Source organism: Gigantopelta aegis, chromosome 2 (genome assembly GCF_016097555.1).
Source record: "Gigantopelta aegis isolate Gae_Host chromosome 2, Gae_host_genome, whole genome shotgun sequence".
NCBI classification, from domain to species: Eukaryota; Metazoa; Mollusca; class Gastropoda; order Neomphalida; family Peltospiridae; genus Gigantopelta; species Gigantopelta aegis.
Genome location: NC_054700.1, coordinates 26980668 through 27108858, shown reverse-complemented (window position 1 = coordinate 27108858; position 128191 = coordinate 26980668). Strand labels below are relative to the sequence as shown.

The window sequence follows — 128191 nt, the reverse complement described above, 5'->3', positions numbered from 1 at the left end:
TGCATCTCCCCATAGAAACTCGTTACTCATACTCTATTTACACCATTCAACCAGTCTAAGTCAGTATTCATATAACATCTGATTGAGCCCAAGCGTCACTATTAAAAGGCTTTTTTAAAACTAATATAGATTCATCGTTGTGTTTTCATATTCGACTATTTCAGTTATCAGTCGGAATTCGAGATCTTGCCCAAACCTGATTCTTGTTTCCCAGTGCGAAATCTCATTAACACTTATACAGATTAATGCAGATCGGAACCAATGTATTTCATCCACTGTTTTTTTAATACCATTATTATAGATATACTGCGAGAAACATTCTCAAAGTTGTATGTCCGCATTTGGTATAAACTTCAACTTTAACTGATTCATCCTTTATTTTTGTTTTTTACTTTTTGAAGTGGAACGTGGGAATCACTCCTTTTGTAATGTCCCGAAAAGTCAGGTTATATCACATGTGTATTAAATAATATACTAAGGCAAAACGTATTACTGTGTTAGTGTGCTCGTATTCATTAAAAGATAAACTTTGAATGCAACATTGTATAATGCATGACTAGGGGAGTACACTATAGCTGTGTCCATGTGGCGGAACCACTGGCATGCATGAATGAAGATTATAGTGCTCACATTAGGCTCAATTTTCTCATTGTATATCAAAAGATGGAACCTTCTTCTCCATTGTAAACAAATAAGGCTGCTTTGTACCATATTATATATAAACAATGAAATGAAACATATATTAGAGGGATATTTACATGTTCTGACATTTGTTTTCTACATATAAAATGATTAACTATAATTATGTTATGTGCCAAAATTAGTTTTTAATAATGGTCATTACAATAATTAATGAGAGAGAGAGAGAGAGAGAGAGAGAGAGAGAGAGAGAGAGAGAGAGAGAGAGAGAGAGAGAGAGAGAGAGAGAGAGAGAGAGAGACGGACGGGCTGTGGGAGAGAGAGAGCTTAGATTAGATGTTTAACGACACCCTAGCATGAAAAATACACCGGCTATTGGGTATCAAACTATGGGAAATGCAAAGGGAGCGAGATAATGACAGAGACAGAGTTGGCAGAGAATGATAGAGAGAATGATATTTAATTATTTGATAAAACCGTTTAACGATTTCTATTTTTACCACTCTTGTTCCAATTATACCAATGTTGGTATGCCAAGATTGACATTTAGAAATATGTCAACTAGAGTTTTATTACCAACAAGGTGTCAAGATGGCAATTCCAGGAGAGTTAACACGTGTCAAGCACGCGTTTATAAACTACCTGTCAACGCACCTGTCTGGAACACGAAGCTCGTGACAGTACCAGGCACAAGATATGTGGGAAGGTCAGATATAACTAGACATAACTAGACATAACTATTGACAAAACTATCAATTATTATCCCGATTAGCTAAATATTGGAATATTGGATACATTGTATTTGTAACTTTCACGAATAAACTGGAGAAAAGTTAAAGGGACATACCCTAGTTTTTAAACACTAACGCATATTTTTGACTATTATAACCGTTTTTGATAACTTGAATCATACTTTACTTAGATTTTATTGTTTAGATTATCAATTTCCGTACATTCGAAGTGTTTTTGGTCATCCTGGTGTTTTTAATATCACAAAATGCATTTCTCATATTTTTAAAAACGCACGTGCGTCTGAGAAGTAACAATTATGAAGTCGAGTTTTAGTCTATTTTTAGAGAGTATTTCACCATTTCAAAGTCACAGACTAAATGTTTCACTCAATTGTAACGTTATCCAAATGTGTTACAGATTTGTAGATTAACTAAACTTAGTGTTAATTTTCACGGGTTGAATCTATGGTATGTCAGTTTAAGGTTGTTCCCTGAACTACCACGTGGAATGGTGGCACACTAATATTTTAAAGTTTGCATTAACAGTCTGGCCATCCCCGTCAAACATAAAACATACAATGATGGTGTGATGTTTCCAACAGTAACTCGTTGCCGTGTCGAATATATCAAGATGTAAGTTTTTGTTTCTGGGAAGACACTCCAATAATTCTGTATAATATAAATATAATATAATATGTATAATTCCTACATAATGCCTACCGGTACTGTTACTTTTTTCTGTCTTTCCGCTTCAGGTTTTTTCTTCACCTGCTTATTCCTTCAGTTTGCTCGTAGAACAGAAATTGTTTACCATCAAAGCAGGACACGGTTCGGACTGTACCGAACTTTGAACACAACATCATAATCAACTGACACTTTTTTAAACTACGGTTATTTGGTGTCTAAACATATGGTTCTGGACACTTGGGCAAGAGAAAAAAGACTGGGGAAACCTCGCGCACCGAGAAGTATGAAAGGATCATTTATTTGTTATTATGCACGTTCCAATAGACAGGACAATTCATATTACGGCGTTTGGTGTACGTGGAAAACATTAGTTGAGATGGAAGAAAAACGTCTCAGTTTATCGAGGGTGATCGAGCCTTCGACCAATCACATCTGAGGCGAGCGCTCTGCTATACTCGTGTTCAGGATTACAGGATGTATTTAACAACACCCAAACACGTTGCAAGACAAGACTTTTATTCACTTACTGAGGCTACATGACCATGACGACACCCCAGCACGAAACATACACTGGCTATTAGTTGCAAGACAAGACTTTTATTCACTTACTGAGGCCACATGACCATGACAACACCCCAGCACGAAACATACACTGGCTATTAGTTGCAAGACAAGACTTTTATTCACTTACTGAGGCCACATGACCATGACGACACCCCAGCACGAAACATACACTGGCTATTAGTTGCAAGACAAGCCATTTATTCACTTACTGAGGCCACATGACCAAGATAACTACTTTCAAAAGAAATTAATCCTGCATTGCTTGCGTACAATGAAAATTCAATTTATTCTGGTAGATTTCTGTTTAGAAACAAGGCTATCCCTTTAATACACTTCATGTTTTGCTTCGAAATCAATAAATTAAATGCTTCTCTTGAAGGATTTAGGCTACTAATAAAACATTCTGATCTGAAATATTTCCCGCTTAAACTATACTATGGACATACTAAAAGAAAATTATAGTCACCATCAACTTGACTGAAATTACACTTTGTACAGATAGTCTAATTTTTCGCTATAACTGGCTTAAATCTGCTTTTCTGTACTTTTAATTTATGTGGCAAACATCTACATTTAGAAACATTTCTCCAGAGACCTTTATATAATAAAATATAATAAATGTTTTTCTGTTTCTAAAAGAGATTTATAAGAAGAAAATGCCTTTAAAAATGAGAAGTATTAATTTTATCATGTCAGTGTTGAACATGAATGTATTTACATCTCTGTCAAAGCTGGGCATAACTAACTTGATACTTCCACATTATTGAGCAATACAAACATAAGACAACCCTGTTTGAAACAACAGTTTTCTTACACGTAATTCCCAATTAAGTTTACCATTTCAACATATCATGACAAGTTTTGGGATATCTGGATGAATCCATATGTAACAACTTTATAACTGCTAAAATATTTCACACACAAATGAGCTCTACCTATTTCCCAAAGCACAACATTTGATGATACTCTCTTTGTACGTTTCTCGATAATCCCCATATTTCAGAACCATATAGTACACTAGGGGCTATTTTAATATTACATATATTCTGGACAATACTGTATGATTGGGTATCACTTAAATAAAGTAAAACTAAGAAAACAGGCTTTTTTGCAGACCTACATGTATTACTATATCATCAATAAGTACACCATCATCAGCAAAGAGGAGCATTCGTGTATCATTAATATTTTCACTTACATGACTTCCTCTAAAATTACTATTACTTATCTAAATTACAATGTGTACCAAAGGGCAATACAAATACAAACATACAAGATGAGAACACGCATCATGATCATAATCATAGAGCGTGGTGCATGTATAGACATTTCATTTCGGTTTCCACGCTAATACTGATGTATAGCTTCTGTACTCTGACTTCAGTGGACTTGGTTTGAGTTTGGAGTTTTCCTTCTCCTAGGAGAGTTTCCTTACTGGGATGCTGAGCCTCTCCAGCCCAGTTTTGATTTTGGAGTTCGCTTCTCCTAGATAGTTGTCTGTCCGGTCCATATTAGTCTAGTCTTTGCTCTTTGACCAGTCCAGCTTGGGTGAACCTACCAGGAGCTGATGCTCCAGCTGGCATATCTCTCCGGGTCATTGAGAACACGCATCAACACAGCATATCTAAAGTTAGCAATGAACGTGATCAAAATATATAGTAAAAAAGTGCGGATGAAAAGCATCAATTCACAAGACTAGATAATTTTAAAATAAATAAAACAGGGTTTTCAAAAATGGAGCATAACAGCATACCTTTCATTAAAAAAAAACCCCGCTAAGATCAGTTGCATAATATTGTTTTATATATTTTCTCGGGTGAGTAAATTTCTTTAATTTGATTTTCACTAGTAGCATTGTACTGGGTATTATTGTTCTGGAAATGAAACGTGCGAGCTGTCATAAGCATAACAAGTTTTATATGGATCTTCGTTAATCAGAGGCGTGTCTTTCGAATCGAGCAACATTACATCTTATGTGTGTGATTTATTTTAAAGGTCACGCTTTGTAATATTTATATCTGTGATGCATACATTATGTTAATTGAGTGGTCGTATGTTGCAATTTTAGCACCACGTGTACTGATATAACGGATATAGACACATCAGGCACGGCAGAAGCAAATACACATTGGGGGGCTGACTGAAATGGAGGGCGTAAAGCAGTTTCTAGGGGTTTCGAGGGTATGCTCCACCGTACAATGTTTAAAACTAGATGTCCTGAAATGCAGTTGTCTCTGCCTTGAGATTTACTAACAATAATATTTAGTCCCTTCTTATCGCGTCGTGTCTGCAATTGCCTATGTGTAACCTGCAAGTCACGTGGCGATTTTCAGTATTAACAGCTTACCATGTCTGACTGCATATGATCACAAAAACGTCCACCGGCCTCGGTGGCGCAGTGGTTAAGCCATCGGACAACAGGTTGGTAGGTACAGGGTTCGCAGCCCGGTACCGGCTCCAACCCAGATCGAGTTCTCAAGGGCTCTCTCACTAACCACTAACTAACTAACAACTAACCCACTGCCCAGATAGCTGAGGAGGCGCAGTGGTTAAGTCATCGGACTGCAGGCTGGTAGGTACATGGTTCGCAGCCCGGTACCGGCACCAACCCAGAGCGTGTTCTCAAGGGTTCAATGGGTAGGTGTAAGGCCACTACACCCTCTTCTCTCTCACTAACCACTAACTAACTAACAACTAACCCACTGCCCAGATAGCTGAGGTGTGTGCCCAGGACAGCGTGCTTGAACCTTGATTGGATATAAGCACGAACAATAAGTTGAAATGAAATAGCTAAACTGGTGCATTCGCTTCATGGTAAACCATATAGCCACGTCGGGAACCAATCAAATACTTCACGATCGTTAAAGGGAGGGTAAACTCAAATAAGAGCCTTATGTGTTGGAAAGATGCATACCACCAACACATACAGACACTTTAACAATTGAAAAAACACGTTATTTTAGAGTTAATAAAAAACCATGATTATTCCTGCTAATTGAGGGGCAGCCATTTTGTTTCGTTTTTGTGACGTCCGGTGGTATAGCTTGGGGCGAAGTGACGTCAGCTCCGTCCCACTCCTCTTAAGCACAGTGTAAACAAACGCTCTAATTTACGACAAGGCGCTTCGCTTTCATCAACCTGACTTGTAAAACAACATAAATGACTTGATAGTATAATAAACTATTTAACTAAATATATTTCAATTTGCATCAATAGAACGAAATGGAGTAAAAGTATTTTTCTCTTTAAAAAAATCCAAAGAAAAAATGCTTATTATTAGGCCTATTGGTAGGGTACGTTCGAACAAAAACGACCACTCACGATACCCAAGTGATAATTTTCTTTTCTTTGGGACTACGTAATTGGTCAGTAATTTTTAGATGGGAAAGGCTACTTAATCATGGGTTTTACAGAATTACTTACAGTAATAAAGTGATAATGTCCATTACGATTTGAGGGGGGTCCGCGCGGCTATCAGACAGTACCTTGTGATCTTAATAAAAGAGGCACGTCGTTTTAGTATGTCTAGACATAGTGTCTGGGCACCGTCTAAATAGACACCTGCCAATCAGGAACCACAGGTACAGGCTACGGAGAGAAAAGACCAATTAACCAAGAACACACTCCGATTATTATTTCAGTACGTGGGTTAATTTATGTACAAAACATAATACAGTTATTTCAACACTTTGACAATGGTGGCTTATTTTGTATTGAAAAATAATATATACTTGTTGCCGGCTTACTGGGATGGATATTATTACAGAACATTGCGATGCATCCGCAAAAATCAGGTATGTTTTATTTCTTGAGTTCGAAGACTAATTCCTGACTTGACACGTTAGGTATTACGTAACCACCAGCTCGCCAGAGGGCGTATTCACTGGGATGGTATAAAATGGCTGCGCCCGTTATATATAATAGCCGTCACATTTAAGCGTTATATATATATATCTATATCAGTCAAACATGTACAAATCAACTTTTGACATGTCGTCTCCTTCAGAAATAATGCAAATGGAATGTATTAAATTAACCATTCTCAACAAGTTTCTTTTCTTTTTCCATTTAATTATTTATTTCCTACTTCATGCGGTGTATTGTCGTAGTAAGTGAATATACAAATGCCATGCGTAGCCTGCCAAGAGGCAGTTAGATGCTTTCCATAGTCATACTTTCTTAATTGATACACTGTAGAGATGTCGGGACATAATTGGTACTAGTATTTCTGAAGGTATGAAGATCGGTTGTTTGCTGCACCGTATCGCTGTTGTTAAACATATCCCTTTTATATAATAGTAAACATTTTCTGTGGCCGTTTAACGATCCGATTTAGGTGGCCGTTGGCCTCGTTAGACAGGTGATCGCTTATTACAGGTGCATTTACATTATAAAACGTTGGGCGGGGGGGGGGGGGGGGGGGGGAGTGGCCGCTTAATGCAGGTGACTGCTGATTACAGGTGGCCGCTAGGACATATATTATTTATATATTATAAGTCTAATCATAACCATTGATGAAACGTGCATACTATATAAAAGTGACTAGGGAATAAAACTCCAAGACACCGCAAATCATACTGTACTATAGCGGCCGCCCAAGTGCCGGCAGCACCGCGAAGTGACATTCGGGTGATACATGAGCGCGTGTTCATACAGCCAACAAGACGTGCTATTGTAATTAAATGATGACGTCGGGATACACGAGTTCATGGAGATGAGTCCTACCTAGTCTGGATTCCAATTTGATGATTTTGCACACATGAAGTAAACTATATGCTACAGGATCATCACAAACAAGCCATGATCCAAAACGCCTACCTACTAACTGTAAGTATAATAGTAAATTATTTCTAGAATAACAGCGCTGGAATAAAACCGTTGAGACTGAATTTGAAACAACACTGGGTGCATTTGCCTCACGGCTTTTGGGCGTTCGATTTATGGAATCAGATTTTGTTTCATCTGAACCGAACCATCTCCAAAGTTCAGCGGAATAGGCAAGTAAGGCATGTTTACAACCATGTTTTGATTAATTATTTCAAAAGACATGTTTGCCTAGCACTGTAATAAGGGATTTCACACCCGAGGTCAGTGTTAGCTTTATTAAAACATGGCGTTTGCATTAAAGGGACATTCCTGAGTTTGCTGCATTGTAAGATGTTTCAGACTAATACAATATTTCTACAATTAAATTTACATATTAAATATATTTTCTTGTTTAGGATATCAGTGTCTGTATATTCAATGTGTTTCTGGTCGTCAGAATATTTGTAAGAAGCCCAAAACGCATTTTGTCTTCAAATAATTTCGTAGATACGAAAAGAACATATTTTAGGAAATGAAATTTAACCTAATACAAATATTAGAACGATCAGAAACACGTTTAATATACAGCCACTATTATTTTATGCAGAAAAATATATTTGATATGTAATTACAATCGTTAAAAAGTATCTGTTAGTTGATAACATCTTAAAATGTGCAGCAAACTCAGGAATGTCCCTTTAATAAACGTACAGAGGGCGGGGCGTAGCCCAGAGGGAAAGCGCTCTCCTGATGCGCGGTCAGTCTAGGATCAATGCATGTTGGTATATCTCGTTCTAGCCAGTGCACTATGACAGGTTGATCAAAGTTTGTATTATGTGCTATCCTGTCTGTGGGATGGTGCATATAAATGATCCTTTGCTACCAATGGAAATATATCGCGGGTTTCCTATCTAAGACTATATGCCAGAATTAACAAATGTTTGACATCCAGTAGCTGATGATTAATAAATCAATGTGTTCTAGTGGTGTCGTTAAACAAAACAAACTTTAACTTTAAAGGGACATTCCTGAGTTTGCTGCAATTTTTAAGATGTTATCGACTAACAGAGACTTTTTAACGATTCTAATTACATATCAAATATATTTTTCTGCATAAAATATTAGTGGCTGTATATTAAACGTATTTCTGATCGTTCTAATATTTTTAGTAAGTTAAATTTCATTTTATTTCCTAAAATATAATTTTTTTCGTACGTACGAAATTATTTGAAGACAAAATATAATTTGGGCTTCTTACAAATATTAAGACGACCAGAAACACACTGAATATACAGACACTGATATTCTAAACAAGAAAATATATTTAATTTGTAAGTTTAATCGTAGAACTATTTTATTAGACAAAAACATCTTACAATGCAACAAACTCAGTAATGTCCCTTTAAAAAACATGCAAAATGTAGATGTAATGGAGAAACTAACTTGCCAATCAATGTAATTTTGTTAGCGGCACATTCTTACCTCGTGACAAGTTACTGGTGGTGCCATAAATACTCTTTACTATAGTACCCACACTCGCAAGTCATGTCTGATTTAATTTTCTTACACACCCGTTTATGAGAACATCATGCGTTATTTTTTGTTACACATGGTTGTTAACACATGTACGTGTGTTAACAATTTCAAGACATACGACTGGTTGGTCCTAGGTGATGACCAGGTCACCAATGTCATACGTCCCAGGGCATAAAATTTGGCACGAACGATTCTGTCGTTCGTCTGTCAGTTATGCAAAACCAATATCAACATAAACGACGGATCGTTCGTGCAAAAGCTGTAATCACTCGTCAGAAAAAGAAAAAAACCCCGTGTGTTAGCTAATATCATCAATGTTTTGGAAAGTGTCATGTGGTGGGAAATCCCTGACCTAGATGTACGTCATATGGCACGTGCTTGATGGTAATGTTCTAACCAGCTTTCCATCCGTCGTTCAACGTGTCCAGCTATTTTCTTCATGACTACAGTCACTTTTGTTATAAAACACTACCTACGTTGGCACGCCACCAACATATTTACAATTCGCTGACATTTGCAGTCGTCATAATATTCGGTGTTTGAAGCACGTCTCAGAACTTTTATGAGTAGTTTCTTAGAATATTATATAATATACCGATGCAATTTAATGACACTGACGAAAACAAAATATGTTTTGAAAATAAAAATAGACGTGTGTTATCATAGGTGCACGAGACGGGGGAGTGCTGGTGCAAAACCTCAAATTCGGATAAAAATGGTACAGATAATCGGGCAAAATGTGCTAACCTGAGACTTTTTACCATAATATATTTCCATCATTCTACCATCAAAATTAGTTGTAATCATTTGCAACCCTATAATCGTGATTCGTTTGCAACCCTATATAATTGTTTGGTAGTAATACTAATATGAATAAATGATGTTATCCAGATTCGGGCATTTTCGTTTAATTCGGACAAAAACCAGCCTGCCCCCTACACAAAAGGGAGCCCGTACGCCTATCGGTGTCGTGAAAAATCTCTCTCACTGCTACTCCAAGCCAATCGGAATAACTCGGCTGATTACGGATTTTCCTAGGAGTTCAACACTTGTAGCTTCTTCCAGACTGATTCGAGTCTATTAATAACAAACGCGATGACATTCTAGCGACTGTACCTAGTGTCGGGACAAAATGACCGTTATTAACCGTGCAGCTATCATGTTGGCTGTCACAAGAGCATATAGTATTATTAACATGCACCGCGGGGCGCGAGATCTCGTGACAATCGTTTTCTCGTTACTATGAATAGCATTTTACAGAATTATTCCTCATTTGGCCTCAGATTACAGTTATCTTCCCATTTGGTTGTCCAAAATCCGGAAGTTTCACCGCGCAAGTAGTCTGCTGTTTGACTGTGATTATTTCATGGCAGACAGCTATGAAGTGGCAACTGTTTGACTGAAGTGACAGGGGATAGCATGTAGTTTGTAAACATGTGTAACTTGCTGACATTGAAGACTTGTTTGTGGTAATTCCGGCTCATGCAAAAGTAGTGCTTTTTGTGTAAAATGGGTGTACTCCGGCCTGGTTTAGAGGGTGTGTCTGTTTAAACCAATATGCTGGGAGAAAGAGCTGGACAACAGGGGTTGTCCTTTTCAGGGTATGTGTCCCCCATGCAGGCAAAGGTACATACAAAACTTCACGGGCCTGCTGATATTAATAAAAATGTTATAGCCACTAAGGCTATATAGAAACATATAGCGAAATTAATTGTGGTCTGAGGCCTGATATCCAACGAATCGAAACTAGCTTAATTTTTATTTTCGCCTGGCAGCTTTCAAGCTAGTCCTAGCACACAAAAAGTATATGTTCGTAATAGAGAAAAGCTACAAAAATCACTCATCTTAGATTCTCGTTTGATTATCGTTGCCCATTAACCTTTTCATTTTTATCTAACTATTGAAGAAAATCGTTCGTGTAATCACTAAAACAACACGAACGACATATTGGTTGTCTGAAATTTTATGCCCTGCGTCCAACGAAAAACTACACGATGGAAATCGATTAGACTGACGTATAGTTAATCTGACATTCGTGTATCTGTGACGCGTATCTACAAGTGCAACGGCTGTAAATAACTTTTAGTCGAAAAAGATGTTAAATTTGCTTAAAACCTGGTTTTTGAGGATATGTACGAAATAGAATAATACATTCTTGTCCGTTAGATACCATTTATCTCACAACTTGTTTAAAAACGTATCAAATTCGCTTTCGCTCGTTAGATACATTATAAAACAACTCGTTGTGAGATAAATGGTATCTAACGGCCACTCATGTATTATTCTCTGTGTTACTACTAGACTAGATTGCACGTAAATACTTGCTGGTTATTTTATTTTTAATTAATTTATTATTATTATTATTTAATCCTACATTCGGTTATTTGTTTTGTGATATGAATGTATAAATTAATATTAGTTTAATTTTCCCCTATTTTTATAAAATTATATTCAATTGTTTGTTTTATGTTTTCTTCATAAATGCTAGTATATCTTTTTTTTACAATTGTTATCAAATAAACTGTTGTTTTGTTCTTATCATGCTTATATACAATTTATTATAGACTAAACAACCAATGATTGTATACTGAACTATCATTTCTGGTCACAACATCTAAATATTAATTATTATTAAATATTAATAACTATCATAATAAAACAAATGTCAAGGCATCTTACAAAATTCCCTTCACCTGAAAAAACCCAACAATAATAATAAGAAGTAAATTGATGAAAATATATACTTAAAATATTTTTATAACAAATACTTGGAATCTTTTCCGCCCTCACCACATCGATAGATTCATTCAACTGATTGGTTTTTTTCTCGTTCCAACCAGTGCACCACAACAGGTCAAAGGCAGTGGTATATGTTTTCCTGTCTGTGGGAAAGTGCATATAAAAGATCCTTTGCTGCATACGAAAAATATAGCGGGTTAACTCTGATGACTACGAGTTAGAATACCAAATGTTTGACATCCAATAGCCGATGATTAATTAATCAATGTGCTCTAGTGGTGTCGTTAAACAAAACAAACATCTTCTTTTTCGCCCTCAGGCCTACAAACAATCGTATGTTTCTGGAAATGTGCCGAAATAAAATACCCACTACCTTTACCACTACAGATTTATATCAAATGAACTCTTTAGGTAAATCCCCCTGCGCGTGCTGTAACCTCACCGTGGTGCATGGGTGTAACATTTTCTTTGAGAATGGCCAATACAGCACAAAATTGAAGTTTTGAGTAAAATTCAGTATCTGTAAAATTCTGTGATATTTGTGTTTTTGCACAGTTCTTTACACTGTTTTTGTTTAAATCTTGAATTTTTATATTAATGTTGATCATCACTTTATTTATTTGCATTACCATAGTTTGACACCCAATAGCCGATGTATTTTTCGTGCTGGGGTGTCGTTAAACATTCATTCATTCATTCATTCTTTAGGTAAATCGGATTCCCGGAAGCACATAATTGTTTAAGACCTTGTCTTCATCCATTTGATCGTGCTATTTTCTGAATTGGTCGTAAACAAATGTGGCTTGATATAAAGCACTACAATATGTTAGCTTTGTAAAGTTTTTTTTGTTAACGACACCACTAGAACACATTGATTTATTAATCATCGGCTATTGGATGTCGAACATTTGGCAATTTTTACATAATCTTAGAGAGAAAACTGGCTACATTTTTCTATTAATAGCAAAGGATATTTTATATGCACCATCTCACAGACAGGATAGCACATACCACGGCCCTTGATATACCAGACATGGTGCACAAGCTGGAACGGGAAATAGTCCAATGGGTCCACCGACGAGGATCGATCCTAGACCGATCGCGCATCAGTTGAACGCTTTACCACTGGGCTACGTCCCGCCCCGTTATCTTTGTAAGTCAGATAGCTTCATTTACGAATAATTATTACACATGAACGTGAAAAGAGCTATATCAGTCATTACCATTTTCTGGTCTTTAATTACCTAATGTCTTTGATTATCAAACCATTACTTTTGACCTCATTTCAGATGATTCTGGTAATGGTGTTACTAAACGTGCTCTTCGGTATCAACGGTGGACACAACCACGATTCGAACATGGATGTTCTGCAGAATAAACTAATGACAAACAGCAAGGCAAGCGAGCATCATGTAAGACGCCGCTCCGTTTCGAATTCCTTTAACCTCAAGATACAAAGAGAGGGACCGTCCATCACTGTGTCGAACAATGGTCGCACGTTTCACTATCACGGACGGACTATTGTCAATGGGATGCTGCAGGAGTTCTTTGGAATTCTACCTTCACCCGCTTCCACAAAGCCCTTAAACGACCCATTATCCTTGGTCAGCAACTCTGAGAACGGCGCTCACTCTAGCAGCTCCTATACGTCTGGACGTGAGAGATACAGTCTAGCTAATCCTCGACCCGACGCCCCAAACTCAGCACTTTCGCAGAATATCTTACGCAGCAAGGATTCCAGTTCTCACGATTCTTCCGACTCTAAGACGACCGGATATCGTCGGAATCCTAACGCTCGTCAAACACCGGCAACGGATCTTCCTGACGCCGTGCAACTACGGCAAACGGCTAAAATAAACTACTGGAATAACATTGGCCATGGACGTTCACCAGCCATTTCATTATCACCAAGGATACCTTCGTATGTCGAATACTTCACCGCGATAAGAAATCCTTCCAGAAGACAAGACACAGGTCAGCAGTTTTCGGGATATGCCTTCAATATTATAGATGAAGACAGACTTCTGTTTCCTCAGTTTGGACAACAACATTTGAAGGCCATCCCAGGCCTGTCTATGTATCCATATTTAGCGTCCGAGTACCAGGGGCACAACAGATCTCTAGAACCTATTTCAGAAGCAATTATATCTGGAATGCATGCACAATACTTTGGCATCAAACGCCATAGAAGGGTATAAGACATAATATGTCAAATAAAAATATTTTAAATGGCATACTGATATTTATGATTCGAATGGTCACTCATAACGGGGTAAATAGTTTTCACAGTTTGTCACAGAAAAAAATGTCTCTAATTATTGGATGATTTAGTCGTTATTAACCAGTATCAACAAACAAAACCAGAAATGACATCATGTTTAAAGAGTTGGAAATTACGCGTCTCTATTTGCATTGTTATTTTTTTTTAAGTTAACGTTTTTCGTGTTTAACGATACCACTAGAGCACATTGAATACTTATTCATTGGTTATTGGATGTCAAACATTTGGTAATTTTAACTCATAGTCTTCAGAGAAGACCCGCTACATGTTTTCCATTAGCAGCAAGGGATCTTGTATATGCACTTTACCACAGACAGAACCGCGGTCTCTGATATATCAGTTGTGGAGCGCTGGTTAGGACGGCAGGAAAAACACATTGAGAGAATAGGTCTACTGAGGTGGTTCGATCCTGCAGTGAAAGCACCTCAGGTAAGCGCTCTACCGACTGAGTTAGATCCAGCTCCTTTAATAAAATAGTATTTTGAGACTTTTTTTTTAATGCATTTCTTTTCCAAAAGAATAAATATAACTTATGATTTCAAACAGTATCTGTGAATTTAAAAACAATTTTTAAAACGTTACTGCAATACCCAGAATGGCGTGCACAGTGGTCCGACATGCATCATTTCTATGTACAGCACATCGTATATACACACGTATATATAAAAAATAAAGAAACGAAAACAGATTGGGTAATAAACAGAATAATACAAACTTTGTACCAATTATTAATTTAATGTTAAATATTAAAGTTAATGTTCCTCGTAAAATAATTTTCACTCGAAATATAAGTTTGATAACGTATGGATCATTTATTATACTCGATTGAGATAAATCAATATAAAAAAAACCCACACAGACAGCAGATAATAATATACTGACTTCTGATGTGGATGTGCTCATCCAATGACGTCCATCGTCCCTTACTCAAAAGTTACAGACCCAAGTTTTTAAACACTACGGCGTATTATTTTCTATTTGAGCCTTTTTTATCATTGAAATCAGACATTACACAGCTTTTATTGTTTAGATTATTCATTTTCGCACATCAGAAGTGTTTCTGATCATCCTGGTGTGCATTTTAATACTTTTAAAAACGCAGGTACCTATGAGAAGGAATAGCTATAGAGACGAACTCTAGTCTAGTTTTAAGGGGATTTCCCCACATCAATGTCACAGACTCTTGTTTCAATCTATTGTAACTTTATCCAAATGTGTTACAGGTTTGTAGATTAACCAAACTTGGTGTCCATTTCCATGGTTTCAAACTAGGGTCTTTTGGGGTATTTTATTGTATTTCGTTATATAGAAATAATATTAAAAATATGTTAAATTGTCTCTCCTAGTCGTGTTTTTATAGTGGTGCTCTTACCCACAGTAGCTAGTAAAGTAAAGTAAAGTTTGTTTTATTTAACGACGCCGCTAGAGCACATTGATTTTTTTTATCTTATCATCGGCTATTGGACGTCAAAGATATGGTCATTCTGACACTGTTTTTAGAGGAAACCCGCTGTCGCCACATAGGCTACTCTTTTTACGACAGGCAGCAAGGGATCTTTTATTTGCGCTTCCCACATGCAGGATAGCACAAACCATACCCACTGAGCCTTGCGGAGCACTCACCCAGGATTTGGAGTCGGTATCTGGATTAAAAATCCCATGCCTCGACTGGGATCCGAACCCAGTACCTACCAGCCTGTACAGTAGCTAGTGGACACTTCTCTATCATTTCAGTAGGTAGAAATTTTGGCTCTTACACATAATACAACATCAGTTAATAATAATAACAATATTAATGTACAGGCCAGACGGAAACAAAATTTGTATTATATTTATAAGAATAAAATTACTATATAATAATAAAGTATATTGTAAAAATAAAATTGTCAAAGTACTTGGAAATATATAAATATATTTACTGCCCCACTGATAGCCGGAACAAGAACTTTACATTTGGAAATATAACCTGCAATAAAAAAAGAAAGAAATGTTTTATTTAACGACGCACTCAACACATTTTATTTACGGTTATATGGCGTCAGACATATGGTTAAGGACCACACAGATTCTAAGAGGAAACCCGCTGTCACCACTACATGGGCTACACTTCCGATTAGCAGCAAGGGATCTTTTATTTGCGCTTCCCACAGGCAGGATAGCACAAACCATGGCCTTTGTTGAACCAGTTATGGATCACTGGTCACACCTACCCATAGAGCCTTGCGGAGCACTCACACAGGGTTTTGAGTCGGTATCTGGATTAAAAATCCCATGCCTCGACTGGGATCCGAACCCATTACCTACCAGCCTGTACACCGATGGCCTGCCACGACGCCACCGAGGCCTGTAGCCTGCAATAAATGTTAATACATGGTTAAGAATTTCAATGTCACCATTATTGTAAATATATATTGTAAATAGCTATTTAGAGTAGAAAAGTAGGAAAAGTTTAACTTATAAAATAGTGGTTGCATTTCAACATAATAAATAGGGCAGTCTAAAATAAAATGTTTTTCATCTTCCACAGTTTGAGAATTACAAAAACAAAAATGTCTCTGTTCAATTAGTTTTTTAGGTTTACAGAATCATTATGAAGAGATAGATGAACGTTTGAACAGTTTTAGTCGCTCTCTCACTATAACCGTCCAAAAGTACCGTCTAGCTCTCGAATGGCAGAGTACTCAGCTAAAGCCCTCCAGGCATACACTTCATTGTGTAACTTTATTACTTTCGGGCTTGTAATTTATCTACGAACGGTCTAAGTATGCTTTCCTGCGAACATAGCTAGCGGGGATGTCTTTCCAGGAGAGGACAAAAAAGAAAGACATGTTTTATTTAACGACGCACTCAACACATTTTATTTACGGAAAAGAAAAAGAAAGAAATGTTTTATTTAACGACGCACTCAACACATTTTATTTACGGTTATATGGCGTCAGACATATGGTTAAGGACCACACAGATATTGAGAGAAACCCGCTGTCGCCATTTCATGGGCTACTCTTTTTGATTAGCAGCAAATGGTCTTTTATATGCACCATCCCACAAACAGGATAGTACATATCACAGCCTTTGATATACCAGTCGTGGTGCACTGGCTGGAACGAGAAATAGCCCAATGGGCCCACCGACGGGGATCGATCCCACATCGTCCGCGCATCGAGCGAACGCTGTACCACTGGGCTACGCCCCGTCCCTTCCAGGAGAGGAGTCAGTGACAGTGGCATTGCTGTATACCTCCTAGTGGGGCAGATAACACCCACGTTTTGTCTGATTTGTGCCCATATATACACCTTGACCCATTACAAACATGACCCAAGTCAGAATCATCCCCTGGGGGCGGGGGGGGGGGGGGGTCTACAAATGTTTTCCACCACCATTTAGTGGTGCGGCTTACAACAAACATGTACACTTTTGGCTAAAAGCATGGAACTTGGAATATATACACGTTGACCCATTAAAATCCCATTTTCAGATATGGACCTATGTTCCTGGTGACCTGGGAGGATCTAAAAATGTCCACCATCCCCCGTTTTGTGGGGTGGCTTACAACACAATTGTGCACTTTTGGTTAAAAGCATGAATCTTGGTGCACACATACTTTGCCCCATTATAAGTATTTTCTGATATGGACCCAAATCAGCAGCGCTCCCCTGTTGGTCAGGGAGGATCTACAAATGCCCCCCCCCCCCCTTCCGTGTAGGGATGTCTTAATAATTTGCAAGTTATGATTCAAATGCATGATTCTCACCCATTGTTAACGGTTCATCAATTCTAAATGTAATTGTAAATATATTAGATAAATGCATGTGAAGAGTTGTGAGGTGGGGTGCAGGGTGAGCAATATTTGTGATGTGGAAGATTTGTACGTTCATGCCATGAAGAAATCATATGTAACATGCACACCAAATACATCGTATATATCAAGACACTTAACGCATAGATACCATGCCGCATTACAAATACTCAACAGCAGCCCCCGATGACCGTGGAGAATAACAAAAACTTCAATTTGTGCTGTATTGGCCATTCGCAAAGAGAATGTTACACCCCTGAACCACGGTGAGGTTACAGCACAGGCAGGGGATAGGGTGGTGTAGTCACGGCATAAATTAACCCGATTAAGAATTGCAATATATAGTGGCATACATCATTCAAGATGCTTTGCTAATTACCATTACTCATGGATACAGGTTTTATGGAACATTTCAGTTCAGTCCATTTCCAATGGACCTTTTTAGCATGCACACATCCTTTCAGAATCTTGCATCCACACGTATCCAACTCACAGCAAGCTTTTGAGGTCTCTGGAGTGGATGTATTGTGTTCACTGTGTTAATTGGTGGACCATATTCCAGCAAGGTATGCAGCTGATGATGCGTGCTGCAGTAAGGCATCCTGGATTTGTGGAATTGTTTCCATTGTCTTCCCCTTTTAGCAGTACATCACCTTCATTGCTTTGTCAACATGTTTTAGGTCGCTCGTCTGTAAAGCACTCCACTAGGTGGACGCATTGAGCTTCTTTATCTATCAGTATATAAGGGTTGAGCACGATGTAGATAAAAGTACCGGTTACATCATGGTAGCAGTTTCTTGCACCGCTGGCTGTCATTGAACCTTTTCTAAAAAACCCACAAAAAAACAAACAAATAGAGGTACTGTCACACCTTAGAGATAGAGACAGGAATCTATCTTTACCCAATACGTCATATATGCCACTGATGTATAAAATTGATAGTATTTGCCTTTACCAAAGGCAAATCAAGTACATTTTTGCTCAAGGTAATGACATAATGGAACTTGCAAATTAGAATGACAAGCATACTTGTGTCAACAGCGCACACCAGACTGTTGACAAGCCGTTCAGAATAGCATCCTGAACATGAATTAATAGCCTAATGTCGCTCGTTTTGAAAACAACTATGACACCATATGCAATGATTATTTTCTTGTCTTCAGGGCAATTTTGGTGGTGAGGAATGCCAAACGTGCCTGCTTGATGGTTGGATAATGTAAAACGCCTACTGTCCTGGCATTTTGTTCCTATTAGCAACCTGCTATTTGATCAGAATGCCAACAATATATGTGTTACTTACATCACTACACAGTCGGAATATTATAAAATAGCTGATGTGGTATGGGAGCAGCAACAAGGAAGTCAAAAGAAAAGCGAGGAAAGATGTTCGAAAAGGCAGACACAATGATATATATGATGTCCTGGGTAAAGAGAAATTACTGGCTTCGCCTCTCTTCCACATCTGCACAGGTTGTGACACTACTTTTGTTTCCTTTGGAAATGTTCAATGAGTCGAGGTTGGGGTTAAGACCAATAACCCGGGGCGTGCTGACAGAGCAAATAAGGTGTTTATTGCCAAAAGGGGAAGACAGTGGAAACCATTCCACCCACCCAGGATGCCATACTCCTAACACGTTATGTTTTAATCTGGAATCTGTATAATACGCAAGACCTTTTTAACAATTTCTAATCTTTGTCATATCTTCTCCTCTTTCGATCTGCACTGCCAATCGCCTTCTTTGCACTCTGTAAGGATCTTTCTGTACTCAGGTTTAGTCGATTTACCGTACACACATCGCCAAAATATTGCACACCCGTGTACCAACCCCCATAACATCTCCCTGTATGTATCTCGGATATTCAAAAGTACATTTAGACTTGATGTATCATTAATAACAGGTGAGAACCATTCATCTGAATGCAGGTACTTGCATGTTATTAAGAAATCCCTACACGGAAGGAGGAAGGGCGTTTGGAGATCGGTCCTCCCTGTCCAACATGGGCACTGCAGAATTGGGTTCATATTTAAATATGATTGTAATGGGTCTAGGTATGTATTTACCAAGTGTAATGCTTTTAACCAAAAGTACACACTCTGGTTTTAGCTGCTCAACTAAAAGGGGTGAAGGACATTTGTAGATCATCCCTGGCCACAAGGGAGTGCTGCTGACTGGAGTCTATATCTGAAAATGTTTGTAATGGGCCAAGATATACATGTGTAAAGGTTCATGCGTTTAACCAAAAGTGCACAATTCAGTCAAATATTGGTTGTTACCTGCCCAACTAAAAGGGGGTGAGGACATTTGTAGATCCTCCCTGGCCACCAAGGTGCTCTCCTGAGAAAGGACCATATCTCAAAATGTTTGAAATTGGTCACGGTATATATATATGCCAAGTTTCATGTTTTTATTCCAAAAAATGCAAAACTTTATTGTTAGCCGCCCCACTAAAAGGGAGTGTGAGACATGTATAGATCCTCCCTGGCCACCAGGGGGCATTGCTGACTTGGGTCCATATCTGAAAATGCTTGTAAAGTATCAAGGTATATATGTGCTAAGTTGTATGCTTTTAACCAAAAGTGCACACTTTTTGTGTTATCTGCCCCACTATCCACACTAAGTCTTAAAGGTAGTACTAAACTAAATAACATCCGGCTGGGTCAAAGTTGGAGGTGCACAGAACGTTCGATAGAGCAGTTAATACCACAAGTCCTGTGATTGGTGATACATGTGAGTGTGTCGGTTGTAAAAAAGACGTTTCATCTGAGCAAAAAAATTATTCAATTTTACTTCATCTAATACCACTGTGTCAAGTAGCCTTGTGCTTCAAACATGTATGGCGTACCTGTAAAAAAAAGTGCTAAAATTTTGTGTGGAACTAGGGTAGTCATAGACGCTACCCGTTATCTATAAAACAAGCACATTCACACCCATTGTGTTCTTATTTAATTTAAGGGTGAGGGGTGATAGTATTTATATCTGTGGTGTTTATGTCGATTGATACGCTGTATATAGGAGTTTTAGCCACACATGTTACTATTGTCGTTTATGAGATTAGATTTTGTAGTATACACCCTATAAATAGATCTAAGTTGGAGGGACACACGCGCGCGCGCATACACACACACACACACACACACACACACACACACACGCACACATACACCCATACGCACACTCCCATCAGCCACATGTACATGCACTCGCAGACACACACATACATCCACAGATGCACAGGCACACACTCGCTCATACATGTTACTATTGTCGTTTATGAGATTAGATTTTATAGTATACACCCTATAACTAGATCTAAGTTGAAGGGACACATGCGCGCGCACACACACACGCACGCTCACATACACCCACAGACACGTACACATACACCCATACGCACACTCCCATCAGCCACATGTACATGCACTCGCAGACACACACATACATCCACAGATGCACAGGCACACACTCGCTCATACATGTTACTATTGTCGTTTATGAGATTAGATTTTATAGTATACACCCTATAACTAGATCTAAGTTGGAGGGACACGCGCGCACGCGCGCACACACACACACACACACACACGCACGCACACATATACCCACATACACGTATATACACCCATACGCACACTCTCATCAGCCACATGTAAATGCACTCGCAGACACACACATACATCCACAGATGCACAGGCACACACTTGCTCATACATCCATGCACATACACCAACACGTGCATGTATATACACTCACAGGCACACACACATACACTGACAGACACACACATACACACACATCCACATACGCGCTCATACACTCGCATTCGCCCACAAACACACATATATATTCGGTGTCACAGGTTCGAGTTCTAGCAACGGCATGAGACAATTTGTGAGGCCAGAAAGGATTTAGTTATCCCCTGCGCCAGTGCGTTAATATCTATGTATGTAACAGTCAACCTCAACATACATACAATATATAGATATTCATACATATCAATACATACATACTTATTAAATCAAGTGTGTGTGTGTGGGGGGGGGGGGGGGGATTACATTGCTTTCGACCTAAATTTGACAAACCAAAATTGGGTCAATCAAACCATGGACGTGTTGATTAAGTATTATGCTAACTGTCTAAAACTACAAAGTCTAAGTCTCAGATTATTTCGGCCATGTCATCTAAAACCTTAGACGTCGATTGTGCTCAATTTACCGCTATCGAGTGGGGAAGAAAAAAATACAAACAAAATTAACCAATTCTAGTCAGTCGGAATTTTCTCTTTTATCTTTCGGACCTTCTCCCCAAAACAAGGAATAGTGTGGATAGTTCCTGTCAAACTACTACTCCTCTGCCACAAAGACAAATACGAGTAGGACCATAAGGCAACACCGCCCATTGCCAAACGGTCCACTGCATCTCACCTAACACCACTACCTAACTCACCACTCACCCCACCTATCCCATCTAACCCACGGACTAACAGTGCTAACGGTAGTTCAGTACCTCGTCTGGGAACTTCTTTTGCTAACGCATTAAAGTTCCCCAACGCCCTGAATCGCAACTTAGGGTTGGATACAAAATTTCGGCAAACAAAATTTAGTCAATTTCGGCACAAGGTTTCGGACAAATCTCAATGGCGCCTTACTGAAATTAAGAAATCAACTCTTCTCTTTGGCTCATCAAATCTCTCCAGAATCAATTTGGACAAGCATCATAAGTTGCAAGTAGAATTTTATCCAGGCGACAGTTTTAACCACTTTCGGACCATGGCCTTAAATTGTAAGTCTCAATCATTGTGCTTAGCATTGGTATTAATTCAAAAGATCTAAATCCAACCAGTGCAACAAATCAGTTGCGAAACACGATAAGCTCGATTCGGAAACGTTTTCCTAGGTCCATTTGTTTTTTTTATCGAGCTTACCATTTCGGACAGACTTTTGACTAGTGAAAACACCTGTGTCAACCAAATACATTTGTGCGACAAAAAGAATGACGGACATCAAAATTATATCCTCGCATCGCGATTGTGATTTTGAGGTTGGACAGAACATCATACACTAGACAGAAACAACTGCCAATAAACTTTATCGCAGTTGGATGAGGTACTTAAATTTAAACTAAGGCCGGGAAAGGGTAATGTCCACCCTGATTTAGGACTAGGAACTAACATTATTAACCTAACTGGTGACACTAACCTTCTAACATCCGCTGAAAAATCATTACTGGAGAGGGGTCTGAATTTTGTTCTCACCCCCAACCAAGAACAGGCTTAGAGGCTAAACTTGACAATGGTGTAATGGATACGGCTGCCGATCAAGCTATTCGAAGTTGAGCTCTGCCATATGAAAATTGGTCAACAGAGAGTTTGTGACTGGAGTAGGTTTAATACCATATTAATTGTCCTGTGTCACCCTCCATCAATGAAGTTGGTTACTACCAGATGATCACAGATTCTATACCTATTTACAAGTAATCGAGCACTGTGCAACCTAGTAAGCACAAGTATTATTGCATAAAACACATGAAACATGACATCATCTGTAAGACGCTACAATTTCCGAATTCTGTCGAACAAACCAATAGCATTTATTGGTTATTGCTAAGGGGATTCCCCGTTTTACACCGAAAATAGTGAAATATCATGCATTATGGGTTCGCAAAAGTACATGGCAGTGCCATATATGATCTCAAACAAAAGCATACGTGAGGTAACATTAACCATGCATGAGGTAATAATAAGCAATTATGGTAATGTGATGGGACCGATATGATGTTTTCAGGGGCAACCCTCCACCCCCCCCCCCCCCCCCCCACACACAAAACCACTAAACAAAAACACAACAACCAAACAAAAACAAAACAAAAAACACACACAAAAAAACCACAACAAACAAAAATAATTCTGGTTATACCTATAATATCATTAAAAGTGTAGCCATATATTCAGAAAATACATATATCAACAAAATGGTTGCTGCATAAATTCATCAAGCAGAAATTAAATATTATTTCTTTTACAACCCTTTATATCATAACAGATGTATCACTGCCTGCAAGGGCACCGGCTAAGAAATTGGTTTATTTGCTGTTGCCATCTTGGATTCAAGCATTAATAAAATTCTCTATAGTAGAAAGTGAATGCGAGAAATTAATTCCTTGCCCATTAAAACCATATATATATATATATATATATATATATATATATATATATATATTTGAATTTGAAGTATAAATTATTGTTCGTGGTAATAATAGAATGCAAGATATGTCTACTACTTACTTATTGGTGGCCGTTTTCAGTTTCGATTTAATTGATGATGCAATCACCCTATTAGCAAGATGTCATAAATGATTTCCTTTGCCCATAATATTTAGTTGTTAACATCAAAATCTTTTCCCAGTGGGTGTAAAAGGTGATAATTGCAATTTCCTTGTTCTGGCTGTTATGGTAGCGACCGTATTGGATTTAAATGATATTGCCAGTTGTGCGTTTTGGCAGTCATCTTGAATAGTTAAAAATGCGCAACATTTTATCCATTAACCGTTTAGAACTGTTGCTCTTAATCTAATTAACGTAATTGTCCTTAATAAATAATAAAGTATTAATACAATAATAATCTAGATAAATAAACAATTCGCACAGGCGCATTAATAGAAACCTATAAAACAATACAAACTCAAGGGTACACCATTTTGGCTTGTGTTTATTGATTAACTACGGTTATGTAGCATGATAATGCACGACACTTTCAGTTTAATACTTTTTCTTTCTTTCTTTCTTTCTCATCTTTTATTATTATTTTGTTTAAATGAGGTTATATTTTTACTCTTTTTGGGGATAACAACCGTCGGGTTTTGGATAACTGCCATCTAATTCCGGTAGCTGAATATCCGGATTAGCAAAACCATTTTGCAGAGTCAACAATATCTATTGCCCGCAACGTGAGATTTCCTGACCATTGGCGTCCGGATTATAAAGGTATCACCGCACAGTTAGTATATCACTATTATCAGCCATTTTGAAATTCTTTCCTGACTTCAATTGTCCGAAAAACTGGTTGTATTCTTTTTGAGATCGACCCACTGGAGTTGGTTTGAAAAATATTTTTGTTGGATTGCCCCTCAGTCCGATTCTCTGAAGTATTTTTATCTTTACGAATTTGAAATGTCTCTTGTAGAATATTAACAGGCAAGCCATTTCGGTGTTTGTGTCGTGAAACCGAAGACCAGTTATGAGGAAATGGTTTCTTGTATATAGTTCCACCATTTCGCCAATGAACCTGAGTTTCTTGCGTATAACTTGCGTTTCTACCGGAGTGGAAAATCACATGCGTCCCTGGTGGCTGGTCTCTCTGAAACGGCCTTGAACTCTCAGAATGAACCAAACTTGGGTCAAGTATAATTTTATTGTCTTTCAGGGCAATGTTACCGTTTCTTGGAGTCTGTACCGATAAAAAGTGTGTCCTACGGGGATAACCACGAAGGTGAACTCTTGGAATAAGGATGATTTTGCCGCTAAGACTTGGTGTTGGGAAGTTTATGTTCTGTATGCAGTCCACATAATTCATAATCAACAGTGTTAATGTTCCTATGAACACCTGCAAAAATACAAACATAAATGTTTAAATGTATGTAACAATCTCTCTCTCTCTCTCTCTCTCTCTCTCTCTCTCTCTCTCTCTCTCTCTCTCTCTCTCTCTCTCTCTCTCTCTCTCTCTCTCTCCATATATCCATCCATCTATTTATATATTGAACCCAACAGAAACTATACAGTTTATATGTTTCAAATTAATTCTTGTAATAGAAAAACAAATCCTATACTTACACATAATATCCATGTCATAAACCCATTTAATATTTACCATTAACTCGTTTAATAATGTTTTGCTGCAAATGGGTCATTTGTTTACAGTCAACAATACTTGTATACCTGAGCGTAACGTTTTGATGGAATTAAAAGTGCATGACGTCATGTTACCGGTGAGGCGACTTCAGAACTTTGATTTATTAAATATAAAATTAAAATGTTATTTTTAAAGTGTTACAGGATAAGTAGAATTCGCTACTCGTATTTCTTAATATGTAAAATATCAACTCCGTCTAGTTAATCGGTATTTATCTCGTCATAGCCTCAACAAATATCGATTAACATAGACTCGGTTGATATTTTTAAAACGCCCGTGACGAATCCTCTATATATCAAACCAGATTTCATTAATATAAAAAACACTTCACAAAAAATCTCATTACATTTTTAAAATAAAAACAAGTTACTCGTCCTGGGTGATGGGGCAATTATTGTATAAAATCAAAAACTTTAAAATTGTAACACATCAGACAAATCGTGATTCTCATTCGGAAATTGGAGGTAAAATTGCATATGAAGTCATAACACTCTGTTATACTGCACGCACGCACGCACACACGCACGCACGCACGCACACACACACGTTATATATATATATATATATATATATATATATATATATATATATATATATATATATATATATATATATATATATATTACCATAAGCATATTAAAGGAGTCTAACAGGTGATATTATTATGAAAAAAGTCATCATCCGAAATGTTACCAAGAAAATAGTTCATACATGCATAGAAATGGCTGAAAAAAATAATCTGTCGATCAGTCTACCAAAGAGTTAATAAGAGCTACAAAGTGAGTCTGAAATGTGCGTATAGCCACACTGGCGACAAAATGATTCTGGGGCGACAAAATGGGATGGAACGACAAATTTGTTTGGCAGATGTGACCATTTTGGGTCGTAACAGCGCTCTTTGCAATGCAGGCTGGGTGAGGAATTGTTGGCTATGCCCCACCCTCCTGCATACTTTGTGTGCACTGATTTGGCACTCCAAATTTATTAAAGTATGCCTATCACGAGTTTGTCTTGAATTTGATTGAACTTGGCCATTTAACACATATCCGATATGTTTTCAAGATTTTTTTCAATGTCTGCCATTGAGCGTCTGCTTCAGTATGAAGCAACCACTTGGATACTTCAGCTTAACCGTGCACGTGCCTTTTGTGCAAAGCCAGTCTTTTACAAAAAATGTGATAGCATCACCTATACAAAATGTATAGAAATGTTTCTAAGTATTTGAGAAAATATGGCATTTTGTATGAGACGGCCTCGTATTGTCAAGAACCTTATTCTCGACCATGTTGTTCCGTGTGTAATAAAGTATGCTTTTATTCAACATCAAGTGCATGTAATTATTAGTGTTCGCTCCGAACATTCGCTCTAATTTGCTATTCGAAATATTCAAATAGTATTTTCACGTATTCGAATATCTGGGGGTTTTGGTCGTAGGGGAAAACGACTTGCCCCGTATCCATAGACTGTTCCCTTGTGAACTTGTGACCTTGTGGCGTTGTGACCTCATGACCTGGACTTGTATCCTCAGTCTCCATAGCATGTTCCCTGTGGAATGCCGATTTATTCTACTTATCACCATGTGTTATCTTATAAAACAAATGTTGAACAAAATGGAAATCAAGGAAATCACCAAAACGTTTAATGCAAAAATTATTTAAAGGATGAACCGAACTACTGAAGATGAGGAGGATGCTGTCATTGCATTTATTTAAAGGATGAACCGAACTACTGAAGATGAGGAGGATGCTGTCATTGCATTTATTTAAAGGATGAACCGAACTACTGAAGATGAGGAGGATGCTGTCATTGCATTTATTTAAAGGATGAACCGAACTACTGAAGATGAGGAGGATGCTGTCATTGCATTTATAAAGGATGAACCGAACTACTGAAGATGAGGAGGATGCTGTCATTGCATTTATTTAAAGGATGAACCGAACTACTGAAGATGAGGAGGATGCTGTCATTGCATTTATTTTCCTCGCTGGTGCTCACCTCAGAAGACAACATACGTTCTCACCTCCTCAATAAATTCAGCTTCACTCATAATATTGAGAACAGCTTCACACGACTATCCAACAGGAAAATGGCTTGCACACTCTTGTGGTGTATGAAAAATAATGATCATTTTTATTCCCTGTATTCCCGGTCAGTAGGTCACACATGCCGTGCACAAGGCCACATGTTCCCCGGGTTCAACCTATAGGAACGGTCACTAAGCAAAACAAAGGTTCATTGTTTGTGTGGCGCGTCACAAGGTCACAAGCGAACAGGGAACAAGGGAACACGCCACAAGGGAACAGTCTATGGATACGGGGCCGAGATGTACCATGCGGTTTCTTTGAATTCTAAGTTCCGTCTTGCATGCTGGTTACACTTGCATACTGTCGAGAACATAAAGCATGTCTCGATTTCCATAATAGAGAATTAGTAATGACGTCACGCGGTTGGCAGAAACATACATGTACATTAATCAATATATTGATTTCAAATCCTATATTAAATAAGAATTAAAACAAAAACTCTGCAATCAATTCAATCAACAGTACGTGTAAGTGTTCTTATATATAACAAACTCGTCTACGGGCCAACTTTATATATTATTCAAAACAGAGTTTTACTTCGATACTTGTTTGACAAGATTATGGTACACAAATGGATACTGAATAGCTAAATTACATACGTCAAATTTACAATTGCCCTTCGAGACTTAACTTGAAAATTATTATATAGATTTCCATAAACCCACACACCCGCAAAAAGTAAGTACATCCTATAGTTAGGTATGTTTTAAAGGGACATTCCTGCGTTTGCTGCAATTTTTAAGATGTTATCAACTAACAGAGATTTTTTTAACGATTGTAATTACATATCAAATATATTTTTTCTGCATAAAATATTAGTGGCTATATATTAAACGTGTTTCTGATCATTCTAATATTTGTACTACGTTAAATTTCATTTTATTTCCTAAAATAGATTTTTTTGTCGAAATTATTTGAAAACAAAATCCAGTTTGGGCTTCTTACAAATATTAAGACGACCAAAAACACATTGAATATACAGACACTGATATTCTAAACAAGAAAACATATTTAATATGTAAGTTTAATCGTAGAAATATTTTATTAGTCGGAAACATCTAGGAATGCAGCAAACTCGGGAATGTCCCTTTAAAGGTATTTTTTGTTTTATTTGTAACTGAATTCTTACCCAGTCTCGTCTTTCAGCCGGCCAAATGTTCATCTTGGTCTTGTAGTCCGCACGCGTGCACTCTTTTCTGCGAAGCACATCTGTCGATGTCATAAACCAAACATAAATATTTTCTTTTACAATGTTTGATAACTGCGTATCAGATATGTCGTGATTTATGTACAGCACTGATAAATGACAAGCAGGATCTGAAGAACCCGAGTATCGTGACGAGGAAAAGTCCAATCATCTGTCAAGTGATCAGGAGATTGACATCTGTAGGTTCAGACACACATCAGCGTGCAATCATTAACACGTGTGTCACGTACGTCACGTGTGTTGAGGTATGTCATGTGTGTCGTCTGTCAGGAAATTATGCACTTACGTTGAGGGATGACAATCAAAACTGGTTATGTCCGAAGTTGTCGCTTAAAAAAAAGAAAATTAAACATTTAAAAAATTGAAAACAGTTCTAAAAAAAAGTTTTTTTTCTTCAAATTACAGAGCTTTACATCAATCCTATTACACTTATGTCGCCTAAAACTATATTTAAATGAGCAAATATGTAAAACAGTAGACTACTATCAGTTTTACAAACAGTGAACAAAACTAGCTGTTGTTAAAGGGACAGGCCCTAGTTTCAACCCGTGAAAATTAAAGGGACATTCCTGAGTTTGCTGCAATGTTAAAGATGTTATTGACTAACATACTTTTTTAACGAGTGTAATTACTTCTTCTTTTTATAAAATGTTAGTGGCTGTATGTTAAACGTGTTTCTGATCGTTCTAATATATGTACTAGGTGACATTTCATTTTATTTCCACTTTTGGCTTCTTACAAATATAAAACGACCACAAACACATTGAATATACTGAGACTGGTATTCTAAACAAGAACATATATTTAATTTGTAAGTTTAATCGTAAAAATATTTCATTAGTCGGAAACATCTTACAATGCAGCATAGTCAGGAATGCCCCTTTAACATCAAGTTTAGTTGATCTACAAACCTGTAACACATTTGGATAAAGTTACTAAGTGAAACACGAGTCTGTGACTTTGAAATGGTGAAATACCCTTTAAAAATAGACTAAAACACCAACTCCATAACTGTTACTGCTCAGACGCAAGTGCGTTTTTAAAAATATGAGAAATGCATTTTGTGATAGGATGACCAAAAATACTTCGAATATACGGAAATGGATAAACTAAACAATAAAATCTAAGTAAAGTATGATTTCAGTTATCAAAAACGGCCCTAATAGTAAAAAATATGCTTTAGTGTTTAAAAACTAGGGTATGTCCTTTTAAGCACCGAAGTGTTTGTTCCAACCTCTGCACGTCGAATAAAAGACACTGAAGGCTGGATAACGATACGGCAGCAGATTGTTTAATCTGGCTGTTTGCACGGTAATAATCGTTGCTACACTAAATTTGGATTCCGTCCGCTTGATACTCGATATTTGGGTTCCGTCCACTCAAAAAGTTTGTTTTGCGTCGATTATGGATTCCACCTGTCAGAAGATATTATACCAGCGTAGGGAAAACATCGATTGTGTAAGTATTAGCAGCAGTACAAAGGCCGTATTTATTTCCAATCACTTCCTCAGATATGCCTTTAGTTAACAAAATATTTCATGTTAGCTAAGATGCTTGGTTGTTGAAGCCCATAATGTCCCAGTTGCCCAAGATGTCCCAAATGGCCAAGAGATGACATACTTTGTTACATTTTCTTAAATCGTTCAAATTGTTTATTTGTTTAACAACACCTCTATAGAATATTAATTAATAATCGGTTATTGGATGTTAAACAATTGATAATTCTGACACGAACTCTTGAGAGGAAACCTATCCCATATTTTCATTAGCAGCAAAGGGTCTGTTATGTGCACTTTCCCACAGAAAGGACGGTACATACCAAATTCTGTGATATACTAGTTGTGGGGTTCTGGTTACACCATTTAAAGGCAGGTGGACATTTTGAAACTTTGCGTCCACAAACGAGTGAGATTTTCGCTCGGCTGTAATCCGTTTCAAATGGACTACAACAAAGGGTGGATCCTCTTGTTGAAGCTATCGAGTTTTCCTATTCCAACCAGTGATTCATGTGTGTGCGTGTATCTACTATCTACGTATATTATATATTTGAATGTATAGATGTAGGCATATATCTATTGATGTAGGCAGGTAGGTGGGTTGGTACGTACGGATGGATCGATGGTTGGTTTAAAGTTTGGTTTGTTTAACGACACCATTAGAACACTTTGATTAATCACCGGCTAGTGTTTTTGAGAGGAAACTCATCCCACAGACTGGATAGCACATACCACGGTCTTTGATGTACCACTCGTGGCGCACTGGCTGGAAGGATAAATAGTCCAATGGATCCACCGACGGGGATCGATCCTAGACAGACCGCGCATCAGGCAAGCTATTTATCACTGGACCAAGTCCTGCTTCGGGTGAATGCATGGATGGATGCATGCATGTATGTATTTGTGTGTGTGTTCATGCGTGCCTGTATGCGTGTCTGGTTATGTAAATGTGTTTGCGTGTGCATATTTGGCTATGTCCCAGTTTTGGCGATACATTAATGTTGACTTTGACTTATATTTATACGTTATACTCTATACGTATTTCCCACTACTCTCTCTCTCGGTTCTCTCTTCACCAAAACATATTTCTCTCTCTCTCTCTCCTTCCTCTCTCTCTCTCTCTCTCTCTCTCTCTCTCTCTCTCTCTCTCTCTCTCTCTCTCTCTCTCTCTCTCTCTCTCTCTCTCTCTCTCTCCAGTCAGCTATTACTCTATATTCAAATGGCGTATGAATATATGGTGCAGTGTATTTTTAAAAGGAATATCCGAAGTTACATTAAAATAAACTAGTACGTGCCATTTTGTTGTTTTTAGAACGCTGAGCAGCTTTCAATGTAAAGTTGCTCTATTATGCGGTTTTGTTTGGGGGTTTTGTTTTATGATTATGAATGCATACGTCAATTCTGTAGTGTAGCGGTAGCACATTTAGTTACATGTCGATAACGTTGTGCTGTTATGACTATTAATGTACATCTAATTTGCAATAGTATATATATTTATGTAAGTGTATGTATGAATATCTATATATTGTATGTATGTCGTATTTGACTATAACATATAAAACTAGCGCAGGGTATAATTAAATCCTTTATGGCCTCACAAATGATCTCATGACGTTGTTGGGACTCGAACCTGTGGCACGGAATCGCCCGCAACTTTCAGACTTACCACGATTATGTGTGTATGTATGCATGTGTGTATGTATGCATGTATGTGTGTATGTATGTATCTATGTATGTATGTATGTATGTATGTATGTATGTATGTGTATGTGTATATGTATATGTATGCAACGACCTGGCAACTACAAAGAACACAAAATGTTAAACACTTTATTACATACTCCACATACACAAATATACATACACAAGGATACTCCCCGCATACCTTGCATTCCACATACCTTGCATTCAACTCACAGTGCAACTCACAATGTTAGTACATTCACACACTTTCATGTACTTCCCGAATACATAGAAAGGTCACCTAAATAATCATTAAAATTAATAAAGTCCTTCACTGTTCACTTGTGCTAAACAAAACCCTAATTCTGTCATTAGTCATCCATGACGTCTATCAAGGTGAAGTTGACGTCGTCAATCAAGGCAATACGTTGACGTCCCCTGTTAAGTTGACATACACTGAAGATATAGATTGTCGTCATCTGCCACGACGACAGGTTCTCAGCCATATACCTCAACTCTACGACAATGATGCATATACCATAACGTGGTCTCTGGCTTCTGCCCGTCATTGAAATTGTATAAACCTCATAACTATCTTGCATATGTATATATATATATATTCTATCTGGTCGAGTATTGTAAAAAATCAAGAGTATTGCAAGTTCGTAACTGCGATTTTCGTGAAATTCACGAGAACGATCGCGCTTCAGTAGTTTTTGCTAATAATAGCATCAGAAGGTAGGACTTTCCTTTGGCACCGTCACGTATATAAAGAACATTATAAATACTTATCATAAATAGGGTTAGGGTTAGCGACAGTTCCAAAGGAAAGTCCTTCCAAATGTTTGTTTATATAGTTTTTAACCGTTTTCAATAATCCCCGTTTTCACCCCGGAAACGAAACTCCGCATTGTCAAAAATACGGAAGTAGACAAAAATAGTTTGGGGTTGGATGAAAAATTGACAGCTTTGGGAGATACTCTTTAAGGACACGATAAAGTAATTAAACGGGTACTAACAGAGTTGGGCGTCTTATCAAATAAACAGCAAATAAAACAATGACAGATTACTTTAGAGTGGGATATAATGCCAGAAATTATGCTTTTAATGTACTGCATAAAAGAAAGAGTAATCAGGAGAGGTGAAAGATTATTTTGCGGTATTTTTGCCCTTACTGTAGGTTCGAAACAACGAACAGTAAATTACATGTTCCATACTGATTTTCAGCTTTTCCACAGTTGTCACCAATTTTATGATGTTTCATTATTCATTGTTTTATGAATTTTATGAATCTTTTTCGTCAATTGGTTTAAAAAAGTTTTTTTTTTTTTTTTTTTAAAGACAAAAGAAATGTAATAAAATGTAATAAAATGTTCCAGAAACAACATTTGTTTTAAGTGATCTCAATTGAATGTGACGTCATAGAAAGTAACACTGTTGTCTACTCTCGACTTTACAATACTCTAACCGAACGCCATTTATTTTAGAGGGAGTATTTGAAACGGCGCTCATTATATCAGCAGTGTTCAAATTGACTTTATTTTCATTTGACATCATACTGTAAACATTTATGCACTGTTAAGTGACGTGTTTATTGTTGTCAGTTTAAAATATGATCCTTCTGGTCAAGTCAAACCTTAGGGTCTCGAAATTACAATACCCAATTGTGCATTGTAAAGATAAATAACATCCAATATTGATTACACTAGCAAAAGGTATATATTCACCCAACAAGCTTTTCAATATTTTACAATACTAAGTACATGCATTCTCATAACTAACAACGGAAAGACTTCGGAACGTTCCAGCATCACCGTCGATCTAGAGGGATTTTTATTATGGGGTTATATAGAAAAGAGGGGCTAGTTTTGTTTGTTTGTTTTTGTTGTTGTTGTTTGGGGTTTTTTTTTTGGGGGGGGGGGTTAGGGGGGTGGGGAGAATATAAAAAGAAAGAAAGATCAAAAAGGGACTTTTTTCGGTATGTAGGACGACCACCCACCCTCGAACATACCATACGCACCGGACATTCATATTTGAGACACACTGACATACACATCGCAAACAATGAATTAAATAGCACTTGCCTTCCAGTAGATTCGAAGCACCAACCTCCAGCTGGACTTCGCATACAAACGTACCGACCGCTTAACCGAGTGCGCTACAGCAACAAGTCAAGAGTGTCAAATACTTCTAGTCATTGGTTGTGATGGCGCAAATATAACAAAGTATGTAAATCGTTAACCGTTGTTAGTAATGATTTTTTTTTAATGTAAAGTTTATTTTATTTAACGACGCCACTAGAGCACATTTATCTTATCATCGGCTATTGGACGTCAAACATATGGTCATTCTGACACTGTTTTTAAGAGGAAACCCGCTGTCGCCACATAGGCTACTCTTTTACGACAGGCAGCAAGGGATCTTTTATTTGCGATTCCCATAGGCAGGATAGCACAAACCATGGCCTTTGTTGAACCAGTTATGGATCACTAGTCGGTGCAAGTGGTTTACACCTATCCATTGAGCCTTGCGGAGCACTCACTCAGGGTTTGGAGTCGGTATCTGGATTAAAAATCCCATGCCTCGACTGAGATCCGAAACCAGTACCTACCAGCCTGTAGACCGATGGCCTAACCACGACGCCACTGAGGCCTGGTTTTTCATGTTTAATAGTTGTAGGACGAATAATTCAGTACTCGTGAAAGACAATACATTTTTAAAACTCATTAACGTTTTCATTCACGAATTTGGATAACGTAAAATAAATAAGTGCGGAAATCAGAGGCGGATCTAGGGGGGGGGGGGGGCAGGGGCCCTAAATTTTGTGAGTTACCACTTCATGTCATTGCCCCCCCCCCCCCCCCAATGGATTTTCTGGATCCGCCACTGGAAATGGTCGACTATTAAAGGGTAACTTTATTTCTGAATACTATTTTGTAAAGGTTTGCACGTTCAGAACGTGCAATGAACCGTAGGGACCTGAACACAATAGAATATCGATTTGAAAGCGATCACATGGTACAGATCTTTTGTTATAAACAGGTAACACAGATTTGTATGATTTGCATTTCACAAGTCGTGGCGAGTAACAGGAAGGAAACAGAAAGTGAGTGTGCGAGAACTAGCAGCATTGAAAAACGTGGGAATAAAGTTTCTTTAACTTTAATTATTAAATTTAAAGAAACTTTATGGAAACTGTTGAAAGTTGTTTAGAATTTTGCCGAGAATATCATTTAATACCGCGCAGTGCCCAACCTGTAACACTGAACTGACCCAACTTTACGAGATCAAACGAAAGAACACAAACGATGGAAAGACTTTCGATTCCAATGCAACAGAGCCTCCTGCCGCAGAAAGCCGAATCACTTCTTAGGCACATGGTCCAAAAGATCACAACTATATTATCGTCGTAGTATTCTGCTCATCTAGCCTACAGCTTCATTCGAAAATACGATTACAAGTCCGCCGTACTTGAAATCTCAGTAACATCCAGTGACAGTGACAGTGACTGCGACGGTAAGAAGGTAAGTTAGAAACGTCCACCGAAACCATCGGTGATTACAACTATTGCAGGGAATCTGCTCTATAGTGTCGTGGAACGCGGAGTGAAAGATTGGTGAGCCCGGCTTGATTGTCGGGAAAAGAAAGTACAATCGCAGCCGGATTGTCAATGAGCAGTGTGTGTTGTGCGGCATCTGTCGAGAGATCCGACACGTATTCCTTGTACCAGTGGACGGAAGAGACGGCCGACTCTTATCAACATTATCCAGAAATACGTTAAAGCCGGAAGTCATACCATTACGGACTGTTGGGCCGCATACAAGACACTTCCAGGCTGTGTGCAAGGATACACCCATAGCACCGTGAATCATTCGGAAAACTTTGTTGGTATGATGAATTAAACTCACCCTAACTGTAAATATTGAACAGGTCCGAAAACTCTCCCAAATAGGGTATTTATATCCCAACTGAGATACAGTGTACCTCATTTGGAGCATTTGACTATTTTAATCAACATCGCTATCGTTAAGTACATTTCCGCAATGCGGTTTCTCTGTCAAGTCACGCGCTAGTATCTTACCTATCGTTTGTTACCAATACCAATAAAATATTTGCACGGACAATGTCAAAACAATACTTTACAACATAACACAGCGATTTACATAACTTAAATCACTTGTAAATACGAAAATATAACAATACAATGATAATAACGTGTTCCACAAATTCCATCAAACCTCCATGCCGCAATTACATCTCGTACATGACGTGGGTTTATATATAATCTGAATTTATTTACAAATGACGAATAACAGGATCGGAATACGAAAGGTCGCTGATGCCAACATCATAAAGGTGTCGATCTATATATATTACATTGCAATTCATTCACATGGAAACTTATCATTGCAACTTCTTTATCACTTATTTTCATTGGTATTTTCATTGGTGTTAATATATAAAACACATGTAGCGATTGGTTATCTGCTATACCACAACTTTGTACTCTGATTTTATTCACAATAAGTTGTACATCATATCTTCCGACAACAAGTCCTTGGAAGACTGGAACAATGCCGTGCTCCTGTACGAATCATGCCGAACTTACGTAAGGTAAACAGTTTTCCATTTTAAAAATTGGATGGGAAAAAAACATACATTGAACTTGAACGATTTAACACAGACAAATTGACAATGGAACGAAATGTTTTACAGAATGTGTGGTATATGTAGAGAAGAATACTGTCTATTCTAAAACCGTGTCGGACATCATTGACTTAATAAGGAATAACAATTGCAGTGTAGCCGAATTAAATGCAATAGCATCAGCACTAGGCAAAAGTGTCAATAAGAACATTTACTTAGATTCAGTATCCATTACCAGTCAGTATAAAGAATATCTGAAGAACTATTGTGTAGATGAATGGATACAGTCTAGAAACTCAAGTTTAATCTCATTCTTACAAACTGCTACAAAAACCGCTGATGAGATGACTGTATGAGCCAAAAGCAAAAATGCAATATCGCCAGATTCATTGAATGCATATAGAATGCAAGAAATTCGCAGTTGGTAGCCCCCTTGTCATTTGCAACCAATCTGTTTGTGTATTTTATAACTGGGAGTCGCAGTGCCTGCGAAGTACTTTCTAGAAGCAGGCCTTGGGAAGTTACACTTCCATTTTAAACTGGATACAAACCAATAGCTCCGATCCTCTTCAATGTCCAAACGATGGGGATTGCGTCACATTTCACAATACTCAGGTGTTGGCCAGTATCTGGAGGGTACGATTTGATTACAAATCTTTAGTCAGTGTCAATACTAGTGTCATACACATTTTCCCAAATAACAATGCAGGTCAGGTCAGGTCAGGTCAGGTCAGAGTGTTTAACGTGCACATTCAGAACAAGCTATTTTATCGCACGCCTGTTCTGGGCACAGGTGCCAGCCTCGGCTGGCTCCTCCGCCAAGGACAGGAAAGGGGTGGGGTGGGTTGGAGTGGGGATCGCCTGCACTGGCTGGTGCAAGGGAGCACCAGCAGTCCGACCGGGGCCGGTAACAGGCGGAGGGTGCTATGGAATTTGGTGCACACTTTTGGTGAAGGAAATTAGGCGCAATTTTAAATGGTCCTCCAAAAAGTAAAATAGGGAGCTACATATAGTTTTGGAAGATTAGTAGCTCGTTAAGTGGGCCTAGTTGGTGTTGACTTGTCTCCCTAGGTTGCCCATAGGGCCCTTCAGATCGTGGCATGACAACCCAGGGGAGACTCGTAGCAATTGTGTATGGGATAGCAATGCATTACAACCTATCCAAAATAACCCACAATTATCACCTCACAACTGGTTGGCATTTTTGAACAGAATCAGTTATGAACACAAGGAAAAAATTCTTTAGAAGGAAGGAAATGTTTTATTTAGCGACGCCCTCAACACATTTTATTTACAGTTATATGGCGTCAGTCATATAGTTAAGGACGACACAGATGTAGAGAGAAACCCCACTGTCGCCACTTCATGGGCTACTCTTTTCGATTAGCAGCAATGGATCTTTTATGCACCATCCCACAGACAGGATAACACATACCACGACCATAGCCTTTGATATACCAGTCGTGGTGCCCTGGCTGGAGTGAGAAATAGCCCAATGAGCCCACCGACGGCGATCGATCCCGGACCGACCGCGCATCATGGAACGCTTTACCCCTGGGCTATGCCTAGCCTGAAAGAACTTTTAGAAGCATCACTCCAAATTGACACCTTTAGAAAACATCACTCCAAACTGACACCTTTAGAAAACACCACTCCAAACTGACACCTTTAGAAAACACCACTCCAAACTGACACCTTTAGAAAACACCACTCCAAACTGACACCTTTAGAAAACATCACTCCAAACTGACACCTTTAGAAAACACCACTCCAAATTGACACCTTTAGAAAACATCACTCAAACTGACACCTTTAGAAAACACCACTCCAAACTGACACCTTTAGAAAACACCACTCCAAATTGACACCTTTAGAAAACATCACTCCAAACTGACACCTTTAGAAAACACCGTTCCAAATTTCGACACATGTTAATTACTAAAGTTTCTTCAGAACAATACATGCACAACGGGATCTGTACCGATTCTTTTGACAGTCCATCTAACGATGTAATATCAAATCGTACCCAACACCCAGTGAAACTGCATATGTTACCGATGGTAAATTAAAATAAAATAAAATCTCAAAATCAACCAATACATGTAAATATGACATCGTTGACAAACATGAACGTAACGCACCAACAGTTGTCATAGGTAACCCTATAATGTGCAACCCTTGTTCCTACGAATGCAAACACAAAGTAATTGGTAATATTCTAAACAGTCAGTTAGGAAATGGTTAATAATTGGTTGCGACGGTTTACCATATAACCTTGCTTCTAGGGTCATCCAAAACAGGTTTGCGTGTTGACACTAATGCCATTCTTGACAGTGAACTTAATTTTACCAAACATTTAACCATGCTTCATGTTGTAAAATCACCATCTGAACTTGGCCACTGCCGAAAATTCAACAACGTTTTGATTGTATCTGGACCAGGACATTTTCAAATTAATATGGTTAAAGCCACTTTTAAACTTGTGGAACGTCATTTTGAAAGATTTGGCCTTAATGCTCGGATTTAGATCACCCAAGGCATTAACAACATGTGAAAAGGTAACGGATCATCACAAATCTATGCAAATAATTGAAATTGTTTCGTTTGGAACCCTTCAAAAATTCTGATTCCACACATTCGAGGATGTGCATCTACACAGACCACTCCAGATGTTAATGGCTTCCTCTCCTGGTTGACGAAAGTGACCAATCCAAATATCAAGTATTTGATGGATACTTTGCAGACATGTAATGTGTCTGTATCCGTTTCGTGCAGGGCTAAGAAGAGGTGCCATTCAATTGGTTAGTGAATGTAAAGCCACATTTTCTGAATTTTTTCGGCCTCAACATAACACAATTCCAGGAAATAATGTTTCGAGAAATTCACATGTATTCCCAGTGTTCAGCTCCTGTTGCGGAATTCCTAAAGACACAGCTTCACATGCACCGGCCGTGACAGCAAAGGCGAAGGTGGAGATTTAATATTGGAAGCCAAAAACAGACGTATGAAAATGTGGTTGTCTCCAGGACAGCCAACACAGGAACGATGGGAGAGAATTTGCCGCAATTTGGACAATTTGGAATAGGTATGTTACATTTTTTTATACACAACACATGACATTGTTCTCTACAGAGTTTAAATATTAATTTCCGGTGGTACTAAACACTGGTCTCAACACTTATGTTATAGTAATGTCTGTATTGTAAATATATCATAATGTTTATACATGTATATATAATTTAAAACAAAAATGTATTTTTATTATTAATTTTATTATTTTCAGTGTTTTTAAATAATTTGGACAGTAAAATATTATATTATTTTCATGTGGGTTTTGCAATGAAATGCGGCGCAAGAAGCATAAATCCAATAATCACAATCACATCTTCAAATCCACACCCCATCGGGTCTCCAAAATTGCTTTTGGTTCCACACAATCGACAGGCATCTACATCAATTTCCAAACTGCTACTATTTGATTCTGTGTGCTGTGGACTGGGAAACGGAACAGTAGTGGCATATTCAGCTTGTATAACTGCATTCTGAAATTGTTTTTAATAATTAATGACAATTAGAAATTGTGTTTGATTATTTATATAAAATACTGTAAACCCCAAACGTTTCATTAGTAGTAGTATTATAAAATGTTTTAAAAGACTGCATTACTTGCTCAACTTTATATACAGTTACTGAACAGTTACAACAGACTATAACTATATTTATATAATTTATATTATATATATATATATATATAAACTATATATATATATATATATATATATAATATATATATATATATATATATATATATATATATATATATATATATATATATATATATATATATTTATATATATACCGGCCTCAGTGGCGTCGTGGTTAGGCCATCGGTCTACAAGTACTGGGTTCGGATCCCAGTCGAGGCATGGGATTTTTAATCCAGATACCGACTCCAAACCCTGAGTGAGTGCTCCGCAAGGCTCAATGGGTAGGTGTAAACCACTTGCACCGACCAATGTTCCATTTAAGCGGCATTTTAATAAGGCCTTCATTTGAATAATCTGAAGTGAGTTTTTTTTTTAATGTTCGTAACAACTATCTGGATGTGGTAGAATGTCTATATTGTTATCTGATAATTGCAGTTGTTTTATTAGGTACCAACATTTTTGTTGATATATGATTTGCAATTTGTGATATTATTATATTTTGTTTATATTGACGAGCTTTATATTTACATAGACGTTTGTATGCTTGTTTTGCGGAGAAAACGTTTTCAAGAAATATTCTGTTATTGGGATATTCTTGCAAGTTTTTACAAGCAGTAAGTGCAGAAAAGTTGTATTCTTTGCATGCCTGATCAGACCATTGTCGCTTACGTTTTTGTTTATTTGAAGATTTAACAAACGTCATGGACTTTAGGCTTATGGTGGAAAGAACTACCTTCATATCAGCTTCTGCTTTATTAACACCTTCCTTATCATTGCTGTAGTTGTTGATTCTCTTCTAAAATCATTTATAATCAATATCTGGACATTGAATCGAAGATATAGCCTTTGCTTGACTTCCTTCAGTCCACTTAAATCTACCAGGCATTTTGTCCAGTTTGTTTAGATACTAGATGGACAACTACCTGGCAATGGTCTGATAGTAATGATAATGGTTTAACACACATATACAATATATTTTCAACAAATTCTTCTGAAGCAATCATGCAATCGATCATACAAACGCCACTGTATTTATAACATGTGTATGCGACTAATGTGTCACCATATGTCCGACCATTAAGTATTCTAAGTTTAGTCGACATATAAAGATTGGTCAGTTTTGTGCCATTTGAATTAATTATTGTGTCTTTGTTATTTCGATTACAACATGAGTCTTCTGAAATCGGAATAGACTGGTCGTCACCTTGGTGATATAGTCAGATAATTCTGCAGGGCGAGCAATGAAATAGCCACCTAAAATAATGTGGCAGTCATTACTTGTTAAACTATTGATACCATTTTCTATTTGTAAGAAAGGGTCTGTGGCACATGTCAGACTGTAGTTTGAATTGCTTGGTGGTATATATACTGATCCCAGCAAGGCATCGTTTTGCAGCTGAATCAGCTTTCCTGATATTTTCACCCAAAGAACACACAGACACTTTGTTTTGATCAGATTAACATACTGCTTCAGATATTTCTTGAAGTAGAATATCATACCACCTTTAGATTTTACAGATATTCGATGTTTTTCAAAATATTCAAACGAGTCAATGTCTATACTATTTTTGGACTCCTCAGAGTGCCACGATTCAACTAACGTAACGAAATCTAAATGCTTAACACAACGCAAAAATTCAAAATCGTTCCATTTTGTCAAAACACCAAAAATGTTCCAACAGGAATATTTAAACCTCATACCAATGTATAACGTTGAGAAAGTAGTAAATAGATACTTGTATTTGTTATGTAAAAGACTAAATTGTAATAACTGTAGTCTAACTAATTAATGAATGAGCGTCGACCAGACTATGACTGAATGTAACATTCTTGAAAAAGTTATACGTGCACATGTGTATATTTTCCAGTTCGGGAATCACTTTAAGAAAGCTTTCCACTCCATTGTTCAAGAAGAATGTTGAATTGCTGAAAGTGATGTTTCGTCATTTCAAGCTTATCCATGGAGCTGTTGATAATATCTGGCTGAATATCTGACACAACGACCTTTGATTGTGTTCGCTGCGGCCACTTTATATTTTTCGCGATGAGACTAGTACCCGCGACACTTGGATGCAACAAGTCTCTGTAATTCTTCTGTTGATTACCGGCCTCGGTGGCGTCGTGGTAGGCCATCGGTCTACAGGCTGGTAGGTACTGGGTTCGGATCCCAGTCGAAGCATGGGATTTTTAATCCAGATACCGACTCCAAACCCTGAGTGACTGCTCCCCAAGGCTCAGTGGGTAGGTGTAAACCACTTGCACCGACCAGTGATCCATAACTGGTTCAACAAAGGCCATGGTTTGTACTATCCTGCCTGTGGGAAGTGGGATTTTGAATAACCTAACGATTTGTCTAACCTAACGATTGTTTTTTGCTGTTTTGTTATTCATGTTTTCATGCATATAGTGAAATAAAAAATCCCCACCCGTCACTGGCGTAGGAAGCGGGGGGTGGGGGGGGGGCGGAAGATATTTTGCTTTATAATAGTGTAAATATAAAAGTCCCCCCCCCCTTCCCACGTTTTGGCACCTTCCTACGCCACTGCAAGTTATTCACTTCCAGTAGGAAACACGTACCAGTTTTGATGCAGTGGCGTACATACTCAAAGGGAAGGAACTCTCAGTTACCGCAGATGTTAAGATTGTTTTAGTATGGAATCCTGTTATGGACAAAATGTTAATAAATGTCACCTTACTATAGAGCGTGAACATCAAGCAAGTCCTGGTGTGAATATCACCAGAATTTGTCTTTTTACCGTCCTGTTATCATGGTTCATGTTGTGGTTAAAGGTAGCTAAAACCAATAACTTAAACATTCTCGGTACAAATAATCTGAACACAAATCCTGGAATACAAGATATTTTAAACTGGAACAAATCAATATACAAAACAGAAACACTGTAGAAATTTGCTGAGTAGGCCTATACTATGCATGCAGTGAATGCACAGAAACGTGCTGTATGCAGGCCCGTAGCAGGGGCGTAGCGTGAGCTGGACCTGGGGGGGGGGGGGGGTCGAATATGAACCAAGTGGACCTTTTCTAAAAACTCCATATGTATAAACCTGTATGTTTTAGTTCTGAAAGCGGACCATTTGCTTCAGCGGGGGGAGTTCGTCCGAACCCACCCCCCCCCCCCCACGCCCCTGTGTAGTTCCTCTCAAATAAAAAAAAAATCGGATTTTACTTATAAAAGTCCTTATCCCCAAATGACCGGATAACGTAGCCGGGTGTGCTACCCGTCGGACTCCTCGATCACTAAATCATTTATAGCGGTCTGGTTAAACATAAAGATCCCTTGGTGTTATATGGAAAGAGTAGCCATGTGGCGACAGCGGATTTCTTCTGTGACCAAGTGTCGATATAAGTTACTGTGTTTGCCATCCAATAACCGCTGATTAGTAGCCAATGTGTTCCAGTAGGCTTAAATTTGTTACGATTTTTATCATGTATCATTGATTATAAATACATTGGTACGACTGAAAACAACTGGTTTCATGTCATGGCTCTGTGACCAGGCCGTTTTACCTACATACTACAACTTAATGCAAGTTGTTAACGCATATTTCGCAACAAACGTTAGTGTATTATTCTTGAGTGTAACCGGCGTTATCACATTGTTTGGCAAGGGGCTATAGTATAGGAAAGAAAAGTATAGGTTAGAAGGCACAACGACTGGTATATCAAAGGCTGTGGTATGTGCTACCCTGTATGTGGGATGGTGCATATAAAACATCTGTTGCTACTAATAGAAAAATGTAGCAGCTTTCCTCTGTAAGACTATAGGTCAGTACTACCAAATGTTTGACATCCAATGGTCGATTATTAATAAATCAATGTTCTCTAACTTTAACTTTAACTATATTGGATGAAGACGTGTATATGATAAATAGGCCTACATGCCAGTAGATGTTGACAATAATACTGAACATTGAACCAAACACTTATCTGAAGATAACTCCAGTGAGCAGAATGACACTGAACCAGATCCAATTAACAGTTTGACAAAAATAAAACATAAGTTACAGAAAGGATGCAATGGATTGTCTTTTACAATATGTAACAGGACATTGAAAAGGACTGGTGTGAAATGTTGTAGTTCGCTAAATTTCATCTGTCACTAATTAGTATTACATTCATGTATGCGATCTGTAGATTTATTTTTTAAAACAAATCGGAATATATCGCTTTAAACAAATATATATAAATTAAAATACCTGGTAAACAGAAAATTAAAAAAGTACCGATTCCAAATTTTGATTTCATTGAGGTTGGGCGGGAAGTAACCTACATAAGGTAATAACGTTGAAATTTCATTTTGCCGACGTCTACTTTGATGTTGAAAACGTGACGTCATTAATGCTGTATTTTTAGAAAATATGATAAAAATAGAGCCCAAATACCTGAGATTTACTTTTTAAGGTTATTACCTGCTATTTACGGTGGGTTTTTTTCTTTTTGCTAAGTTGTAGGTTTTCCCATGTGACGTATGTATGTATATATATATGTGTGTGTATGTATGTATGTATGTATGTATGTATGTATGTATGCATATATGTATATATATAGTCAAATCCATCGTTACGAGTTGTTGCATCACAAACACATCGAGCAATGAAATCCTGTGAATATGGATGAAACACATTTGAGGCCTTCTTGGAGAGACAGTCAAGAATCATAATGATATTCTCGTGATATAAACAAAGGCACTGGTTTTTTGGCATGTCGGCTGCTGGAAGCACGTGAATAGGACGGAGTTCAAAAAAATTGTACGCCCAATAATGACTGCAGGGTTATCTTCTTTGAAACATGAATACGCTTCGCCGATTGACATCAGGTGGCGTTTCTGAATTTTAATTTTTTTCTTGTTTGATTTATCAATGATAACATCCCTTTTACCCGGGGCTTGTCGTGAGATATCATCTCTCTCTCTCTCTTGCTTTTTTACACAGTCTTCTCCTTTTATCTCTTATTCGTTCCTTGTTGAGATAATTAAGTTTCTTGTTGAGATCGCTGCGAATTCTTGCTCGGTATGCAGCTATTCTTTCAGCTGATGTCTTTGGTGGCATGACTGAAAAAAAGCAAAGTAGACTTTAATACTTGATATAACTTCAAATGGTTTTTAGTTGTAGATTGCTTTAAAGTTTGTTTTAACTACACCACTAGAGCATATTGATCTATTAATCATTGGCTAATGGATGTCAAACATTTTTTTTTTGTGACAGGCAGAGGAAACCCGCTACATTTTTCCATTAGAAGCAAGAGATCTTTTATATATACTGTCCAATAGACAGGAGAGTACATACCATGGCCTTTGATATACCAGCCGTGGAGCACTAGTTGGAACGGGGGAAAAGCCCAATGGTAGACATCCACGGAGGAGGTTCGATCCTGCGACCGTGGCACCTCAAGCGGACGCTCAACTGACTGAGCTAGATCCCGCTCCCTTAGTACCATAATATAAAAGTAAAATATTTTATATTTTAAAAAGGAAATGTTAGGTTTAATTTATAATGTATTGTGTTCTCCACTGATTGTCGTCTTCCCCATTCAGAAAGGGAAATTGAAAATCAATCATAATGATTAAATATTCAAGAATTATGATGGGTAGAAAATGTTATTGGGGAGATAGGTGAATTATGTAACATTTAAAACAAAATGTCTTAAAACTGCTTATTATTATTATTATTATTATTATTATTATTATTATTATTATTATACAAAATAGGTACTTACTTTGAATACATGTAGCTTGTTACTGGAAGAATGGTGCTTTCTGTATGCTAGTCCGTGTAATAGTGAATAGACTGTCTTGGTGCATCATATTATATATCATTATCAATTTCACCACAGGTGTTTGGTTGACTCTTTGCCACTGGTGACATCAAGCATGCAGCTGCACTAGTGACCAACCTTACTTGAAAGTTTTAATGATTGACAAGTGTCACCTTCAGGACTTACCAAAACAACATAATTTGAAAGAAACATTAAAATATACTGAACTGACATATAAACTGCCTTGTTGTTAAAGGGACTATCTTGAGTGTTTAGATATTTTGTAAAACAATTCGGCCAATAGGGGCCTATAACCTATCATAATTACTATATTGTACTCTACTTACATTTTCTTGGTTAGAATTATAAAATGTGTATAACCAATTCATTTCGGAACATGCTAATGTTTTGTAGAAGATCAGTATGGATTTTTGCACACAATAATTTCATATATATCAGTTTATTTTTTCTTCCAAATGCAATTGTTGATAATAAGCTACAATAATGCAAACAACTATATACATTTATACATAGTTATGAACTGAAAATTTATTTTTATGATTTTACTTAAGTAAAAACTTAAAATGACATAATGTGTAACACCCGTAACGTTTCAAATATGTAACACCCGTAACGCTGGAAGATCAATTCAATTTTACAGATAATTCCTGAACTCATTTCATATCAATAGTAATCAAGAAAATAAAGAAGAAATAAAATATTGTGTTTCTACCATCAAAACTAAATAATATAACACAACTTGTCTTCTTTTTCCGTTACGGGTGTTACATTGGTCGAGCCTACATATTTATGGTCAAATTTAAAAAAAAAGTAAATTACTGACATTAATAAAATGTTCTCATGATAAAGTAGCAACAATAACCATTCTTTAATGGTATAAAATAAAAATGTCAGGCTTTATTAGAATCTCATGGATAAGGTTTGAAGTTTGGCTCTTTTTCACGTGTTTAGAAATCAGTTTGTGGAATGGTTTGAAGAGTTGTATACCAAACATGTAAATAAAACTCAGCAATATTTTATTAAGTTTACATCCCCCAGAGATACTTCCTTCCAAAGCCAGAAAAAAGTTTGATTATATATGACGATTTTAAAAATGGCCCTATGGGGATAGTTACATGGATTTGACCATATATATAAATAAATATTTAAAAAGTTTGATCATATATGACGATTTTAAAAATGGCCCTATGGGGATAGTTACATGGATTTGACCATATATATAAATAAATATTTAAAAAGTTTGTACTCTGATGTTCAGTACTCTATTAAACTTGATAATTATAACAGCAACAGTCTCCAGTCTAATGTAGGAATTAAACAAGGTTGCGTATTGAGTTCACTACTATTCAACCTCTATGTTCGTGATCTACCGGATATGTTTTACACAGTCTTTAAAACTGTAAAATTCTTAAGTTATAGTGAATACTAATAATTAGCATAATAGTGAGTTTAAAAATATAGGAAATACAGGTAACAATCGAAAGGCGTATGAGTCCGGTGTTTAGTACGTCGCCATGCGTGTCTGCTAGCGGAATTGGTTGCTAGAAATTGTTTGCTAGAATCCGCTGAGGTTTTTTTACCCGCCTTGTCAGGAAAACTTGAAAATATAATGATTAAATTCAACAGAACAGCTGGGAATGTTGCATGAATTGTTACTAGCGTTGTCTGGTCATGGGGGTGGTTTGTTTAAAGATTGCGGAGAGGGACTGAAAGTAAGAACATAAGCCTACGTTCATTATTCGTATCGATATCATTAGTAGGGCCTATAATAAAAAAGAAGAAATGTTTTAGTAACGACGCACTCAACACATTGTATTTACGGTTATATGGCGTCAGACATGGTTAAGGATCACACAGATATTGAGAGAGGAAACCCGCTGGCACCACTTCATGGGCTACTCTTTTCGATTAGCAGCAAGGGATCTTTTATATGCACTATCTCACAGACAGGATAGCACATACCACGGCCTTTGATATACCAGTCGTGGTGCACTGGCTGGAACGAGAAATAGCTCAATGGGCCCACCAATGGGGAGCGAGCGCTGTACCAGTGGGCTACGTCTCGCCCTAGTATTACTAATGCCGGCATTAGCTGGGTTATCACTGTTTACTTGTGACCGGCGTCATGGTTAGGCCATCGGTCTACAGGCTGGTAGGTACTGGGTTTGGATCCCAGTCGAAGCATGTGATTTTTAATCCAGATACCGACTCCAAACCCTGAGTGAGTGCTTCGCAAGGCTCAATGGGTAGGTGTAAACCACTTGCACCGACCAGTGATACATAACTGGTTCAACAAAGGCCATGGTTTGTGCTATCCTGCCTGTGGGAAGTGCAAATAAAAGATCCCTTGCTGCTAATCGGAAAGAGTAGCCCATGTAGTGGCGACAGCGGGTTTCCTCTCAAAATCGGTGGTCATATAACCGTAAATAAAATGTGTCGAGTGCATCATTAAATAAAACATTTCTTTCTTTCTTTTTACATGTTTAATTATATGTATACATCAGATGTAAACACGGAAATAAAGCACGTAACTGGTTGGCGAATGTCTGATGTTTCCCCCACTTCAGTTCACCCCCACATCACTTCGCACAGGGCTTCTAGAATTTTTATAAAATCCACTAGCCATGGGATAGGTGATTAAAAAAAATTACTAGCCAGAATTAAAAATTCACTAGCCCTACTTTACTTTAAGTTAATACAATTTCATTAAATAATAGTAAAAGTCGGATATGTCGCCTAAACTTTAGGCTAAAGAGAGAGATATAACTTAAAAACACTTAACAGTGTGTGGTGGGGGGGGGGGGGGGGGTGAGGGTGGAGGTCGGGATATTCTTATTTACAAATTGGACTTAACTGCAACATTTGACCCAAAAAAAATCACTACCCATCAGGCATGGCAATAGTAGTTATTTACTAGCCCAACATTGAATATCACTAGCCATGGGAGTGGGGCTACCGTAATCTAGAAACCCTGTCTGGCATGGTAATATTTGTTATTTACTAGCCCAACATTGAATATCACTAGCCATGGGAGTGGGGCTACTGTAATCTAGAAGCCCTGTCTGGCATGGCAATAGTAGTTATTTACTAGCCCAACATTGAATATCAGTAGCCATGGGAGTGGGGCTACCGTAATCTAGAAACCCTGTCTGGCATGGCAATAGTAGTTATTTACTAGCCCAACATTGAATATCACTAGCCATGGGAGTGGGGCTACCGTAATCTAGAAACCCTGTCTGGCATGGCAATAGTAGTTATTTACTAGCCCAACATTGAATATCACTAGCCATGGGAGTGGGGCTACCGTAATCTAGAAACCCTGTCTGGCATGGCAATAGTAGTTATTTACTAGCCCAACATTGAATATCACTAGCCATGGGAGTGGGGCTACCGTAATCTAGAAACCCTGTCTGGCATGGCAATAGTAGTTATTTACTAGCCCAACATTGAATATCACTAGCCATGGGAGTGGGGCTACCGTAATCTAGAAACCCTGTCTGGCATGGCAATAGTAGTTATTTACTAGCCCAACATTGAATATCACTAGCCATGGGAGTGGGGCTACCGTAATCTAGAAACCCTGTCTGGCATGGCAATAGTAGTTATTTACTAGCCCAACATTGAATATCACTAGCCATGGGAGTGGGGCTACCGTAATCTAGAAACCCTGTCTGGCATGGCAATAGTAGTTATTTACTAGCCCAACATTGAATATCACTAGCCATGGGAGTGGGGCTACCGTAATCTAGAAACCCTGTCTGGCATGGCAATAGTAGTTATTTACTAGCCCAACATTGAATATCACTAGCCATGGGAGTGGGGCTACCGTAATCTAGAAACCCTGTCTGGCATGGCAATAGTAGTTATTTACTAGCCCAACATTGAATATCACTAGCCATGGGAGTGAGGCTACCGTAATCCAGAAACCCTGCTTCACACAGTACACCTTACACCGTAACAAATTCTAACAACAGAGGACTTAAAAATCATACAAAATTAAATGATTTTTACTTGTTGATCTGGCATGTGTGAGGTCATGTGACATGCACCGAATGTTAAGTCATCTTCCTCCATTTTAAGTCACCCCTGCGTGTGCTGTAACCTCACCGTGGTGCAGGGGTGTAACATTCTCTTTGAGAATGGCCAATACAGCACAAAATTGAAGTTTTTAGTAAAATTCCGTATCCGTAAAATTCTGTGATATTTGTGTTTTTGCACAGTTCTTTACACTGTTTTTGTTTAAGTCTTGAATTTTTATATTGATGTTGATCATCACTTTATTTATTTGCATTACCATAGTTTGACACCCAATAGCCAATGTATTGTTCGTGCTGGGGTGTCGTTAAACATTCATTCATTCATTCATTCATTCCATTTTAAGTCAATTTCTACGAGTCATGTGGACTCTTATATCAGTAATTTTAAGGAATAAACAAAAATGACTTTATAAATGAATGGAAGGAAGGAAATGTTTTATTTTACACACTGAACACATTTTATTTACGGTTATATGGTGTCGGTCATATGGTTAAGGACCACACAGATATTGAACTATGAAGAAAAATCTTACAAATGAACGACAAGCAGATGACAACAAATAGGATGTTGATTGTGTGATCCGTGCACGATAAAACAAACTGAACTGAGTTGGAAGCATAACACAATTAGGAACGTTGCCGATATATATATTCATGTATTAAGGTCGATGACAGTCACTTTTCACAGTCTTGTTTTAGCTTCGTACACAATAAATATAGTGCTAATATCGTACTGTAATTTCACTTGAAATCCATCTTTCGTAAAAGGTATAATTTTTTTATCACACGATTTTCTTCAAACACATTCAGGTGCATTAGTAATGTTCAAGGGGCGGGACGTAGCCCAGTGCTAAAGCACTCGCTTGATGCGTGGTCGGTTTGGGATCGATCCGCGTCGGTGGGCCCATTGGGCTATTTTATTTTCCAGCCTGTACACCACGACTGGTATATCAACGGCAGTGGTATGTGCTATCCTGTCAGTGGGAAAGTTGACGTTGAATTATTTTAACATGCCCATATACCATTAAGGTTTCAGGCATGTCTCTCCCGGATCCTGTCCCTGGATAGCCAGGGGCATGACCCAGGACAGAAAATTTAAGAATTACCAAATGTTTGACATCCAATAGCCGATGATTGATTAATCAGTGTGCTCTAGTGGTGGTGTTAACAAAACAAACTTTTTTTTTAGTAATGTTCAAAAAATTTTGCATTGGAATTTTTCAAGCTTTCTTAAAAAGGAAATGCCATGTACTCAGTTTAATAAATAAAATTCTATAACAAGTAGAAAACGCTGTTTACAGATCGGTATGTTTTTATTTTTCATAATTCTGGACAAAATATTAAGTTTCAGTTTTAAAAGATGAAAGAAATAAAAAGTACCTTTTGTCAAATATATCATATCAAAAAATTAACATGGGATATGTTTTATTTATTGTATAGGAATCCCAAACAAGGGTGCTAAAAGTGACTGTCGTCAACCTTATTTCACAGTTTTAAAATAAATCTTTATGGTTCATTAATGTAAAGTGCTATAAATTTATGTAGTTTATATTGTATAGGTCATCATGACCTGTACACTATAAACTACATAAAAACACCACCTAAAACAGTATGACGTTTAAATACAAATCAATTATTATTATTTATTTTTTCTCTTGCTCGTTTTTTTTAATTTATTAAAATTATGGAGCTGCCAATTTCCGGACTTGTTTTTCAGAAGACCTTTACATATTGAGTTGAAATTTTGTGTATAGTTTCATCATATACAGTTACAGATCAAGTTTGACTTTCATGGCGATTTACCCATTTTTGACAGAGTTATGGCCCTTGAACTTAGGAGATGTGAAAACAAATTTCCGGATTTTTGCAATGCCTGCAGATATCAAGATGAAATTTTGTATATATTGCTTTATCACTTGTATATAGCTTTACAGATCAAGTTTAAGTTTCACAGTTATGGCACTTAAATTTAAGAGAGCCGAAAAAAAATTGTGCCCGTTATTGGGAACATGTATTGCTTTAGCAGTATGTACTCTCAAAATGCTTGTTTACTAGCCCAACACTGAATATCACTAGCCATGCATGGGAGTTGGGCTACCATAATCTAGAAGCCCTGGACAATTCCTATTCCTACATGTAATCCATGGATAAGATCATTTTTATGAATTTATTTTGAAATATATTTGCCAAATTAAGGTGAATGGCCGGATTCTCTTTAACCCTGTATTAATGTTAATTAACATTAGTAGATATATTAACTGTATTTATATGATCACGTTTCAGGTGCTGGAGGGTTTGCCATTTATTCACCCATCAGAAGTGAATGTGTTAAATCAACTTTGTCGACTTGGCACCTACTTCCGAGACTTTTCACTCTTCATTGATAAATATGGCTCTGCTCTTAGCTTCACTAACACAGGTACGTGTCAAAACTTGTGTAGTCCTTCAAGTAAGTAGCCCGGTGGTAAAGTGCTCACTTGATGCACAGTCGGTTTGGGATTGATTCCTGTCATTTCTGACATATCTCACCGTCATTTTCATCTTACTATGGTACATGTATGTACTACAAGTTATTTATTTCTGGTCCTATTGTTTTTTAAATTGCACACAAAAACACTTTTTTCTTATGATAAATCAATCTGAAATAATTTCCAAAATAATAATGTTCATGAAGGCTGGGAAGGTCTATAAATAGAAAATAATCAGTAAAAGAATTGGCGGCATCTAGCTCAATCGGTAGAACACTCGCCCAATGTGCTTGGATCGCAGGATCGAATCCCCTTGGTGGAAATACGTATTTAAAAAAAATTGCTTGAGTTAGTGCCTGCATAACATTTCATACATAACTGATGATACCCCTTCCATTTCCCCTCGCGATCATTACGTAATTGTTGAATGGCCCTGTAGCCCAATTGTGGCATTCTCTGGATATGGAACAATGTTTCTTTGTTTATGTAATACCTTTAAAGGATGAAGTACAATTAAAGTATTAAAAGTTTTCTTTTTCTAGTTCAAGAATTAAATAGGCGTGAACAAATGTTGACCAATCACAGATCTCTTTGCATGAGAGTGGGGTTTTAAAGATGTGCAGTGTATGGACAAATACTGTATACTTTTGTCAAAGGGACTGACACCAAAGCGTGGTACAACAAATGATGCACAACATAAACTTGAAAATAACAGAACAAAAAACAAAAACTATGGCTAGCTCCTGGAAACGGTGTATAGAGTTGTCATGTCGACCAAGCCTTAATAGACTTGGTATGTACAGACATGTACATACACTTACATACCTGTACATATGTGCATGTGCCAGAGGTTAAGATCACAAAGTAGTTATTATGAGAGAATTATGAAAACAAACAAAATCATTGAACATTATTATGCAATGCAATAAGAACATGTATGTTCAATGTAAATGTACCTGTATATATATATATATATATATATACTGAACCGCAAAAGAAACGCGAGATTTTTAAATGTCATTTCTATATGGTAAATTATAACAATTTATTTCGGGGATGTAACTGTCAATATTACAAGACATGCTGGTTTATGACTGAGACCCAAATTGCAGGTACCCTTTCAACTTTCCATGAAACGACATGCCAAAACGCACCTGTCTCGAAGGCCGTGGGTGGCAGTCGCAAACAATTGTCATGAAAACCGAAATGCACGTGCATCTCGTGGAGGTTATGGGTATAAAAACCAACTTGAACCGCGTTCCTGGCATTCGTAATTTGCACGCATCAGGTATGACCCGATTGTCAGGAGCGCAGAGAGAACAAGCTATCGGCCGATTGCAAGCCGGGCAGCGTGCCCTGGTTGTTGCTAACGCTTACAATGTCCATGTCAGCACCATCCATCGTCTACAGCAGCGGTACATCAACACCAACAGCACTGCAGACAGTCACCGCAGCGGGCGCCCCCGGGTGACCACGCCCAGGCAGGACCGCTACATCAACCGGCAACACCTCCATGATCGCTTCAGAACGGCCAGCATGACAGCTCGCGCGACCATTGGCACTGGACAGCGACTCATCAGTGACGACACGGTACGACGTCGACTGGCCGCCAACAACCTGTTTTGCCGACGTCCGGCTCGAGGACCTGTCATCGAGCCCGCCACCGTCAGACACGACTACAGTGGGCTACACAGCACCAACATTGGCGGCATCAACAATGGAGGTTGATAGTCTTCTCTGACGAGAGCCGGTACTGCGTTTCCAACTCGGATGGCAGAGTGAGGGTGTGGCGTAGGAGGGGTGAACGCTACAGAGACGCATGTGTCCTGGAGAGAGACCCGTGGGGTGGCCAAAGCATCATGGTTTGGGGTGCTATAGGCCTGAATCAGAGAATTGGGCCCCATTTGTTCCAAAATGTTGGTGCAGGCAGAGGGAATGGCATCACAGCGCAGCGCTACGTTGACCAGATTCTAACACCTCACATAGTGCCCTTCTTCACGCGTCACCATAACCACGTGTTCCAGCAGGATAATGCTCGCCCCCACACGGCCAGGATCACCATGGACTTCCTGCGTCAGCACAACATCAGAACCATGCCGTGGCCGGCTCTCAGCCCTGATTTGAACCCGATTGAACACCTGTGGGATGAAATCCAGAGACGGCTTAACCAGGTGGTCCCACGGCCGACAACTCGTGTGCAACTGGAGGCAGCTTTCCTGAGGGTGTGGGCACAGGTGCCAATGGCTTTTGTGAACCGCCTCGTGCACTCCATGTACCGATGGTGTATGGCCGTTTTGAACACCCAGGGAGGACATACACGGTATTGAACATGTCACGCCCTACAATCTCGATGTGCTGGATCCCCCCACTACCTGAACACAGGCAAACGACCCAGAGACTGTGGTCAAAGTGCATCCAATAAATTGACTTTATCAGATTTTTCAAAATTTATCTTTGATATTAATAAATTGAAACATATTTTCTCAGCCACACATGTGTCGCGTTTCTTATGCGGTTCAGTATATGTATATGTATATGTATGTTTATGTTTTCCAGATGATGACAGTGATAGTGTTTCACTCAATGTACATACCTGTATATGTATGTCTGTCTTTCCCTGGTGATGACTGATAGTGTTCCACACAATGTACCAGTATATATGTATGTCTGTATTTCCCAGGTGATGACAGTGATAGTGTTCCACTGTGTACCAGTATATATGTATGTCTGTATTTCCCAGGTGATGACAGTGATAGTGTTCCACTCAGTGTACCAGTATATATGTATGTCTGTATTTCCCAGGTGATGACAGTGATAGTGTTCCACACAGTGTACCAGTATATATGTATGTCTGTATTTCCCAGGTGATGACAGTGATAGTGTTCCACTCAATGTACCAGTATATATGTATGTCTGTATTTCCCAGGTGATGACAGTGATAGTGTTCCACACAATGTACCAGTATATATGTATGTCTGTATTTCCCAGGTGATGACAGTGATAGTGTTCCACTGTGTACCAGTATAAATGTATGTCTGTATTTCCCAGGTGATGACAGTGATAGTGTTCCACACAATGTACCAGTATATATGTATGTCTGTATTTCCCAGGTGATGACAGTGATAGTGTTCCACTGTGTACCAGTATATATGTATGTCTGTATTTCCCAGGTGATGACAGTGATAGTGTTCCACACAATGTACCAGTATATATGTATGTCTGTATTTCCCAGGTGATGACAGTGATAGTGTTCCACACAATATACCAGTATATATGTATGTCTGTATTTCCCAGGTGATGACAGTGATAGTGTTCCACACAATGTACCAGTATATATGTATATCTGTATTTCCCAGGTGATGACAGTGATAGTGTTCCACTCAGTGTACCAGTATATATGTATGTCTGTATTTCCCAGGTGATGACAGTGATAGTGTTCCACACAATGTACCAGTATATATGTATGTCTGTATTTCCCTGGTGATGACTGATAGTGTTCCACACAATGTACCAGTATATATGTATGTCTGTATTTCCCAGGTGATGACAGTGATAGTGTTCCACTCAGTGTACCAGTATATATGTATGACTGTATTTCCCATGTGGTGACAGTGATAGTGTTCCACTCAGTGTACCAGTATATATGTATGTCTGTATTTCCCAGGTGATGACAGTGATAGTGTTCCACTCAGTGTACCAGTATATATGTATGTCTGTATTTCCCAGGTGATGACAGTGATAGTGTTCCACTCAGTGTACCAGTATATATGTATGTCTGTATTTCCCAGGTGATGACAGTGATAGTGTTCCACACAATGTACCAGTATATATGTATGTCTGTATTTCCCAGGTGATGACAGTGATAGTGTTCCACACAATGTACCAGTATATAATGTATGTCTGTATTTCCCTGGTGATGACTGATAGTGTTCCACACAATGTACCAGTATATATGTATGTCTGTATTTCCCAGGTGATGACAGTGATAGTGTTCCACTCAATGTACCTCTATATGTGTGTGTGTGTTTCCCAGGTGGTAATAGTGTTCCACTCAATGTACCTGTATATGTATGTCTGTTTCCCAGGTGGTGATAGTGTTCCACCTTAATGTATCTGTATATGTATGTCTGTTTCCCAGGTGGTGATAGTGTTCCACTCAATGTACCTGTATATGTATGTCTGTTTCCCAGGTGGTGATAGTGTTCTACTCAATGTACCTGTATATGTATGTCTGTTTCCCAGGTGGTGATAGTGTTCCACTCAATGTACCTGTATATATGTATGTCTGTCTTTCCCTGGTGATGACTGATAGTGTTCCACTCAATGTACCTGTATATATGTATGTCTGTCTTTCCCTGGTGATGACTGATAGTGTTCCACTCAATGTACCTGTATATATGTATGTCTGTATTTCCAAGGTGATGACAGTGATAGTGTTCCACTCAATGTACCTGTATATGTCTGTGTGTTTCCCAGGTGGAGATAGTGTTCCACTCAATGTACCTGTATACGTATGTGTGTTTCCCAGGTGATGACAGTGATAGTGTTCTGCTGCATGGTCTGTACCTGAAGGCGTTGTGTACGGGACTGGACCGAGTGTTACAGGACTACCGCCAGGTGCTGCTCTCCCTCGAGTCCCAGGTGCTTGCCGACCCTCACCTTGGTGTCACTCATGTGCTCTACACCTTACAGGAGGTTCGCTTTTAAAATCAGGCATAATCTTATCACAGCAGTTAATTTTATATGGATTAGTCCCTTACTGAATCAACCACAGAGGACTACATGTAGGTTTCATCTCCATCCTTCTGTCTTCGCCTCCATTCTTCTGTCTTCGCATCCATTCTTCTGTCTTCGCCTCTATTCTTCTGTACATGTATGTCTGGTTTTTTTCGCCAATGCCTCGAGATACTAAGCTGAAATTTTGTGTATACAAGGTTTCATCAGTTGTTTTTAGACTACAATAATCGGCACCATTCCCCAAAGGCTATGTCATTTTTTTAATTCCCAATTTTGGAGTGAAAAATTCCTAATCTGAATGTAAATAATTCCCATTTTTATTATTATATATAAAGATATATTTTGAAAATGATATTGACACTTCCTCCCTGTATTGTTTCATAATGCAAATTAGATATGTTAATTTGAATAAATACAAGTAGATACACATATAGTATTACTATTTTACATTTTAAGTTAGCTTAATGAGATGTTTATGAAATGAAACTGAAAATTCCTAATTTGTTGTAAAACAATGCTAAAATACCGTAAATCAAAGTCATGGGCGTCAAGTCAAATTTGATAAATAAAACTCTGGTATAGCTTTATTACGTAATGTTACAAATCAAATTTGACTCGCATTGTGATTTACCATTTTTTTTTTACAGAATTATGGCCCTTAAACTTAGGCTATACAAAAAAAATATATAGAGGATTCGTCATGAGTGTTTTTTAATATGGAAAATATCAACTAAGTCTATGTTAATCATTATTTGTGTTGGCTCTGCTGAGACTAATACCAATTAACTAAACAAGGTTGATAATTTACATATTAAGAAACATGAGTAGCGAATTCTATTTATACTATAACATTTCTAAAATAACGTTTACATTCGATATTTAGTAAATCGCAGTACTAAACTTAAAGTTCTTTTGGTAATATAAAGTGTTGCTGTCAATGGGTCATTTGTTTACAAGCTAACAAGACCTATATATATACAATGTAGGTACCTGAGCATAACATTTTCATAAGATTTAGTGCTAATTTTTGCTAGTTGTGATGACGTCATATATTACCCGATAGAGGTGATTTTAGTACTGTGATTTACATAATATCAAATGAACATTTTATTTTAGAGGTGTTATAGTATAAATAGAATTCGATACTTGTGTTTTTAATGTGTACAATATCAACCTCGTCTAGTTAATCGGTATTGATCCAGGCAGAGCCTCGACAAGTTCTGATTAACATACAATGTAGACTTGGTTGATGTTATCCATATTGAAAACACTTTTGACGAATCCTCTATTTATATCGTTATTTTCGTAATCGAGGGGGAAAAGCTGTGATTCGCTACGCAAGTTTCAGAGATTGCTACACATGAACTTTTAAAACATTAAACAGTAGTTGATAATCAATTTACAATGACTAGTAACATCACTAATCAAGATTATGAAAACCAAATGTTCCCTGGTAATATGTTTCTTGTGTTAATTAAAGTCTTATTTTCATAATACATGTGTATGTTTAAATATTTTGTTTCAGTATAAGCTGCTGTTTCCTGCTCTGGCGTCTGTTATTGACCAGATTGTCTCCCATAAGGTGAGCACAAACATAGATATTTCTTGTGTTTGGCAGGTCTTTGATTAAATTGAGCATAATAAACGAGTTACCAGAAATTATTTATCATTTATGTTCTGAGTGTAATAATTTTTTTGTCAGAAACCAAGGTTCGCACACGCTTGAAAAGGCCCTAAATTTGAAGAGTTGCCCTAAAATGTCCCTATTTTGATGATCTAGCCATAAAAAGCCCTATATTATACAGGCAAGTTCACAAAAGACCCTAAATTGGGCCATATAAGCCCTGAAATCGATAAGACATTTTTGTTCTTCCGGAAACATTAAATAAATTGCAAAAAATACATCGATATCTGCATTCATTTGTTGATCTCTGTGCTCGCTCGAACATTGGTGTGTAAACAATGCCAAAATGATACCAACGATTCATTCGTAAAACATGGTTAGTATTCGGTATTGTTCGTAGAAGGATTCATTCGTAACGTTTAGGGAGCGCATGATTGGTCATTCTAAAACGAAACACGTTTCTAAAATACTAATCAACAGTCGTAATCTCAGTGCAAACTAAAAAAAACCCAGAATATTCTGAAACTGAATCAGACATTTATGCCTACACATTGTATGTGGATTCTACATATTTATGTTTATGAATGTTTACGACGGCCCGCTTGAACACAGCTCCCATTATTTTGTTGAGTTCGTAGGTCATTGCAAATGGTGGAAAGCATAGTTTTAGTCCCTAAATTTTACTTATATTGACCCTAAAAGTCCCTAAAAAGCCTCTGAATTTAGGTTTAAAATTTCTGTATGAACCATGGAAACTTTAGTAGATGACAAATGAAAATTATTTCATGAGGGACATAAGTTTGATAATAACTGGCACTGAGTTTGTTATTCAATTTATTACATCACAGGGCTCGACCGTAGCGGTAGTCCGGGGTGTTTCTCACTCGATTTACCAGTTGTCTAACCCCGGTAGTCCGGCGGGCTACCAAATGTTTTGACATGTCCAGTCACTCAACAATCAACAAGACGTTTAAGTCATCGGTGTCTGAAATTCCACCGTTTCATGTGAGCGCTGTCTACTGGTGCCACGAGTTGCTGAAACTGTTAATTGCTCCCCTAGTCTGACCAACAGTTGGCGGTTGCGCAATATGATTTAGTGAAACAAAGGAATATATTTGCCAGGGGTATGATTTTTTTTAACATAGCGGACTAATACAAATCACTTGAAGTAATTCAGCAGGCAGATATACAGGGTTCGTACTGAAGTCTAAACTAAACCATAACTCGATCGCGGTTTATTTCCTTCTAGCCTATGGTAGCCTACTTTATGTGAACATACATGTATGGCTTTCATTACACATTTAACAACATGTAACAGGGCATAAAATTTGAATTTTTCAGACAACCAACATATCGTTTGTGTGGTTTTAGTGTTTACACGAATGATTTTCTTCAGTAGTAAAGATACAAATTGGAAACGTTAATGGGCAACGATATTCAAACGAGAATCTTAGATGAGCTTTTCTCCTATCATAAATACGAAAATATACTTTTTGTATGCTAAGACCGAATTAAAAGCTACTATACGAAAATTAGGTTTGTTTGTGCTAACCTGACCGACCCACGGAAATTGACCTGTGTCAAAACCTTTTTTGACCTCTTTTGGGGAAGATTTGTGTTTGTTTTTTAATATTTAACCAATTTTATCTTAGGCTTAAACAAGGATAATATTGATCTGTCAAACATTTTATAGTCTAGATATATATTTTTTTTAAATTCTTGAATTCATTAGAAATGAGAAATTTGGTAAAATGCTATCCATAGTAATGAGAACACAATTTTCCCTGTGACGGTGGCACAAGATCTCGTGCTCCGCAGTGCATGTTCTTGTGACAGGAAAAATGGGTTTTAAACTAAATCAGTCTAATAGTAGCTGCACAAGTACCTTTGCATGAGCCAGATGAGACTATGTATTGTCATGCTCCCGATTCAGTCCGAAAGAAGCTCAAACGCCGCGGATAATCCATAATACCAATTGGCATGGAATAGCGGTGAGAGAGATTTTCATGACACCCGTCCATGATTTTTTAAACATATTTTGTTTTCATCAATGTCATTAAATTGTATCGGTATATAATATAATATAATATTCTAAGAAAGTACCCATAAAGATTCTTTGATGTGCTTCAAACGCCGAATATTGTGATGACAGAACGTAGAATTTCAGCAAACTCGTAAATTGTAAATATGTTGGTGGCGTGCTAACACAGGTAGCATTTTATAATGAAAGTAGATGGTGGTCTTGAAGGAAATAGCTGGACACAATGGAGAAAAAGCTGGTTATAACATTACTATCAAGCACCTTTGACGTACATCTAGGTCAGGAATTTCCCAATGCAGCACACATTTCTCCAAAACATTGATGCTATTAGCCAACACACGTTTGTTTGGATTTTCTGACTAGTGATTACAGCTTTTGCACGAATGATCCATCGTTTATGTTGATATTGGTTTTGCATAACCTACAGACGAACAACAAAATCGTTCATGCCAAATTGTATGCAATGATGTAATTAAAAGTTTTCAGGAAATCAGAATTTTCTGTTTTTCTAACCCTGGATGCTTTTGGAAAGGACTATGTACTACTGTAACATGGCTGGCTGGTTTGAAGAAGAAAGGGTGGAACTAAGAGAACTCATTTGCATGTTAAATGCCAGATTTATATATCCTTGTTTTTCAAGTTCCAGATGGCCGATATATATATCTTTGAAAATGAGTTTTGGATTTGTAAATCTAGAAAGTGAAAGTTTCTGATTTATAAATCTATAAGATTTTGTTAGATTATATATATTTGTTCTTTTTTCACGGATATAGGATTTAATTTGAGTAATACATGTAGTAGGTTCAAATTTGTAGTACTTTTAGCAATGATATATACATGTATATATATATACATATACTCTGTCAAAAAAGAAACGCATAGGTGATAGGGAAAGAAGATAAGTGTTTGATTTTACAAATTTTTTTTTTTTTTGTACAATGTTGCTGAATGACCATGTTTGTTAATGTTCCTGGATTGGGACAGCATGCCCAAATGCACCCTAAAACAAATTTAACGCATGTTGTGTGACAATTGCAGGAAATCGGCGTGAAATGGTCAGATTTTGGCGAATACACATGAAACGATTGGGGTAGTGATGGGTCATTTCCATTTTAACATAGACGTGTTACAAGATGCCAAGACTAAACCTGCCAAATCGAAACATTGCAAAAGGCCGCCTCCAGTTAGGTGAATCGCAGTCAGCAGTCGCACGGCACATGAACGTCCATCAGAGCACCATTTCATGTCTCTGGGACAGGTACCAGCAGTTTCAATCAACTGAAGACCGGCCCAGAAGTGGAAAACATCGCATAACAACTGCAGAACAAGATCGCTACATCTGGGTTCTGCACTTGTGTCACCGAACTACTCCTGGTTTGAGAAGGGTGTCTGTACAAACCATTCGGAACAGACTTTGGTTTACGGGCTAGGAGACCGTATGTTGGCCCTGTCCTGCGATGTCACCATCGACATTTACGTGTTCGTTGGTGCATAAATGTACAGGGTGGAACTTGGGGAAACTGGCGGCGAGTATGGTTCTGCGATGAGTCACGTTTCCTTCTACAGCGACGTGATGGACGACAATGTGTTTACGGATGCCGCAGTGAATGTTTTGCCAACAACTGCATCGCCCAAGTTGACAGAGTTGGTGGAGGGAGTGTCATGATCTGGGAAGCCATCTCGTATGTTGGCAGAAGTGAACTTGTGTTCATACAAGGCAACCTGACAGCTGTACGCTACGGGGATGAAATTCTTCGCCGTCACATGCTTCTCATTTTGGATCAACAGAGAGAACTCTTTCAGCAGAACAGTGCCAGGCCGCATATGGCACATGTAACAATGGATTTTCTACAGAATGAGAACATTAATGTGCTGCCATGGCCATCAAGTTTGCCAGATCCCAACCCCATTGAACATCTATGGGATGAACTGGACAGACGTGTATGCCAGCGTGACTGGAGCCTCAGACGCTTCCGCAACTGTCACATGCACTGCAGGAAGAATAGGCTAGAATTCCACATGTCTGGATTCAGAGACTCCTTCAGTTTATGCCAAGGAGATGTCGCGCAGTGATTGCTGCTGCTGGTGGCCACTGCCATCAGTCCATAGCAAGAACATTGTCACATAATCATGTCAAATTTGACTGTGATATGATCATAAATAACTAAATTATGCCACTTTGTATTAAAGAGATAATTCCATGAATATTTCGCCTATGCGTTTCTTTTTTGACAGAGTATATATATATATTTTGCTGAAAAGTGAAGGATTTATAAATCCATAAGCTAAATCAGAAAGTGACAAACGGCTCCCCATATACGTGACACCATTTTATGTGCTTGCCAAATCATGATGATGTCATATTTACATGTAGTACCGACACGATCATTGATTTGTTAGCATCACATCATCAAATAGTCTGCCTATTGTATGATACACCAATGCAGAATATTTGTCACTGTGAAAATATGAAAAATATTTTCCTTGTTATGAGTGACTACTAACATTATTTCACAAGTATACAAACTTCTACTAGGGAAGGAAGGGTTAAAGCCACCATACATTTTTGAAACAAACTAAAATGTTGATAAAATATATTCGTGATAAATTAATTTCTTTTAATATACTGTTGATCCTGAAATTAATGCGATCATAATATTAATGCGAAAAATGTGAGTTTGTGTTTATTTCTATGTTTTGTATATGTATCCCACATTATTAAAAAATGTTTTAAAAATTATAATATATTTATAAAACAGAACTGGAAAACAGTTCATGGTAGGCGAGACAGACTAATTGTTGAACAGTCCCATCAAGATGCCAGCCAAGTGTGACGACTGCAGGGCCAGTCTTTGACCACCCTGTCAAAAGCCGACACAATCCATCGTGGGTGAATGGGTTTTAGCACACTAATATTGCGATCAACTGTTTCTTTGTCTTTACTGCTCAAGTTCCCTGCAACTTTGTTGGCATATAGTTGTAATGGTACAGGTATGCTAATGTTTAGCCAGATTTCGGTAATTTTACACGTTACGTAATTGATTGCCGCAAAAATACCTCACCAACAACAATAGGGACTAAACAATTTACCTGATGTGTCCATAGACATGTTAGCGAGTTGATCCCATTGAAGACGCCTGTAACTTGTTATTAACCAAAAAGTACCATGAATTAAGCTATGGACACGATAATTTCAGGAGCTACAGTATGCTATTAGAGGAGGTAAGGGTACCAATTTAAAAAATATTGTTTGTATGTTCTTCAAAATGTTGATAATTGTGAATTTTAATGAGTATCATATTATGATCTCTTATACATGTATAATCTTTACTAATAGCCATATGTGTATGATAGTCAGTGTTATGTATTATCATAATTTTAAAATGTAGTAACACTGCATGTCAAAGAAATTATTCATAGTTAAGTACTTTTGGAAGTGTCCAAGGTACATCAGCATTGGTGTAGTAACTTTAAACTGCAATTACCTCTTCTAGATGAACCATGAATCCATAGTCCATCCCACAGGGAGCGCATTTTTTCATACTGTGTAATTTACTACAAGTTATTTATTTCCAAACCGATTGATTTGTAAATTGCACACACAAATTGTATTTCTTTGTTATTTCCAAAACACCTTTACTTTTCTTCTTACATCAAACCAAACTGAAATTATTGACAAAAAAACATTTTAATATTATGATGGGATACCTGTACTGGGTGTGTTTTGCTGCTCTATCCATATTGTTTGTTTGGATTGCAGGCTCATGGCTGCTACATTCTGGACATTCTACACAAGGCATCATCAAGTGGGTTTCCTGTTGTCAAGCAGAACTTGACCAGGTGAGAAATTTTGAAAAGTAAGTTCTGTACAGAATTGCTTAGGGTAATTTTATGTCAGAAAGATTTTTTTCTGTGTATTTAGTTTTGTGTTTATTTATTTCTGCTTCCATGTAAATTAGGGGATAACCCTACTGTCTTTTCCAATTTGCAGACGTATAGTGTTCTCGCTGAGTGAAAATTAAAGGAGGGGCTGTGCCACACCCCACCCCACACTTAAAAAACAAACAAACACAAAAAGCAACAGGAAAAAAGGAAAGATGGGAAAGCATGGTTACCATACATCGTTGTGTGTTGGTCGACTTAGTGGAAAGACCTACATGTGTATTTCTTATTTTGCCGCCCAGTATTTGGTACAAAAAAGTTGACTCATCTTTTATACACCCATTAGTTGAACCGGAGATGTTGTAGGTCTGCCTTTCGTTTTTCCGAACCGATCAATGTTTTAATATTATTTTATCAAAGATTTCAATATATATGAAAAACAATTTAAAAAATTATAAAGTGATTCCCTAATGTGGGATAAAAATGTTCAGTTCATTTTATTCCCATCTTCATTGAATGAATCGATTGCTTTAATATCGCCAGCTGATAAAAAGTAGTTTCTCTTTTGTAAATGCAGTGTATTTGGCACCAAAGATAAATGATTTTAATGATGAACACTACCACTTACATTGTTTTTATAAGCAGTACTATTGCCCCCCCCCCCCCCCACAAAAATGAAAAGTTTCTAATATTTTATAAAGAATTGCTGAATAAACTAATGACAGTAAAATAATCCAATTAAATCAAAATATCAGACGATAGTTAATGGACACAAGAGACAGAATAACTGTTTTGATTATGTGACAAATTTGGCGCCAAGTAAGTGGTTTTTCAGTCGGAGATTGCCGAATCGATAAAAAATAAAATGTTTTCATTGCTCAGTTAAAATATAACTTTTATTGTATGTATCAAACATACAAATGGATACTGGTATGCATGGAACACAATAGAGGCAGTTAAAAATAGTCTTAAATTACGTTACGGGAACTGTCGTAAGCTACTGAAGCTTTCCATCAGTTGCTTTTTCGTACACCGCGGCCTGTTTTCTTTGATATTCAGTATGCAGACTGATCTCTTTTTGTGTGTGTGTGTGTGTGTGTGGAAAATAATGTGCATTTGGAAATAGCGGAGATAGGAGCTGTAAAATATAGTAGGGTGCGGGAACATAAAGAGGGGCGCAGAAAAAGTAAAGGAATGCAGCAGAACGTCAAAGGAGGGTGGTGAAAAAATTATTAAAGGGACAAACCCTAGTTTCAACCTGTGAAAATTAACACTAAGTTTAGTTAATCTACAAACCTGGAACACATTTGGATAAAGTTACAATTGAGTGAAACATGACTCTATGATTTTAAAATGGTGAAATACCCTCGAAAAATAGACTAAAACTCAACTCTATGACTGTTACTTCTCAGACGCATGTGCATTCTTGGCCACATTCATTTCAGTAATGCCAAAAAATACTGATTTAATAATACTTTCATAACATTACAGCACATTACAATTACTTAATAATAATGTTTTTAATGAAACATACAATTGTTCTGGTTAAATTTTATTAACAGAAGTAGTGTTAAATATAAAAATATTACGATTGAACCGAGAGTATAACTTGGAATTTTTCTGATACCTGGTGAAACATTATCAAAGGTTACCTATAAATGTTCACTTCTACTTTTTCAAATCCAGATTAGGGCCTGCAGGCTGAATAGATCTCAAGCACTGTGATTTTGTTGTTTTTTCAGAATCCTCCATGTTTGTCACGGAGTCCTGTTCAAGCAGCTCGGAGCCTGGCTGCTCCATGGCAATATGCACGGACGAGATCCATACAACGAATTCTTTGTACAGCCCAGCTCGGGTGAGGTGGTCCTCAGTGGCGACACCCAGAATGACGACGAAGATGTTTTGGGAATTATGGGAGTCACTGGACGCCAGCTGCAGGTTGGATACTCATTTATATTAGCACATCATTTAACTCACTGTCGTTCATTTGGGTGGGATGTAGTCCAGTGGTAAAACACTAGCTTGATGCGCAGTTGGTCTAGGCTCGATCCCCGTCAACGAGCCCATTAGGCTGTTTCTCAGTCTAGTCAGCGCACCATAACTGGTATATTAAAGGCCATGGTATGTGCTGTCTTGTCTGGGATTGTGCTACAAATGGAAAAATATAGCGGCTTTCCTCTCTAAGACTATGTTAGAATTACCAAATGTGACGTCCAGTAGCCGATGATTAATAAATCAATGTGCTCTAGTGTTATCGTTAAACAAAAGAAACTTCTGTTTTGAGACTGTCCTGTTTGTGCATCGTGTACGCATGTTTAAATGTATGTCAATCAATTACATAGTAACCTGTAATATTCTGAAATTAAAAGTTGCAAACTTTAGTATCATCAAACTTTATTCATATATTTCAAAACATTAATTAAATAAATTCGAAAAGTGTTCTAAGCTGATTTTTGGACACGTGATCAGGGTTTCTGTCAGAGGTTACGCAGGGTAAAATTATGTACCCTAAAATCTTGGAAATTCGTAGATAAATTTGTATAAGTTTTAGACAGATCATAATAAGAGATATGCAGAGTCCAATTTGAGAAGGTTTCAACCTAATTATCACCTACAGGTAGTACAGACACTTAGGTCTGGTTTGTTTTTAGTACTACTCTCACACACATGTATTACTTTCTTGCAGAAAGCCTGATAGGATAAGATAAACCTTATTACATATAAATATTCCACATTAAAAGTTTGGAACTGAATACAAAACGTAATATTTGTACAATCATGGCACAGACAAACAGGATACTAAAACTAATTATTGGTTAATACATGTACAATGTATACTCATAAACAAGTTTTCACAGCACCTGCACAATCAGGATCCTGGTTTTGCATAATAAATATAAATGTGTCATGTGGCTAAATCAGAATAACTATCAAAACGGAACCATTTTTGTTTTGTTTGTTTTTGTTTTTGTTTTTTTGGGTGGAGCATTGGTGTGGGTTTTCGTGTGTGTGTTTGTTTATTTATTTCAGGGATGTGAGAGCTACGAGGAAACGCTTAAATGCACTTTACTATTTCGTCTAAAAAACACTCAAAACATGATGTTCAATACTGTTGACCACAAAAGGTTCATTTGCATGTTTTCACGGTTTCAAGTTTATGATGTGTGCCTTATATTATAAGTTATAACCAGTTTAGATTTGTTAGCATTGAATACAATTTTTTGCAGTTCCATGGGTTGCAAACAACAATTTTCCTTCAGGGGCCCTTCAGCGGCCCCTGGACCCCGGCCGCAGTAAGCTTTTTTGTTCCATCCTGTTATTTGCTTTTTGTTTTTTGGTGTGTTTTTTAGCTATAACGGCAGTTCAATATATCAGTTGGCGAAAACGGTATTGTAATGTTAAGATCTGAAAATGTTTTATTAAATGTTCATTCATAAATGAAGTCGGTCAGAAAACCCCCCCAGATCACCCGTTGGACTGGTAATTGCGTTTTTAAACTTGTCTGTCAGATTGTTTACTAGCATTTGGCCAGTGGGCGAGTACTTTCTGCACCCCTGGTTAAATATTCATATAATTTAGAGCAATTAGAAATTTAGACCTGTAATGTTCTTAAATAAAAAGTTGCATCATTATAAGCAGAAAGGAAGGAAGGAAATGTTTTATTAACGACGCGCTCAACACATTTTATTTACGGTTATATGGTGTCGGACATATAGTTAAAGATATTGAGAGAAAAAACCCACTGTTGCCACTTCATGGGATACTCTTTTCGATTAGCAGCAAATGTTTTATTTAACGACGCATTCAACACATTTTATTTACTGTTATATGGCACCAGACATTTGGTTAAGGACCACACAGATATTGAGAGGAAACCCGTTGTCGCCACTTCATGGGCTACTCTTTTCGATTAGCAGCAAGGGATCTTTTATATGCACCATCCCACAGACAGGATAGCACATGCCACAGCCTTTGATGTATCAGTCATGGTGCACTGGCTGGAGTGAGAAATAGCCCAATGGGCCCACCGACGGGGATCGATCCCAGATCAACCGTGCATCGAGCAAGCATTTTACCACTGGGCATGAAGGATGTTACTTGTCAAATTGAAAATACAATCTCATTGCAAAACCAGTTTGTTTGAAATATATTTGAAATATCAGTGTTGTAAAGAACTATGGTACTAGACCAGAGTATTTGGATTAATTAACTCACTGGTTATGCAGATATAGTTGACGTAACCAAACATTTGACAACCAGGGTAAAAAGCATGTGAACCAACTTCTGGTTACCTAATATTTTTAATTATTGTGTTGTGCTTTAAAAAAGCTTTAATCTCTAAGTTGAATCAGCTGTAGAGTATGACCACCACTGTCGAGGGTGAAAACAGGCCAGTTAAACTTATAATTAATCTTCCCATGTCGGACGAGCAACTCGAGACTATCTGTTGTTAAAATCTTTCATACTCAGTGTTGTCATTAAGAATAAAAATAGCAGGTGGTAATTAATTATAGGTGGCCATTATTCATAATGTGGAAAAATACCTCATGGTGAATAATTAGTGTTTGTGTAATTTTTATGTGGGTCGAGTGACAAGGGTACTGGTTAGTGTTCTCCCCAGAACATTTCAATGCCATGTTATGGGTATATACTACCAAATCAAATCCCATAGACGACAATAGTAACATGTGGCTAAAACTCCTACCTGCAGCGTATCAATCAACATAAACGCCACAGATATAAATACTACCACCCCTCACACTTAAGATGAATCGGAAAAAATTTGGGGTCAAGCTGCTTGTTTCTGAGATAACGGATAGCATCTATGACTACCCTAGTTCCGCACAAAATTCGAGTACTTTTTTTTACAGGTACCCCATACATGTTTCAAGCACTAGGCTACTTGTTACAGTGGTACTAGATGAAATAAAATAGCTTTTTTTTTACCCAGATGAAACTTATTTTTTACAACCAACACACTCACATTTATAACCAATCACAGGACTTGTGGTGTTCACTTCTCTATCAAAAGTTGGGTGCACCTCGAACTTTGACCCAGCCGGAAGTTATTTGGTTTAGTTCTACCTTATGTGCTCAGAGATGCATTTTCAATCATATTTCAAGACTTAGTCATGAATAAATTTCCATTACAGTTTACACATGTTCAGATGTTCAGTCTTCGTCCACAGTGGTCATTGTTGGTCATGCAGACACTATGGTTGTTGATCATACTTTAGCGGGTTTCCTCTGATGACTACATGTATGTGGCAGAATTACCAAATGTTTGACATCAAATAGCCGATGATTAATTCAGGGCTCGCGCTGTTGGTAGCCAAATTAGCAATTGGCTAACTTTTACAAAAAATGGCTAATAAAATTTGCTAGTGGCTAATATTTTGGCTAAACCATTTTCTATCTGCTGATGTCAACAAATGGTTACATAATCTATCCGACACCTCAAACATAATACAAATATTCAATTATCATAATAGCTATCTCGCGACCGGTAATGAGCAACTGTCTCATCCAGAATACAGCATAATGATGTTTGCTTATTTCAATAATCATGGTTATTGATTTTAACAGCATGCATTCAACATGTATCACCGTGATGCAGGAGTGTAACATTCTCTTTGAGAATGGCCAATACAGCACAAATTGAAATTTTTGAGTAAAAGTCAGTATCTATCTATGATATTTGTATTTTTCCACAGTTCTTTACACTGTTTTTATTTAAATCTTGAATGTTTATATTGATGTTGATCATCACCTTATTTGTTTGCATTACCATAGTTTGACACCCAATAGCCGATGTATTTTTCGTGCTGGGGTGTCGTTAAACGTCCATTCATTCAACATGTATGAAAGCAAAGTCTGGAAGATCTGTAACTAGTTATTTTAACTTTGTAAAGTCTTTGAACCAAAGCAATAAAAACAGCCCGACAGTGCGTGTCAATTTGAATACACATGGCCGAAAGACATGTAGGCTATCCCAAGGGCTGAGTTCAGCCTGACCGAGTGAAAACAAAACATCCGTTAGACTAGTTTATGTGCTTCACGTTAAACCAAATGGACACGTTGGTCGAATGTTAGGAAGAACGTTCGTTGGCTAAACTGAGGACAGCAGCTGTTCTTGGTGCGAATATACGTCACACTTCAGAGTCACATGAGACCCACGTGTCAAGAGACATCTTTGTGGACATTAGACAGTACGATTACACCAAAGTAAATATTGATGTAAATTTGTAAAAAAACAAAAACAATAGTTGTTTGCATCAGTGAATACCTGACTGCAGTTTCGTTTATTTCCTTTGTCTTTGTTAGTTTCGCACACATGCAGTATTTATACAAATTGCAGTTAAATGTACACTGAATAAAGTTAGTTTACGATAATCATGATATTTGTTAAATAATGTTAGATATGAATTTGTAAAACTGTTAAGTGACATTTAATGAGTTAGCTGATTTTAAAAAGACCGTAAATTTTAGTTTTATTAAAGTTTTTTTCTTTATATACATGTACATGTATATATATAAATGGAATAGTTGTAATACTGTGAAGTCAGCATTCTTAGCCTAGGTATTTTACAAGCAGAAATCACAACAAGCCTTTAACATATGACACTGAAATCAACAGCAACAACATGGCACAAATTATGAAATTGTTGGGGATGGGGTATTGATGGATTACTTAAAAAAAAGAAGCAATTCAAACTAACACAAAGATTGTTATTTAAAGAAATAATGAGCTCTATATTAAAAAAAAAAAAGCTCTCAAATTTGTATTTGGGAAAAAAGGAAGAACAAAAAACAATCCCACCCTCCATAAACATCCACCCACCCTCATATTTCTGTATGTTTGTTAATTTAATGTCATAGGCCTTAGAAGTGGGGGTGGGTGTAGGGGGTACTGGCTTCCCACTGAAGATAATGCATCACCCACCCCCCACTGAAAAATCTAAGTAATATATTAACTGTCCCTACGCCCATTGCTCTCTTTGATTTTGATCAGGTAATACGGTTTTATTATTCAGATTTATTCCAGTTAATTTGTAATAAATAAATTTTCTTTGCATCTATACACTTTACGACAATCTGATTGGTCCAGAGGTGCTTACTTTTTTTCGTTCATATCTCGATGAACCGAAAATATTTAAGCCACGCCTACTACCCCCCCCCCCCCCCCCCCCCGACTCGCACTACTTTTGCACAACAAGCCAGATTATTCTGGCAATCATATTTAGATATTTTGAAGAAAACCCACGTGAAAGCTACAAAAAATGTATACGATAAATTAATGGAAAATGCTATAGCAGAGTAGATATATACGCATTGATTTTAAAAAAAAACCACACCCCAAAACCCCAACCTCTTCGCTAATCATGACATGAGACTCAATCAGTGGCCAAAGTAATCATGTAAGAAACTTCATTTCTGTAACTTACTTGTAAGCGATGTTTTACGGCTGTTGGCGAAAATTAAACGGTTCCACCAACAGCATAAATGTTAGACACGTTCTCTTCGTTCACTTTCATAAAATATAAACTAAACAGGGTCCACAAAAGGATTCGATCCAATGACCTCAGACGAGCACTGAACTGTTTGAGCTAGATTCTGTCACATTGTAATACTATATGTATGTCAGTATGATACAGTTATGTAATTTTGTTGCAGCGTCTAATGAACCTATCATGTCTGGAAACGCCCAGTGAGTCATCGTGCCAGTTCTGTGTTAAAGCGGATCTTCTTCCTTCATACATCCCTCAACGGGTAGCCAACAAGATCCTGTTTATTGGAGAATCCATCCAGATATTTGAAAATGACAAACAGAAAGTACAGTCTCATAAAACGGGTGAGTATTAGTATTAAGTAGGTGTATAATGAATATACTTAGAGGCTAATATGATACAGTACATTTATGTAATTATGTGCATGACAGCCAAATAATTAGCCATGACCAAAATAGTTTCTTGGAAGAGATTTGCTTTTTCCATGCGTATATATATATATATGAAAAACAACATGTATTGCAATAATGGGGCAGCATATTCTCCAAAAATTAAATAAGTATAACGTGATATGTGCATGGTGCCAAGAATGTGCAGCCTTTTTATACGCCAGGGTTTCATACAGAGGGGGGACGGGGGGTGGGGATAAAATGATTTTGACATGGGTGGGGGGGGGATATCCCACCCATCAATCTGCAGAGCAGTGGTTTTTTAAGGTAATTTTTAGCTCTTAGCATAACATTTTCTAAGAAAATGCTAGGTAGAGAGAATATGTTAATTAGCAAATGTTAATTATCTACCTGTTTTGCATGTTTTTGGCTTGGGAACAACAGCCAATAGGTGGATGAAAGTTGGTTTCATGGACACCACGCTTTGCCCCCTCCGCCAGTCCGATCCCCCTCCCCACCCCCTCCCCCCATAAAAAAAAATTCTGTCGGAAACCCTGTACGCCCATCTATGATGGGTCGTATTATGGTATGGCGTTGTCCATCCGTCTGTACATCCATTTGTTCACTTTTTCTTGTCTTTCTTGTCGACCATACCTTGCATACAGGACCATTAAACCTCACATGTAGGACAAACTTGGATGGTGGTGTATGTCACATACTATTACTAGATCACTGTGACTTACTATTCACGGTCTACTGCACATACATGTAACAGTAAATCCTTCTCTGGACCATATCTTGCATACAGATGCATACAGGATCATCAAACCACATTGCAAAAACATTTCACATAATTATAATTAAATCATACCCGTAACATATTCATTAAAGTGAGAGTAAACTCAAACATGAGCCTTGGAAAGATGCATAACCGGACCACCAACACATACTGACACTTTAACAAATGAAAAACATGTAATTTTAGAGTTAAATAAAAAAAACATGATTAATCCTGCGGGCAGTCATTTTCTTTTCTTTTCGAGATGTCCAGTACTCTAGCTTGGGGTGAAGTGACCAACTCCTGTATGTACAGTGTAAACAAAAGCAATAATTTTCAACAAGGCGCTTCTCTTTGATCAACCTGACTTGTAAAACAACATAAATGACGTGATAATATAATAAACTATTTATCTAAATATATTTCAAGTTGCATTAACGGAACAAAATGGGGTTATAGTATTTTTCTCTGTTAAATAATCCAAAGGAAAAAGGTACACTATTAGGCCTATTAGTATGCTACGTTTGGAGCAAAATCGACAACCCATGATACCCAAGTGATAATTTTCTTTTCCTTGGGACTATGTAATTGGTCAGTTCTGTGATTTTAAATGGGAAAGTCTACTTGATCAATAGTTTTACAGACCTATATACAGACCTATATACAGCAAGAAACCATGTCTATTACCATTTTAGGGGTGACAGGTAATATTACACAATACCGGTATGTATTTTTGTGTCGAGACAATGGTAATTAATTGGCTCATCTGGTTACCTATCAAATACACACCTGCCAACCAGGAATCACAGGTAGAGACAACTAACAGACCAATAGACCAATTAATTAAGAAAACACTCTGTGTATCATTTCAGTATGTAGGTTAATGCATGGACAAAACATGGTATAATTATTTCGACTTGTTGTGTATAGCCACTTTGACAATGGTGGTTTATTTTTGTATTGAAAAATAATATCTAATTATTGCTGGCTTACTGGGATGTATATTATTACAGAACATTGCAATGCATGCCTATTTTATCATCCCACAAAAATCAGGTGGATTTTTTTTCTCTAGTTCTAACACTCATTCCTGATGTTACGCATTAAGTACGTATTACGTAACCACCAGCTTGCCAGAAGGCGTATTCACTGGAATGGCTGCGCCCATTATATATAATAGCCGTCACATTTAACCATTTTATTAATTAAATATAATAATATACTTCTTGATATTAAGTAATAATGTGCATTATATGTCGTTGAATATGCATTTACCCATTTGTGACAGAGTTATGGCCCTTGAACTTAGGAAATATGAAAATTGTTTTCTAGGCTCTTTTTGCAATGCCTCAAGATACTGAGTTGATATTTTGTGTATACATGTAGCTTTATCATATGATACAGATAAAATGTGACTTTCATGGCAATACACTCATTTTTCACAGAGTTATGGCCTTTGAACCTGCAGCTAGTGATGTTCAATGATCGATTATAATCGAAGATTGATTGGTTGAGTTACATGTATACTAATGTGATGATCGATTATAACAATCTATAATCGATTGTGTGGGAAATGTTACGTGTAATTGTGCCTCCAACTTAGATGATGAAAGAAAGAAAGAAAGAAATGTTTTATTTAACGATGCACTCAACACATTTTATTTACGGTTATATGGCATCAGAGATATGGTTACGGACCACACAGATTTTGAGAGGAAACCCGCTGTCGCCACTACATGGGCTACTCTTCCGATTAGCAGCAAGGGATCTTTTATTTGCGCTTCCCACAGGCAGGATAGCACAAACCATGGCCTTTCTTGAACCAGTTATGGATCACTGGTCGGTGCAAGTGGTTTACACCTACCCATTGAGCCTTGCGGAGCACTCACTCAGGGTTTGGAGTCGGTATCTGGATTAAAATCCCATGCCTCGACTGGGATCCGAACCCAGTACCTACCAGCTTGTAGACCGATGGCCTACCACAACGCCACCGAGGCCGGTCTAGATGATGAAAGTCATGTCCCTTCATGTATGTTGGTGTTGAATATTGTTTTCAAAAGTACATACAGGGCGTGACGTAGCCCAGTGGTAAAGCGCTCACTCAATGTGCAGTCGGTGTGGGATCGATCCCATCAGTGGGCCCATTGGGCTATTTCTCGTTTCAGCCAGTACACCACAACTGGTATATCAAAGGCTGTGGTATGTACTACCTTGTCTGTGGGATGGTGCATATAAAAGATTCCTTGCTGCTACTCGAAAAGAGTAGCTCATGAAGTGGCGACAGCGGGTTTTCTCTCTCAATATCTGTGTGGTCCTTAACCATATGTCTGACGCCATATAATCGTAAATAAAATGTATTGAGTGTGTCATTAAATAAAACATTTCTTTCTTTATTTCTTGCATTAGTACATACAGAAAAAATTATATGAAATGGTTATTAAAGTTAAAATAAGCCATTTATATCGCAGTGAACACACAGTAGATACATGATCCTTATAATTCTAATCCTTGCTACATGTATGTTCACATAATTCTTAACTGATTTTGTAATTGAAAGTTGATCAATTGGTGCAAATTGATTATACATGTAACTGATGAATAACTGATGATTTATGATGAAATTCCAACCTTTCGCAACACTAGCAGCAGTAGTAATATGTGACATTAGTGTGCATTGATACTGTAATTATAGATTTCACTTTTTTCTTCTTTTATTCCCATGGCCATTTTCCCTTCCTGTGCTTGTAATACCATCTTATTTCTTCTGATCTGCCAGCTACCATTTTTCAACTTCCTTTGTTGTCCACCTCCATATCCCAGTCCTTGTAGCCAACTCTGACAGGTGCTTGTCTCTTATGCATGGCCATCTGTGCCATTTCTCATCAGCTTTAGCTCAAGGCTTAGTCTGACCACTTCTAGAGGGGATCATTTACTATTTCTCATTTTGACAAATTCCGTTTTTCATCGTGTCAAGCGATAATTTTAGTTTTTGCAACAAATTTTGTGAATTTCTTATTATAACGAATACAACCAAAGTGTAACGATTGAATGTAAATTATGTTGTTAGATGAATGCATCATGTTTACCAATGACCAAAGAATGAAAAAGAAAGAAGAAAGAAATTAAGACAACATCAAAATAAACAGTACCAGAAAATAAGAAAAAAACAAAACAATTGTATGTAAAAAAGAAATAATATTAAAAAATTAAATCTGTAAAAATCAGGAATTCAGTTTCAGTTACCAAATTAATTCCATGATTCTGTCTGTTTTTTCATGATTGCAGAAAATTGCCCCCTCTATACTTCCGGGAGTATTCAGTTGTTACTTCTGACAGCATTTAATTTATGAATAAAAGTTACACATTTGTTACGTATTTGTTACGTAATTATTACTGAACACCCTACCTTCAACCATAACAATTCATAATACAATAGAATCTCGTTGCGTCAAACTCAGAAGGATCGAACACACTGCAATGCTCGAACCAAAAACAAAGTCCAGAGTTTTTTGTTCGGTAAGCCCTTATATCAGCTGATGATGGGTCGAACACGTCCAGGGTCGACTATAAGGCTTCGCTCGAACTAAATTATCGGTCCCGTCAGTGTTATTAGCTATATTTCCCTCGAAATGGTGATCCATCAAATATCAAATGGAAAACCACCTAACAGGACTAACAATTGCTGCGCTTGTACCATTGGTTATTACAACCTTCGGATTAATTATTTAGGCGGAACGAACTATAGACGAATCGGGGGGAATCGCAACAAGTGCCATGCAATCCTTTGTTTACGTACTACACTTGTCATGTTGTTTATTAAGTGGCTATTTGTAGTAATGAAACGGAAAGCTAGTGTTAAATGTTAGATGGATAGATCATGTCATACTTCCGGCCAAGTTGGACAACAAGAACATCCACAAGATGATCCGGGCGGTCTGCGTACTTTGCTACGACGCCAACATCTCCTGCCTCTACTCCGGGAATCTTCAGGCTCGCCAAAGTAGACACCAACCTCCTGTTTCTTTTTTGGGGCTTAGTTGGACTTTAAAAATGTTCGGCCGCGGCTCAAAATTCTTATGTTTATTTTTTTTATAAGTAGTCCAACGCACTTTACTTTGGTGCCCGATCAATTGCTCAAATCACCTTAAAACCTTTTAGGCCGAGCAGTCAAAAACGTTTGGTTTTAAATTCTTAGTCCGGACATGTGTAGAAGTGTAGAATGTCGTTAGGATTTTAGGTCTTTGACCGACCACTAAAATTTTTATTCCAAATTCCGCCCACCTCAAACGTACCCCTCCCCCCTCATGGCCTGGACTTAGTCACTGGCGAAAGTCAGAGATTAAGCCCGTGACAGGCGTGCGTGAAACCTTCGTGGTATATACGCACGTGTAAAACTTTTACTCACTCACTCGCCAATCAAACAATTAGTGCACATATGGGCCTTGGCATAAAGCTTTATTTTGAACACATCTGCAATACCCGTTTTAATTGATCCAATGGGTGATGTAATTGACTAATCACTTCAGCAACTATTAAGAATTTGTCATTTATTTATTTATTTCAACACACTTACATGAATACCTGTACATACACTTACATGTAATACATAGCCAGTATCTAATTGAACTTTCTAACTGATGATCAATATGGAAATATCTGACCGAATGATTAGGTCAAACACTTCAACTGGATTCAACTGTATAACCCATGATCCTATTTGCTTCCATTTTAGACTAGCTGTTATGGGCTAATTCCATGTCTTGTTTTCATAATACTGAGGGGGCAGGATGTAGCTCAGTGGTAAAGCGTTCGCTTGACGTGTGGTCGGTCTGGGATCGGTGGGCCCATTGGGCTATTTCTCGCTCTAGCTAGTGCACCACAACTGGTGTAACAAAAGGGCATGGTATGTATGTACTATCCTACCTGTGGGATGGTGCATATAAAAGATCCCTTGCTGCTAATGGAAAAAGAATAGCCCATAAAGTGGCGACAGCTGGTTTCGTCTCTCAATATCTGTGTGGTCCTTATAACCATATGATTGATGCCATATAACCGTAAATAAAATGTGTTGAGTGCATTGTTAAATAAAACATTTCCTTCCATGACACTGTGTTATATAAAAACCTAGGATGAGCATTAGTTTACAGAACACACTGAAATCTTCATTCAGTTGCAGTTTGTCTTTATTTAATGACACCACTAGAGCACATTTATTATTAATCATTGGCTATTAGATGTCAAACATTTGGTAATTAATTTGTACCTGTATCTCATAAATCCACAATAAGTTGTATGTACATTGTAGGTGGGTGCTTGGAAGGCATACACCTTTTAGTATTATTTTATGTTCATATATATTTATTATATACATCGTTATATGTCAGTTTTGAATCCATATTCCCTTGACATAATGAAGATGGCAACGTTCTGTGTTGGGTTGTTTGTATCAAAAGTTTAAACCAGAAAATCACAGTAAGTGGTAGGCATATAAGTTCTATTATTTTTAATATCAGTATTAAGTATGGCTGTTTTAGTTTCTTTTTCATTTTATGGTCATATTTAATGCCGCCTCCTGCTTCTACACTAACAATGTTTGCAAAGCTTATTGCATCTTGGGAATGTATACATTTTTGTGCATATTTCTTAATTTCCGAAGAGTGTATGTATTAGCAAAAATCCCAAAATACCAGTATTTATAAATACAACCTTGATTATTCTTTCACACAGACCACGTAGGCCTACACACTCTTGTATGTTTCTTAAGTTTGATATAATCAGGCATGGCGAAAGCAAGTAGATGTTGGGGGAGCTGACTGAGATGGAGGGCGCCCTGTATTAAATATATCGATCCCCGTCAGTGGGCCCATTGAGCTATTTCTCGTTCCAGTCAGTGCACCGTAACTGGTACATGTATATCAAAGGCTGTGGTATGTGCTACCCTGTCTGTGGGATGGTATAGCAGCTAGGCTTCTTCTCTATAAGACGATAAGTCAAAATTACCAAATGTTTGACATCCAATAGCCGATGATAAATAAATCAATGAGCTCGTGGTATCGTTGAACAAAACAAAATTTAACTTTGTATTTACTATGGTAATACTACATGTATCTCTCTCTCTGTCTGATAATAAATAACTTGTCTTAACTTTACCAACAAATAAAAAAAAGAAATACATTGGCTTAATTAAAGTGAGTGAACACTTGTGAAAATACTCACGCACGCATGCACATACACATGCACACACACACATACAACACATATACAGACACACACACATACTACGAGTATATATACACTCACACACACACATACACATACACACTCACACACAAACACACTCACACACAAACATACAGACACTCGCACACAAACACACACAGACACACACACACACACACATGGCAGTAGCTAGGATTATTTGGCGGGGGGGGGGGGGGGGCTAATGAATTACTGGAGATTTTATTGAAGTTACAGTAGTTATTTTTATCTGATTTGTTTTGAGAATGGCAACAGCCCCCTTGCCCCCTCCCCCCTTGGCTATGGCCGTCACACACACACACACACACACACACACACACACACAAATGCACACATACAGCACATACACACACACCAGACACAGATAGAGCAGTGGGTCTATACTTATGGCCTTCAGCTGTAGCCAAAAGTGCATGTGTATTTTACAATGGGAGCATTGCCCTAATATTATAGTTCATTTGAACCTGTTTTAGAGTGCATTATTTTGTCATGGATGAGGCTATTTGACCAGCCTTGGAACAGTTCATTTTTCTCATTTCACTAGGACAGTCTATTGTTGAGTCAGTTGGATATGCAGGGTATCTCTTGTTGTAAATGGACTTTCCCTGGTGGTATTGATTTTGAGTTGAACTTGTAAGACCAGTGCATGCAGGGCTAGACACTAGATCAAAGATGCTAATATTTCACTGATGGCTTTCAGCTGTTGTCTCCCAGCTTCAACAACAAAGCAGTAGTGTAATAAACATGGCCTCGAAATAATGCTTCTCATAACATAGGGGGCAGTATATTTAGCTCAGTTGGTTGAGTGTTCGCTTGAGGTGCTTGCATCGCAGGATCGAACCACCTCTATGGATCCATTCAACTTTATAATTTAAATGCAATAAACAACAGAAAGAAAGAAAGAAATGTTTTATTTAACGACGCACTCAACACATTTTATTTACGGTTATATGGCGTCAGACATATGGTTAAGGACCACACAGATTTTGAGAGGAAACCCGCTGTTGCCACATAGGCTACTCTTTTATGACAGGCAGCAAGGGATCTTTTATTTGCGCTTCCCACAGGCAGGATAGCACAAACCATGGCCTTTGTTGAACCAGTTATGGATCACTGGTCGGTGCAAGTGGTTTACACCTACCCATTGAACCTTGCAGAGCACTCACTCAGGGTTTGGAGTCGGTATCTGGATTAATGCCTCGACTGGGATCTGAACCCAGTACCTACTAGCCTGTAGACCGATGGCTAACCACGACGCCACCGAGGCCGGTAAACATAAATGATGAATGAATCAGATGTATTCTGTAATTATCATTTCAGTTGAACTTGAAGAATAATAAAAATGGCAAAGTTTAAATGAATGTATTCTATTATAGTATTATCACCATTTTAATTATACCAGTAGCCAGTAACTTTTATATAACTACTTTTATTTCAGTTGATGATCCAGGTACCGGGTAATCAGGTCCCTTTACATTTTCAGTTTGCTATAATTTATTATTGTTCAAGTTAGTTCAAGCTGAGTTAATTAAATCATCTTAATGTCAATTTAGCTTCAAGAATAAACAAACTCCATAAACCTATGAATGTCAATTCCAGTTAATTATTATTTGGATTACTGAATTTATTTCATGTTCTTGTTTAGACACAACAGTGTATTAGTGATTAATATGTGAAATATTTGTTATTGCGAACTCGAAAATTATCATATGGTATTTAATGTCAAACATAGGGATATTGTTGTATTAGAGTAGAGACTGAGAGCGTGATTACAGCTGTCCAGATGTTCATCTAGCTCTAGAAGAGCAGGTATACCTTGGCTAACCACTTATGGTGGAACAAATTACTTAACTGAGAACAGGTCCATCCAAACCATCACTGCCTATACAGAGTGACAATCGGATGTTTGGGACATACGTTTTAAGCTAGCTAAGTTTACTAGCACACATATTTTAACTATATTTATAATCATCATTAGTGTGTTAATAGGTTAAAAAGAAACCTAGCAAAATATTTTAGTAATTAAAAAAAGTGTTTTACGTATCACTGTTCAGTACAACCACCTACCCACCTCTGCAAGCGTTATGTAATATTTAACTGGCCCTGATGCCTAGGGCGGGCCGACGTAGCCCAGTGGTAAAACACTTGTCTGATGCGTGGTTGGTCTAGGATCAATCCCTGTCGGTGGGCCCATTGGGCTACAAGTCGGTGCACTATGAGTAGTATAGCAAAGGCCGTGGTATGTGCTACTAATGAGAAAATGTACTGGGTTTCCTCTCTAAGACTATATATATAATTACAAAATTTCCGCGTTTATATGATTTCCTCAATTCTGATTGGATGACATGGAAGAAAAACTTAATGTTATTCTTCGATAAACCTAAAAAAATGACGTCATTATGTAAAACAGGTCACGAAAAGGATGCTAGAAGCTGATTTATGTGTATTTTAACTAAATATGGTGTGTCCAGGTGCTTGTGTATACATTTTAGAAGAAGGTGGGGGCTAAACTGTAACTAGCGAAATATATTAGGGGTTAAACACATGGCTTCCCCAGAAAAGTATTTAAAAAAGAGAACATTTGCTTGATCAAGGGGAGGCCGGGTTCGACTGTCATAACCCAAACTCTGTACAAGCTCCTGCCTTTGTAATTATAAAAAATCTGTTTATCATTTTTTCTAATAAATTTTTCGATGTATAACTCTTACAAAGTGCATAAATTTGCGTAGCATAGTGAAGGATTTTAAACTAAACACTTCAGAAAATGATGTCATTACGTCAAATGGAATGTCATTAAATGAAGCAGATGTTAAAAACCGATTTATGAATTATGTGTAGTTTTAACTAAATAAGTTGTGCTGTTAATTTGTCTTTATAAGAATTATTCGTAATTTTGTGCAAATTTATCATGTACATGTATTTCTAGCTTTACGACTGACAAGCAGCTATTTAATAGTAGACTGGTCACACAGACATGCAAATGGTGCTTATTTACATCGCAAGGCGGATCAATTAATTAAACAAAACTGGTTGAAAGCATGATATTAAAACCAAGATTAAAAAACTTTCACAATTTTTTTTGGCCAAACTGGAAAATCTTTTGCCAAAATTAAAGCACAACTAACCTACTGTCCTGGACAGACAACCCATATAGCTGAGGTGTGTTCCCAGGACAGCATGCTTGAACCTTAATTGGATATAAGGATAACAATAAGTTGAAATGAAATGCCAGTTTTTATTAGTTTTCACAATTTGCCCTGCAAATGTCCAATTCAGCACGTTTGTAGCAAACAACAACAAACTTGTAATCTATTAGTGGTAATGTTTTGAGATTCTAGATACTTTGGGAAATTACGTGGGCTTTTTTAAAGATTTGTTAATGGAACACAACAAATCATTAACATTTGACATTTACTATTTTACTTTTTATATGATTTTGCAAAATTATGTATTTTGTTTCATGACACTGATAGTTTTTTTCTCAGGAATTTCTGTAAATTAGTTACTGTCCACGGAAAGTCCTGAAGTATACCGGTGCAATACAAAACTTACTGGTATTTGGGTATATCAGTAATACTGCATGCTTCTACAGTCGATCTAAGACCGATCCCTGTCGGTGGGAGTGCCCCATGCCTGTACTATATCAATTAAAGGCATGTGCTGTTCTTTCTGAAAGAAAATGTATATAAAAGATCCCTTCTTGCTAATGGAAAATGTAACGGGTTTCTTCTTTTATGTCAGAATTACCCCAAACAGTTGAACAAACTTGTTAAAATCTGTTACATACATGTAGTCTGGTTCATTGTGTTTGTGCCAGCTATAGTGTGTGCAGACAGTCAGGGTTTCTGCCAGAGGGTAAAACGGGTATGGCGCCATACCCAAATTTTCTTTTCTTAAAGTTAACGTTTTCACAAAATTAATTACTCTGTCATTACTGTATGATTTTCTTAACCCTAACCATAAACTTGATCCATTTTCATTCTAGGGGAGGCCCCACAATACCCCCTGTTGACTGGTTGCATTCAATTTCATAGCGCCATACCCAAAAATTTCTTTCTGGCAGAAACACTGACAGTAGTTCGTGGAAATAGCATGTGAATTGCTTTTCATGTGTTTTTAATTCACCTGCTCTAAATGTTTTGTGCAGTTTGATGTAAAATAGACGAGATGTACCCGAGGCTCGGTACTAGCTTTAGGTAATAAAATCTATGGGCAGATTTAGGATTTTTGAATTGACGTTGGGGGTTGTAGACAATATGGGGTATTTAAATGTACATGTATGACATTTTGCTGTAGAAGACTTGTTTCATGCTGATATTCGAAATCTTTAATTCTCATTCTCTCTCTCTCTCTCTCTCTCTCTCTCTCTCTCTCTCTCTCTCTCTCTCTCTCTCTCTCTCTCTCTCTCTCTCTCTCTCTCTCTCTCTCTCCCTCCATCTCTCTTTCTTTCTCTCCCTCTGTCTCTCTCCCTCTCTCTCCTTCTTTTGTATAATTCTTAACAAAACCTCTGGCAATACATATATGGTTTTAAATTGATTAATACATATCAAAAAACAAAACAGCTTTCTAAAATACATTTAATACACAAAATAAAATTAGTTTAATCCATAACGTCTGTTTACATTATATTTCCACAGTATGAAAAATGTTGGCAAGTTAGTGTTCTTTAAAAAGAATAAGATTCTGGATTAGACAATAGACAATGTTCTTCCTTTGTGCAAAAACTTTTAACTTTTGTATTCATAGATGTGAATACATATTTGTATCCCTCACCACATATTTGTGATAATATTTGTATTGTATTCGTTACACTCCATTTCGAACAAGCTTCATGCTATCAAGCCAGTTTTGGGAGAGTGGCAGTCCTGCCATAGACAGTGCAGGAAGGATGAAATAGTCTTGTGTCATGCTCGCATCGGTCATACTTACTTAACCCATTAATTTATCTTGAAGAGGGATCCTCCACCTCAGTGTGACCACTGTCAGTGTACTCTGACAGTATATGCCACATTTTGGTGCAGCTATGTACTTATCTCAAAGAAACTCGAAAAGATATATTTGGCCAACGTAATGTGGTGGAATAATTTCGATTCCATCCAGAACTTTTATTACAGTTTCTTTGAGGTACTGACTTTTAGTCAAAATTTTAATTGTATCTATTTTTGATATTTGTATTTTTGCACAGTCCTTTACACTGTATTTTTATTTACCTGTTGAATTTTTATATTGATGTTGAACATCACTTTATTTGTTTGCCTTTACCATAGTTTGACACCCAATAGCCGATGTATTTTTCGTGCTGGGGTGTCGTTAAACATTCATTCATTCATTCGTTACACCCCTAGTTTTGAAAGCCAGTTGTTCTGGCAACATTTACCAAAATTAACCATTCCTCCATATATGGAGATACATGTAATTTAGAAGGCTTTGTATGTTTATATTTTTCATGAATGTAGACAAAATATTAAATTCAAGTTTTAAAAGAAAACCTGTACCAGAGATTTAGAAACTATAACATATCACAAAATTATTGTTAGATATGTTATGCTCACGTGCAGTGAACGAAGGCAAAATGATGGTGCCCCAAAGTCCTGCCATCAACTTTCATTGTGATATTCTTTTTCAGATTCCATATTAAAAGACCGAGAATGGGAATTTGCAAAGGATCTTCACGAGTTGTCAAAACAACCAGAATTCAACTGTATGGCATTTGAAGCTTTAATTGACCAGATCAGAACTTGTGTCTCTGAGGTAATCTCTGTTATATTGTTAAATACATGTGTAAATGTGGACTGATCACTAGTGAACGTTTTGTTCATATCACTCCTGTTTCTTACTGAAGGATGTGATATAGCTGAGTGGTTGAGAACTCACCTGGGTTATTAGATTGATCACTAGTGAACGTTTTGTTCATATCACTCCTGTTTTCTTACTGAAGGATGTGATATACATGTAGCTGAGTGGTTGAGAACTCACCTGGGTTATTAGATTGATCACTAGTGAACGTTTTGTCATATCACTCCTGTTTTCTTACTGAAGGATGTGATATACATGTAGCTGAGTGGTTGAGAACTCACCTGGGTTATTAGATTGATCACTAGTGAACGTTTTGTTCATATCACTCCTGTTTTCTTACTGAAGGATGTGATATACATGTAGCTGAGTGGTTGAGAACTCACCTGGGTTATTAGATTGATCACTAGTGAACGTTTTGTTCATATCACTCCTGTTTTCTTACTGAAGGATGTGATATACATGTAGCTGAGTGGTTGAGAACTCACCTGGGTTATTAGATTGATCACTAGTGAACGTTTTGTTCATATCACTCCTGTTTTCTTACTGAAGGATGTGATATACATGTAGCTGAGTGGTTGAGAACTCACCTGGGTTATTAGATTGATCACTTTCCAGCCAGTGCACCACGACTGGTATATCAAAGGCCATGGTATGTACTACCCTGTCTGTGGGATGGTGCATATAAAAGATCCCTTGCTGCTAATCGAAAAGAGTAGCCCATGAAGCGGTGACAGCGGGTTTTCTCTCTCAATATCTGTGTGGTCCTTAAACATATGTTTGACGCCATATAACTGTAAATAAAATATGTTGAGTGTGTCGTTAAATAAACAAATTCTTTCTTTCTTTCACCAATACTCTTGTTTTGTTTTTAATTTAGCTTGAATTTTGCTTTAATTTTTCACAAACTGCAAGTGCTAGGGGTACCAAATTTTATATATAGTTAATATGCACCACGGATAAAGAAAGAAAAAAATCAATGCATTTACATATTAATTATATCGTCAGTCACTGCCACAGCTCTACATGTAAGGGAGATAATCATCAGTGTACTGATTTCTTTTGTTTGTGCAGCGTCTCTGGACATTGGTGGTTAAAGAGTCGGGTCTTGTGAGCCATCTGAGGATGGTCAAAGATTTCTACTTGCTGGGTCGTGGAGAGCTCTGTGTGGCATTCATCGGTCAGGCTGGCCATCTCCTGGAAACCCACCCCACGGCAACAACAGAACATGGTAATGTTTAAAACCTACCCCACGGCAACAACAGAATATGGTAATGTTAAAACCCACCCCACGGCAACAACAGAACATGGTAATGTTAAAACTCACCCCACGGCAACAACAGAACATGGTAATGTTTAAAACCCACCCCATGGCAACAACAAAACATGGTAATGTTTAAAACCCACCACACGGCAACAACAGAACATGGTAGTGTTTAAAGCCGCACACCCTAGTTCCATCCAGCGAAAATAAATTATAATTTGGTTAATCTATAAACCTGTAACACACTTAGATCACGTTTTTATCAAATGGAGTGAAAAAGCAGGTTTTATATCGATAAATACCATGGGAATCCCCATGTCCCAATTGCTTGAAATAATTTTGAAAGTTTGTATTCTGATGTCACCAGTAGATGTCACTCGAAGCACAACAATGCCTACATCACGACAAATTTCACAGACTTGGGGTGCGTTCTTTTCACCTCTCCTGGACATGTTCCAACTGTTCTGTCCTGGTTAATTTGTATCCCCTCTCCAGATATCGTAGGACTTAGCAAAATTATTGGTTGTTTGTAACGTTTTGTATTGAGACACTTACTTGTCTGAACTTTATTGTTACTGAAAATGTTCACGAACTGTGAAGAAAAATCTCACAAATGAACAGCAACAAATCGGATGTTGATTGCACGAACTGTGCACGAGAAAACAAACCGAACCAAAATGATAACGGTCACGTGGTATACCAACGTCTGTGACATTGAAATGGAAATATCCCGTCTAAAAATAGATTAGACCTTGTCTGCTCAACGATTTTTTCTCAAACATGCGTCCGTTTTTCAGAAATACGAAAAATGCATTTTGTGGTATTACAAACACCAGGATTACCAGGATTACCATAAAACACTTCAGGTGAATGGAAATGTATATTCTAAATAATAAACGGTAAGTAAAGTGCAATTTTATTTGTGAAAAAATGGGTTTAATAGCGAAAAACAACTCCGTAATGGTTAACAACTAGCCGTAACTAGGGTGTGTCCCTTTAAAACCCACCCCACAGGAACAACAGAACATGGTAGTGTTTAAAACCCACCCCACGGCAACAACAAAACATGGTAATGTTTGAAACCCACCCCACGGCAACAACAGAACATGGTAGTGTTTAAAACCCACCCCACGGCAACAACAGAACATGGTAGTGTTTAAAACCCACCCTACGGCAATAACAGAACATGGTAATGTTAAAACCACTGTGAAATACTGACATACAGAGTAAAATGCTAAGAAAGAAAGAAAATGTCTCAGCCTTCCACAGGCTAAATGTAGGCATGTGGAATTATCTGTCATTTTGCAACCTTAATTGTGGTAAAACCTAATTACATTTAAATTTGTTGTTTTTATTTATGTTTTAATGTTGGTTCATAAATAAAGATACATAACAAAATTGGCATAAAACAACATTATTATTAGTCTGACAGTCACATTCATTCGGCAGTTCTCGTACTTGTTTGTTTACAGTTATTTCATTTCAACTTATTTTCGTGCTTATATTCAATTAAGGTTCAAATATGATGTCCTGGGCTATCTGGGTTGTCTGTCCAGGACAGTGGGTTAGTTGTTAGTTGGTTAGTGGTTAGTTAGAGAGAAGAGGGTATATAGTGGCCTTACATCTACCCATTGAGCCCTTAAGAACTCACTTTGGGTTGGAGGCAGTACCGGGCTGCGAACCCTGTACCTACCAGCCTGTAGTCTGATGGCTTAACCACTGTGCCACCAATGCCGGCTGTTTATAGTTACGAAGTTGATGCCGATGTCAAGGGAAATAACTGTATTCTAAAACGTGACCCTCTATAAACACCGGATCCTATATAAACCGGATAAATATTATGTCCCTGACGTGATCCGGTTGAGACAGGTTTCACTGTAGTGGTGTCTATTTTACTTTAATTTATTTCATTTCACCTTGATTTTCAAGTTTATATCCAATTATGGTCCAGGGCCCCGTACCATGAAGCGATCTTAGACCTAAGATCACCGTAACTGCACAGCTAATATATGCACTTAAGGTGATCTTAGGGCTAAGATCGCTAAGATCACTTTGTGGAACGGGACCCTGGACAGTGCATTAAAGGTCAGTTGTTAGTGCGAGAAAAGTTGGCGTATAAGTAGCCTTACGTACAACTCACCATACCCTCCCTGCCTTGGATAGGACTCTGGTGAAGTCAGAGGTTATGCCCACGACAGGCATGCTTGAACAGTTCTCTGATGGAAGCATGCCAAAAATTACCCACATCTGCACATATTCACCATGCATTGAGCCATTAAAACTCACTCTAGATTATATATGTATATAGATAGCTTAACCAGTGTTGATCTTACATCTTGTACTGTGACCAGAACTGTGACCCAAACCCAGAACCTACCAGCCAAATGTTGGATGGCTTAACTACATGTATTCACCACTGAGGCTGGTGTTGATTTTATATCTTGTTCTATGTTAATGACAGATATCAACATGGCGTACCAGCAGGCAGCCAGAAGTGTCCATCTCGAAGAGGAGAGTTTCATTCAACGATTTCATCTTACTGTAGACACAGCAACAAAACCAAATAAAAGTATGTTACTTGTTGCTCTCATAATTCTTTTACAGTTTTCTTTAAAATTTAAAATCCACCAGTTAATTAGTTTGTATGAAACATTTAAGTTAGTCTTAAGTTAAAATTCATCAATCAGATATAGTAAACTGACGGCAAGTGTGTTCTGTATTGTGATTGGTTAATTACATTATTTTTCCTGGATCAAATAGACAATAACACCCGGAAAGCTAATGACGTCATTAAAGGTGACTCAGGCTAATGCCTTCGGTCAAAAATAACATTTGCAGGATCAAATAGACAATAACACCCGCAAATCTAAAAACTACATATGGTTATCTCCTAATTGATGTGAAACAAAAAAGAGAGGTAATTACGTTCTGAATCTGATTGGTCCACAGCTGGATTTAGCTCGGTTCAGTGCTCGCTTGAGCTGCCTGCATCATAGGATCAAACCCACCATGGTGGAACCATTCGACTGATTGGGGGTTTTCTCATTCCATGCAACCAGTGCACCACAACTGGACAAAGGCTGTGGTATGTGCTTTCCTGTCTGTGGAAAAATTGCATATAAAAGATCCTTTGCGGCATTAGAAAAAAAGTATCAGGTTTCCTCTGATGACTACGTGTCAGAATTACCAAATGCGGTCTGGTCTCCGAATGTGTGCATATTGTTTGTGTTATTTATAAAAGTCAGCAGTTAAAAAACAAAAATTGCAGCAAGATTTATCTCCCAATTTGTGGCACCATATAATACAACATATTAAATTTACTCACTGAAGGTCAATTTAAGCTGAAATTTAATTGTTAAATGTTACTTTTGCCTAAGAAGTGTGCTCCTTCAATACTCAGATGAAGCTGTCTGCTGAGTAGGGTGTACACTACCAAATCAAATCCCATAGACGACAATAGTAACACGTGGCTAAAACTCCTACCTGCAGCGTATCAGTCGACATAAACGCCACAGATATAAATACTACCAGTACCACCTCTAAGCCTTAAGGTGAATCAGTAAAAATTGGGGGTCAAGCTGCTCATTTCTGAGATACGGGTAGCGTCTTTGACTACTCTAGTTCCACACAAAATTTGAGTACTTTTTTTTACAGGAACCCCATACATGTTTCAAGCACGAGGCTACTTGACACAGTGGTACTAGATGAAATAAAATTGCATAAATTTTTTGCCCAGATAAAACTTTTTTTTTTGACAACCAACACACTCACATTTATCACCAATCACAGGACTTGTGGTGTTCACTTCTCTATCAAATGTTGAGTGCACATCGAACTTTGACCCAGCCAGAAGTTATTTGGTTTAGTACTACCAGTAAGGCCTGCTGGTGTTGTAGCAATACAATATTGAGCCTGTACATGGGTTTTGAGTTATTGTCTTTATTTCACATTAGTTTTTATGTATTTTAGCCTCTCACATCACTGTTTTTTAGTGCTGTTTCTGACAGTCTTTACTGTACATTTAAATATATATATCAATTAATGTGTAGAACAATTTTACATAACTGTATAATGTGACTATGTTACATACGATTCATATTATTTTGGATAGAACAAAATATACAGGTACAAACTGAGCGCCACATAAAAAAACAAGTATTTTCTCAATAACACCACTTTTTTATTTATGATATTCGTTTACACAGTATGAGCTTGAATAATGTTGCTACATACTATTTCAGTTCTACTTTTTCCTTCTATGTTCCTACTTTTGTCCTACGTTTTCTATATTTTCGTTCCTATACTTTTGTCCTACCTTTTCATAAGGGTGTGCTGGACAGCCTGCAAATGTTTGACATCCGATAGCCGATGATTAATTAATCAATTTGCTCCACTGGTGTCATTCAACAAAACAAACTTCACTAGTTTTTAAAGAGTGTATATTTTAACTTTGATATTGTTATTACAGTATTAAAAAATACAAAGAACTTTATGTTACCTATAATTGATATTTTAATAATGTGAATTTTCTAGTTTGGTTCAGTATTTATAGCATCGATTCATGTTGTGCAGGACAAAAATATGTTTGTTGTTTAACTCTTTCACCAGTAAGTTTTACAGCTTTGACCTTCCCTGCACACTGAGTTTAAATAGCAGATTTATGATCATGTTTGTTAAAGGATAAAACTACTTGTTTTATCATTAATTTTAGTTATAGGCTATACATTTCCAGAAAGGTGAATGGACGGCTGTCTAGATAAAAAAAATAATACTTTAAAAATGTTAGATTCAACAGGTATAAATCTGGTAATTACAGGTAAACTATGCATATTACTCACCTATTTGAGTAGGTAGGACTGGCAATTTAAAAAAACAACAGTACAAATGTTTTTCTTGTTGGATAATTAATTAATTAACATTCCAGTTATAATTTTAAAAATATATTTACAATGCTTTTGCAAAATTAACAAGCCATAATAAGCTTTCATTTCATCAACAGAAACATACCACACACCTTTATTGTTAGCAGGATCTGTATCACGCTTTTTTTTGGCATTCATGTTAGTAAATTACACAATTTTTCCATACACTGTATTGGAATAAAATAGCGAAAAGTACTCTATGGCGTTTGTGTTGACGTCAAACACTTTTACGGGCCCCGGATTTTTAGTAAACGTTGATCTGCAGGTAACCGAATATGGCTCATGTGTCCAGGTAAACTCAGGCGCGTGGTAAAACAGTGGCAAGTCATCTTGTAACTCGTCATCGGTATCATTTTCTTCTAAATTGCCATGTTGAATGACATTTCGTTCACGATCGCCAATCTCGAATAAATCAAATGCACCAAAGTCCATATTATCCCACATTTCACCATCGGAAAACCCGTCATCTGAATCGCAACCATTGTTTTCAACAGACGAAATTTCGTCACCTCGGTTCATGTTTAATTACAGTCAGAATATCAGTATAAACTTGGAAAAACTCATTCAAAATTCGCTAGAACATGGGCGCAGCCATTACAGTGTGTCACATGGGAGCTATGGTCGCGTGAGATTTTGTCTAATTATAATATTGACGCGTCACTCGGCGCCAGATATGAACAGGTGTTACAAGCCGCTAAACCGGCCTGTCGTGCTGAGAGGCACTGGATATCGTGGTGAAAGAGTTAATGAATTAATCCAGACTAGATAGTAGGTCTTCTCAGTGTTGGTATGTACATGTACATGTTTCGAGGTGTATTAGCTTATTATGATCTTGATATGGATATGGTGTGTTTTCACATTTTTCAGAAAGTTCTCAAACTGATAAACTTACGATTGCTCCAGTAGAAACTGGGTGGAGCAGACTCAGTCTTTCCTACTCCGTGCAGTGGCCACTGCATATATTTTTCACCCCGGCTGTTCTGGAAACGTAAGTATTCAATTATAAAGCTGCTGTCCCTAGTTATTTGTGAGGACTGGCCTCAGTGGTGCAGTGGTTACGCCATTGGACTACAGACTGGTGTATATGGGTACAGGATTCGCAGCCTGGTACCGGCTCCAACCCAGAGCAAGTAATTAAGGGCTTAATGGGTAGGTGTAAGGCCACTACACCCTTTTCTCTCTCACTAACCACTAACCCACTGTCCTGGACAGACAGCCCAGATAGCTGAGGTGTGTGCCCAAGACAGCGTGCTTGAACCTTAATTAGATATAAGCACAAAAATGAGTTGAAATGAAATATTGAAATGAAATATTGGTATGTGTAGAATAGTTTTAGTTACATGTAGTACAGCGGCTTTACCATTAACATACACAACATAACATTACTTATATCTTCGTGTTTTAGTGATACGTTTGATCAAAACCAATGTATTTCTTGTCATCCTGGTGGTAGTAGTACTTATATCTTCATGTTTTAGTGATAAGTTCTATCAAAACCAATGTATTTCTTGTCATCCTGGTGGTAGTAGTACTTATATCTTCGTGTTTTAGTGATAAGTTCGATCAAAACCAATGTATTTCTTGTCATCCTGGTGGTAGTAGTACTTATATCTTCGTGTTTTAGTGATAAGTTCGATCAAAACCAATGTATTTCTTGTCATCCTGGTGGTAGTAGTACTTATATCTTCATGTTTTAGTGATAAGTTCTATCAAAACCAATGTATTTCTTGTCATCCTGGTGGTAGTAGTACTTATATCTTCGTGTTTTAGTGATAAGTTCGATCAAAACCAATGTATTTCTTGTCATCCTGGTGGTAGTAGTACTTATATCTTCGTGTTTTAGTGATAAGTTCTATCAAAACCAATGTATTTCTTGTCATCCTGGTGGTAGTAGTACTTATATCTTCATGTTTTAGTGATAAGTTCTATCAAAACCAATGTATTTCTTGTCATCCTGGTGGTAGTAGTACTTATATCTTCATGTTTTAGTGATAAGTTCTATCAAAACCAATGTATTTCTTGTCATCCTGGTGGTAGTAGTACTTATATCTTCGTGTTTTAGTGATAAGTTCTATCAAAACCAATGTATTTCTTGTCATCCTGGTGGTAGTAGTACTTATATCTTCGTGTTTTAGTGATAAGTTTTATCAAAACCAATGTATTTCTTGTCATCCTGGTGGTAGTAGTTATAATATGTGTGTGTATAATTTCATTTCAATATGCCAACAATTAAGAGAGATATCATCAAAAATATATGATGGGTCAAATTCTTGAAAATTTGTAAAAACAATGCAGCCTTATAAGGGTTAAGATGTTTTCTGTTACTTTCTGTTTTTTATATACACTACAATGTTTATGTGTTTTTATTATCCATCCCATCCTACAAGAATGTTTTTGTAAATAATTTCAGTTTTGTTTGACATAAGAAAATTAACAGTGTTTTGGAAATAACAACTATTTTTGTATCCATTTAGAAAATACACATGTAGATAACCAATAATTTCAGTTGTGTTTGACATAAGAAGAACTATTTTTGTGTCCATTTAGAAACTAGATAACCTGTAGTTAATTCTATAGGATGAAAAAAGGTGTTCCCTATGGGACAGACTATACATGTACATGTAGACAGTCTGTGTGTGTTTGTTTTCAGATACAGTCATATTTTCCGCTTCCTCCTGGCCGTGCGTCGCACTCAGATTCACCTTCAGCAGTGCTGGTCTCTGCAGATGCAGAATAAAACATCGAACGTGAAGCAGGAGGAGGCTGCCATTTGGCAACTGCGGACACACCTGGCGTTCTTCATCGACAATCTCCAGTACTATCTCCAGGTATGTCATGCGATGACCACAACTCTTGATTATAAAGTATTTCGCTCGCCTGATGCACGGTTAGTGTAGGATCAGTCCCCATCGGTAGGACCATTGGTCTGTTTCTAGTACACCACGACTATTATAAAAAAAGGCTGTGGTATGTGCTATCCTGTCTGATTGTGCATTATAAAAGATTCCTTTCTATTAATGGAAAAATGTAACGGGTTTCCTCTCTAAGACCATATCAGAATTACCAAATGTTTGACAGACAATAGCTGATGAATAATAAATCAGTGTGCTCTAGTTGTCATCATGTTTTTATGAGAATTAATATTTGAGTAAGGGATTTTTTTTTTCTTTCTGCGAATTTCATTTTCATTTTCATTTTAAATTGTTGTTTCATTGTATTGATGCACTTGATAAAGAAGTAAAGTGTTGTAAAGTAAAACGACAATTATTTTGATGTAGTGAATGATTCCATTGTAGCTTCAGTGTTCTTGATGTTTGCAGGTTGATGTCATAGAGTCTCAGTTTGGAATTCTGTTGGACAAGATTAATAGTACTCAGGATTTCGAAGTCATCAAGGTTTTACATGAACAGTTTTTAACAAGTCTCCTCTCCCAGTCATTTGTGCACATGAAGTCAGTAAGTCTGTTATATATTAACTGTGAGGTTGTTGATTGTTAACCAAGTCTGTATGCATACTTGGTTTAAACAATATTTATTTGTTGTCAAATATGTGGTATTGAGATTGGCAATGCCTACATGCTGCGGCCTCTTCCTGCATTTTTCAAAGACAATCCCCACAGGTGGGCCTATGTCTCGTATGATGTGCAAACCAAAAGATCGCTCTTGCGATTTTCGGAGGCCTGCCTTGCTACTTTAGCTCGATTGAACGCTCGCCTGAGGTGCTTGCGCCAATGACTAATTAATAAATGTGCCGTTGGTAGTGTCTTCAAACAAAAATGTAAGACTATATGTCAAAAATACCAAATGTTTGACATGTAATAACTAGTGATTAATAAAGTACTGTGCTCTAGTTGTGTCGTTTTTACAAATGCAAAATTTAATATTTTGTATAAAGCTAAGATGGTAATAAATTGATATTTGTAATTTGAATAATGACACGAAAGAAAAGGAGAGAGAGACCGATATTCTTACAATTATTAACAATGAATACATGTTTAGTTTGTTCGTGTATTATTGTTCCTGTGTTCCAGTGTGTTTGTTTTTACCATGTTTGTATAACTGCAGGTGTCCAGTTGTCTGTATGAGATATTTGCGCTGTGTACGTCGTTTTCCCAGCTTCTTGTGTCGGCTGATGTCACACTGTCCACTGGTCAACTCTCTCACATCCAGACCATCACCACAGTGAGTGCACATCACACAAATCAACATATCATAACAGCAAAGATTTTCACAGCAAAAATAATTAACAATCAAACTTTCATTTTACATTTTCGCAAATGTGCTCGAACGTAAAAATTTGTCTCCCACAGCAATTTTTAAAAGAATTGCAATGGGTGGAACAGCTCACCGACATCAATTTTGAAAAGAATTGCAATGGGTGGAACAGCTCACCGACAGCAATTTTGAAAAGAATTGCAATGGGTGGAACAGCTCACCGACAGCAATTTTGAAAAGAATTGCAATGGGTGGAACAGCTCACCGACAGCAATTTTGAAAAGAATTGCAATGGGTGGAACAGCTCACCGACAGCAATTTTTAAAAGAATTGCAATGGGTGGAACAGCTCACCGACAGCAATTTTTAAAAGAATTGCAATGGGTGGAACAGCTCAACCGACAGCAATTTTTAAAAGAATTGCAATGGGTGGAACAGCTCACCGACAGCAATTTTTAAAAGAATTGCAATGGGTGGAACAGCTCAAAAGACAGCAATTTTTAAAAGAATTGCAATGGGTGGAACAGCTCAACCGACAGCAATTTTGAGCCTGCTTATGGCAATTTTTTAAAAAGTGACATTTGCAGTAAATAAACATTATTGAAAGGCTATTTTGGTGTATGTAGACCTATTTCAAATGTACAACTGTTAAATATTGACAGATAACGTACATCAGGTGTATACATTTTGCCATTGCTGAGGAGCTAAGCTTTACCGACGACATAAAAGTGTTGTTGGTTATGCTTTCTACCTACAACAATTTATATCTCAAGGACGGCAATTGCTGTCGGTGCCGTCCTTATGTTTGAGCCCTGCAATAATAAACTAAAAATCACAAGAGGCCAGTGGTCAGATCAGACAAGATGCATACCAAACGCAATAATTTAATGGTATCCACATGTTTCCAAAGAATATAATGCACAATACGTTTGTCTGGCCCATTTTGCTGACCTTGCAGGAGGCCGAGAACTTGGAACTAATTTTGACTGGTACCATCATTTTCCGTCACATCACATTCATCTAATATCAGGCAGACATGTTTACTTATTTGATTTATCCATATGGAAAATGCGAAAAAATATGTTCTATGAATTAAGTATGGAAACTATGGAAACAACTTTTGGGGTCTCTTTATTTCCTTTCTTTTTTTAACAAACTGTCTTCTGTTCCGGCAAAAAATGTAAAACAAGAACCAGTTGTCCGAAATAATACAAAGTTTGCCGGAACTAATAATGTATAAACTGGTCCTCTCTTTCCTTTTAGACACCCCATTTGCAGATGGTGCAACATAAAATAAAAACCAGTTGTTTAACGGGGTTATGGAGTCTGTAAAGCGGGAACTTGATGAAAGTGACTGTTTTTCTTTAGCATCGGCTAAAAACCAAAAAACTCTCATCACAAAAATATAGATATGCCTATAGCAAACTTTTGCTTCGCTTTATCAGCCTTGTGCACTTGTTGGGGAAAAGTGGGGAAAAGTGTTGACCAAGTTCAGTACAAAGTGAAATACAATCAGAAAACAGATCAGGAACTAGTCACTGTTGAAGCTACCATGGAATTCATAGCAAAAAAGGAAAGTAACCATGTAAGGGACAGTAGAATTGCTGAATTCTACAGCAGTGTGAGGATGTATTTGCTTGTGATTATTTGACACAGAAACTTCCACTCAGTCTGGGGTGGGACATAACCCACTGGTAAAGCGTTCGCTTGATGCACAGTCAGTCCAGGATCGATCCCCATCGGTGGACCCATTGGGCTATTTCTCGTTCCAGACACTGCTCCACAACTGGTATAACAAAGGCCGAGGTATGTACTGTCCTGTCTGTGGGATGGTGCATATAAAAGATCCCTTGCTGCTAATTGAAAAGAGTAGCCCATGAAGTGGTGACAGCAGGTTTCCACTCTCAATATCTGTGTGGTCCTTAACCATATGTCTGACGCCATATAACCGTAAATAAAATGTGTTTATTGCGTCGTTAAATAAAACATTTCCTTCTTTTTTTCTTCCACTCAATGCACCATTACTGTGCAATGCTGAGATAGCCGATGTCTATCTGCAAGTGTCTTCGAAAGCTTCATCTCAAGCTTTCGGATACTTTTTGGATGGATTTCCTTGCTTACTATGTGTTTGCATTTCAAAAGATGTGGTCACATAAGAGTTTGTGTCATATCAGTGTCAGGATGTGAGCCATTTGATCAAGGTCAGAATAGATCAAACGTGCATTGAAATAGGGAAACTGCAAGATGAGGGTGGAAATTCTATGTACAAAAAGCTGGAATGTGTGGAATTTTATGCATTCTACATAGTACTGCTCATTGTGAGCAGGGGTTTTTTCCGCTGTCCAAAAAAACCCAGGACAGAGCAGAGGACCTCACTTGGTGTTAAAATCAAGATCAGGAAAGGCATGCCACACATTCAGACAAAACAGCAATAAACCTTGGATCAGCTAAAAGGAGCTTACTACAAACATTTACATTCAAATAAAAATACGTACACCCCTCCCCCCCTAAAAAGAAAAACCCCTAAAAAACCCTTAAAAAACCCCAACAAAAGCTCAACAACATTTTGACATGCGGTAAGACAATGTTAATCACACACTGTAACATTTGTACAACTACTGTGTTCACTTGTTCTGTTTATGACTTTCGCCTTGAATCCTTTAATACACCTATTACAACTACTGACAAGAAACCCAAACTACTGGTACAAAGCAACTGATATAAACAGGTCTGTGTTAGGTGCATAAAAACCCAATCTAATGACAGACGGCTTCTGATTTATAGGCACGTACACCCGACATTCATTATTCAGTGGAATCACAGAAATATATGTGCCTGTCTCAACGTAATACAGTGCTCTGTAGATTCTTTTCAGCGTGATATAATATGGTTTGTATCTATAAGCATCATTCACAGCTAAATTCAGAAATAAGTTAGTGCATAATTGAATTACATGATTTGTATATCAAACACTATAGATATGTTTTCTTCCATTTGAACTAGTGGTTCATGACTTGTACATGTATGTTGGCCATCATAGATATGTTTTTTCCCAATTTAACCAGCGTACCATGATTTGTGAGTTGTTTGTTATTCATTCAGCAGGAAAGACGTGGCTGTTGAACAGAGTAGACTAATGTCAGCAGCCAGTTTCCTCTCTAATTCTGTAGACAGTGTGTTGTAATTACCCTATGTTCATAAAATTTAAATTTCACTTCTTGTGTATTAATGTGCATTCATGTAGTACAAGTATAAGGTAGAAAAGGCAACAATTTCTTGGTGACTCAGTCTTTTAGAGATATTTGCTTTAGTTGATTTCAGAATTTTTGTCAGTTCTTGTTGAAATGTTTCTCTAGTTTCTGGCAGAATATTTTAAAATTATGGGATTACTTAAGATATTCATGTCTCAACAACTAGGGCTGTCATGTTTACACATTTAAATGATATTGTTTCATTTAGGCCATCTAAACGTTTATTAAATTTGTAAATGTTTAAACGAATATATCCCATTTTATATATGACTGGTCATTAATATTTTTTCTCATAAACAATATATAGTTGTTTTATAAAGAAAGTTTCCAGTACTTTTAGTTTTAACATAATTCCAATGTATATTTTTTACATTTCTATTATATTTTTAAAGGTAGCCTTTCTTTTTCCTTTACAAGTATTGCTGTTTTTTTAACTAGATGATTGTTACAGTTCATATAAATCAACATATTTTATCCTGTCCCTATGTATATTGGCATATGTCAACAGACTAAAGTAAGTTAATAAACTGGCATTAATTAGTCACATGATGTAGGCTCTGCATATCAATAGAGTTAATTTACTTAATCGTATAATATAGTTGAGCTAAACAAATAATAAAATATTATTTTCCCTCAGTTTTAAATGCATAATAGGATAAAGCTAGGTCACAACCAACTGAGAATGTAGAATATCAGTTTTAAATGCATAATAGGATAAAGCTAGGTCACAACCAACTGAGAATGTAGAATATCAGTTTTATCCTCTTCTGGCTGAAAGGAAATTCTCCATTCTTGACTCAACAGGAATAAACTGATATACTATGTCATTAACTATTTTCAAGTATTTTTTTAGTATTTATGTCGTATGTGAAGTATGTTTTAATTGGCGATAAAATCAGCCTAGTCCAAAAATGAAAAATATACAAAATAAAAAGGAAGATAGAACAGAAAAGCAAGGAAGAAAGCTAGTTGAACAAAGATTTCAAGTGTAAAGTTAATATGCTTTATCATTCAACTCGACACGATTTCTGTAAAGTTAGTATGATATATAATACATATTTAAGTAACAATTATCATATTATTCCTAGTGATTTTGTTATGGTTTTTTGTCAACAAGTGTTTTATCTATAATGACCACATGCAGTTACTAGATAGATAAATAGTTGGTCATTTAAATGGCATCGTTTTGTTTAGTAGGTTCCGTTAAACATTTACAAAATTTTGTAAATATGACAGCCCTATCGACAACAGCGAGTCTGTGACTCAGTCTTTAGAGATTTTTGTCACAATTGTTGGGAAACTTTAATCCAAAATCCCTGTTTTGTGCTGTTAGTAAAATGGAAACAGAACTAACAAAATGAAAAAAAGAAGAAGTTTGTTTTGTTTAACAAGACCAGTAGAGAACATTGAGTTATCCTATAAGTTAACCATGATATTCATGTCATAAACACATGTGATAATCTTAGTGTATTAACCCGGTTAATAATGGTATGCGTGCATTCAAAGTAATTTGTGCTAATCGTGATGACGTCATATTATCAATGGAGGTGACTTTAGTATTGTCATTTACTAAAACAATGACTTAAAATGTTATTTTAGAAGTGTTATAGGATAAATACAATTCGCTACTCATGTTTTTTAATATTTAAAATATCAACCTCGTCTAGTTAACCGATTAACATAGACTCAGTTGATATTTTCTATATTAAAAAATGCTCGTGATGAATTGTCTATTTATTAATCATGGGCTACTGCATGTCAAACAGTTGGTAATTTTAACACGTACATGTAGTCTTAGAAAAGAAACCCGCTACATTTTTCCGTTAGTAGCAAGGGATCTTTTATATGCACCATCTCACAGACAGGATAGCACATACCACAGCCTTCAAATCGATATACTAGTCATGGTGCACAGGCTGGAATGAGAAATGGGCCCACCGATGGGGATCGATCCCAGACCGACGGTGCATCAAGAGGGTGCTTTACCTCTGGGCTACATCCCACTCCTAACAAAGTAAGCCAGATGTGCAAGTATTCGTGTGCTAGGTTCCGTTTCACTTGTTTGTTTTTTTTGTTTTTTTTTTTTTTTTAGTTTTTTATAAATACTGTTACTGTTGGTATTATATAGACAGGGATTGCTTTGCAAAAATTTGAAGGAAAAAGGTTTGTTTGATAATGTTTACCAGAATAAAAGTTTCATTAAAAATTTAAAATGTGACATAAAGAAACAGTAACAAACATGATACTTTGGAGAAAAATTCTTTGACAAATTTCTTCAAGTTTAGTTTGTGTGTATGTTATAAAAAAAAAATCATTTCTTCATGTTAGTAAAATAAGTTAAAAGCAGGGCTTCTAGAAATTTTATAAAAATGCACTAGTAATGGGATCAGTGATTAAAAATATATACTAGCTATAATTAAAAATTCACTAGCCCTACTTTAAATAAATACAAGTTTACTAATAGGAATAATTGGATAGGATATAGAGCTTACAAACCCTTAGATTAGAGGGGTGGGGGCAGGGTATTCATATTTAGAAAATACACCTAAATGCAGCTTTTTTTTGTTTTCTACTAGCCGTCAGACATGACGAGAGTCAGGTCAGGTTTTTACGTGCGTATATGCCACGAAAGCTTCACCAACGCCTGTCACGGGCTTAATCTCTGAATTTCGCCAGTGACTAAGTCCGGGCCAGGAGGGGGGTAAGTTTGAGGTGGGTGGAATTTGCAATAAAAATTTAGAAGTAGGTACTGAGACCTAAGCCAAAAGTAGCTGACATAACCTGCTCATGTCTGGAACCAAAAAAATTAAACCCCAAAATAAATTAGAGTGCTCGACCGAAAAGGTTTTAAGGTGATTTGAGCAATTTTGACGGGCAATCAAATTAAAGTGTGTTGGACTGTTTACAAAAAAAATAACCATAAAATTTTGTTTTGTTGTAGAGTTTCCAGCGTCAGTCGAACCTGCTGTTTCGAATTCTGTCAAGTGTCAACAGTCACAGCTCGAGTCCACACCTCGCACAGCTCTTGCTGAGACTGGACTTCAACAAATACTTCACAATCTCTGGGGGACAGCTTGGAAGGTTAGAATTGTGTCTCTATAGTTATTGAACCCATTGGGCTATTTCTCGTTCCAGCCAGTGCACAACGACTGGCATATCAAAGGCCGTGATATGTACTACCCTGTCTGTGGGAAGGTGCATATAAAAGATCCCCCTTGAATTGGCGACAGCAGGTTTCCTCTCTCAATACCTGTGTGGTCCTTAACCATATGTCCGACTCCATATAACCGTAAATAAAATGTGTTGAGTGCGTCGTTAAATAACACATTTCCTTCCTTATAGTTATTGAGGAGTGGGATTTATCTCAGTTGGTTGAATGCTCGCTTGAGGTGCTTGCGTCGCAGGATCCAACCACATCGGTGGATCTATTCAACTGATTGGGGTTTTTTCTCATTCCAACCAGTGCACCATAACTGGTCAAAGGCTGTTGTATGTGCTTTCCTGTCTGTGGGAAAATGCATATAAAAGATCCCTTGTTGCATTAGGAAACATGTAGCAGGTTTTCTCTTATGACTCCATGTCAGCAGTACCAAATGTTTGACATCCAATTGCCGATGATTAATTAATCAACGTGCTCTAGTAGTGTCGTTAAACAAAAACAAACAAAAAACTTTTATAGTTATTGTGTTGTTAATTAAAAATCTCGGTAGGGTGGGATGTAGGACAGTGATGAGTCATAGGAACAAAAGATAGTCCAATGGGTCCACTGCAAACACTCTACCATTGGGCTACATCACACACCTAGTACATGAAAGGCTGTGGTATGTACATAAAAGATCCCTTGCTGCTTTATCAATCATTCCCACTCCAGGGCCCATATTTTCGAAGCTATCGTAGCGCTTCGAAATCATAAAACCATTATAGGCTATGACTTCACTATGTCATGTGCTGTAGTGACATCATAGCCTATGAAGGTTTTAGGATTTCATAGCGCTAAGATAGCTTTGAAAATATGGGCCCTGTTCTCAGCCGAAGAAGATGTCCACAACACCTGCATTTGCTGCTAAATTAATCCAAAATGCTATAGCAGAGTAGACGATGAAAAATGTCCTCGCTGATGAAGTGGCTCAGACGGTAGCTAAGGGAATGGAGAAAAGTTCACGTCTGAAACTTATTTATAAACATTGTTCTACAGCTGTTGACGAAAATTAAACAGTTCCCCTAACAGTGTATATGTTTAACAAGTTCCCTTCATTCACATTCATGTAATATAAAGTAAACACAAATCGGGCAGTTTCTTCCAGTGTAAGACACCCAGCTAAGACAGTCTAATTAAAATTAGCTCCACTATTCAGGGCTCACCCTGGATCAAAAATACCTGTAGCCAAAATATTAGCCAAATGGAATTTTTATTAGCCATATTGAAAATGCTTTAGCCAAATTTGTTTTACGCAGTACTGTATTGAGTATTTATATATGAATATGAAAATGTATCTTTTTCAGCTAATTGTGTACAAACTGGAATAAATAGGAATAACAAAACCTCAATGGGGGTACAAAAACTGCAGTTAGGCATTCATTGATGCGAATAACTATTGTTTTTCTACAAATTTACATCAAGATTTACTTTTGCGTAATCGTATTGTTTAATGTCCGCAACGATGTCTCTTGACACGCGGATGTCGGCTGACTCTGAAGCGTGACGTATATATTCCACCGAGAGCTGTCCTCAGTTCAGCCAACAAACGTTCTTCCTAACGTTCGCGAACTATTTGATTTGTGTTCGTCGTGTCCATTTGGTTTAAAGTGAAGCGCACAAACCAGTCTAGCGAACGTCTTGTTTTCGCTCGGTCTGGCTGAACTCGGCCCTTGAGATGGCCTACATGTCTTTTGGCCCTGAACTGGCATGTGTATTCAAATTGACAAGCATTGTTGGTCTGTTTTTATTACTTTGGTTCAAAGATTTTACAAAGTAAAAATAACAAGCTACAGATCTTCCAGACATTGTTGTCATACATGCTGAATGCATGCCGTTAAAATTAATAACCGTGATTATTAAAATAAGCAAACATCATAAGGCCTACGCTGTATTCTGCATGACACCATTTCTCGTTACCGGTCGCGAGATCGCTATTACGCTAATTGAATATTTGGTAGTATTATTGTGTTTGAGGTATCGGATAGATTATGTAACTGTTTGTTCACATCAGAAGACAGAAAATGGCTTAGCCAAAATTTTAGCCACATTTTTTTTTTTTAATTAGCCAATGGCTAATTTGGCTACCGACAGTGCGAGCCTTGCTATTACATGTGGATCTAACAGCAGCCCATTGGAGCTCATGTCCAGTTCACCTTTCATTCCACCAATCAAAACCTTACTTGTAAAATCATACCAGTAATTTGAAAAGAATTTGAAAACATACAGGATTATGCCGAGGGTATACGAAATGATTCGGGTGAATTACGAAGTATGCCGGAAACTAATTTCAATATAAAATTTTATATAAAATTTGTTTCAAGACGGAAAAAAACCCATGATGGTATAGCCACAAAATCTGTTTATACTAGTATACAATCCAGTATTTATTACTGCACTTTTCCCCCTGTTCTTTCAATGTTGAAATAGACCAACAAGTTCGCATATTGCATAAGTAGTCTCGCCTGATATTTTTAGAATTTGTATGCTCCCGAATAACGCTATAAAAGGCGAAGTGTAATTGGTCGATATTTAAATTGTTATTTATAGATGAAATGTCACCTGGACATGGGAGTCCACGCAATGCTGTTAGATCTACTGGTTAAGACCAGTAGAGCTAATTTTAATCAGATTGACAGCTAAGATTAGTGGAAATGGTGTCGCTTACCAAAATTACATCATTTACCAAATAACGTCATTTGACAATCACTTGATTCAAATAATAGTGAAAGAACGATTGCCTTCTTACACAACATAAGTATCAATTAGGAGATAACCATATGGAGTTTTTAGATTTGCGGGTGTTATTGTCTATTTGATTCCGCAAATGTCATTTTTGACCGAAGGCGTTAGCGTAAGGTTAAAAATTGAACATTTGTGGGCATTGAATAGACAATAACACCTGCAAATTCTAAAAACTTCATGTGGTTATGTCCATTGTAAACTGAATTGTTTTTTTACAGAAATAACTCTATATTTGGTATTTTTGGAAAAAAATATGAGGCTACAGTCTAACTGTAGACTCATGAACAGTCAACTTGGCCTGTTCCAATTGAAATATGTCACTTTCTAATGACGTCATTAACTTTCCAGGTGTTATTTTCATTTGATCCCAGAAAAAGAATGTAATTAACCAATCACAATACTGAACACACTCGCCATCAGTTTATAATTAAGTTTAATACTACAGGCATACTTAAACAAACTGAGACATGTGTTGTTAAAATATGCATATAAATTTATAATTATCAGATTTTATCTCAATTAAAGGGACAGACCCCAGTTTCAACCCGTGAAAATTAACACTAAGTTTAGTTAATCTACAAACCTGTAACACATTTGGATTAAATTACAACTGAGTGAACATGAGTGTGATTTTGAAATGGTGAAATACCCTCTAAAAATGGACTAAAACTCGACTCCATAACTATTACTTCTTAAATGCACGTGCATTTTTAAAAATATGAGAAATGCATTTTGTGATATTAAAAACACCAGGATGACCCAAAACACATCGAATGTATGGAAATTGATAATCTAAACAATAAAATCTTAGTAAAGTATGATTTAAGTTATCAAAAATGGCTTTAATAGTAAAAAATATTCCTTAGTGTTTAAAAACTAGGGTATATCCCTTTAATTTTTGGTTCATTGAAGTATGTACCGAAAAAACAATGTGCACACTTTTGTATAATGGCTAAGCAGAGTCATAAAGTGTTCATATCAGTTTTGTGGTTCATATTTGCATGAACCGAAAAATAATTGTGGTTAATTCTTAAATCATGTTCTATTATGTTCTATCATGTTTGACTTTCAGAATGATTGACCTATTTTTGACAGTTATGGCCCTTGAACTTAGGAGATACAAAAATTTAGGGTTTTTTTTACTTACTTTTTTTTTACAATGCCTCTAGATATTAAGCTGAAAGTTTGTGTTTACTTTATCATGTTCTGTTTCAAATTAAGTTTGACTTCCATGGTATTTTATCCATTTTTTACAGAGTTATGGCTCTTGAACTTTGGAGATGAAAAAAAAAAGTGCACCTGGTAGGGGACATGTATTGCTTTAGTAGTACTGTCTGAATGCTTGTTACTGATAACTTGTTTACTTTTCAGTGTTTACAACAGTCTGTCATCAGTTGCCAGTGATCAGTCCATTTCCAGTGGGTCATCGTTTCGTCCTTAAAATAAAGACGTTTCCTCAACACTTTCCTAGGATCCACTGTGCTGTTAACGTTTCCTAGGATCCACTGTGCTGATAACGTTTCCTAGGATCCACTGCTGATAACATTTCCAAGGATCCACTGCTGATAACATTTCCAAGGATCCACTGTGCTGATAACATTTCCAAGGATCCACTGTGCTGATAACATTTCCTAGGATCCACTGTGCTGATAACATTTCCTAAGATCCACTGTGCTGATAACATTTCCTAGGATTTACTGTGTTGATATCATTTCCTAGGATCCACTGATAATGTTTCCTAGGATCCACTGCGGATAACATTTCCTATTATCCACTATGCTGATAACATTTCCTAGGATCCACTGTGCTAACATTTCCTAGGATCCACTGTGTTGTTAATGTTTCCTAGGATCAGGGCTAGCTCTGTCACTCAACAATTGCAAATTTTAAACACAACTGGCGAATTTTATTTCAATGTGGCGAAAAGATTTCATGCTGTGGTTGATATTTTGTTGACAATAATGGTGAATTTCTGCAATTTTTGGAGTTCATTAAATAATTTGGCAAAATTTTCTATACACCCAGAAACTAGCCCTGCCTAGGATCCACTGTTCTGATAACATTTCCTAGGATCCACTGTTCTGATAACATTTCCTAGGATCCACTGTTCTGATAACATTTCCTAGGATCCACTGTTCTGATAACATTTCCTAGGATCCACTGTTCTGATAACTGTCGCCTACAAAGAGCTGTATAAAAATTAAATATCAAAAACACTTACTACAGCTTGACACTTTTGTTTGAATTATTTTTGTATTTTTTCATAGTGTTCATAAAATGTGAAATATTCCATTAAGTATCTGGGTGGGGTTTTTTGTCTGTTATATATATATATAAAAATTTTTTATCCCACTGCTCCTTTTCTTTTACTCCTTTTAATTCCATCTCATTTCTTCCCAATATGGCAATTCAACTTCACAGTCCACCTCCACATCCCACTCCTTGTCTCTCCATCTGCAACAGGTGTTCGTCTCCTGTATCATGTCATTCCCCATCAGCTTTTAGCTGTGGGCTTAGTCTGACCACTTCATAGAGTGTTCAGTAGTTACTTCTGGCATTGTTTAGAGGCACTTGTAATCACCTACTATACTCTCCTACTACCAGCAGTCATTACTCAGTGCCATGGGTCAGACTAGCTTTATTAGCGGCAAAGGACGAAGATGCCAGGTGGGTGCAGGGAAGTACACAGAGAGGAAACTGTATTTGCAGCTGTGACCTTGATTTTGACCAAATAACTGCATGCCCTCTACCTCGAATTGTCATAATCGGACCCAGCACCCAACCCCCCCCCCCCCCCCCCCCAAAAAAAACCCAAAACAACAACAACAAACAAAACAAACAAAACAAAAAACAAACATTAAAATATGCCAATTAGTTACTGAGATTCCCCGCTTGGTCTGCCTGGTGGTGGCCATTTTGAAAAAGGCCTGAAAAGGGGGTTGCAGGACTAAAAAAATTCGGACCCTAAACTTTTCTTTTATTCTGATCTGAAATGGTACAAAACCTGCAAAAATAAAGTGTTAACAAAAATCCTACGGAATAGTTTTCGTATATATCAGCCTGTACCACTAGGAAGGACTTGACCAGCACCTCCACCCCCACACCCTGCCCGTCTCGTACGCTTATGGCGTAATGTAACACTAATGACCTGAGACGTGATAAATACATCTATCGAAATGACCCACAAGCAAAGCGGTTGTAAAGAAATTGAAAACATTTAATGAATAAATATTAATTCATGTGGGTACATTGCAGTGTTAGGAAGCCAGTTGAATTCGACATTTTGATTATCGTTACATGTACATGACTATTTTGTCATCGTATAAGTTGCCCATATTGTTTATAAAATAAATTATTACGTCTTTAAAAGTGTGGTTGTTTTGACTTACTGAAAATATCTGTTGCTTGATCTGTCTTGTCAGCAGATTGATCGTCTGTTTAAAGTGCCTGGCTCATAGGATCAAACCCCTCAGCGGATACATTATCCGACTGGTTTTTCCTTCCAACTGACCGGCCTCGGTGGTGTCGTGGTTAGGCATCGGCCTTCAGGCTGGTAGGTACTGGCATGGGATTTTTAATCCAGATACCGACTCCAAACCCTGAGTGAGTGCTCCACAAGGCTCAGTGGGTAGGTGCAAACCACTTGTACCGACCAGTGATCCATAACTGGTTCAACAAAGGCCATGGTTTGTGCTATCCTGCCTGTGGGAAGTGCAAATAAAAGATCCCTTGCTGCTAATCGGAGAGTAGCCCATGTAGTGGCGACAGTGGGTTTCCTCTCAAAATCTGTGTGGTCCTTGACCATATGTCTGACGCCATATAACCGTAAACAAAATGTGTTGAGTGCGTCGTTAAATAAAACATTTCTTTCTTTAAAAGTGTGGTTGTTTTGACTTAATGAAAATATCTGTTGCTTGATCTGTCTTGTCAGCAGATTGATCGTCTGTTTAAAGTGCCTGACTCATAGGATCAAACCCCTCAACTGTTGCCCCGCCACTCCTATATCAAATGCCATGCCCCCGCCACTCCTATATCAAATGCCATGCCCCCGCCACTCCTATATCAAATGCCATGCCCCCGCCACTCCTATATCAAATGCCATGCCCCCGCCACTCCTATATCAAATGCCATGCCCCCGCCACTCCTATATCAAATGCCATGCCCCCGCCACTCCTATATCAAATGCCATGCCCCCGCCACTCCTATATCAAATGCCATGCCCCCGCCACTCCTATATCAAATGCCATGCCCCCGCCACTCCTATATCAAATGCCATGCCCCCGCCACTCCTATATCAAATGCCATGCCCCCGCCACTCCTATATCAAATGCCATGCCCCCGCCACTCCTATATCAAATGCCATGCCCCCGCCACTCCTATATCAAATGCCATGCCCCCACCACTCCTATATCAAATGCCATGCCCCCGCCACTCCTATATCAAATGCCATGCCCCCGCCACTCCTATATCAAATGCCATGCCCCCGCCACTCCTATATCAAATGCCATGCCCCCGCCACTCCTATATCAAATGCTATGTGCTGTCCTGTCTGTAGAATATTGCATATAATAATTTCTTGCTGCTAATGAAATAATATAGCGGGTTTCCTCTGAAGACTATGTGTCAAATTATTAAATGTTTGACATCCAATAGCCAATGATTATTTCATCGGTGTGCTATACAGCGATGTCCTTACACAAAAAAACAACAAAAAAAACGTGCTATCCTGTCTGTGGGAAACAGTATAAGATTCCTTGCTTCTATTTGATATGAGTAACCTATTATGTGACTAATAAGTTTCCCTCTTTTTGTCTGTGGGATGGGATTTAGCTCAGTCAGTTGAGGTGCTTGCGGCGCAGGATCGAACCACCTCGGTGGATCCATTCAACTGATTGGGATTTTTCTCGTTCCAACCAGTGCACCACAACTGGTCAAAGGTCGTTGTAGGTGTTTTCCTGTCTGGAAAAGTGAACATAAAAGATCTATTGCTGCATTAGGAAAAATTAGCGGGTTTCCTCTGATGACTACGAGTCAGAATTACCAAATGTTTGACATCCAATAGCCGGGGGTGGTACGTAGCTCGGTGGGCCCATTGGGCTATTTCTCTTTCCAGCCAGTGCTCCACAACTAGTGTAAAAAAGGCCATGGTATGTACTATCCTGTCTGTGTATTGGTGCATATAAAAGATCACTTGCTGCTAATTGAAAAGAGTAGCCCATGAAGTGGTGACAGCGGATTTCCTCTCTCAATATCTCTGTGGTCCTCAACCATAATTCTAACGCCATATAACCGTAAATAAAATGTGTTGAGTGCGTCGTTAAATAAAACATTTCCATCCTTCCTTCCAATAGCCAATGATTTATTAATCAATGTGTTCAAGTGGTGTCATTAAACAAAACAAACTTTAACTGTTATTGTCTATAGTCCTTCCCAGCATCCATGAACATTGTATTTTTGTAAATAATTTTGAAAAAAAAAAAAAAAAAAAAAAAAAAAAAATTGTATGCAGTATAGAAAAAAAGCAATCTGTTCAGAAATATATTGTAATGCATATAACATGTAAGAAAACTTCGTTCACTGCTGGGAAGAAGTACAGACATAGCCTATAGACAGAAATTAGTCGTAGTTTAAACACTTGGTATGTTGTTAAATCCTCCCTCCTTTTTTCTGTTAGTAAAATGTCTTTGTACAACAGCCGTGAATGAACCAAAATATTTAGTGTGTGCAATGAATATGTCATTGTTAATAATACCATTGCGGTTAATCAGTTCTAACTAAATACGGATTTTCTAGAAGTTGGTTAGTAATTTAATCACGCCAAACGAAGACCCGATAAACCCATGCTAGAACGTAGAATTTGGGTTATAAATAATTATTGTTAAAATGCACAAGACGTTTTGTGCATTTATCGACTTGGCTTCATTAGTGAACTGATTTTGCGGTAAATTAAATAACATTTAGCATCATGTTTTCTTTATTACGTGCTTGGTCGATTCCCTGGTAATAAACGGCGAATTTCCCTATTTCTAGTTCTGGGTTAAAACGACTGTTCTGAGTTTGCCACTATGGTAATATAATCCCGACTAGAAGAGCCTTTTTAACAACTACTAGTACAGGGGCGGATTAGTCTTTAGGTAAGTGGGGTGGGTGGGTGGTGGGTCCGAAACAATATGTAAATGTTTATAACAAGCTTTAAATTATTGGGCCCCGATTTGATTGGGTAATAAATTAACCGTTTAGCTTCACACATCGGTACAATTAGTGACTTTTAACATGGCGACATTCTCAGAAGTGTTATTTATTGATTATTTTTTAAATTATATATTAGCCACAGAATTTATTACACCGCGGTGGAAGAGATACCCATGCCATATTTATCGTCTCTTCACACTGTGGAATGTCTTTTAAGAGGTCATGACCTCTGATCAGGTGATCGACTGGGTCACACAGTACAACTCTGTATAGTTCATGCAAAAAATGTGATCGTGGTTCTTTCGATTCGTATTTTTAAATACTTACTGTCAATTATTATACTGTAAAACGGGTATTATTCGCGGGAGTAAATTTTCGCGATATTGAAAATGCAGCCATCTCGCGGTTTTTAATTTTCGCGGAGGGAAAAAATAAAATATTAAAAAAATTCGTACATATACAAAACTTTATTTTGGTACATAGGCCTACTAGCTTATTAATACTATAGTAGTTTAATAGTTACACTTAGCCTAATAGTATCCCATTCTGAGCGACTCGGCTGATGAGTACTGCAATGACACGCCAGTGGCGGATCCAGACGAAAAAAATCCATTTAGGGGGAGCCCCAGTTGCATGAGGCGGAATGCCAAGGGAACTTTGGGGGAGGTTTGGAGAGAGATCGTAAACAAAAATTAAAATTAACATATACTAAAATTATACCTCACAAAATTTAGGGGGGGGGGGGGGGGGGGCTGCCAGATCCACCTTTGCACGTCTTTTAGACCTATCCACGAGCGACTGCATTAATCTCGTATATGGAATCAGTGTCACTGTAATGGATTTGTTCACGATTTGTGTCTAACAAAATTTGGGGGAAATCTAACGGTAATTAAAGGTAGGAGAGTAATTTATCGTAATTGTTAACAATTTGTCTATGTTTTGCTGATATGTTGCTGTTAACGATTAAAGTGAAATATGGCTTCAGCATTGGCGTTGCACTGACATTCTTCAGAAGTGGTATACAATCGTAGACTACTTCCTCTTTGTATATTATAGTCATATTTGATTACTTTTATGTTTCGAAACAAAACCACTTGGATTTTGTATTCCAATGAACTTAACATTTTTTGTCTCCATTGACTCCATACGGTTAAATCAAATTAATTCATGGACAAGAAAAATGTTAATGCATTTTGGAATAGGCTTAATTATTATCTAAGCATAATCTAACATCATTTTGCAGTTACACGTAACAGCCTCTAGCAGTTGTTTTGAGGCGAGACCCTTGTCTGTTAAGATTGGCAGATACTTCTTTGCACTTATTCGTGCCATTCCAGTTCCTCTTAATTCATCCGATCTCCATGTGTCATCCACTACTGTAATTTTACTCAGACGCGCATACTATGGACATGCTGGTTACAGCGGTTGAGGAAAGCACTGCTGGCTTCATACGATGTCATCATGTACTTCCGCCCCCCTTCTGATAAACGTAGGTTTATGGAATTCATCTTGTTACCTTACAGGCAGGTTATGGTGTTCTCCCAACTGCTATTATATCGGGGGGGGGGGGGGGGGGGTCGTTTTCTAAACACTTCCTGGTTTCCTGGTTTGTGTGCCTCAGGCTCAGTTTCAGTGCAAGGCATTTGTGACATAAATAGTTCGTTTAGTTGTTTTTGTAGCGGCAGCAATGGTAATGTGCATACTTAGTAGATCTACCTAAACATGTTCTGTGTGACATACATGCCACTGTGGCTTATTTATCACTGGTTACTCCAACATGCATTCGCTGTCTTCGTTGCTGTGTTGTTGGGTTTTTTATGCTTCGTTTTTATAAATGACCATCAAACAACACTATTGGTCAATTATACTAACTTGTCACATATCCAATCACACGATGAACCCTTATCTCACAGACTTCAATTCAAAACAATGATTCTAAACTCAGAACATACAGTATATTTAAATCAGAATTTAAATTAGAAAACTACCTGCTCTGCACACCAAACTTCGAACAACGCTCACAATTTACTGAAATGAGAACCAGTGCGCACAATCTTCATATGATTCTAAACTCAGAACTTGGAAGATTCTGTAAACCTGAAAAACTAATTTACTGAAATGAACACCAGAGGACTTCTTCATTTGTTTGTAATTTGTAATTCTCAAGCTGTGGAAGATGAAACACATGTTATTTTAGACTGCCCTATTTATTATGTTGAAAGGCAACGACTAGTTAAAAACTCCTTTTCCGACTTCTCTATTCTAAATAGCAATTTACAATTTATATTTATTATGTCACAATAATGGTGACATTGAGATTATTAACCATGTATTAACGTTTATTGATGGCTGTATTTCTAAACGTAAAGTTCTTGTTCCAGCTATCAGTGGGGTATTAATTTAATTTAATTATTTCCAAGTACTTTAACCATTTATTTTTATAATATACTCTATTCCTACAAATATAATACAAATTTTGTTTCTCCGTCTGGCATGTACATTAATATTGTTATTATTAATTGTTGTTGTTATTGATGTTGTATGTTTGTTTTTGTTTTTATCTGTTTGCTGACACCAGCTTGTTTGGTAATATGCAATAAATTGAATTGAATTGAATTGAATTGTCACTGAAAGAACAACCAAACCAACTATTCTTGTTATAGATATATATCATATGTGGATCAACTAGCACTGAAGCAGTGACAAACAAATCAATGGCATGTGTTTCATAAACAAGCTTGAGTCTTTTGAAATCCAGACAAGAAAAAAAACCCCATAGATACCCAATAGTTTGCTTACACAAAGGCTAAACTGATGACAAGCTGTCTTTTCTTTAAAATACAAAGCTTTCACCACAAGGCAGACAGAAGTACAACTTGTGTGAAGTCAGCTTCAGGTGCATTCCCCATCTCAGCAAGTGTCAAGTGCACAGTATGTGCGTCTACATGCAAATGCGACAGTGGATGGCATAGAATTGGGAATGGTACGAACAACGGAGGGATGTACAAGTCAGCCCTAACAGACAAGGGACCAGCCCCAACAAAACTCCCGGAGACCGTTAAGTGTAGTTACAAAATGCGAATGGGCTGGATTGTTCCAATGGATTTGGACATTGCAGAAAGGGGTGCAGAAGCCTGCAGGGAGATGATGAATAAATTATCAATGATAACAAAATAATACAATAACATATATAAAATAACACTTATATAGAGATGATTGATATCTTTAAAACTAAATATATCTAAATGCAATTCCAAAAAGCCCTCTATGTTAACGTTTCCGTCTAGAAGACACATGACGCCTGCTTCGTTTTTTATAATGAACAGTTTTAGAATGAAATGTGTTAGTTGCCAAAATATACCGTTCCACCACTACACTATCATCTTGTATTGTGTAGATATTCTACAATGACCATATGGTCATTGTGCAGATGATTGTCTGTCTGTGCCAATTGTAGAGTTTGTTCTAGATTGTATCAACAGATTTCTTTGAGTAAAGAGTGCTAAAGCTTGCGGATGATAATGTATTAAAAAGTACATGGATCATTGTAATTACCTAAAATGTATTAGAAAATACTCACAACAGATTAAGTTTCAAATCCATGCAACGCGTATTAATTTGATTTAACAACTCAGTGGAGATGAAAATGTATACATTTAATATAAGCGGTTTTATGTTTTCAAACAGAAAATAAACCTAATATGAACACACACACACACGCACGCACGCACACACACACACACACACACACACACACACACACACACACACACAGAGAGAGAGAGAGAGAGAGAGAGAGAGAGAGAGAGAGAGAGAGAGGGGAGTATTCTATAAATCATTTAAATAAAATACAATGTGTAATGCCTTTCACCATGTCACAGTAAATGTGCAATGTAGGCAAGCCAAAGATTCGAAATTTATTAATAATAATAATTAAAAAAAAACAAAAAAACCTCTAAGGTTAAATGTATTAAAATCGGGACAATACGAGCTATTTTTATTTCTTTTTATAAAAAGTAGTTGTATTCTTACTGAAACTTCTGGTTATTAGTCCCCCACCTGTCCAACCGGAAAGGACTATAAGTTTTGTCTTTGTCATTCTGTCTATCTGTCTGTCCTTCTGTCAGTCTGTCTGTCCGTCTGTTCCACATATAGTTTTCCGGATTTTAATCTGACATTTTGTGTATAGCTGTATCAAATATTGTTACAGATCAAGTTTGACGTTTAAGTCGATTTACCAATTGTTGACAGAGTTATGGTCCTTGAACTTAGGAGAGACAATACTTTGTTTTCTGGACAATTTTTTAAAATGTTTTCAGAATGCCTCAGGATATTTGGCTGACATTTTGTATATAGCTTTATCATGTACTGTTCCAGAACACGTTTGAATTTCATGGCGATATACCCACATATGGCTCTTGAACTTTAAGATATGAAAAATTGTTGGGCCCTGTAGGGAACTTGTATTGCATATTTCATACTGTATGTATTAGCATATGTAAACATTGAAATTAGTGAAATTTTAGTAAAATTTGCGTAATGACTGACATTGTGGCGGCCATATTGGATTTATGCAAATTAGGCACTGTTCCACTACTTTTATTTAGGAGGACGTTTTTATATGTTCTTTGTGGGCCTTTCTGGGATGAATGGCGAAGAAATAATTTCTGTTGCAGTTTTTGATGTGGGTTATTTGATAAATTGTCTGGACTACCAGCTACACTCAAAGTGGTGACCTATCACTATCCGTAACAGTAACGGTGTGGTTGCAGCACGTCTCTAATGTTCATTACGAAATTATTTTAAAATTACTTTAATGTCCATGTGTGTGTGTGTGTGTGTGTGTGTGCGTGTGCGTGCGTGCGTGGGCGTACATTCCTGCTTGCTTGAACGCGTATCACATTTATTAGGCGGCGGTTGTTGGGTTTTTTTGTTTTGTTTTTTCTCTCTTTTTTTCTTGTTTTTTTAGGGGGGGGGGGGGGGGGAGAATTGATTCACGTTCAGTTAGCTAAACTGGTCATTTTATTAGCAGTCTTTGTTAAGAGGTGTATGGTTTCGCGCGAATTATCGCTTCGTTACTTTAATGGCTAGTTATTGATTTCTGTTACTACGTTTCACAAATTTGCGAACAGAATAAAAATAGAATTAATATGGACACTTTTTTTTCGTTCCATACAATAAAGGATTAGTTTTGTTTTTCAGTGCAATCAATCTGAAACTTATTTTCCCAAACTGTTCGTGTTTAAATGATGTCATTATGATTTCAATAGGTGTGAGTGTGTGTGTGTGTGTGGGGGGGGGGGGGGGGGGCAGTAGTAGCGAATGTATATTTCTTTTAGTGTTGTTACTTGGTAACATCATTCAGGCCCGTATGCAGGATTTTTAATGGGGGAGGGGTGGGAGGTGCGAATTTCCAGTAATGGGACCAACAATGGCAAAAACAAAACAAAAACGTTTACATAACGTTATCTAAATTTGATAGATAAAAATGATAGACTTTTGGTAATTTGGGGGTGTAGGGTGCTTGCTTTCACATCTAGTAATGTGAACTTTATTTCTAAATGTATACTCAAATTCATCCTCATTTCTCAACCCAACGTGTTTAAATATTATCCGTAGATGAGGTTTGTTCGCTTGAACCTTAATTGAATATGAGCAAGAAAATATAAGTTGCAATTGGTGCAGCTAATCTTTACATTCGGGCAAAAATTATGGAGTTGTTTGGGCAAAATGAACTGGCCAAACAACTTTTCATTATGTATTTCCCTCATATTACTCAGAATATTAGCAACCCAGATAAACAGGAGTTATGATTTGTTTGAACACTTTTGTAGCTGTTTGGTAGTATTATACATATGAATAAACACTGTTATGCTGTTCGGACATTATCGTTTAATTTGGGTAAAAAATCTGCTTGCCTGCCCCCAACTCGCACAAATATGGGAGCTCGTGCTTAATTGTCATGTATACACTATGATTATTTTACAAGATGTTTTCTATGAGGTACTCAAACAAATCAATTTATTAATTGTCAAGCATGCACCATGATGATTTAACAAGATGTTTTTCTACAAGGTACTTAAAAATCAAGTAAGTATCAAGTATGCACCATGATGATTTAACAAGATGTTTTTCTACAAGGTACTTAAAAATCAAGTAAGTATCAAGCATGTACCATGATGATTTAACAAGATGTTTTTCTACAAGGTACTTAAAAATCAAGTAATTGTCAAGCATGCACCATGATGATTTAACAAGATGTTTTTCTACAAGGTACTTAAAAATCAAGTAATTGTCAAACATGCACCATGATGATTTAACAAGATGTTTTTCTACAAGGTACTTAAAAATCAAGTAATTGTCAAGCATGCACCATGATGATTTAACAAGATGTTTTTCTACAAGGTACTTAAAAATCAAGAAATTGTCAAGCATGCACCATGATGATTTAACAAGATGTTTTTGTACAAGGTACTTAAACATAAATTATCATCAAGTTTGTGGAGTCGCCAAACAGTTACATCAATGTCAGACACCGAGTTAAAGTTGTGTAGATATTGGGAAAACGAAAAACACAAGAATTTGTATACGTGGTTTTAGAGGAATATGATTTTAAAAATTATTTAGTATACTCTTTTTATACATTCCAGTCACAAACCAGTGCCCTGCGACTGGTATGTGCTGTCCTGTGTGGGAAAGAAGATATAAATGATCCCTTGCTGCTAATGGAAAAATGTAGTGGGTTTCTTCTAACACTACCAACTGTCTGACATCCAGTAGGCGTCCAGCCTCGGTGGCGTCGTGGTTAGGCCATCGGTCTACAGGCTGGTAGGTACTGGGTTCGGATCCCAGTCGAGGCATGGGATTTTTAATCCAGATACCGACTCCAAGGCTCAATGGGTAGGTGTAAACCACTTGCACCGACCAGTGATCCATAACTGGTTCAACAAGGCCATGGTTTGTGCTATCCTGCCTGTGGGAAGCGCAAATAAAAGATTCCTTGCTGCTAATCGGAAAGAGTAGCCCATGTAGTGGCGACAGCGGGTTTCCTCTCAAAATCTGTGTGGTCCTTAACCATATGTCTGACGCCATATAACCGTAAATAAAATGTGTTGAGTGCGTCGTTAAATAAAACATTTCTTTCTTTTTTTTCAATAGCCGATGATTAGTAAACAGGCAATTAAACTCATTATAACACTAAACCGGTGTCACATATAAGTGCAAATTAAATGCTACACCGGCTCGCAATTGAGTCATCTTAATATGATATAAAATAGATATGGTGACAAATCAGAAACCATCAAATAGAATTGCTATCAGTTTTCCTCTATTGAAATAATGACGATGCAAAGAAATCTAAAAAAAAAAAGAGGACTTTTTGTGAGCGGTAATAATTGTAGGTGCCAATATTGGATGAGATAAGCATGAAGTTAGCTAATACTTTACAGATAGAACTGTATAAATTGTTACCCGTTGGCTCGACCAAAAAAAAAAAAATAATAAAAGAAGAAGAAGAAAAGAACAACAACAAACAAAACATACAACGAGAAGCAATATCAATATTATGACAAGTAATATTTAAAACAAAATCGGCCCGGTGATTAAGAATGTCTCTCTATACGTCCGCCCCCCCCCCCCCCCCCCCCTCACACACACACACACCTCCATAACCTCTCTCTCTCTCTCTCTCTCTCTCTCTCTCTCTCTCTCTCTCTCTCTCTCTCTCTCTCTCTCTCTCTTTCTGCCTCTGCTTGCTTGCCTGCCCCCAACTCGCACAAATATGGGAGCTCGCTAATTGTCATGTATACACTATGATTATTTTACTAGATGTTTTCTACGAGGTACTAAAACAAATCAATTTATTAATTGTCAAGCATGCACCATGATGATTTAACAAGATGTTTTTCTACAAGGTACTTAAAAATCAAGTCTGTACGTACGTACACGTAAATACATCAACACACACACACACACACACACACACACACACACACACACACACACACACACACGTGACATTACATGCATTATAGATAACACATGGTGTTAGGCCAATTGAATGATTCTAAGTAAAGAAGTGTAGCGCACTACATCATGTTTACAGGACCACAGATACCAGGAGGTTGCTTGCTCCGTGTGGTGGACCACACCATGAACACGGCACACGTCTACAGCTTATTAACCACTTCACCGCCAAGGCGGGACTCGCGCTATCTGCAAATCAGCAGTAATACAATCTAATTAGGCTGCGGTCCCAGCGAGAGGTGCAACTGGTTACAGATATGAGATTTAATTACGTAAAATCTAACAGCGTTCCATGTATGTCCCGTTCACAGAATACTGTATCCGCCCAGAATTAGTGGGTACGTTTACGTTTTTTAAAATTAACAATGAACTTTATGAACAGCATATTGACAAATAAGAAAATGATTGGAGGTTGAAGTTAACAAACACCATTTTCACCCTAATGTCTCTGATATAGTCTACGCAAATAAACTAAACATACATTTTTGATTTTTAAAACAAAATTTCTTTCACAAATTTAAAGATGCTATCGACTAACAGAAACTTTTTAACGATTGTAATTGCATAAATATAATATTTCTGCATAAAACATTGGTGGCTATATATTAAACGTGTTTCTGATCATTCTAATATTTGTACTAGGTTAAATTTCATTTTATTTCCTAACAATTTTTGTTTCGTACGTACGAAATTATTTGAAGACAAAATCCAGATTGGGCTTCTTACAAATATTAAGAAGACCAGAAACACATTGAATATACAGACACTGGTATTCTAAACTTTAACTAAATGATGTTACTGATGTTTAACACTGTTTTGTTACACAGATGATCAGTATGTGATACACGACTTTAACTAAATGATGCTACTGATGTTTAACACTGTTTTGTTGCACAGATAATCAGTGTGTGATACACGACTTAAACTGAATGATGCTACTGATGTTTAACACTGTTTTGTTACATGGATAATCAGTGTGTGATACACGACTTAAACTGAATGATGCTACTGATGTTTAACACTGTTTTGTTACATGGATAATCAGTGTGTGATACACGACTTAAACTGAATGATGTTACTGATGTTTAACACTGTTTTGTTACAAAGATGATCAGTATATTCATTACTTAAGCTGAACAATGTTACTGGCGTTTTACATTTTGTAAATTACAATGATGATTGGTATGCGATACATCACTTAAATTGATGATGTCACTGGTGTTGGGTTTTACTTTCAAGATTAATTTTAATTTTCAAAATTGTTTTTCTTTATCTTTTAAGCCTGGTCTTTAATTTTTTTTTTAAAGGCACATGCATGATTGTAAAGTTAAATTGCTTACACTTTATTGGGTTCAGTTTGGAATTGAAATATGAAATGCTGACAAACATTTCTGTGACTACATACGTGCCAATACATGGGTGTCTTATCTAGGACGGAATACATTTTTCATGTTCTAGCAATAAATACAGTTGCTAGACAGACATAACTACGATGTTGCATGCTATCGCTCCTGCTGTTGCTAAACAGACTATTTTGTGAGACAGCTGGAAGCTGTAATTGCCCTGAAGGTCGCGGTGTACATCCCAAACGACCAAGTGTGGAATCTGTGTCCAACAAAGCATTTAAGGGATTTACTACTAACTTAATTATCAATGCCATATTGGCAGTTTATCAAATCGTGGCATGATTTGACATTGGCCAGGCAGTTCTATCAACAATAGTTAGTAATACGATGTAAGTATTTATAATAAGTAATTTAAACATATTTTATTTTCCTCTAAAATAGGCAGTCCGGCGTGTGTGCAGGAATTTTAGAAGGAGGGTGTAGATTATAGCGAGCAAATTTTTATAAGGTAGGGGTTGAGACATACTCCCCAGGAAAATGTATTGAAAATAAGAACATTTGCTTGAGCAGGGCGGGGTTTCGATCCCCAAAACCTTCACCCTGCACAAGCACGTGGCAGGTTTTGGATTGGGGTTTTAGTACCATTGATAATAGCTGAATCGTAGATTTTTAAAAATCGAATTGAGCCAACGACATTTTTTTGGGTTTTTTTTTTTTTTAAATTTCTCGTTAAAAATTAACGTAAATTGTTTGATGGACAAAGATTTTAAAACACAAAAACGTACTTTCGTATGCCCCATATAAAGATGAAGATGCGGAAAAAATTAGCGGTCAATACGCCGTGTACGACAAAATAATCGTTAATGTCGTGTTCATTCACAGCACTGACTCGGGAACCCTGGCAAACAGAAACGCCATTAAATGTCCCCGAAGTCAAGAATCGATCACATTTCTTCTACAATAACCATAATCTCAATTCCCGGTTCGTGATTCTAAAAGAGACGGGGTAATTTTGATGCCCTCCGCAAATACTCCTCATCAAAACGAGCGAGCGATGACGTGTGATTCTGGGGTTGGCTTTATATATAAGATAAAGTATAGACTGGTAACTGACAATCAGTGCGCCGCAGCCGTGCCCTATGACTGCCGGGCACCTTCATTAGCTACACTCCAACAGACAGTCATCTGAAAAACGGCAGCTTCCTATCACGTGACCCATTTTTATGAGAAAATCATTATCTTGGCAAAACACATGCATGCATTTCATGCAATCAGAAATAATATTTCCAGGAGGGAATCTAGGGTTTCAATTGGTGTGGGGGAGACAAGTTCAGGATTAAACAATAACTATCATACTTTAAATGTTCAACGTCATAATTTGTAGTAAAGAAGGAAATGGTTTATTTAACGACGCACTCAACACATTTTATTTACGGTTATATGGCGTCAGACATATGGTTAAGGGCCACATAGATATATAGAGAGGAAACCCGCTGTCGCCACTTCATGGGCTACTCTTTTCGATTAGCAGCAAGGGATCTTTTATATGAACCATCCCATAGACAGGATAGCATATACCACGGCCTTTGATATACCAGTGGTGGTGCACTGGTTGGAGCGAGAAATAGCTCAATGGGCCAACTGATGGGGATTGATCCCAAACCAAACGCGCATCAAGCGGGTGCTTTACCACTGGGCTACGTCTCGCCCCTAATTCGTAGTAAATTCACAGTGCATTTGTAAAAGATAAAATCAGTTGGGCGCTATAGTTAAAATAGTTTTGATGACGTGCATCCATGCAGCTTAGCAGTATATGTTAGAAATGAGAATAACGGAGAATATGACCCATATGGTAAAAAATAGTGATACGTCCCACTAGAACGCTATTGTGGTGCACTACAACCTTAAATCAAGGTCAACCAAACGAGTTGTGTGACATAAATTAAGATCGATTATGAGTAATACGTAGGATATTAAACTCGCTACCATTTCGTATCGTGTTTATGTCCCTCGTAAAATAATATCCATTGTCACTCGATAAAGCTCGTAACAAATGAAAATGATTTCACTCGGGATAATAAACATGATACGAAATGTAAGCTGGTTTAATATCCTATAAATATTATACGCCTAGCTCTATCTCAGTGTTTTAGCAGATAACGGAGAACCTATCGCCGTTTAATAATTTAAACTAGTTTATTAAAATACAAAGTGAAACAAATATAATGTGAACTCTTCGATGTTTTCACTATTCATCGTCAGCTTTCAAGCTATCGTCGCCACTTTTAGTGTAATGTTGATAACGACCGCCGGTAGTTTGTAATAGAGGCTATAGTAGGTGGTGACAAGTGCCTCTTAACAATGCCAGAAGTAACTACTGAACACTCTCCGAAGTGGTCAGACTAAGCTGATTGGGAATGGAAGGTGTGTGGTACGGGTATCCACCATGGACAAGCACCTGTCACGGTTGGAGAGACAAGGAATGGGATGTGGAGGTGGACAGCAGCAGACGTTGAAAGATAGGAGTTGCCAGATCGGGGAAAATGAGATGGATTTCAAAGGAGAGAAAGGAAAAGGGGCTGTGGGATTAAAAAAGAAGAAGTAATGTAATGTTCATGCATTGACAATTCATTACACATACAAAGCAAAGAGGACAAGGAAGAACATTAACTGAGCTGGATGACTTGCTAGTCAAGGCCATAATGATCTCACTGTGACAGATGACTGGAGGAGCAAACCCCTGTTGTAGGAGGATGTCATCGCGAATGGCCAGGTGGACCGGAAGTATAACAGCGTTCTTCCGGAAATTCTACTGCACCGGCCCCGGTGATGTCGTGATTAGGCCATATCGAGTATAAGGCTGGTAGGTACTGGGTTCACAACCCGGTACCGGATCCCACCCAGAGCGAGTTTTATGTTAATTACTATTTACAGATGAAGGTGATTTTACAACTAAAAGACCAAAAGGTTTTTATAATAATCGGCATAACAATTTAATAAATTAAAATTTGTGTGATCCTCATAATACAATATTGCATTTGCATATTAGATTATAAAGTTTATACATTATAGTGATTAGATGACCGTAAAACGTAAGCCCACTACTAACCAAAACCCCACATTGATGTCATTGCCGTCACTCTTAATTTGGCATGTTTAGAATTATTTGAAAAAAATATTTGTCCAGAACATTGCTGATTTTATTCTTCATATGGAAACTGCACAATTAAAAAATGTTGTTTTATTTTTCATTCAGTTGTACACATTTAAAATAGGCCTATGTATCTTTTTTATACCGTAGCATAAAAGGTAACAGTTTTCTTTCAAGAAACAATCAATAACAAATCGAATATTCAATGGCAACATTTTCTCTCTCTCTCTCTCTCTCTCTCTCTCTCTCTCTCTCTCTCTCTCTCTCTCTCTCTCTCTCTCTCTCTCTCTCTCTCTCTCCGTCATATTCATTACAACATGACGTCAACCCACTGGTCCAGACGTAGCAACGGACGTTTTATATCTGATGACGTCATTTTATATGGGCAACTTGTCTTATTGAGCGTTATTGCTTATACACCAAAAATAATTCAAAATACAGTATGACATTTTAGTATTATTATTAGACGGTATGATACAAATTTAATTATATGTATTGTCTGTTATTTCTTTTACGTTCATCTGGATATGAACACAACAAATTATCCGCAAATTTATGTGAGAACGGCTTCGATGATTCATACAGTTTGCGGGTGACTTTGTTTTGTTTATACCCCGATGAACGTAAACGAAACAACAGACAATCCTGAAATATATATTATTTTAAAACGGTCCACTTTTGAAAATTGAATACTAAAAAGTATGTAATGCAGAAAAGTGACATTTTACATAAAACAATTTTATTATTTTGAGTATTCTTTTTCATTTTGATATTTGTCTTACTTTTAAAATGGCGCCGATGCAAACGTTATGTGAAAAAAAGCTATACTATTTAAACCTTGCTGTATGTAATAAAACAATGGCGATTGGCTTACCTTTTTCTTCGTGTAAAGCTGTTTCTTACGTGTAAACTCTATAGGCTTAAAACACAAGATGAAATACACTTCTTTATTTCTTAGTGTTCTTTTTGCCCTCAATATGTCACGATTCCATTTAAAAGCGCTACCGACTTTCTCAGAGACAGTACTATATTGAATAGTTTGCAGGATTGCAATCGAGGGTTGGGGAGGGTCGTAAAAAGGAAATTTGAAAACGTCTTTTTTTTTAATCTTATAAAAAAGGCTGTGTCAAAAGAAAATAGTGCGACAATTGACCATCGTTGGTATTACATACGTAGGATGCTGAGTAAGCTCTCACTAGTATAATGTACTTTGACTTTATCAAAATAAATATTTTACTATCAATATACAGTACAATAAATTGCTTTTGTACATACTTGTCTCGCTACTCTAAACTTCTAAACGTTTAAATGTATAATTAAAGAGACCCACAAAACAAAATCCTTTATATATATATATATATATATATATATGTGTGTGTGTGTGTGTGTGTGTGTGTGTATATATGTGTGTGTGTGTATGTGCGTGTGCGCGTGTGTATATATATATGTGTGTGTGTGTATGTGCGTGTGTGTGTATATATATGTGTGTGTGTATGTGCGTGTGTGCGTGTGTATATATATGTGTGTGTGTGTATGTGCGTATGTGTGTGTATATATATATGTGTGTGTGTGTATGTGCGTGTGTGTGTGTATATATATATATGTGTGTGTGTGTGTGTGTATAAATATATATATATATATATATATATATATATATATATATATGTGTGTGTGTGTGTATCTATATATATGTATGTGTGTGTGTGTGTGTGTGTGTGTATATATATATATGTGTGTGTGTGTGTATGTGCGTGTGTGCGTGTGTATGACTTTTAATTACGATTATTAATGACTTTAATCACGGATGCAATATATTTTGTCAGTCTAGTTCCATATAACGAATAGTTTGTTTTATACAAATAATATTTGTCATAAGAAAGTAATAAAGTTATGTCCATGAAGAGTCAGTCATACAAATCTTGTGCTGGAACGTGTAAACATGTCTTCCCTTCTAATTGCCTACTCATGATCACAATAGTTCCTGTCGTAGATCTTCCAAACCTCCGAGTTGCGACTGCCCAAGTGGCTCTCAAATAGAACCGAAAGACAGTTAGCTATGTCTAGTGTTTGTCCAAATATAAACGCTTGTCTGGTAGAATTACTTAATAAATCTAGTTGTTCCAAGAACAACCAATTATGTCCCCTGCTGATGTGTTAATTTGTGGAGAAGAAAGCAACGCACACGAGAAAAGCAAATTGATGGTTCCAAATCACTGGTCCATTAATAACCGTATTTCCTTGCGTTACCCGTCTAAGATGTAAAGCAACTCCGCTTCTCAGATCGATGGAGTCCTGCGGATAAAGTAAAGGAAACGTAGTTTAACTTCTTGCCTTCTCGAGGAGAGATCGGACCCGCGAGGACCTCAGACAGACAGACCATTTGCTGATCCTGTGTAACAAACATAATTAATAAGGAAGTGTGCTAGTTAACATTTGGCCTGACTTCATGATGTTCACATCGTATAAAAGATGTTCCTTAGCACTAAGTTGTCGCTGGATACTTCATCAGTAGCGTTTGGCCCGGGATCTTCGACTGACAAGAATTGATAGTGATTATCAAGTTGCACGGACGACGACGACCACGCTGGATGACACGGATGATGCTCCAAGCAGTCATTGTCTGCATAGTGTATCATCAAATAGGTAAGTTGTCCGGAATTAATAGGATGACGTCTACATGATACCCGTTTAAGCAGTGCATTATCTGGAAATGGGGCGAAACGTAGCCCAGAGGTAAAGCGCTCGCTTGATGCGCGGTCGGTCTTGGGTCGATCCTCGTCGGTGAGCCCACTGGGCTATTTCTCGTTTCAGCCAGTGCACCACGACTGGTATATCAAAGGTCGTGGTATGTGCTATCCTGTGTGTGGGATGGTGCATATAAAAGATCCCTTGCTATTAATGGAAAAGTGTAACGGGTTTCCTCTCTAAGACTATGTCAGAAATGAAACAAGTAATTATTTCGGCATGTTTGACCTACTCAGTGTCGGTGTTAATCAGGTAATGGAGTGTTTAATGTAGCCTAACTAAGTCTTGTATAGCCTCAATTAAAAACCAATGGTTTGTTTAAAGGGACATTCCTGAGTTTGCTGTAATTTTTAAGATGTTATTAACTGACTTTTTAATGATTTTAATTACATATCAAATATATTTTTCTGCATAAAATACTAGTGGCTGTATATTAAACGTGTTTCTGATAGTTCTAATATTTGTATTGGGTTAAATTTCATTTTATTTCCTAAAAACAAAATGTCGTACGTACGAAATAATTTGAAGACAAAATCCAGTTTGGGCTTCTTACAAATATTAAGACGACCAGAAACACATTGAATATACAGACACTGATATTCTAAACAAGAAAATATATTTAATATTTAAGTTTAATCATAGAACTATTTTATTAGTTGGAAACATCTTACAATGCAACAAACTCAGGAATGTCCCTTTAACGACACCTATAGCATATTGATTTATTTAATTATCGGCTATTGGATGCCAAACACTTGGTAATTTGACATATAGTCTTAGAGAGGAAACCCGCTACATTTTTTCATTAGTAGCAGGGATATTTTATATGCACCATCTAACGCCATTCCGCCTGACCTTCAATGTAACAACTTCGTCACAAGGTTTTAATCGAAAGTATTTTGGTTAACCTGCTTAAGTGAAAGTAAAAAAAAACATTTTGTAAGAGATGTCTAATACAAACGTGAATACATCGAGTTGTATAGGACGTCTTAAAATTAAACCCAACCCTCCGCAAAAGTTAGCTCGTGAGGGTAAATGTTACTGCAGAACGACATTTTATTACAAGTAATATTGAATCGCTTGTTGAGACATGCGCGTCAAACGAAACGGACTGCCTCAAATGTGTAACCATTGTAACATAGTTTCGGCCAATACATCCTTTATAATCACTACAATTACAATATGTTTAGAAAACAAATAACTTTATATTGGTGCAATTCTGATAACCATAATGTTTCTAGTAGATCAATACTGTTTTGGAGTTAAAAATAATTGTATATATAAGATTTAAGTTTTCTTCCAGTCACGAAACAAAATTTGAAA

At 37.3% G+C, this 128191-nt stretch overlaps 3 protein-coding genes and 1 pseudogene across 3 annotated transcripts; 3 read left to right on the top strand and 1 right to left on the bottom strand.

Moving 5' to 3' along the window:
• The first annotated feature begins 7234 nt into the window (after positions 1 to 7234).
• On the top strand, positions 7235 to 13936 carry LOC121377550. Its single transcript, XM_041505598.1, has 2 exons — positions 7235 to 7448; positions 12992 to 13936. The coding sequence occupies exons 1-2, from the start codon at positions 7395 to 7397 to the stop codon at positions 13898 to 13900; spliced, it is 963 nt and encodes a 320-aa protein (XP_041361532.1). The 5' UTR covers positions 7235 to 7394; the 3' UTR covers positions 13901 to 13936.
• A 9777-nt stretch (positions 13937 to 23713) lies between these two features.
• LOC121377541 lies at positions 23714 to 29171 on the bottom strand. The gene is made up of 2 exons (XM_041505585.1): positions 28899 to 29171; positions 23714 to 25379 (listed from the first exon to the last, which is right to left on the bottom strand). The coding sequence occupies exons 1-2, from the start codon at positions 28989 to 28991 to the stop codon at positions 24792 to 24794; spliced, it is 681 nt and encodes a 226-aa protein (XP_041361519.1). The 5' UTR covers positions 28992 to 29171; the 3' UTR covers positions 23714 to 24791.
• An 8203-nt stretch (positions 29172 to 37374) lies between these two features.
• Positions 37375 to 39887, top strand: LOC121387948 (annotated as a pseudogene).
• Positions 39888 to 47872: 7985 nt separating this feature from the next.
• LOC121383293 (gamma-tubulin complex component 4-like) lies at positions 47873 to 108778 on the top strand. Its single transcript, XM_041513222.1, has 16 exons — positions 47873 to 48015; positions 52624 to 52759; positions 57337 to 57503; positions 59071 to 59127; positions 64971 to 65050; positions 66835 to 67030; positions 72767 to 72944; positions 85652 to 85776; positions 86893 to 87049; positions 89544 to 89651; positions 92872 to 92992; positions 94655 to 94832; positions 95325 to 95459; positions 96069 to 96185; positions 102410 to 102549; positions 106781 to 108778. Exons 1-16 carry the CDS (start codon positions 47941 to 47943, stop codon positions 106848 to 106850), a joined length of 2040 nt encoding a protein of 679 aa, XP_041369156.1. The 5' UTR covers positions 47873 to 47940; the 3' UTR covers positions 106851 to 108778.
• The last annotated feature ends 19413 nt before the right edge of the window (positions 108779 to 128191 follow it).

Excerpts from the sequence above, each read along its gene's own strand:
- LOC121377550 (XM_041505598.1), top strand. The coding sequence starts at position 7,395 with ATGCTACAGGATCATCACAAACAAGCCATGATCCAAAACGCCTACCTA. Across the intron at positions 7,449-12,991 it reads AAAACGCCTACCTACTAACT|ATGATTCTGGTAATGGTGTT; the intron begins GTAAGTATAATA and ends ACCTCATTTCAG.
- LOC121377541 (XM_041505585.1), bottom strand. The coding sequence starts at position 28,991 with ATGACATCGACAGATGTGCTTCGCAGAAAAGAGTGCACGCGTGCGGAC. Across the intron at positions 25,380-28,898 it reads CGGCTGAAAGACGAGACTGG|GTGTTCATAGGAACATTAAC; the intron begins GTAAGAATTCAG and ends GTATTTTTGCAG.
- LOC121383293 (XM_041513222.1), top strand. The coding sequence starts at position 47,941 with ATGTTGCATGAATTGTTACTAGCGTTGTCTGGTCATGGGGGTGGTTTG. Across the intron at positions 52,760-57,336 it reads TCTTAGCTTCACTAACACAG|GTGATGACAGTGATAGTGTT; the intron begins GTACGTGTCAAA and ends TGTGTTTCCCAG. Across the intron at positions 96,186-102,409 it reads ACATCCAGACCATCACCACA|AGTTTCCAGCGTCAGTCGAA; the intron begins GTGAGTGCACAT and ends GTTTTGTTGTAG.